A 144,179-nucleotide genomic window follows, 5' to 3' on the forward strand; every position below is an offset into this window, starting at 1 on the left:
CAAAGAAGAAACCATGATATCATTCGACGTGACGGCACTGTTCACTTCGATTGACAAAACCCTAGCTAGAAAAACAATAGCCAACCTACTGGACATACAGAACAGAAAACAGGACTCTGAACCTATCAACAAAGACGGCATACTTAAACTACTGGACTTGTGCCTCACAACACACTTCACATTCAACAACCAGATTTACGAACAAATCAACGGAACACCCATGGGATCACCAATCTCGGGACTCATAGCAGAGGCAGTTATGCAAAGGTTAGAACAAACAGTCCTACCACAAATTCAACCCAAACTCTGGGTCAGCTATGTCTGACACGTTTGTAATCATTAAAAACACGGAAATAGAAAAAACACACCGGATCATCAACGCCACACTTGCAGGAATCCGATTCACGAGGGAAGAAGAAAAGGATAGCCAACTCCCATTCCTAGACGTGATGGTACAGAGAACACCGAACGGAGAATTCACCACAAGGGTATACAGGAAAGCCACACACACAGACCAAGTCCTAAACTATGAAAGTCACCACCCCAACACACACAAACGAAGCTGCATCTGGACACTATTCAAAAGGGCCACACCACACTGCAGTACACCAGGACTGCAAAAAGAAGAAGAGGAACACCTATACAAGGTATTCGCCAAAAACGGATACCCGCGCAACTTCATCAACAGATGCCTAAGAGAAAGACCACGGAACGAGGACATACCACAACCAAAAGGACTACCATACATCAGGAGCATCTCAGAACTGACAGCCAGACTACTGCGACCCCTAGGACTCATAACGGCACACAAACCAACAGCCACGCTCAGACAACAACTCACCAGAACGAAGGACCCGATACCCAACATGAGCAAAACTAATGTAGTGTACAAAATACCATGCAAGGACTGCACAAAACACTATATAGGACAAACAGGAAGACAGCTAACAATCCGCATACATGAACATCAACTAGCCACGAAACGACACGACCAGCTATCCTTAGTAGCCACACACTCAGACAACAAGCAACATGACTGGGACAACACTACTATCATAGGGCAAGCCAGACAGAGAACAGCCAGGGAATTCCTAGAGGCATGGCATTCATCCACAAACTCCATCAACAAACACATTGACCTGGACCCAATATACCAACCGCTACAGCGGACAGCTGAAACTGACAACCGGAAGCGGCAGGGACAGACCGCTATAAACACCGGAGGAAACATCAAAGAAGCGCTTCGCAGGAGGCTCCCAAGCACTGATGATGTCGCCTAGCCAGGGGACGAAACGTTTGCAACAAAAACTTCCAGCTCGGCGAACAGAACCACAACAGCAAGCTATCCTCGATCAGGTCCTGTGTAATGAGACGGGAATAATTAATGACTTCATATTTCGGAATCTTCTTGGAAGGAACAATCACAGTTTGGTTGAATTTAGAATAAAGCTGGAGAGCGTGAAGGTAAAATCCGATACCAGAGCCCTGTGCTTAAACACGGGAGACCTCAATAGGATGTGGGAGGATTTGGCTAAAGTAGACTGGAACCAAAGACCTTATGGTGGCACAGTCGACGAGCAATGGAGGACTTTCAAAGCAATATTTCAATGTGCTCAGCAATAGTATATTCCAGTGAAAAGAAAGGATTGTAAGAAAAGGGGTAATCTGCCAAGGGAGGCTATCAAATCAAATGAGAAGTCATGGGAAAGCACAACATTGGGAAAGTTTTAAAGGTCAACAGAAAGCCACAAATAGAGCTATAAAGAAAAGTAAGATAGTCTATGAGAGGAATAAAAAACTAGCCCAGAATATAAAGACAGATTGCTAAGGTTTCTATAAATGTATGGAATGGAAAAAGAATGGCTAAAGTAAACATTGGTGTCCTAGAGGATGAGAAGGGGCATTTAGTCATGGGATATGATGAAATGGCTGAGGCATTGAACAGGGTTTTGGGTGTCAGCCTTCACAGTGAAGGACATGAATAACATGCCAGTAATTGACAGAGAGACAAAAGTAGGGGAGGACCTGGAAACAATCATGATCAGGGAAGAGGTATCTTCGGGCAAGCTCATGGAGCTAAGACGACAAGTCTCCTGGCCCTGATGGAAGGCATCGCAGGGGGCTAAAGGAGATGGCAGGAGGAAGAGCAAGTGCACTTGTGGGAATGTTCCAAAACTTGCTGTACTCTGGGGCAGTTCCAGCAGATTGGAAAACAGCAAATGTTTCAACAGGGCAGTAGACAAAAGATGGGGAATTGTAGACTGGTTGGCCTAACCTCTGTATTGGGGAAGATGCTTGAGTCTGTTATGAAGGAAGGAATAGTAACGCATCAAGACAGAAATTGTCCCATTGTGCAGATGCAGCGTGAGTTCATGAAGGGCAGGTCACTCCTAACTCATCTTTTGGAATTTTATGAAACCATGATGAGCACGGTGGACCACAGGGAGCCAGTGGATTTCCAAAAGGCCTTCAACAAGGTGCTGCACGAGAGGCTGCTGCCTAAGATAAAGATGCATGGCATTACGGATAAAGTATTAATATGGATACAGGATTGGTTGACTAACAGGAAGAAAAGCGTGGGGATGTGTGCGCTATTTTGGTTAGCATACAATCCCGAGCGCTGTGCCTTAGGGATCGTTGTTGGGGCCACAATTATTCACAATTTACACAGATGATTTTGAATTGGGATCGAGGTGCAGTGTGTCAAAGTTTGCAAATGACACAAAGATGCAAAGTGTGTGGAGGACTGTGAACTTTACAGAGGAACCTAGATACTTTCAGTGAGGGGCAAAGGTCTGGCAAATGGAATATAATGTTAATAAGTGTGAAGTCATCCATTTTGATAGGAGTAACAGTAAAAAGGACGAATACTTGAATGGTAAAAAGTTGCAGCATGCTGCCATGCAGAGGGACCTGGGTGTCCTTGAGCATGAATCCCAAGTTGGTCTGCAGGTACAGCAGGTCATTAAGAAGGCAAATGGAAAATTGTCCTTTTATTGCTAAAGGGATTGTGTTTAAAAGCAGGGAGATTATATTGTGGCAGCACAGGGTGCTGGTGGGGCCATAACTGGAGTACCGCGTGCAGTTTTGGTCTTCCTTGAGAAAGGATGTACCGGCACTAGAGAGGACGCAGAGGCGGTTCACTGGGTGGGTTCCAGCGTTGAGAGAGATGGCTTATGAGGAGAGACGGAGTAGACTGGGATTATATTCATTGGAATTCAGAGGAATGAGGAATGATCTTAGAAAAACATATAAAATGATGACAGGAATAGATATGATAGACATAGAGAGGATGTTTCCACTGGCAGGTGAAACTCGGACAGGTGGGTATAGCTCAATTAGAAGGAACAGATTTCAGACTGAATTGAGAAGGAACATCTTCACACAGAGGGTTGTGAATCTATGGAGTTCCCTGCCCCAATGAAGTTAGTTGATGTTACTTCAGTAAATGTTTCTAAGGCTAAGATATGTTCTCTTTTTGAACAATAAAAGAATTAACGGTTAGAGTGAGAGGGCGGGTAAGTGGAGCTAAGGCCACAAAAAGATCAGCCAGATGGCCTACTACTGCTCCTCGTTCTTATTCTGTCCCTGAGAAATGTGAAGGGATGCACTTTCGAGGGAACAAAGAAGAAAAGGAAGTACTCGATGAATGGCAGGACACGAGGAAGCTCAGGAACAGAGGGATCTTGGGATACTATTCCACAGACCCCTGAAGGTGGCAGGATAGGTTTATAGAGGAGTTAAAATGACCTGTTGATGCTTGCCTGTGTCAGTTCAAGTATAAACTGTAAGAACAGGGAGGTCATGTTGAAGCTGTACAGATCTTTGATTAGAGGACACAGCTGTAGTACTGTGTGCAGTTCTGGTCACCCCACAACAGGAAGGGTGTGGTTATACTGGAGAGGGTACAGAGGAGATTCACCCGAATGTTGTCTGGGATTGAACATTGCAGCTACGAGGAGACCTTGGTTAAGCTCGGAAGGTTGTTCTCTTGGAGCAGAGAGATTGAGAGGAGATTTGGTGGAGGTGTATAAGATTAGGGACCAGGTGAATAGAAAGCAGCTGTTAGAAAATAGACAATAGGTGCAGGAGTAGGCCATTCTGCCCTTCGAGCCTTCACCGCCATTCAATATGATCATGGCTGATCATTCCTAATTAGTATCCTCTTCCTGCCTTATCTCCATAACCCTTGGTTCCTTGAGAGCTCTATCCAACTCTTTCTTAAATGAATCCAGAGAGTGGGCCTCCACTGCCCTCTGGGGCAGAGCATTCCACACAGCCACCACTCTCTGGGTGAAGAAGTTTCTCCTCATCTCTGTCCTAAATGGTCTACCCCGTATTTTTAAGCTGTTTCCTCTGGTTCAGCACTCGCCCATCAACGGAAACATGTTTCCTGCCTCCAGAGTGTCCAATCCTTTCATAATCTTATACGTCTCAATCAGATCCCCTCTCAGTCTTCGAAACTCAAGGGTATACAAGCCCAGTCGCTCCAGTCTTTCAGTGTAAGGTAATCCCGCCATTCCAGGAATTGACCTTGTGAACCTACGCTGCACTCCCTCAATAGCTAGAATGTCTTTCCTCAAATTTGGAGACCAGAACTGCACACAGTACTCCAGGTATGGTCTCACCAGGGCCCTGTACAGCTGCAGAAGAACCTCTTTGCTTCTATACTCAATCCCTCTTGTTATGAAGGCCAGCCTTCTTCACTACCTGCTGTACCTGCATGCTTACCTTCATTGACTGGTGTACAAGAACACCCAGATCTCTCTGTGATGCCCCTTTACCTAAATTGATTCCATTTAGGTAGTAATCTGCCTTCCTGTTGTTGCCAACAAAGTGGATAACCTTACATTTATCCCACATTAAACTGCATCTGCCATGCATCTGACCACTCACCTAACTTGCCCAGGTCACCCTATAATCTCCTAACATCCTCATCACATTTCACCCTGCCACCCAGCTTAGTATCATCAGCAAATTTGCTAATGTTATTGCTAATACCATCTTCTATATCATTAACACATTGTAAAAAGCTGCGGTCCCAGTACTGATCCCTGCTGTACCCCACTGGTCACTGCCTGCCATTCCGAAATGGAGCCGTTTATCACTCCTCTTTGTTTCCTATCAGCCAACCAACTTTCAATCCAAGTTAGTACAATGTAGACAATTCCCTCCTAACTGTAGCACACTGTGTGCTGCCATCTTTGTGTGGGACAGGACACCCCCAGGGATGGTGACTGTGGTCTTTGGGACATTCTGTGTAATGTACAATGCTGTAGTTATGGCAGGGTTACCCTGGGCTTGTATGATAGCACTGGCCCTGAGATGGTGCAAAGGAGAACCTTGCAGGGCTGCCTGCACTGTTTGTTTATGGTTACTGGGGTAAGGCCACGTTTCCCAGCCAGTTTTATTCACAGCTTTTAAGCTGTTGGATACACCTCAGCTGCGTGCTCACTCATTTCAGTGGGTTAAATACAACCCCATTGCTGTAGGCCTGGAGTCACATGTAGGCCAGACTCAGCAAGAATGGCAGATTTCCTGTCCCAAAGTACATTCATGATCCAAATACATTTTAAACTACCAAAACAGATTCCAGGATCCTGTTCCCATTAGACAGATGGCTACTGGAGTTCCCCTTCCACCTTCATTGGTGCTAATACTCATCAGGTTCTCTCCAAGTCTGATAATAAACTCCCTCAAATCAGGTTTCTATCCCTGCCAATGAGCAACACAGCAATGGCCTTCAGTGTGATTGGCCTAACCCAGTGCCCATCCTCTGAAGGCTGTGGACAGTTTCTATGCAGTTGACCACAGCTTGCTCCATCGCCTGGCATGGCCTTGGTGATGGCATTAACCTCATCTGGTTCCCAGGCTTACCAAGCCAGTCATTGGTTGAGAACCCATTGCAGCACCTCTCCTTGTAATTCATTCACATGCCATCACTGGCGAGGCCCGTATTTATTGCCCGTCCCGACTTAGCCAGAGGGTAGTAAAGGTTCTGCTTCATTTCAGTGGGTCTCATGTAGGCCCGACCAGTTCAGGACAGTAGTTACTTTCCCTAAAAAAGGATCATTAGTGAGTCAGATGGGTTTCTCCAACAATGAATGTGTTCATACTCCTCATTAGGCTCATAATTCCCGATTGTTTTAATGGATTCAGATTGCATCATCTGCTGTGTGGCAGGATTCAAACTGCGGTCCACAGAGAGTTACCCAGGGCTGGGGATTCACAGGCCAGCAATAATATCGCTGGGTCCTCACCACACCCATGGTCTGCTCCATTCTCCACTGATTCTACAACCACTTTAACCACAAACCATTCCATCCTAATGCTTCTGACATTCCCTGACCACACCCAGCTCGCTTACCGTCCCTCAGCAATCAGGCTGTGTATCTGACACCCAGCACCAAGGACAAATGAGTGTCTGAAGCCTTCTCCATATTGAGTTCAATCTCTACAGCAATCCATTTTCCCCCAGTGGATGAATACACTCCCTCAATAAACTCCAAGTTGAAATAACCAACCAGAAAACAGCTTGTTTGAGAGGGGTCAGGACAGTCGGAAATTCACTTGGGGAATACAAGACTGGTCCACCCGTCCTGTACGCGAAACGTTTCAGAATTTACTGAGCCACAGCATTGTGGTTTATGGGCATGAAGGGACCATTTGGCCCCTCATACCTGTTTAACTAGCCCCTCAGTTTGAAAAACCCAATATGGATGTCAGAGATCTGAAACTCGCAAAATGCTGGAAAAGCTCAGGTCTGGCAGCAGCTGAGGAGAGAGAAACAGTTCATGCTGCAAATACAATTGGACACTTCTGAAGAGAGTGCCAGAAGACACTTGATACTTTGTCTTTCTCCCCCAGATGCTGTGAGGTTGACTGAGTTTCTCCAGCATGTTCTGTTTGCTTCACTGAGATTGGCTATGGTTCCAATTGACACCATATCCAGAGCCTGGTCAAAGAGCCAGGGATACAGAGTGAACCACCACGCTGATCAAATGCTCTCAGCCTGAAACCAGCAGGCAGCCAACTCCCCACCTGGAGACCTCTCCTGCATCCTTACCTCCACCTCAGGCAGGGGCTCAGTTGCCAGGTTGGTCAGCCCAGTATCCTGAATGATCAGGGGGTCAAGTGAGGCCTCCCCTTCCCACTTGAATCCAGCTTCACTCTCTGCAAGATCAAACATTCCAGTCAGGGAGAGATGGAGATGGAAGGATCCACAACATCAATGTCCTACCAGCTTCAGGACCAAGGTCTCTCCTTCCTCTGGAGGGGAACAGGATCTCCCTTGTGCTCCCACAGTTCCCCACATGGCAACAGGCTCAAATGTCACTGTCAGATTCCTCCAATGGGGTCCAGCTAAACAAGAGAACCAGCCCATCAACCACATGGTGCATCACCTCTCCCAACAACAACATTCCTGAGGGACAGAGAGAGGGAACTTACATATTCTGCAGCTTCTGGAAAGTACAAGCTTTGTTCCTGGAATCTCCCTGATCCACAGCAACAACTTTCAGGTGACAGGTGATGAAAATCTGAGGGACACATTCAGAACAGGTCAGTATTTAGTGACTCCCTCCCACTATGGAGAAGCCAATCAGCAGCTTCCTCTTGCCAAGGAATGCTCATCTCCATAGAAACCGAGGGCAACCAAGTCAAACCTGAGCACAAAGTTGAAAAGGAGTCCTCAGCTTTGCTGTCCAGGAGGCAACTGCAGATGGACATAGGGCCGTGAAGTGAATGGAGGGAAGCCTTTGTGATGGGAGCAGCTGGAGATAGCAGAGAGCTCCTTACAGCATCATTGACTACAATGGGTATCTCTGGGTGGAGACCTTGTCTGGGCTCAGTGTAGCTACACAGCGATCAATGTACACTTTCAGGGGCACGTGATTGGCCATTGAAACAGACGCCTCAATGTGAATGAGGTGTCCCAGGGAGTAGACAGTGGAAGGGCGCTCTGTGAGCCAGTCACCTGAAGTACAGGAGGACAAGGGTTGGAGACAGTGAATGTAACTCGCAGTGAGTGACACCAGGAGACCCCACCCCAGTCACCCATCACGTACCATTCATTAGGCACCGGGAGAATGACAGATGGCCTTCTCCAGACCTGGTGGAGCTGAATGGGATCCAGGTGGGATTGATGGGGTTACTGCTCACATTGCCCTTCCTGGGGAAGAGACAGGGCAGACATTTTAGGCCAGGGTCAGACAACAGCAGCAGCTGGGGATCATATTGACGATCAAGTAAAGATTCTCACCTCAAATAACGACACTCAATGGGAACAACAGCCCCATTGGTTCTCACAATGACAGATCCAGGATAGTTTGGGGTGTGGGTCAGGTGGGTGGTGTAGATCAGGAAATCCCCAGTGATCTGAAAGACACCAGGTTAAGGAATGGGGAACTGATCTGAAATGAGAAGGATCTACACGGGGTTCACAATGACATCATCCCATTGCAACAATTCTTCAGGGAGTGTGATAGGCTCAGAGCCAGGAGACTTCTTCCTCCCAGAGCTGAGGAGTGTAGTATTAGAGGCAATAATCTCAAGGTTAGGGGTTAGTCATTTACCTCAGCATGGCGGTTCAATGCCTCACAGTGTGAGGGTTCTGGGTTCAATTTCACCCTCAGTCAACTGCCTGTGTGGAGCTTGCACATTTTCCATGTGTACGTGTAGGTTCTCTCTGGGTGCTCTGCTTTTCTCCCACAGTCCAAAGATGTGCAAGTCAGGTGAATTGGCCATGCTAAATTTCTATTAATGCTCAGAGATACGGAGGCTAGGTGGGTTAATGATAGGAAATGCTGTGTTACATGGAGAGGGTAGGTGAGCGGGTCACTCTCCCCAGGGTTGGTCTGTACTCAATGAGCCAAAGGGCCTGCTTCCAACTATCGGGATTCTATGGTTCTCAGTCAGTTGTCATTGGAAGACCTGCTGCTCGAGCCTAGGAATGCTCAGTTCATCAAATGGACTGAGTTTTTTTTCTGTAAACTCAACAGAACAGAATAGGGCCCCTAACAGATCAATAAGGCTGTCCATATGTGGACTCACTGGAGGTGAGTCAGATCCGAAAGCAATATTTTGCTTCTGTATTTACTGGGGGAGACACATGGAAGAGAGGCAACTTGGTGGAAAAGAGGGATGCCTCGGAAACGGTCAACATTGCTGCAGGGATGCCAGAAGTCTTAAAATACAAAGCTAGATAAATCCATGTGACCTGATCAGATGAATGTCAGGACATTATGGGAAGCTCGCTAAGACATTGCAGGGCCTGTAGCAGATATTTATATCATCGATAGCCGTGGGTCACGTGCTGCAAAACTGGAGGGTGGCTAATGTTGCAGCATGGAAAAGCCACAACACTACAGCTTGATGTCAGTAATGGGTTTGTTGTTGGAGGAAACTCTGAGGGACAGGATCCAGATGCATTTCCAAAGTCAGGGAGTGATTAGGGATAGTCAGCGTGGTTTTGTGCATGGGAAGCCATGTCTGTCAAAATTGTTTGACTGTCTTTTGGAAGGGGTGACCAAAGAAAGAGGTGAAGGTTCAGTGATGAAAGTTGTTTGCATGGATTTTAGCAAAGCCTTTTGACAAGGTTCCACATGGTAGACTAATTTGTAAAATTACGTCACATGGGTTTCACGGTGAGCTTGCCAATTGAATACAAAATTGGCCTCACAACAGGAGACAGTCATGGTAGAGGGTTGCAATTTGGATTGGAGACCTGTGACCAGCGGTGTTTGGCAGGATTGGTGCTGGGTCCACTGCTGTTTGTCATTCATATAACTGACTTAGCAGCGAATGTAGGAGACATGATTAGTAATGTTGCCGATGAGACCAAATTGGTGGTACAGTGGACAGTGAAAAAAGCTATCGAAGAGAAGCAAGTTGGGCCAAGGAATGGCAGATGGAGTTTAATGTCAAGATTAGAATGGTGCTGGAAAAGCACAGCAGGCCAGGCAGCATCCAAGGAGCAGGAAAATCGATGTTTTGCGCAAAAGTCCTACAACTGCTTTCTGTCTCTACCCTTGTGTTGTCACGATGAAAGATGGCGTTTAATGCAGATTTCCGCCACCTCCAAACAGACCCCACCACCAGGGATATATTTCCCACCCCACCCCTCTCCGCCTTCCGCAAAGACCGTTCCCTCCGTGACTACCTGGTCAGGTCCACGCTCCCCTACGACCCACCCTCCCATCCTGGCACTTTCCCCTGCCACCGCAGGAACTGTAAAACCTGCGTCCACACCTCCTCCCTCACCTCTATCCAAGGCCTCAAAGGAGCATTCCACATCCATCAAAGTTTTACCTGCACATCCACTAATATCATCTATTGTATCCGTTGCTCCCGATGCGGTCTCCTCTACATTGGGGAGACTGGGCGCCTCCTAGCAGAGCACTTTAGGGAACACCTCCGAGACACCCGCACCAATCAACCAAATCGCCCAGTGGCTCAACATTTCAACTCCCCCTCCCACTCTGCCGAGGATATGGAGGTGCTGGGCCTCCTCCACCGCCGCTCCCTCACCACCAGACGCCTGGAGGAAGAACGCCTCATCTTCCGCCTCGGAACACTTCAACCCCAGGGCATCAATGTGGATTTCAACAGTTTCCTCATTTCCCCTTCCCCCACCTCATCCTAGCTTCTAACCTCCAGCAACTCGAACCCCTGACCTGTCCGGACTTGTCCGACCTGCTCAGCTCCTTTTCCACCTATCCACTCCACCGTCTCCTCCCTGACCTATCACCTTCATCTCCTTCCCCACTGACCTATTGTACTCTATGCCACTCTCTCCCCACCCCCACCCTCCTCTAGCTTATCTCTCCATGCTTCAGGCTCTCTGCCTTTATTCCTGATGAAGGCCTTTTGCCCGAAACGTCGATTTTGCCTGTCCTCGGATGCTGCCTGAATTGCTGTGCTCTTCCAGCACCACTGATCCAGAATCCTTTACCTCAAAGCAGCAGAGCAGGTTTAAATCTGTACCAAACCATGTGCTGTCACTCTCTGGGAGTATTTTATGGGGAGACACGATCAAGGGAATCTGTAACCATGGTTACAGTGACATTCCAAGTGTTGAGCTTGGAGGGAAGGTGTGAACTTTCTGGGAGGTGTTGGAGGAGCCTTGGTGAATTGCTGCAGTGTATCTTGTAGACATCACAGGTAATGGAAGTAGGAAACCTCACACTTGGATAAGTATGTGTATGAACACAAAGCTTCAGGACACTGGAAACCCTGGGCCTATAAGTGGGAAAGAGATGAGTGGAGATAGAAGTGTGTTATATGGTGGTAAAGACGCAATGGGCCTCTTTTGTATTCTGACAGGATGACCTATTTGAAGTCTATCCCATTTCACATGATAGAGATCAGTGTGAAGACAGGACTGAGGTGTACAGTTATGATGCTGGACACAGAAACAGTCCCTTTGGTCCAACTCATCATGATGACCAGATATCCTAATCTAGTCCCAGGTGCTAGCACCTGGCCCATATCCCACTGAAACCCTTCCTATTAAAGGCTGTAATTGTACCATCCTCCACTTTCTCCAGCAGCCCATTCCATACATGCATCACCCTCTACCTCAGCATTGTCCCTTGGGTCCCTTTTGATATCTTTCCATGGTGGGCAGCACAGTGATTAGCACTGCTGCCTCGCAGCACCAGCGACCCGGGTTCAATTCCCACCTCAGGCGACTGACTGTGTGGAGTTTGCACGTTCTCCCAGTGTCTGCGTGGGTTTCCTCCGGGTGCTCCGGTTTCCTCCCACAGTCCAAAGATGTGCAGGTCAGGTAAATTGCCCGTAGTGTTAGGTAAGGGGTAAATGTAGGGGTATGGGTGGGTTACGCTTCGGCGGGTCGGTGTGGACTTGTTGGGCCGAAGGGCCTGTTTCCACACTGTAAGTAATCTAATCTAAATCACAACTAGAGGACATAGGTTTAGCATGAGACGGGGTTCTCCCACCGCAGGGAAAGACCTTGTCCATTTGTTATCTAGGCCCCTCATGATTTTATAAACCTTTAATGTCACCCCTCATCCTCCAACACTCCAGGGAAAACTGCCCTAGTCTGTTCAGCCTCTCCCCATAGCTCAACTTCTACAACCCTGGCAACATTCTTGAAAGGGTTCAGAAAAGATTTGCAAGTTTCATAACAGCCTCATGAGGAAGGAGACCAGAATTGCCCATAATATGCCAACATTGGCCTAACCATGTACTGTATAGCTGCTACATGACCTCCCATCTCTACTCCGTAGTAAAAAGGAACGCTTACCAAACAGCTTGTTTACTTTCCTATCTACCTGTGACTCCACTTTCAAGGAACCATGAACCTGCACTGCAAGGTTTTGGTTCAGCAACACTCCCCAGGGCATTACCAGTTCAGTGTCCAAGTGCTGCTCTGATTTGCTTCTCCAAAATACAGCACCTTGCATTTATCTAAATTAAGTGCCCATCTGATCAAGATCCTGTTGTAACCTTCACTGTCCTCTCGACCTTCAAATCTGGAGTCCTCTGCCATTTCACTCTGTTCACATCCAAATCATTTATCTCAATGGCAGACAGTAGTCAACCCAGCATCAATCCATGTGGCACTCCATTGGTCACAGGCCTCCAGTCTGAAAAGCAACCCTCCACCATCATCTTCTGTCCTCTACCTTCAGGGCCAGTTCTGTGTCCAAATGGCTAGTTCTGTATTCCATGAGATATAACTTTGCTAACCAACCAGTCTCCCAGGAGGAACCTTGTCAAATGCCTTCCTGAAATCCATAATTGATCATATCTACCACTCCCTCCAATCCGGTTATTTCTTCAAAAGAATAAATAAAGCAGATGGTGAGGATGGGGTCAAGCAGGTTTTTCCAATCCTATTGAATCCCTCCACCTGTTGAGGTAGCCAGTGTCAAAGCAATGCCCTTTAGGAGCTGGCCAGCTCAGTCAGTAATGAGGCTGCTGGGCCACAGGGCTGACTATTCCCCTCTACACCCAGAATACATTCTGCCCCTTCACCCCCATCTGCTTCCTCTAAATGCTGTTCACACTGGAGGAACCCTGATCCATCAGTTGGCACAGTGTAATACAGTATCCAGCAGTTTGACCTGTCATCATGTGACTCTGGACCCCATGAGATCCATGTTGACAACTCCCTTTTACCACATGGTGCTGCTACCCCTCTTGGTAGGGAGAGAACAAAGTGGTAGCAGTGTATACCATGCTGTGTTTTATAGAACACAAGCAGTCAGGCCCTTCAGCCCTTTCACAGTTCCATTCTCATCCATGTGCCTATCCAATGACCAATTAAATGCCCTTAACATTAATGAGTCTACTACTGTTGGGGCATAGAATGCCCTGCCTTCTACTGAAGAAACTACCTTTCACATCTGTCCTATTATGATCACCTATCAGTTTAAAGCAAATGGCCCCTCATGCTAGCTATCACCATTGGAGGAAAGACTTGCTTCTCTAACCTGGATTGTCAGGTCTCAATTCAATGCCTCTACCCTCTAATGAACAGCCTCAATTCCCTCAGCCTCCTCTCCATTCCAGGCAACATCTTAGTTAATCTCCTCCAGCCTTTCCAAAGCTTCCACATCCTTCCTATAATTCCATGGAGAGAAGTGTTTAATACTCCAAATGCAGCATATTCTACAGCTGTGACATAAGCTCATGGTTCTGAAACTCAATCCTGAGTAAATCCTAACACACCACATGCCTTTTTAAACAAGGCTACCAACCTGGGTGGCAACTCAGGGGTCAATGCACATGGACACCAAGATCATTGCTCATCTGCACTGCCAAGATTCTTCCCATTAATCTAGTACTCTGCATTCCTGTTACTCCTTCCAAAGTGAATCACCTCACCTTTCCATATTGAACTCCATTTGCCATGCCTCAGCTGAGCTCTGCAGCCTATGTCCCTCACTAACCCACAACAATCTTAGTCCATCCAGTTGTTTGGAAGGCTTAAGCTGTTGGATACAACGGAGCTGCTGGCTCACTCATTAGAGGGTAAAGTGAGCTCAGTGCTCGGGTCTAGAGTCACATTCGGCCAGTCAATTTCCTTCCCTTCTCAACGGAAGGAGGAGAGAATTTTACAACCAATCCATTTCCATAACCTTTCTTCCATAAAAAGGAGTTGGAAAGTTCAGTTTCCACTTTAGGGAAATGAAAACCACCCATTTACTATCCCCTGTCTGGTCATAGCCTCAGGCACACAGATACCCCAATGCTGATTGGGCAATGGGTTATGCCATTCCTCAAAACACCCTCCCCACCAGTCATTGCCCTTGGGATAGGACTAACCTCACCTGGATCCAAGGCTTACTGGGGCAGTCACAGCGTGAGAATCCACTACAACTGATTCTCAGCCCATTACAGCACCATTCTCTGGGCTGCTACAGCCTGCACTGACCCTATAGCCACCCACAGCACCACGAAAGCAACCTTCAAAACCCTCGAGTATACCCCACAGCCAGGTCCTCACCCCACTGGATCCCAAATCAGGTTCTATATCTGACACCCTGAGGCCAACTCTAAATGGAGAAAGCTGCAGGCATTTCTCTCAGACCCTGCAGAGTCATTTCCCAATGGATGCCTCACTCTGGCTGACTGAACTATAGAGACAGGAACAGTGGGAATCCACTTGGACACTTCTGAAGAGGATCAGAACAGACTGGAAACACCAGCTGTTTCACCCTCAGATGCTGCCACATCTGAGCAGTTCCTGCAGCATGTTCTGCAAACAGCAATTTCATCAAATTCAGAAACCCCTTTCCAGTGAGGTCTACAGCCCCCTGTACTCACTGGATAAAGCAAACTGCAAACAATATCTTCAATAACCCAATCAATCATCCTGGAAGCTCAATGCATGGAATGGACAGGCCAAGCCCAGAGATTGTACACAGGAATATTTTAACAAGAGGATGCAGAAAAACCAGCTCCAGACAGAAGACACCATGAATCACTGCTTTATTGACTATGTCATCACAGGTTGATGGGTGTTCGCTTGTGTTTCCTGTACAGGACCAAGGCCAGCAATGAAGCAGAGATCAGACAGACCACTGTCACAGTCAGGGTCACCAACACAACCAACTCCACACCTACAGAACAAGGAGAAACCAATGGTTACTGAGAGAAAGAGGGACAGAAAGGGAAACTAGCAGGTAGGCAGCTCCCCACCTGGAGACCTCTCCTGTATCCTTCCTTCAACCTCAGGCAGGGGCTCAGTTGCCAGGTTGGTCAGCCCAGTATCCAGGATGATCAGGGGGCCAAGTGAGGCCTCCCCTTCCCACTTGAATCCAGCTTCACTCTCTGCAAGATCAAACATTTCAGTCAGGGAGAGATGGTGATGGGAGGATCCACAACATCAAAATGGTCAATGTCCTACCAGCTTCAGGACCAAGGTCTCTCCTTCCTCTGGAGGGGAACAGGATCTCCCTTGTGCTCCCACAGTTCCCCACATGGCAACAGGCACAAATGTCACTGTCAGATTCCTCCAATGGGGTCCAGCTAAACAAGAGAACCAGCCCATCAACCACATGGTGCATCACCTCTCCCAACAACAACATCCCTGAGGGACAGAGAGAGGGAACTTACATATTCTGCAGCTTCTGGAAAGTACAAGCTTTGTTCCTGGAATCTCCCTGATCCACTGCAGCAACTTTCAGGTGACAGGTGATGAAAATCTGAGGGACACATTCAGAACAAGTCAGCATTTAGTGACTCCCTCCCACTATGGAGAAGCCAATCAGCAGCTTCCTCTTACCAAGGAATGCTCATCGCCATAGAAACGAAAGGCATCCAGGTCAAACCTGAGCTTGTCTGGCTCCCGCCCGTCTCCCGGCAACACAAAGGATGAAAAGGAGTCCTCAGCTTTGCTGTCCAGGAGGCAACTGCAGATGGACAAAGGGCCGTGAAGTGAAGGAGGGAAGCCATTGAGATAGGAACAGTTGGAGAAAGCAGAGAGCTCCTTACCCATTGTAGTCAATGATCCTGTATCTCAGGGTGGAGTCCTTGTCTGGGCTCAGTGTAGCTACACAGCGATCAATGTACAGCTTCAGGGGCACGTGATGGACCATTGAAACAGACGCCTCAATGTGAATGAGGTCTCCCAGAGAGTAGACAGTGGAAGGGCGCTCTGTAAGCCAGTCACCTGAAGTACAGGAGGACAAGGGTTGGAGACAGTGAGTGTAACTCGCAGTGAGTGACACCAGGAGATCCCTCCCCAGTCACCCATCACGTACCATTCATTAGACGCAGGGAGAATGACAGATGGCCTTCTCCAGACCTGGTGGAGCTGAATGGGATCCAGGTGGGATTGATGGGGTTACTGCTCACATTGCCCTTCCTGGGGAGAGACAGGGCAGACATTTTAGGCCAGGGTCAGACAACAGCAGCAGCTGGGGATCATATTGACAATCGAGTAAAGATTCTCACCTCAAATAACGACACTCAATGGGAACAACAGCCCCATTGGTTCTCACAATGACAGATCCAGGATAGTTTGGGGTGTGGGTCAGGTGGGTGGTGTAGATCAGGAAATCCCCAGTGATCTGAAAGACACCAGGTTAAGGAATGAGAAACTGATCTGAATGGAGAAAGATCGACACAGGGTTCACAACATCACATGGCAACATTTCTTTGCAGAGTGTGACAGACTCTAGATCTGGAGTGACCACAAGTGGAATACAATAGGACATAGGTCAGTGGTTAGTGGTTCGTCTTTTAGGATCAATGCAAGATTGTATTGCATCATTCCAAAAATCAGGAATTATTGGAATTCCATATCCAAAGGCCAGGGAATGCTCAGTTGGTCAACAGGATTGGTTTTACGATCACAGCAGAATTACAGATAGATGGAACAGGAACATGGTGATCTTTATCTACAAGGTAAAACAGGAAGTCTTCAGATTATGGGAAGGGATTACTAACAAGGTTAGTGAAACATCAGCTTTAGTGAGAAGCAAAAACCAAGTTCAAAAGCATGAATTAACCAGAATGGAACCAAAACAGTTTTACCAACAGGTCAGATATAGAGCTCAAGGACTAGACAAGTCAATTTATTCCCAACAGTCCCACAATTGGGATGAAACTAGACTAAGTGAGTCAAATAAACCCACTCGGAGGATAATAGACTGCTCACCACAAAACTAAGCACATCATTCTGCTACAACAAGACAGCTGTTTTCTTCAGATTTCACTATAGAAAAGTGTCATGCTGGAAAGCACTGATAGAAAGAGCAGTGTTTTGTTCACATTCAGGAATAAGTTCAAATCATTCACTCCTCCATATTATAGCTAATTCATTAGCTATAAAACATTAACAGAACCACCTGTATAATCCAAAGCTTCTAAACCAATGAGAACAGCAGCATATGCTTCGAGATAAGACCAGGTAAGGCCCAGTCTAATCCAGTATAGGAAGCTAGCAGGAGACAGACCCTCAATAAGTCAATGTTCCTCAATGTAACCCTAACTGGAATAAGCTACAACCCAAGCTTCCTGCAAGTGTGGAGAACTCCCATTACCTGCAATCTGCTGCCACACTCATGCAGCCCATAGTCAAAGAGGACAGTGTGGTTCTCAGGGTAGACCCTGGTTGGCTGACAACCTACTGTCCCCAGGGTCAGGTCAGCAGCTTGAATCAGGTGCCCAGTTCCAAATAAATCCAGCTGGGCCTTGACCAGCAGGTTGTGCTCTCCACACTGCACCATCACAGTCTGTAGTGGGGACACACTCACAACCTCAGACACTGGGAACCTAGGACCCCCATGAGAAGGGGCTCTCTCTGGAACAGGGCTGGCTCTCACAATTCCTCATGGAAACCTCTGGTTCAAAAACTGCTGCCATGTGTCAGAGCAACAGACAGCTCCAATTAACATTAACACAGGGAACAAACCCCTCATTACAAAATCACCCATGATCCCAAACAACTCAACCATCCCCACATTCCCCAACCAGCTCCTTTTATACACACAACCCACACTCACCTGATACCAATATGACCAGGAGCAGCAGCATTGAACCAATCGACCAGCCCCAATCTCGACAATCTCCACCAATGTCTGAACTCATGGCTTTGTTCTCAGGAGGATCGATTACATTTGGGCCAATAGGAGTGGCTGTGAGTTGCTGTGCTGTCACCTGACTGAATTCAGCTCCACAAGATCTCATCGGGAAATCCCCATGACTACAATCATCAAAGGTAGCTCGTTGAGCCTGGAGAGGGTCTGCTGTATTCTGCCCATCCTAACCTGGGCAGTCTGACAGTGAGAACCATGGAGAGATTGTGTGGGAATGGGAATTCGAAACAGGGTTTGGGCAGACTGAAGGGATTTCTCTTAGACTGTACCTATTGTGGGCAGCACGGTGGCACAGTGGTTAGCACTGCTGCCTCACAGCGCCAGAGACCCAGGTTCATTTCCCGCCTCAGACGACTGACTGTGTGGAGTTTGCACATTCTCCCCGTGTATGCATGGGTTTCCTCCGGGCGCTTCGGTTTCCTCCCACAGTCCAAAGATGTGCAGGTCAGGTGAATTGGCCATGCTAAGTTGTCCGTAGTGTTAGGTATAGGGGTAAATGTGGGGGAATGGGTGGGTTACGCTTTGGCGGGTCAGTGTGGACTTGTTGGGCTGAAGGGCCTGTTTCCACACTGTAAAGTAATCTAATCTAGTCTATCCTTGGTAGTACTTGTTGGAAGAAGCTTTATTCTGTATCTAAACCTGTCCTTGGCTGGGGCACTGTAGGGAGAACCTAACTTTCAGTTCACTTTTAATTCATAGAGTAGAGGCAGTTTTACTCTGTATTTCACGTTGTGCTGTCTCTGTCCTGGGGACAACTTTCCTTCCAGTTTTCAAGAATGGAGGAAGCTTTTGTTTCAGTTGTAAAGAGTAGGATCTTTTACTTTGTTTCTAACTCAGTGATGTTTCTGCTTTGTTAGTGTTTGCTGTAAACAGTGTAGCTTTACATTTAGTTTACAAGTGTAGAAGCAGCTTTACGTTCAGTGTAAATGAGCGGGGGAAGTTGTATTCTGTATCTAATCCCACGCTGACCTTGCTTTTGGGAGAGATTGATTGGTTGGGATCATGTTGAGGGTGAAAGTGAGGACTGAAGATGCTGGAGGTGAGAGTCATACAGTGTGGTAAAGCACAGCAGGTTATGCAAAATCCAAGGAGCAAGTGAGTCGGTGTTTCAGGCATCAGCCTGTCATCAGGAATGTGGGTTGGGAAAGGGGGCTGAGTGATTTAATAGGAGGGTAGGTGTGGGGGTGTGGTGAGTGAAGGTAGGTGGGATGGCAGTAGGTCAATGCAGGTCAGGGGTGTTGAGGGAGCTTTCCATTCATTTTAAAAAGGAAGATTGAGCTTTACTCTCAGTTTCAAAGAGTAGATAGTGTTTTATTTGTAAGAATCTCATTGCATCATGTCCCTGTTCTGGGAGTGTTTGATATGAACAGTGTTGAGGTAGGTTCACTTTCAGCTGAAAAGAGAATAGGGAGCTTAAGACATTATCAATCTGTAGCTGTCCCTGTTTGATGGGGACAGGGTAGGGGGAGTTTTTGCTTCAGTGTAAAAGTGTAGAGGGACCATTCCTTTCAGCATAAAGGAGCCTCAGTCTGTATCTGAGCCTGATCTGTACCTTCCTGTGGGAGTGTTGATGGGGACAGGATTGAGGTCTATGGCCTCCAGCTGTGCTGGGATAAAGCTCAGTGTAAACTCGAGGAAAAGCACCTCTTTCACTGAGTCACTTTGCAGCTTTTCACACAACACTGTGTTCAACAAATCCAGGAACATCTCCTCAGCCCTGTTTTGCTTAATTTCTTCCTGTAAGTTTTGGTTCAAACTCCTTTTCCTCTGGATGTTACTGTGCTCATTGTCCTTCCATTCACATCCCCTTGGGGGCTCCTCTCTTGGTTGGTTACTGCCTGCTTATTTTTATTGGTTACTGGGTGGATGTGGGCAGTGCAGGCCATGCCAACATTTCCTGACCAACCTCCAGCGAGGAGGAGAAAGTGAGGACTGCAGATGCTGGAGATCAGAGCTGAAAATGTGTTGCTGGAAAATCCCCAGCTATCCTTGAGTAAGTGTTAGGGAGAGTGGTACAGGAATGTGTGAACCCAGTTTCAGCGACGTTCCAACTGTGTAACATGGGAGGAAGGTGTGAACTTTCTGAGTGCGAGCGGTCGCAGGTTTGGAAGTTGCTGTTGGAGGAGCCTTGGTAAATTGCTGCAGTGTATGTTGTAGACCACACACAATCCGTCAGTGTCGACCAATGTTGGAGTGAGGGAATGTTGATGGTGGCGAATTAGACAATGTAGTTTCTATAGATTTCAGTAAGGCCTGAGACAAGGTCCCACACGGGAAGCTAATAAAGATAAAATCCCATTGGATCCAGGGTACGTTCGGAAGTTAGATCCAGAACTGTCTTTGAGCAGGAGACAGAGGGTTGTTGTAGAAGTTTATCTGTGTGACTGGAGCAGCGGTGTACCGCTTGGATTGGTGCTGGGTCCCACGCTGTTTGTCATCTCCATAAATGATGTCCGAGAGAGCGGGGGAGGATGATCAGTTAATTTGTGGGTGACACAATGATTGGCCGGGTGGTTGACAATGCAGAGGGATGTGTTAGGTTGTAGGAGAATACAAATGGATTGGTCCAATGGCCGCATTAGTGAGAGGTGCAAATTGGCTTAGGGATGAGGAAACTAGAGAAGGGAAAATGTGGTGAAGAGTGGTGTGGGAAGGGAAGGAGGGGTTCCATTTCATGGGGTAGGGATCTGTATAGCAGGGACGGTCTCCACCTAAACTGATGAAGTTTATCATTCCTGATGAAGAGCTTATGCTCAAAACGTCGTGCCTTCTGCTCCTTGGATGCTGCCTGCTGTGCTTTTCCAGCACCACACTGTTTGACTCTGCTTTCCAGTTTCTGCTGTCTTCTCCTTCTCCCCCCTTAACTACAAAGCAGACCATGAAAGAAGGAAAAAGGAAGGATAACTCGGGAGACGTTATTAGAGATGTTGGAAATCATGAAGGTATGAAAACTAGCATAAGGACACTTTAGCTAAATGTTCGTAGCATCTGTAACAAGGTCGTTCAGTTAATGGCACAAATCATCGCAAATGAATATGATTTAGTAGCAATAATGGAGACATGGTTACAGGATGGTCATAGAACATAGATCAGTACAGCACAGTACAGGCCCTTCAGTCCTCGATGTTGTGCCGACCTGGAAGATCAAACTAACCTACATTCCCTTCATTCCACTATTATCTATGTGCCTATCCAAGAGTCGCTTAGATGTCCCGAATGTATCTGACACTACTACCACTGCTGGCAGTGCATTCTACACACACACCACTCTCTGTGTAAAGAACCTACCTCTGACATCTCCTCTAAACCTTCCTCCAATCACCTTAAAATTATGTCCTTCATGATAGTCATTTCCGCTCTAGAAAAAAGTCTTGTTCTATTCACTCTATCTATACCTCTCATCATCTTGTACACCTCTGTCAAGTCATCTCTCATCCTTCTTTGCTCCAATGAGAAAAACCCTCGCTCCCTCAACCTTTCTTCATAAGACATGCTCTCCAGTCCAGGCAGCATCCTGGTAAATCTTCTCTGCACTCTCTATAAAGCTTCCGATAACGAGGCGACCAGAACTGAACACAATATTCCAAGTGTGGTCTAACCAGGGCTCTACAGAGCTGCAGCACAACTTTCCAGCTCTTAAACTTAATTCCCCTGCTAATGAAAGGCAACATACCGTGTAACTTCTTAACAACCCTATCAATTTGGGTGACAAATTTGAGGGATCTATGGACATGGACCCCCAGATTCCTCTGTTCCTCTACACTACCAAGAATCCTGTCTTTAATCCTGTATTTTGTATTCAAATTCAAACTTCCAAAATGAATCATTTCACAGTTTTTCAGGTTGAACTCCATCTGCCACTTCTCAGCCCAGCTCTGCAACCTGTCGATGTCCCGTTGCAACTACACCAGCCCTCCAAACTATCAACCACTCCACCAACGGTCATGCCATTGTCAAACTTATTAACTCACCCTTCTACTTCCTCACCAAGTCATTTCTAAAAATCACAAAGAGCAGAAGTCCCAGAACAGATCCCTGTGGAACACCACTGGTCACCGAGCTCCAGGCTGAATACTTTCCATCTACTACCACCCTCTGTCCTCTATTGGCCAGCCAATTCTGTGTCCAGACAGGAAATATCCCTGTATCCTATGCCTCCTTACTTTCTGAATGCCCCTACCATGAGGTACCTTATCAAATGCTTTGCTAAAATCCATTTACATCATATCCATTACTCTACCTTCATCAATGTGTTTTGTCATATCCTTCAACAAAGCTTGTGAGGCATGACCCACCACTCACAAAGCCGTGCTATCTCTAATGAAACTATGGTTTTCCAAGTAATCATCAGTCCTGTCTCTCAGAATCTCTCCAATAATTTGCCCACTACAGACATAAGACTGACTGGTCTGTAATTCCCAGAATTATCCCTATTCGCTTTTGTAAACAAGTGAATAACATTTGCCACCCTCCAATCATCTGCTACTACTCCAGTGGACAGTGAGGACATAGATCATCGCCAAAGGCACAGCAATCTCTTCCCTTGCACCCTGTAGTAATCTTAGGTATATCCCATCTGGCCCATCTTTTCAGCACATCCTCTTTCTTAACATCAACCTGTTGAAGCATATCAGCCTGCTTTACGCTGTCCTCACAAAGGTAAAAGTCCCTCTCAGTAGTGATTACTGAAGCAAAGTAATCATGAAGGACCTCCCCTACCTCCTCCGACTCCAGGCACAAGGTCCCTCCACTATCCCTGATCTACTTTGACTCTGGCCATCCTCTTGTTCCTCACATAAGTGTAGAATTCCTTAGGGTTTTCCTTAATCCAACCGCTAAAGCATTTTCATGCCCCCATCTAGCTCTCATAAGTCCATTCTTCAGTTCTTTCCTGGCTATCTCGTAACTCTCTGGAGCCCTGTCTGATCCTTGCCTCCTCAACCTTAAGTAAGCTTCATTATTTCTCTCAATTAGATCTTCCACATTTCTTGTCATCCAAGGTTCCTTCACCCTACCATCCCTTTCTTGCCTCAGTGGGACAAACCTGTCCAGCATTATCAGCAAGTGCTCCCTAAACAACTTCCACATTTCTGTTGTGCATTTTTCTGTTCCCAATTTAGACACAGCAGTTCCAGGGTAATAGTGCTGTAATTCCCCCTCTCCTAGTTAAATACTTTCCCAAACCATCTTCTCCTCTCCCTCTCCATGACGATAGTAAAAGTTTCTCACTATCATCGAAATGCTCTCCCACCAAGTCATGAGTGGGAGTTAAACATCCCGGGGTATCAGGCTATTCGGAAGGACAGACAGACAGACAGGAAGGTAAGGGAGGTGATGCCGCTCCTGATATCCAAGGACGACATCTGGGTGTTGCTGAGAGATGATATTGGTTCCATGGAGAATTCAAGGAAGGAAAAAGTCACTGATAGGTGTAGTCTATAGGCTACCCAAATTGTACATCACATTGTAATGGATTTAGTAAGGGGAGGTTGTGCCTGACAAATCTGTTGGAGTTCTTTGAAGAGGTGACAAGTAGGTTAGACCAGGGAAACCCAGTGGATGTTGTCTACCTAGACTTCCAAAAGGCCTTTGATAAGGTGCCACACCGGAGACTGCTGAGCAAGGTGAGGGCCCATGGTGTTCGAGGTGAGTTACTGGTATGGACTGAGGATTGGCTGTCTGACAGAAGTTGGGATAAAAGGTTCTTTTTTGGAATGGCAGCCGGTGACAAGCGGTGTCCCGCAGAGTTCAGTGTTGGGGCCACAGCTGTTCACATTATATATTAATGATCTGGATGAACGGACTGGGGGCATTCTAGTGAAGTTTGCCGATGATACAAAGTTAGGTGGACAGGCAGGTAGTACTGAGGAAGTGGGGAGGCTGCAGAAGGATCTAGACAGTTTGGAGGAGTGGTTCAGGAAATGGTTGATGGAATTCAATGTGAGCAAATGCGAGGTCTTGCACTTTGGGGAAAAAGAATAGAAGCATGGATTACTTTCTAAACGGTGAGAAAATTCGTAAAGCCAAAGTACAGAGGGATCTGGGAGTGCTAGTCGAGGATTCTCTAAAGGTAAACATGCAGGTTGAGTCCGTGATTAAGAAAGCGAATGCAATGTTGTCAATTATCTCAAGAGGGTTGGAATATAAAAGCACTGTTGTGCTACTGAGACTTTATAAAGCTCTGGTTAGGCCCCATTTGGAGTACTGTGTCCAGTTTTGGTCCCCACACCTCAGGAAGGACATACAGGCACTGGAGCGTGTCCAGCGGAGATTCACACGAATGATCCCTGGAATGGTAGGTCTACCATACGAAGAACGGCTGAGGATCCTGGGATTGTATTCATTGGAGTTTAGAAGATTACGGGGAGATCTAATAGAAACTTACAAGATAATACATGGCTTGGAGAGGGTCGACGCTAGGAAATTGTTTCCGTTAGGCGAGGAGACTAGGACCCGTGGACACAGCCTTAAAATTAGAGGGGGTAAATTCAGAACAGAAATGCGGAGACATTTCTTCAGCCAGAGAGTGGAATTCATTGCCACAGAGTGCAGTGGAGGCTGGGACGCTAAATGTCTTCAAGGCAGAAATTGATAAATTCTTGATGTCACAAGGAATTAAGGGCTACGGGGAGAATGCAGGTAAGTGGAGTTGAAATGCCCATCAGCCATGATTGAATGGCGGAGTGGAGTTGATGGGCCGAATGGCCTTACTTCCGCTCATATGTCTTATGGTCTTATGGTCTAATGGGACTGAGGACGGAGCAAGCTATTCAAAGTTTGTGCGAAGATTTGTAGCTCGGGTGCTCGTTGTTGTGGTTCTGTTCGCCGAGCTGGAAGTTTTTGTTGCAAACGTTTCGTCCCCTGGCTAGGCGACACCATCAGTGCTTGGGAGCCTCCTGCGAAGCGCTTCTTTGATTTTACTCCGGTGTTTATAGTGGCCTGTCCCTGCTGCTTCCGGTTGTCAGTTTCAGCTGTCCGCTGTAGTGGTTGGTATATTGGGTCCAGGTCAATGTGTTTGTTGATGGAGTTTGTGGATCAATGCCATGCCTCTAGGAATTCCCTGGCTGTTCTCTGTCTGGCTTGCCCTATGATAGTGGTGTTGTCCCAGTCGAATTCATGTTGCTTGTTGTCTGCGTGTGTGGCTACTAAGGATAGCTGGTCGTGTCGTTTCGTGGCTAGTTGATGTTCATGTATGCGGATTGTTAGCTGTCTTCCTGTTTGTCCTATATAGTGTTTAGTGCAGTCCTTGCATGGTATTTTGTACACTACATTCGTCTTGCTCATGTTGGGTATCGGGTCCTCGTTCTGGTGAGTTGTTGTCTGAGCGTGGCTGTTGGTTTGTGTGCTGTTATGAGTCCTAAGGGTCGCAGTAGTCTGGCTGTCAGTTCTGAGATGCTCCTGATGTATGGTAATGTGGCTAGTCCTTTTGGTTGTGGTATGTCCTCGTTCCGTGGTCTTTCTCTAAGGCATCTGTTGATGAAATTGCGCGGGTATCCGTTTTTGGCGAATACCTTGTATAGGTGTTCCTCTTCTTTTTGCAGTTCTGGTGTACTGCAGTGTGTTGTGGCCCTTTTGAATAGTGTCCTGATGCACTATAAACACCGGAGGAAACATCAAAGAAGCGCTTCGCAGGAGGCTCCCAGGCACTGATGATGTCGCCTAGCCAGGGGACGAAACGTTTGCAACAAAAACTTCCAGCTCAGCGAACAGAACCACAACAACGAGCACCCGAGCTACAAATCTTCGCACAAACTTTGAACACTTACGGGCGAGAGACGCTGAGACAAGCCAGGAAATGGGAATCCTGCGCTAACCGACTAAGCGCCACATACGAACAACTCCGGTTCCTACACGAATGCCGAAAGAATCGAATCCTTCCACAATGTGTCAGATACAGACCGCCAGTCAACAACCCACAAGCCAGGGAAACAGCCAAGCAGAAAGGATTCAGGATGATCCAGGTAATGATCACAGACGCGCACAACCGACTCCACAAGTACAAACAATAAATTGCGCGCCAAAAGTCGTTAATTTCAAAAACCACTAATCGTGAATGGACCCGGACCATAGAACAGGCTGTCACCATAGGACAGAACAGGACAACACACCGCAAACAAACGGCACTAAAAGAAAAAATGGCCAAACAAAGAGGACACTACAACACACACCTGGGTTAAAAACCTCTCCCACAGACAGCTCACAGACACGGAAAGAACAATACTGGCCAAGGGACTCGACTACAACCACAGGGACGCCAAGAGAGCAGACTTCCTAGCAGTACTAGAATGCACACTCAAGAACAATGGACTGACAGAAGAGACAAAACAAACAGTGAGACAAACTGTCGTACCTATGATAATAAGGAAAAGACAAACACATAACCTCAACACCAAGGAGAGGGAAGCACTGAAATCACTAAGAAACGATAAGAACATAATCATACTCCCAGCAGATAAAGGCAGAATGACGGTCATCCTAGATAAATCTGATTACATCCAAAAAGCACACCAACTACTTACAGATATCAACACCTACCAAATGAAGGAATTTGACCCCACACCACAACTCACCAATAGGATAAATAACACACTAAGGAATCTACAAAAAAACAGACAGATAACCAGAGCTGACCTACAAAGAATGAAACCGGAAAGCAACAACACCCCCAGATTCTATGGATTACCTAAAGTACACAAACCAGACATCCCACTCAGACCCATAGTATCACTACCAGGAACACCATCATACAAACTGGCCAAAGAACTACAACAGAAACTGAAACACCTGGTCAGCGGATCCAAACACTCTATACAATCAACACAGGAATTCTTGGACATCATCAGAAATATACACATAGACAAAGAAGAAACCATGATATCATTCGACGTGACGGCACTGTTCACTTCGATTGACAAAACCCTAGCCAGAGAAACAATAGCCAACCTACTGGACATACAGAACAGAAATCAGGATGCTGAACCTATCAACAAAGACGGCATACTTAAACTACTGGACTTGTGCCTCACAACACACTTCACATTCAACAACCAGATTTACGAACAAATCAACGGAACACCCATGGGATCACCAATCTCGGGACTCATAGCAGAGGCAGTTATGCAAAGGTTAGAACAAACAGTCCTACCACAAATTCAACCCAAACTCTGGGTCAGCTATGTCTGACACGTTTGTAATCATTAAAGACACGGAAATAGAAAAAACACACCGGATCATCAACGCCACACTCGCAGGAATCCGATTCACGAGAGAAGAAGAAAAGGATAGCCAACTCCCATTCCTAGACGTGATGGTACAGAGAACACCGAACGGAGAATTCACCACAAGGGTATACAGGAAAGCCACACACACAGACCAAGTCCTAAACTATGAAAGTAACCACCCCAACACACACAAACGAAGCTGCATCAGGACACTATTCAAAAGGGTCACAACACACTGCAGTACACCAGAACTGCAAAAAGAAGAAGAGGAACACCTATACAAGGTATTCGCCAAAAACGGATACCCGCGCAACTTCATCAACAGATGCCTAAGAGAAAGACCACGGAACGAGGACATACCATAACCAAAAAGACTACCATACATCAGGAGCATCTCAGAACTGACAGCCAGACTACTGCGACCCCTAGGACTCATAACGGCACACAAACCAACAGCCACGCTCAGACAACAACTCACCAGAATGAAGGACCCGATACCCAACATGAGCAAAACTAATGTAGTGTACAAAATACCATGCAAGGACTGCACAAAACACTATATAGGACAAACCGGAAGACAGCTAACAATCCGCATACATGAACATCAACTAGCCACGAAACGACACGACCAGCTATCCTTAGTAGCCACACACGCAGACAACAAGCAACATGACTGGGACAACACTACTATCATAGGGCAAGCCAGACAGAGAACAGCCAGGGAATTCCTAGAGGCATGGCATTCATCCAAAAACTCCATCAACAAACACATCGACCTGGACCCAATATACCAACCGCTACAGCGGACAGCTGAAACTGACAACCGGAAGCGGCAGGGACAGACCGCTATAAACACCGGAGGAAACATCAAAGAAGCGCTTCGCAGGAGGCTCCCAAGCACTGATGATGTCGCCTAGCCAGGGGACGAAACGTTTGCAACAAAAACTTCCAGCTTGGCGAACAGAACCACAACAGCAAGCTATCCTCGATCAGGTCCTGTGTAATGAGACGGGAATAATTAATGACTTCATATTTCGGAATCTTCTTGGAAGGAGCAATCACAGTTTGGTTGAATTTAGAATAAAGCTGGAGAGCGTGAAGGTAAAATCCGATACCAGAGCCCTGTGCTTAAACACGGGAGACCTCAATAGGATGTGGGAGGATTTGGCTAAAGTAGACTGGAACCAAAGACCTTATGGTGGCACAGTCGACGAGCAATGGAGGACTTTCAAAGCAATATTTCAATGTGCTCAGCAATAGTATATTCCAGTGAAAAGAAAGGATTGTAAGAAAAGGGGTAATCTGCCAAGGGAGGCTATCAAATCAAATGAGAAGTCATGGGAAAGCACAACATTGGGAAAGTTTTAAAGGTCAACAGAAAGCCACAAATAGAGCTAGAAAGAAAAGTAAGATAGTCTATGAGAGGAATAAAAAACTAGCCCAGAATATAAAGACAGATTGCTAAGGTTTCTATAAATGTATGGAATGGAAAAAGAATGGCTAAAGTAAACATTGGTGTCCTAGAGGATGAGAAGGGGCATTTAGTCATGGGATATGATGAAATGGCTGAGGCATTGAACAGGGTTTTGGGTGTCAGCCTTCACAGTGAAGGACATGAATAACATGCCAGTAATTGACAGAGAGACAAAAGTAGGGGAGGACCTGGAAACAATCATGATCAGGGAAGAGGTATCTTCGGGCAAGCTCATGGAGCTAAGACGACAAGTCTCCTGGCCCTGATGGAAGGCATCGCAGGGGGCTAAAGGAGATGGCAGGAGGAAGAGCAAGTGCACTTGTGGGAATGTTCCAAAACTTGCTGTACTCTGGGGCAGTTCCAGCAGATTGGAAAACAGCAAATGTTTCAACAGGGCAGTAGACAAAAGATGGGGAATTGTAGACTGGTTGGCCTAACCTCTGTATTGGGGAAGATGCTTGAGTCTGTTATGAAGGAAGGAATAGTAAGGCATCAAGACAGAAATTGTTCCATTGTGCAGATGCAGCGTGAGTTCATGAAGGGCAGGTCACTCCTAACTCATCTTTTGGAATTTTATGAAACCATGATGAGCACGGTGGACCACAGGGAGCCAGTGGATTTCCAAAAGGTCTTCAACAAGGTGCTGCACGAGAGGCTGCTGCATAAGATAAAGATGCATGACATTACGGATAAAGTATTAATATGGATACAGGATTGGTTGACTAACAGGAAGCAAAACGTGGGGATGTGTGCGCTATTTTGGTTAGCAAACAATCCCTCGCGCTGTGCCTTAGGGATCGTTGTTGGTGCCACAATTATTCACAATTTACACAGATGATTCGGAATTGGGATCGAGGTGCAGTGTGTCAAAGTTTGCAAATGACACAAAATGCAAAGTGTGTGGAGGACTGTGAACGTTACAGAGGAACCTAGATACTTTCAGTGAGGGGCAAAGGTCTGGCAAATGGAATATAATGTTAAGAAGTGTGAAGTCATCCATTTTGATAGGAGTAACAGTAAAAAGGACGAATACTTGAATGGTAAAAAGTTGCAGCATGCTGACATGCAGAGGGACCTGGGTGTCCTTGAGCATGAATCCCAAGTTGGTCTGCAGGTACAGCAGGTCATTAAGAAGGCAAATGGAAAATTGTCCTTTTATTGCTAAAGGGATTGTGTTTAAAAGCAGGGAGATTATATTGTGGCAGCACAGGGTGCTGGTGGGGCCATAGCTGGAGTACCGCCTGCAGTTTTGGTCTTCCTTGAGAAAGGATGTACCGGCACTAGAGAGGACGCAGAGGCGGTTCACTGGGTGGGTTCCAGCGTTGAGAGAGATGGCTTATGAAGAGAGACTGAGTAGACTGGGATTCTCTTCATTGGAATTCAGAGGAACGAGGGATGATCTAAGAGAAACATATAAAATGATGACAGGAATAGATGTGATAGACATAGAGAGGATGTTTCCACTGGCAGGTGAAACTCGAACAGGTGGGTATAGCTCAATCAGAAGGAACAGATTTCAGACTGAATTGAGAAGGAACATCTTCACACAGAGGGTTGTGAATCTATGGAGTTCCCTGCCCCAATGAAGTTAGTTGATGTTACTTCAGTAAATGTTTCTAAGGCTAAGATATGTTCTCTTTTTGAACAATAAAAGAATTAACGGTTAGAGTGAGAGGGCGGGTAAGTGGAGCTAAGGCCACAAAAAGATCAGCCAGATGGCCTACTACTGCTCCTCGTTCTTATTCTGTCCCTGAGAAATGTGAAGGGATGCACTTTCGAGGGAACAAAGAAGAAAAGGAAGTACTCAATGAATGGCAGGACACTAGGAAGCTCAGGAACAGAGGGATCTTGGGATACTATTCCACAGACCCCTGAAGGTGGCTGGATGGGTTTACGGAGGAGTTAAAATGACCTGTTGATGCTTGCCTGTGTCAGTTCAAGTATAAACTATAAGAAGAGGGAGGTCATGTTGAAGCTGTACAGATCTTTGATTAGAGGACACAGCTGTAGTACTGTGTGCAGTTCTGGTCACCCCACAACAAGAAGGGTGTGGTTATACTGGAGAGGGTACAGAGGAGATTCACCCGAATGTTGTCTGGGATTGAACATTGCAGCTACGAGGAGACCTTGGATAAGCTCGGAAGGTTGTTCTCTTGGAGCAGAGAGATTGAGAGGAGATTTGGTGGAGGTGTATAAGATTAGGGACCAGGTGAATAGAAAGCAGCTGTTAGACAACAGACAATAGGTGCAGGAGTAGGCCATTCTGCCCTTCGAGCCTGCACCGCCATTCAATATAATCATGGCTGATCATTCCTAATCAGTATCCTCTTCCTGCCTTATCTCCATAACCCTTGGTTCCTTGAGAGCTCTATCCAACTCTTTCTTAAATGAATCCAGAGAGTGGGCCTCCACTGCCCTCTGGGGCAGAGCATTCCACACAGCCACCACTCTCTGGGTGAACAAGTTTCTCCTCAACTCTGTCCTAAATGGTCTACCCCGTATTTTTAAGCTGTTTCCTCTGGTTCGGCACTCACCCATCAACGGAAACATGTTTCCTGCTGCCAGAGTGTCCAATCCTTTCATAATCTTATACGTCTCAATCAGATCCCCTCTCAGTCTTCGAAACTCAAGGGTATACAAGCCCAGTTGCTCCAGTCTTTCAGTGTAAGGTAATCCCGCCATTCCAGGAATTGACCTCGTGAACCTACGCTGCACTCCCTCAATAGCTAGAATGTCTTTCCTCAAATTTGGAGACCAGAACTGCACACAGTACTCCAGGTATGGTCTCACCAGGGCCCTGTACAGCTGCAGAAGAACCTCTTTGATTCTATACTAAATCCCTCTTGTTATGAAGGCCAGCCTTCTTCACTACCTGCTGTACCTGCATGCTTACCTTCATTGACTGGTGTACAAAAACACCCAGATCTCTCTGTGATGCCCCTTTACCTAAATTGATTCCATTTAGGTAGTAATCTGCCTTCCTGTTGTTGCCAACAAAGTGGATAACCTTACATTTATCTCACATTAAACTGCATCTGCCATGCATCTGACCACTCACCTAACTTGCCCAGGTCACCCTATAATCTCCTAACATCCTCATCACATTTCACCCTGCCACCCAGCTTAGTATCATCAGCAAATTTGCTAATGTTATTGCTAATACCATCTTCTAGATCATTAACAGATTGTTAAAAAGCTGCGGTCCCAGTACTGATCCCTGCAGTACCCCACTGGTCACTGCCTGCCATTCCGAAATGGAGCCGTTTATCACTCCTCTTTGTTTCCTATCAGCCAACCAACTTTCAATCCAAGTTAGTACAATGTAGACAACTCCTTCCTAACTGTAGCACACTGTGTGCTGCTATCTTTGTGTGTCCTGTCTGTGGAACAGGACACACCCAGGGATGGTGACTGTGGTCTTTGGGACATTCTGTGTAATGTACAATGCTGTAGTTATGGCAGGGTTAGCCTGGGCTTGTATGGTAGCACTGGCCCTGAGATGGTGCAAAGGAGAACCTTGCAGGGCTGCCTGCACTGTTTGTTTATGGTTACTGGGGTAAGGCCACGTTTCCCAGCCAGTTTTATTCACAGCTTTTAAGCTGTTGGATACACCTCAGCTGCGTGCTCACTCATTTCAGTGGGTTAAATACAACCCCATTGCTGTAGGCCTGGAGTCACATGTAGGCCAGACTCAGCAAGAATGGCAGATTTCCTGTCCCAAAATACATTCATGATCCAAATATATTTTAAACTACCAAAACAGATTCCAGGATCCTGTTCCTATTAGACAGATGGCTACTGGAGTTCCCCTACAACCTTCATTGGTGCTAATACACATCAGGTTCTCTCCAAGTCTGATAACAAACTCCCTCAAATCAGGTTTCTATCCCTGCCAATGAGCAACACAGCAATGGCCTTCAGTGTGATTGGCCTAACCCAGTGCCCATCCTCTGAAGGCTGTGGACAGTTTCTATGCAGTTGACCACAGCTTGCTCCATTGCCTGGCATGGCCTTGGTGATGGCACTAACCTCATCTGGTTCCCAGGCTTACCAAGCCAGTCATTGGTTGAGAACCCATTGCAGCACCTCTCCTTGTAATTCATTCACATGCCATCACTGGCGAGGCCAGTATTTATTGCCCGTCCCGACTTATCCAGAGGGTCGTCAAGGTTCTGCTTCATTTCAGTGGGTCTCATATAGGCCTGACCAGTTCAGGACAGTAGTTACTTTCCCTAAAAAAGGATCATTAGTGAGTCAGATGGGTTTCTCCAACAATCAATGTGTTCATACTCATCATTAGGCTCATCATTCCCGATTGTTTTAATGGATTCAGATTGCATCATCTGCTGTGTGGCAGGATTCAAACTGCGGTCCACAGAGAGTTACCCAGGGCTGGGGATTCACAGGCCAGCAATAATATCGCTGGGTCCTCACCACACCCATGGTCTGCTCCATTCTCCACTGATTCTACAACCACTTTAACCACAAACCATTCCATCCTAATGCTTCTGACATTCCCTGACCACACCCAGCTCGCTTACCGTCCCTCAGCAATCAGGCTGTGTATCTGACACCCAGCACCAAGGCACGGGTTAAAATTGCTTGATTGTACCCCACTGATGATGACTGCAGTGAATGAGGGTCACTATAGAGAACCTTCACCCATCTTATAAAGGCTTCGCCCAAACCAAATAGCTCCAGAATATAAAAAAGGTACAGCCACTCAACTTGGTCAAATGCCTTCTCTGCATCTAGAGAAATCCCCAATCCCTGTATTGACTGTTGTTGACATGCTTGAATTATATTATGCAGCCTCCTAACACTATTGGAAAATCTATGGCCCTTTATGAAGCCCATCTGGTCCTCTTTAACAATAGAAGGTAACACTCTCCAGCCTTAACGCAATGGTCTTAGAGAGGATTTTGAAGTCTACATTTAAGACTGAAATGGGCTTCTACTAAGGTCCAGGACCTTCCCTTTTTTAAGAATAAGCAAAATATTGGCCCTTCTCAGACATGGCAAGAGACGATCATAACTGTATGAGTCATTGAACATGTTGAGCATCCGGCCTGACAATGTTTATAAATTCCTTATAGAATTCGCTGGGAAGTCCATCATGACCGGGCGCCTTTCCATCCTGAAGCTGCTTCGCAGCCTCCTGCACCTCTTGCTCTGATAAGGGGGCTTTGAGAAAAGACTCTTGTTCGGGTGTCGCTCCAGATCCTTGAAGAAGGACTCCATCTTGACATACCCATCCTCACAACCCTCAGATTGGTATAACTTGGAGTAAAATATCTGAAATGCCACATTCATCTTTTTGGAATCGCATGTTAAGTTCCCAGACCCTTCCCTAATCAATGTAATGGCTTGAGGGGCACTCCTTTTCCTGGGGAGACTTGCCTGGCTTGTCACCACGCTCCTATAACCTTTACTTTGCGAAAGTAAGCTCCTTCTTTGCTGTCTGTGTGAGCACGGAATTCAATGCAGACCTCAGCGTCGTAATCCTCTGTAGCTTGAAAAATGAGGACCTGTCAAAGTAAGCCTTCTCGACTGCCTTCAACTGTGCTTCGAGGAGACTTTGCTGTTCACCCTTCTACTACTTCCTACTAACAGAGTAGGAAATACCTAAGTCGCTGGTATAGGCTTTGTCAGTTTCCCAAAGGAAACCAAGCCTGAGTTAATGCCTAGGAATGCCCGAAATTCCCTAGAGAGGTACTCCACAAACTTATTGTCCTTGCGGATAAAGGGATCCATTCGTAAGTGCCTTGAACCCACTGTAACGTCCTTAATCTTAACCAACAGGTACACTGGAGCATGATCAGGGATAATAATATTACCAATCGTACAAAATGCCATCAAGTCCAGGGTTGCCACGAGGGTCAGAAAAGAATCAATCCTGGTGTGACATCTGTGTGGATTGGAAAAAAATGTGAAATCCCTGCCTGTAGGGTGGAGACGCCTCCAGACATCCATCAACTCTAACTCAACACACGGATCCACTAATTATTTAGTTTGTACAGAGGGTATCGGGGGGCCTTTGGGCAACCTGTCTACTGTGGGATCCATGAGACAGTCAAAATCTCCCCCTATAATGACATGCCGGGACTTGAGACTGATCAATTTAGAGAATGCATCTACCAGAAATTTGAGATGATGAGCCAGAGGGCAATAAACGTTTAAAACACCATATTCTTCCTCATTTATCAGGGCTTTGAGAATTACAAACCTCCCGTGGGTGTCTTTAACTTACTAACTTAAATGGGAGATTCCTCCTAATCAATATAGCCACTCCCCTGCTTCTGGTATTAAAAGATGAAAAATAAACCCATTCAAAGCCATTCTGCTGTAGTTTCAAATGCTCCCTATCATCCCAGTGTGTCTCCTGTAACAAAGCAATATCTACCTTCTCCTTTCTAAGACTTGAAGGTATCTTCTTCCTCTTAAAAGGTGAGTGACTCCCGTTGATGTTCCAGGTTCACCATTTAATTAAGTCATTAGCCATAACGTTCTGCAGTAACATTTAGATTCCAGAGAGGAGGAATTCAAATCACAAATCGCCGAGCCTTAGTGTGGCAAGATCCATCAAACATAAAAACTACATAAATTAAAACCAGAGCTGAAAATGTGTTGCTGGAAAAGCACAGCAGGTCAGGCAGCATCCAAGGAACAGGAGAATCGACGTTTCGGGCATAAGCCCTTCTTCAGGAGGGCTTATGCCCGAAACGTCGATTCTCCTGTTCCTTGGATGCTGCCTGACCTGCTGCGCTTTTCCAGCAACACATTTTCAGCTCTGATCTCCAGCATCTGCAGTCCTCACTTTCTCCTCATAAATTAAAACCACTACAATTATCAAATCTACAAAACTATCAAAGATTATATACAACAAAAACCAAAAAACAGGCCAACATATAAAGCGCCAATGGTGCTGAATAGGGGAATTAACACCCCTGCTCAAAGGGGGAAACTACACATCCCAAAACCCAACTTGCCATCCCGCTGCCAGTACTGCAGTCCGGGTATTTAAATACCTGAACCGGGCATAAACTGCCGGGTGTCTGAAGCCTTCTCCATATTGAGTTCAATCCCTACAGCAATCCATTTTCCCCCAGTGGATGAATACACTCCCTCAATAAACTCCAAGTTGAAATAACCCACCAGAAAACAGCTTGTTTGAGAGGGGTCAGGACAGTCGGAAATTCACTTGGGGAATACAAGACTGGTCCACCCGTCCTGCAGGATTTAACACATTTGATCTTTGGACTGTACGCGAAACGTTTCAGAATTTACTGAGCCACAGCATTGTGGTTTATGGGCATGAAGGGACCATTTGGCCCCTCATACCTGTTTAACTAGCCCCTCAGTTTGAAAAACCCAATATGGATGTCAGAGATCTGAAACTCGCAAAATGCTGGAAAAGCTCAGGTCTGGCAGCAGCTGAGGAGAGAGAAACAGTTCATGCTGCAAATACAATTGGACACTTCTGAAGAGAGTGCCAGAAGACACTTGATACTTTGTCTTTCTCCCCCAGATGCTGTGAGGTTGACTGAGTTTCTCCAGCATGTTCTGTTTGCTTCACTGAGATTGATGGCTATGATTCCAATTGACACCATATCCAGAGCCTGATCAAAGAGCCAGGGATACAGAGTGAACCAACACGCTGATCAAATGCTCTCAGCCTGAAACCAGCAGGCAGCCAACACCCCACCTGGAGACCTCTCCTGCATCCTTACCTCCACCTCAGGCAGGGGCTCAGTTGCCAGGTTGGTCATCCCAGTATCCAGGATGATCAGGGGGTCAAGTGAGGCCTCCCCTTCCCACTTGAATCCAGCTTCACTCTCTGCAAGATCAAACATCCCAGTCAGGGAGAGATGGAGATGGAGATGGGAGGATCCCCAACATCAAGATGGTCAATGTCCTACCAGCTTCAGGACCAAGGTCTCTCCTTCCTCTGGAGGGGAACAGGATCTCCCTTGTGCTCCCACAGTTCCCGACATGGCAACAGGCACAAATGTCACTGTCAGATTCCTCCAATGGGGTCCAGCTAAAAAAGAGAACCAGCCCATCAACCACATGGTGCATCACCTCTCCCAACAACAACATCCCTGAGGGACAGAGAGAGGGAACTTACATATTTTGCAGCTTCCGGAAAGTACAAGCTTTGTTCCTGGAATCTCCCTGATCCACTGCAGCAACTTTCAGGTGACAGGTGATGAAAATCTGAGGGACACATTCAGAACAAGGCAGTATTTAGTGACTCCCTCCCACCATGGAGAAGCCAATCAGCAGCATCCTCTTGCCAAGGAATGCTCATCTCCATAGAAACCGAGGGCATCCAGGTCAAACCTGAGCTTGTCTGGCTCCCGGTAACACAAAGGTGGAAAAGGAGTCCCCAGCTTTGCTGTCCAGGAGGCAACTGCAGATGGACATAGGGCCGTGAAGTGAAGGAGGGAAGCCATTGAGATGGTAGCAGCTGGAGATAGCAGAGAGCTCCTTACAGCATCATTGACTACAATGGGTATCTCGGGGTGGAGTCCTTGTCTGGGCTCAGTGTAGCTACACAGCGATCAATGTACAGCTTCAGGGGCACGTGATTGACCATTGAAACAGACGCCTCAATGTGAATGAGGTCTCCCAGGGAGTAGACAGTGGAAGGGCGCTGTGTAAGCCAGTCACCTGAAGGACAGGAGGACAAGGGTTGGAGACAGTGAGTGTAACTCGCAGTGAGTGACACCAGGAGACCACTCCCCAGTCACCCATCACGTACCATTCATTCGACGCAGGGAGAATGACAGATGGCCTTCTCCAGACCTGGTGGAGCTGAATGGGATCCAGGTGGGATTGATGGGGTTACCGCTCACATTGCCCTTCCTGGGGAGAGACAGGGCAGACATTTTAGGCCAGGGTCAGACAACAGCAGCAGCTGGGGATCATATTGACAATCGAGTAAAGATTCTCACCTCAAATAACGACACTCAATGGGAACAACAGCCCCATTGGTTCTCACAATGACAGATCCAGGATAGTTTGGGGTGTGGGTCAGGTGGGTGGTGTAGATCAGGAAATCCCCAGTGATCTGAAAGACACCAGGTTAAGGAATGGGGAACTGATCTGAAATGAGAAGGATCTACACAGGGTTCACAATGACATCATCCCATTGCAACAATTCTTCAGGGAATGTGACTGGCTCAGAGCCAGGAGACTTCTTCCTCCCAGAGCTGAGGAGTGTAGTATTAGAGGCAATAATCTCAAGGTTAGGGGTTAGTCATTTACCTCAGCATAGCGGTTCAATGCCTCACAGTGTGAGGGTTCTGGGATCAATTTCACCCTCAGTCAACTGCCTGTGTGGAGCTTGCACATTTTCCCTGTGTATGTGTAGGTCCTCTCTGGGTGCTCTGCTTTTCTCCCACAGTCCAAAGATGTGCAAGTCAGGTGAATTGGCTCTGCTAAATTTCTATTAATGCTCAGAGATACGGAGGCTAGGTGGGTTAATGATAGGAAATGCTGTGTTACATGGAGAGGGTAGGTGAGCGGGTCACTCTCCCCAGGGTTGGTCTGTACTCAATGAGCCAAAGGGCCTGCTTCCAACTATCGGGATTCTATGGTTCTCAGTCAGTTGTCAATGGGATACCTGCTGCTCGAGCCTGGGAATGCTCAGTTCATCAAATGGACTGAGTTTTTTTTCTGTAAACTCAACAGAACAGAATAGGGCCCCTAACAGATCAATAAGGCTGTCCATATGTGGACTCACTGGAGGTGAGTCAGATCCGAAAACAATATTTTGCTTCTGTATTTCCTGGGGAGAGACACATGGAAGAGAGGCAACTTGGTGGTAAATAGGGATGCCTCGGAAACGGTCAACATTGCTGCAGGGATGCCAGAAGTCTTAAAATACAAAGCTAGATAAATCCATGCGACCTGATCAGATGAATGTCAGGACATTATGGGAAGCTCGCTAAGACATTGCAGGGCCTGTAGCAGATATTTGTATCATTGATAGCCGTGGGTCACGTGCTGCAAAACTGGAGGGTGGCTAATGTTGAGGCATGGAAAAGCCACAACTTGATGTCAGTAATGGGTTTGTTGTTGGAGGAAACTCTGAGGGACAGGATCCAGATGCATTTCCAAAGTCAGGGAGTGATTAGGGATAGTCAGCGTGGTTTTGTGCATGGGAAGCCATGTCTGTCAAAATTGTTTGACTGTCTTTTGGAAGGGGTGACCAAAGAAAGAGGTGAAGGCTCAGTGATGAAAGTTGTTTGCATGGATTTTAGCAAAGCCTTTTGACAAGGTTCCACATGGTAGACTAATTTGTAAAATTAGGTCACATGGGTTTCATGGTGAGCTTGCCAACTGAATACAAAATTGGCCTCACAACAGGAGACGGTCATGGTAGAGGGTTGCAATTTGGATTGGAGGCCTGTGACCAGCGGTGTTTGGCAGGATTGGTGCTGGGTCCACTGCTGTTTGTCATTCATATAACTGACTTAGCAGAGAATGTAGGAGACATGATTAGTAATGTTGCGGATGAGACCAAATTGGTGGTACAGTGGACAGTGAAGAAAGCTATCGAAGAGAAGCAAGTTGGGCCAAGGAATGGCAGATGGAGTTTAATGTCAAGATTAGAATGGTGCTGAAACTTTATTGCTGGAACAGCACAGCAGGTCAGGCAGCATCTAGGGAACAGAAGATTCGACGTTTCGGGCACATGCCCTTCTTCAGGAATGATTCCTGAAGAAGGGCATGCGCCCGAAACGTCGAATCTTCTGTTCCCTAGATGCTGCCTGACCTGCTGTGCTGTTCCAGCAATAAAGTTTCAGCTTGGATCTCCAGCGTCTGCAGACCTCACTTTCTCCTAGAATGGTGCTGGAAAAGCACAGCAGGCCAGGCAGCATCCAAGGAGCAGAAAAATCGATGTTTCGCGCAAAAGTCCCACAACTGCTGTCTGTCTCTAACCCTTGTGTTGTCACGATGAAAGATGGTTTAATGCAGATAAATGTATGGTGTTGCATTTTGGGAAGATAAAGCAGGGCAGGTCTTACACAGTTAATGGTAGGGCCCTGAGAAGTGTAGGTGAACACAGGGAGACCAAAGGGTTCAGGTATACTGTTCATTGACAGTGGGATCACAGGCAGACAGGGTGGTGAAGGTGGCATTTGACACATTTGCCTTCATTGATCATAACATTCAGTACAGGGGCTTGGGTGTCATGTTGCAACAGGACAGAACATTGATGAGGCCACCTTTGGAATCCTCTGTACCGTTCTGGTTACCCAATGGGAAGGATGTTGTTAAGTTGGAAAGGATGTAAAAACGATGTATAAGGATGAGACTAGGACTGGAGGATTTGAGGCAGAGGGAGAGGCTGGGACTTTCTTGATCCTGCAGCATAGGAGGTTGAGTGTTGACCTTATCGAGATCCTTTTCCCCAAGATGGATCAGGGGAGTCGTAAGCTAGAGGGCTGAGGAGGGGGGTGTAGGTTTCAAGAGGCAGTTGTGGGGTAGCTGTTTCTGACAGACTGTGGTGCAAATATGGAATGAACTGCCAGCAGAAGTGGTAGTGACAGGTGTGACTGTATGACTTGGACTAAGATGCTAATCAGGAAACATTCAGGGCAGAGGAACATTGATGCACATGGTGATGATTTTCATTAACAGGAGAAATGAGGCTGCAAGTATATTTTGGCCTCATCATATTAGGACATGCACCCTCCACATTTTAGGAGGAGAGGTTGTTCACACAAGACCTGGGTTGATTAATCGGAACGTGACTCAAGAAAAGGAGAGCGTCAGGGACCAGGGAGAGGAAGCAGTAGTAAGAGAAAATATTGAAACAGAACAGCTTTCATCCAGGAGCCTGGTTATTTCACTGAGAGTAAGTTGGACATCTTCCAGCTCAAGGCACTTCAACTTGCACCTCCTGCTTATTTGAAAAAGAACAACCCGTCAGAATTAAGGTGGACGGAGTGACCCCTCCATTCAAATGGATCTGTCCACGGGCAGTGGAGCTGAAGCACTGAAGAACTATACAAGAGGTTCAGAGGGATCCGAATGTTCCAGACCAATGGGGATGACAACACAAGGGTAGAGACAGAAAGCAGTTGAAGCAAGGTCCAAAAGACAATGTAAAGGTAATGTGGAGTTTGAGAAAGCTGGGGTCAGACCCTCCCCCACACAATATTCATGCCCATCCCAGCCAGGGTCACAGTGAGGAACAATCGCCAACCCAAGCTGACAGCAAGTGACGAGGACTCCCGTTACCTGCAATCTTCTGCCACATTGAAATGTGACTCATTGATCGAGGAGGGTGACTGGTGGGTCTGAACCTAAGAGTGTGACAGTGAGAAATACTGAGATTGTCGTAGGATGCAGTTTGGAGACCGGGTTTGGGCAGAACAAAGTGCGTGGTCCTCATATTGACATCATACTTCACCTCCTCTTGGGAATGTTTGGTTGGGACAGTCTAGTGAGACATTTGCCAGGTATTTTTTTTAGAAAGATTAGATTCCCCTACAGTGTGGAAGCAGGCCCTTCGACCCATCAAACCTGATCTCCCAAAGAGTAATCCACTCTGACCCATTTCCCTCTGACTAATGCGCCTAACACTACAGGCAAGCGGCACAGTGGTTAGCACTGCTGCCTCACAGCGCCAGAGACCCGGGTTCAATTCCTGACTGTGTGGAGTTTGCACATTCTCCCCATGTCTGTGTGGGTTTCCTCCGGTTTCCTCCCACAGTCCAAAGATGTGCAGGGTCAGGTGAATTGGCTATGCTAAATTGCCCGTAGTGTTAGGTAGGGGATAAATGTAGGGGTAGGGGTGAGTTGCGCTTCGGCGGGTCGGTGTGGACTTGTTGGGCCGAAGGGCCTGTTTCCACACTGTAATGTAATCTAATCTAATGGCCAAGTCCCTGACCTGCACATCTTTGGACTATGGGAAGAAACTGGAGCATCTGGAGGAAATCACCACAGACAGAGTGAGAACGTGCAAACTCCACACAGCCAGTTGCCAGAGGCTGGGAACTAGCCTGGGTCCGTGGTGCTGCAAGGCAGCAGTGCTAACCATTACCCATACTGTATCTGTCCTGGGAGAGTGTGACAGACAGATTTGGAAGGATGTTGACATTCAATTTAAGGGTAGTGGAAACTTTACTGTCCACTCCAGTGTGGAGAGGACTTCACTGTGTATCTAACTCCATGCTGTCCTCCTTCTGGGAGTGTTTGATGGGGAGACTGTGAAGGTAACTTTACTCTGTATCTAATCTTATTCTCTCCCTGTTTGGGAATGTTTTATAGTGACAATGTGGAGAGGCACTTCGCTTTCAGTTGACCTTCAGCTCAAAGCAACAGAGCAGGTTTAAATCTGTACCAAACCATGTGCTATCACTATCTGGGAGTTTATGGCGAGACACTACCAAGGGAATCTGGAACCATGGTTACAGTGACATTCCGTGTTGAGCTTGGAGGGAAGGTGTGAACTTTCTGGGTGCTGTTGGAGGAGCCTTGGTGAATTGCTGCAGTGTATCTTGTAGACAGCAGAGGTACTGGAAGTAGGAAACCTCACACTTGGATAAGTATGTGTATGAACACAAAGCTTCAGAACACTGGAAACCCTGGGCCTACAAGTGGGAAAGAGAGATGAGTGGAGATAGAAGTGTGTTATATGGTGATAAAGACTCAATGGGCCTCTTTTGTATTCTGACAGGATGACCTATTTGAAGTCTATCCCATTTCACATGATAGAGATCAGTGTGAAGACAGGACTGAGGTGTACAGTCCTGATGCTGTACACAGAATCAGTCACTTTAGTCCAACTCATACATGACCAGATATCCTAATTAGTCCCATGTGCTAGCACCTGGCCCATATCCCACTGAAACCCTTCCTATTAAAGGCTGTAATTGTACCATCCTCCACTTTCTCCAGCAGCCCATTCCATACATGCATCACCCTCTCCATCAGAGCATTGCCCCTTGGGTCCCCTATTGATATCTTTCCACAACTAGAGGGCATAGGTTTAGCATGAGAGGGGGTTCTCCCACCCCAGGGAAAGACCTTGTCCATTTGTTATCTAGGCCCCTCATGATTTTATAAACCTTTCATGTCACCCCTCATCCTCCAACACTCCAGGGAAAACAGCCCTAGTCTATTCCACCTCTCCCATAGCTCAAATTCTCCAACCCTGGCAACATTCTTGAAAGGGTTCAGAAAAGATTTACAAGTTTCACAACAGCCTCCTGAGAGGTAGGAGACCACAATTGCCCATAATATGCCAACATTGGCCTAACCATGTACTGTATAGCTGCTACATGACCTCCCAACTCACTGTAGTAAAAAAGAACGCTTACCAAACAGCTTGTTCACTTTCCTATCTACCTGTGACTCTACTTTCAAGGAACCATGAACCTGCACTGCAAGGTTTTGGTTCAGCAACACTCCCCAGGGCATTACCAGTTCAGTGTCCAAGTGCTGCTCTGATTTGCTTCTCCAAAATACAGCACCTTGCAGTTATCAAAATTAAATGCCCATCCGATCAAGATCCTGTTGTAACCTTCACTGTCCTCTCGACCTTCAAATCTGGAGTCCTCTGCCATTTCATTCTGTTCACATCCAAATCATTTACCTCAATGGCAGACAGTAGTCAACCCAGCATCAATCCATGTGGCACTCCATTGGTCACAGGCCTCCAGTCTGAAAAGCAACCCTCCACCATCATCTTCTGTCCTCTACCTTCAGGGTCAGTTCTGTGTCCAAATGGCTAGTTCTGTATTCCATGAGATATAACTTTGCTAACCAACCAGTCTCCCAGGAGGAACCTTGTCAAATGCCTTCCTGAAATCCATAATTGATCATATCTACCACTCCCTCCAATCCGGTTATTTCTTCAAAAGAATAAATAAAGCAGATGGTGAGGATGGGGTCAAGCAGGTTTTTCAATCCTATTGAATCCCTCCACCTGTTGAGGTAGCCAGTGTCAAAGCAATGCCCTTTTAGGAGCTGGCCAGCTCAGTCAGTAATGAGGCTGCTGGGCCACAGGGCTGGCCATTCCCCTCTACACCCAGAATACATTCTGCCCCTTCACCCCCAACTGCTTCGTCTAAATGCTGTTCACACTGGAGGAACATGATCCATCAGCTGGCACAGTGTAATACAGTATCCAGCAGTTTGACCTGTCGTCATGTGACTCTGGACCCCATGAGATCCATGTTGACAACTCCCTTTTACCACATGGTGCTGCTACCCCTCTTGATAGGGAGAGAACAAAGTGGTAGCAGTGTATACCATGCTGTGTTTTATGGAACACAAGCAGTCAGGCCCTTCAGCCCTTTCACAGTTCCATTCTCATCCATGTGCCTATCCAATGACCAATTAAATGCCCTTAACATTAATGAGTCTACTACTGTTGGGGCATAGAATGCCCTGCCTTCTACTGAAGAAACTACCTTTCACATCTGTCCTATTATGATCACCTATCAGTTTAAAGCAAATGGCCCCTCATGCTAGCTATCACAATTGGAGGAAAGACTTGCTTGTCCAGTATCTAACCTGGATTGTCAGGTCTCAATTCAATGCCTCTACCCTCTAATGAACACAGCCTCAATTCCCTCAACCTCCTTTCCATTCCAGGCAACATCTTAGTTAAGCTCCTCCAGCCTTTCCAAAGCTTCCACATCCTTCCTATAATTCCATGAAGAGAAGTGTTTAATACTCCAAATGCAGCATATTCTACAGCTGTGACATAAGCTCATGGTTCTGAAACTCAATCCTGAGTAAATCCTAACACCACATGCCTTTTTAAACAAGGCTACCAACCTGGGTGGCAACTCTCGGGTCAATGCACATGGACACCAAGATCATTGCTCATCTGCACTGCCAAGATTCTTCCCATTAATCTAGTACTCTGCATTCCTGTTACTCCTTCCAAAGTGAATCACCTCACCTTTCCATATTGAACTCCATTTGTCATGCCTCAGCCTAGCTCTGCAGCTCATGTCCCTCACTAACCCACAACAATCTTAGTCCATCCAATTTTTTGGATACAATGGAGCTGCTGGCTCACTCATTAGAGGATAAAGTGAGCTCAGTGCTCAGCGTCTAGAGTCACATTCGGCCAGTCAGTCAATTTCCTTCCCTTCTCAAGGGAGGGAGAGAGAATTTTACAACCAATCCATTTCCATGACCTTTCTCCCATAAAAAGGAGTTGAAAGTCCTGTTTCCACTTTAGGGAAGTGAAAACCACCCATTTTCTATGCCCCTGTCTGGTCATAGCCTCAGGCACACAGATAATCCATTGCCCAATCAGCATTGGGGTAGGCCATTCCCCGAAACACCCTCCCCACCACCAGTCATTGCCCTTTGGATAGGACTAACCTCACCTGGATCCAAGGCTTACTGGGGCAGTCACAGCCTGAGAATCCACTACAACTGATTCTCAGCCCATTACAACACCATTCTCTGGGCTGCTTCAGCCTGCACTGACCCTACAGCCACCCTCAGCACCACAAAAGCAACCTTCAAAACCCTGGAATATACCCTACAGCCAGGTCCTCGCCTCACTGGCTCCCAAATCAGGTTCTATATCTGACACCCTGAGGCCAACTCTAAATGGAGAAAGCTGCAGGCATTTCTCTCAGACCCTGCAGCAAGTCATTTCCCAATGGATGCCTCACTCTGGCTGACTGAACTATAGAGACAGGAACAGTGGGAATCCACTTGGACACTTCTGAAGAGGATCAGAACAGACTGGAAACAGTTCCTGCAGCATGTTCTGCAATCAAATTCAGAAACCCCTTTCCAGTGAGGTCTACAGCCCCCTGTACTCACTGGATAAAGCAAACTGCAAACAATATCTTCAATAACCCAATCAATCATCCTGGAAGCTCAATGCATGGATTGGACAGGCCAAGCCCAGAGATTGTACACAGGAATATTTTAACAAGAGGATGCAGAAAAACCAGCTCCAGACAGAAGACACCATGAATCACTGCTTTATTGACTATGTCATCACAGGTTGATGGGTGTTCGCTTGTGTTTCCTGTACAGGACCGAGGCCAGCAATGAAGCAGAGATCAGACAGACCACTGTCACAGTCAGGGTCACCAACACAACCAACTCCACACCTACAGAACAAGGAGAAACCAATGGTTACTGAGAGAAACAGGGACAGAAAGGGAAAATAGCAGGTAGGCAGCTCCCCACCTGGAGACCTCGCCTGTATCCTTCCTTCAACCTCAGTTGCCAGGTTGGTCAGCCCAGTATCCAGGATGATCAAGGGACCAAGTGAGACCTCCCCTTCCCACTTCAATCCAGCTTCACTCTCTGCAAGATCAAACATCCAGTCAGGGAGAGATGGAGAGGGGAGGATCCCCAACATCAAGATGGTCAATGTCCTACCAGCTTCAGGACCAAGGTCTCTCCTTCCTCTGGAGGGGAACAGGATCTCCCTTGTGCTCCCACAGTTCCCCACATGGCAACAGGCACAAATGTCACTGTCAGATTCCTCCAATGGGGTCCAGCTAAACGAGAGAAACAGCCCATCAACCACATGGTGCATCACCTCTCCCAACAACAACATCCCTGAGGGACAGAGAGAGGGAACTTACATATTCTGCAGCTTCTGGAAAGTACAAGCTTTGTTCCTGGAATCTCCCTGATCCACGGCAGCAACTTTCAGGTGACAGGTGATGAAAATCTGAGGGACACATTCAGAACAAGGCAGTATTTAGTGACTCCCTCCCACTATGGAGAAGCCAATCAGCAGCTTCCTCTTACCAAAGAATGCTCTTCTCCATAGAAACGAAAGGCATCCAGGTCAAACCTGAGCTTGTCTGGCTCCCGCCCGTCTCCCAGCAACACAAAGGTTGAAAAGGAGTCCTCAGCTTTGCTGTCCAGGAGGCAACTGCAGATGGACAAAGGGCCGTGAAGTGAATGGAGGAAAGCCATTGAGATGGGAACAGTTGGAGATAGTAGAGAGCTCCTTACCCATTGTAGTCAATGATCCTGTATCTCAGGGTGGAGTCCTTGTCTGGGCTCAGTGTAGCTACACAGCGATCAATGTACAGCTTCAGGGGCACGTGATGGACCATTGAAACAGATGCCTCAATGTGAATGAGATCTCCCAGAGAGTAGACAGTGGAAGGGCGCTCTGTAAGCCAGTCACCTGAAGTACAGGAGGACAAGGGTTGGAGACAGTGAATGTAACTCGCAGTGAGTGACACCAGGAGATCCCTCCCCAGTCACCCATCACGTACCATTCATTAGGCGCAGGGAGAATGACAGATGGCCTTCTCCAGACCTGGTGGAGCTGAATGGGATCCAGGTGGGATTGATGGGGTTACTGCTCACATTGCCCTTCCTGGGAAGAGACAGGGCAGACATTTTAGGCCAGGGTCAGACAACAGCAGCAGCTGGGGATCATATTGACAATCGAGTAAAGATTCTCACCTCAAATAACGACACTCAATGGGAACAACAGCCCCATTGGTTCTCACAATGACAGATCCAGGATAGTTTGGGGTGTGGGTCAGGTGGGTGGTGTAGATCAGGAAATCCCCAGTGATCTGAAAAACACCAGTTTAAGGAATGGGGAACTGATTCTTAGTGAGAAGGATCTACATGGGGTTCACAACAGCAGCATCCCATTAAATGAATTCTTTACAGAACGTGACAGGCTCAGGGCCTGGAGGCTGTCTCTCGACCCCAGAGCTGGAGGGACTATTACTGGAATGCAATAGGTCACAGGTCAGGGGTGATGTTTTTAGGATCAATTTAAGATGGTATTGCATCATTCCAAAAGTCAGGAATTATTAGAATTCCCTATCCAAAGGACAGAGAATGCTCAGTTGGTGAACAGGATTGTTTTTAAAATCACAGCAGAATTACAGATAGATGGAACAGGAACATGGCGATCTTTATCTACAAGGTAAAACAGGAAGTCTTCAGATTATGGGAAGGGATTACTAACAAGGTTAGTGAAAGTTTCAGAGAGAAGCTGAAACAAGTTCAAAAACAATTAACCAGAATGGAACCAAAACAGTTTTACCAACAGGTCAGATATAGAGCTCAAGGACTAGACAAGTCAATTTATTCCCAACAGTCCCACAATTGGGATGAAACTAGACTAAGTGAGTCAAAAACCCAATCTGATTGAGAATAGGCTGCTCACCACAAAACTAAGCACATCATTCTGCTACAACATGACAGTTGTGTTCTTGTTATTTCACTATAGAGAAGTGTCATGCTGGAAGGCACCGATAGAAAGTCTAGTGTTCTATTCACATTCAGGTGAAAGATCAAACCACTCACAATTCACATTATAGCTAATGCACAGACAAAAACATCGTAACAGAACCACCTGTATAATCGAGCTTCCAAACCAATGAGAACAGCAGCACACATTTTGAGATAGAGACCAGTTAACATCTAGTCTAATCCAGCATAGGAAACTAGCAGGAGACAGACCCTCAGTAAGTCAATGTTCCTCAATGTAACCCTAACTGGAATAAGCTACAACCCAAGCTTCCTGCAAGTGTGGAGAACTCCCATTACCTGCAATCTGCTGCCACACTCATGCAGCCCATAGTCAAAGAGGACAGTGTGGTTCTCAGGGTAGACCCTGGTTGGCTGACAACCTACAGTCCCCAGGGTAAGGTCAGCAGCTTTAATCAAGTGCCCAGTTCCAAATAAATCCAGCTGGGCCTTGACCAGCAGGTTGTGCTCTCCACACTGCACCATCACAGTCTGTAGTGGGGACAAACTCACACCCTCAGACACTGGGAACCTAGGACCCCCATGAGAAGGGACTCTCTCAGGAACAGGGCTGGCTCTCACAATTCCCCATGGAAACCTCTGGTTCAAAAACTGCTGCCATGTGTCAGAGCAACAGACAGCTCCAACTAACATTAACACAAGGAACAAACCCCTCATTACAAAATCACCCATGATCCCAAACAACTCAACCATCCCCACATTCCCCAACCAGCTCCTTTTATACACACAACCTGCTTATTTTTATTGGTTACTGGGTGGATGTGGGCAGCGCTGGCCATGCCAACATTTCCTGACCAACCCCCAGCGAGGAGGAGAAAGTGAGGACTGCAGATGCTGGAGATCAGAGCTGAAAATGTGTTGCTGGAAAATCCCCAGCTATCCTGGAGAAGGTGTTAGGGAGAGTGGTACAGGAATGTGTGAACCCAGTTTCAGCGACGTTCCAACTGTGTAACATGGGAGGAAGGTGTGAACTTTCTGGGTGCGAGCGGTCGCAGGTTTGGAAGTTGCTGTTGGAGGAGCCTTGGTAAATTGCTGCAGTGTATGTTGTAGACCACACACAATCCGTCAGTGTCGACCAATGTTGGAGTGAGGGAATGTTGATGGTGGCGAATTAGACAATGTAGTTTCTATCGATTTCAGTAAGGCCTGAGACAAGGTCCCACACGGGAAGCTAATAAAGATAAAATCCCATTGGATCCAGGGTACGTTCGGAAGTTAGATCCAGAACTGTCTTTGAGCAGGAGACAGAGGGTTGTTGTTGAAGTTTATCTGTGTGACTGGAGCAGCGGTGTACCGCTTGGATTGGTGCTGGGTCCCACGCTGTTTGTCATCTCCATAAATGATGTCCGAGAGAGCGGGGGAGGATGATCAGTTAATTTGTGGGTGACACAATGATTGGCCGGGTGGTTGACAATGCAGAGGGATGTGTTAGGTTGTAGGAGGATACAAATGGATTGGTCCAATGGCCGCATTAGTGAGAGGTGCAAATTGGCTTAGGGATGAGGAAATTAGAGAAGGGAAAATGTGGTGAAGAGTGGTGTGGGAAGGGAAGGAGGGGTTCCATTTCATGGGGTAGGGATCTGTATAGCAGGGACGGTCTCCACCTAAACTGATGAAGTTTATCATTCCTGATGAAGAGCTTATGCTCAAAACGTCGTGCCTTCTGCTCCTTGGATGCTGCCTGCTGTGCTTTTCCAGCACCACACTGTTTGACTCTGCTTTCCAGCATCTGCTGTCTTCTCCTTCTCCCCCTTAACTACAAGGCAGACCATGAAAGAAGGAAAAAGGAAGGATAACTCGGGAGACGTTATTAGAGATGTTGGAAATCATGAAGGTACGAAAACTAGCACAGGGCCACTTTAGCTAAATGTTCGTAGCATTTGTAACAAGGTCGATCAGTTCATGGCACAAATCATCGCAAATGAATATGATTTAGTTGCCATTATGGAGATACGGTTACAGGATGGTCATGAGTGGGAGTTAAACATCCCGGGGTATCAGGCTATTCGGAAGGACAGACAGACAGACAGACAGGAAGGTAAGGGAGGTGATGCCGCTCCTGATATCCAAGGACGACATCTGGGTGTTGCTGAGAGATGATATTGGTTCCATGGAGAATTCAAGGAAGGAACAAGTCACTGATAGGTGTAGTCTATAGGCTACCCAAATTGTACATCACATTGTAATGGGACTGAGGAGGGAGCAAGCTATCCTTGATCAGGTCCTGTGTAATGAGACAGGAATAATTAATGACTTCATATTTCGGAATCTTCTTGGAAGGAGCAATCACAGTTTGGTTGAATTTAGAATAAAGCTGGAGAGCGTGAAGGTAAAATCCGATACCAGAGCCCTGTGCTTAAACACGGGAGACCTCAATAGGATGTGGGAGGATTTGGCTAAAGTAGACTGGAACCAAAGACCTTATGGTGGGACTTTCAAAGCAATATTTCAATGTGCTCAGCAAAAGTATATTCCAGTGAAAAGAAAGAATTGTAAGAAAAGGGGTAATCTGCCAAAGGAGGCTATCGAATCAAATGAGAAGTCATGGGAAAGCACAACATTGGGAAAGTTTTAAAGGTCAACAGAAAGCCACAAATAGAGCTATAAAGAAAAGTAAGATAGTTCTTTTTCCTCTCATAGACTAGCCCAGAATATAAAGACAGATTGCAAAGCTTTCTACAAATGTATGGAATGAAAAAGAATGGCTAAAGTAAACATTGGTGTCCCAGCGGACGAGAAGGGGCATTTAGTCATGGGATATGATCAAATGGCTGAGGCATTGTACAGGGTTTTGGGTGTCAGCCTTCACAGTGAAGGACATGAATAACATGCCAGTAATTGACAGAGACACAAAAGTAGGGGAGGACCTGGAAACAATCATGATCAGGGAAGAGGTATCTTCGGGCAAGCTCATGGAACTAAGACGACAAGTCTCCTGGCCCTCATGGAAGGCATCGCAGGGGGCTAAAGGAGATGGCAGGAGGAAGAGCAAGTGCACTTGTGGGAATGTTCCAAAACTTGCTGTACTCTGGGGCAGTTCCAGCAGATTGGAAAACAGCAAATGTTTCAACAGGGCAGTAGACAAGATGGGGAATTGTAGACTGGTTGGCCTAACCTCTGTAGTGGGGAAGATGCTTGAGTCTGTTATGAAGGAAGGAATAGTAAGGCATCAAGATAGAAATTGTCCCATTGTGCAGATGCAGCGTGAGTTCATGAAGGGCAGGTCACTCCAAACTAATCTTTTGGAATTTTATGAAACCATGAGAGTTATAAGGTAGCCAGGAAGGACCTGAAGAGAGAGCTAAGAGCAGCAAGGAGGGGACATGAAAGGTCCTTAGTTGGTAGGATTAGGGAAAACCCTAAGGCTTTCTATAGGTATGTCAGAAATAAAAGAATGACTAGGGTAGGAATAGGTTCAGTCAAGGATAGTAGTGGGAAGTTGCGTGTGGAGGCTGAAGAGATTGGAGACACTGAATGAATACCTTTCGTCAGTGTTCAATCAGGAACAGGACATTGTTGTCAATGTGAGTACTGAGTCACAATTAAGTAGAATGGATGGCTTTGAGGTATGTAGGGAAGAGGTGTTGGAAATCCTGGAAAAGGGTGAAAATAGATAAGTCCCCTGGGCCTGATGGTATTTATCCTAGGATTCTCTGGGAAGCAAGGGAGGAGATTGCAGAGCCATTGGCCTTGATTTTTATGTCCTCGTTGTCTACAGGAGTAGTGCCAGAAGACTGGAGGATAGCAAATGTGATTCCCTTGTTCAAAAAGGGGAGTAGGGATAACCCTAGTAACTATAGGCCGGTGAGTCTCACTTCTGTTGTGGGCAAAACCTTAGAGAGAATTGTAAGGGATAGGATTTATGAACATCTGGATAGGAATAATGTGATCAAGGATAGTCAGCATGGTTTTGTGAAGGGCAGGTCGTGCCTCACAAACCTTATTGAATTCTTTGAAAAGGTGACGAAGGAGGTGGACGAGGGGAAAGCAGTAGATGTGGTGTATATGGATTTTAGTAAGGCGTTTGATAAGGTTCCCCATGGTAGACTACTGCAAAAAATACGGAGGTATGGCATTAAGGGTGAGTTGGAGGTTTGGATTAGGAGTTGGCTGGCTGGAAGAAGACAGAGGGTAGTAGTTGATGGCAAAGGTTCATCTTGGAGTGCTGTCACTAGCGGTGTTCCGCAAGGATCTGTTTTGGGACCATTGCTGTTTGTCATTTTTATAAATGACCTGGAAGAGGGGTTAGAAGGTTGGGTGAGCAAGTTTGCGGATGATACGAAAGTCGGAGGAGTTGTAGACAGTGAGGAAGGATGTGGCAGGTTACAGCGGGATATAGATAAGCTGCAGAACTGGGCAGAAAGGTGGCAAATGGAGTTCAATGTAGCTAAGTGTGAGGTGATTCACTTTGGTAAGAGTCATAAAAAGATGGGGTACTGGGCTAACGGTCGGATACTTGGTAGTGTGGATGAGCAGAGGGATCTTGGTGTCCATGTACACAAATCTTTGAAAGTTGCCACCCAGGTAAATAGTGCGGTGAAGAAGGCATATGGCGTACTGGCTTTTATTGGTAGAGGAATTGAGTTCCAGAGTACTGAAGTCATGTTGCAGTTGTATAAGACTCTGGTGCGGCCACATCTGGAGTATTGTGTGCAGTTTTGGTCGCCATACTATAGGAAGGATGTGGAGGCACTGGAACGGGTGCAGAGGAGGTTTACCAGGATGTTGCCTGTTATGGTAGAAAGATCGTATGAGGAAAGGCTGAGGCACTTGGGGTTGTTTTCATTGGAGAAAAGAAGGTTTAGGGGTGACTTGATAGAGGTGTATACGATGATTAGGGGGTTAGATAGGGTCGACAGTGAGAATCTTTTTCCACGTATGGAGTCAGCTATTACAAGGGGGCATAGCTTTAAATTAAGGGGGGGTAGGTATAGGACAGATGTTAGGGGTAGGTTCTTTACTCAGCGAGTCGTGAGTTCATGGAATGCCCTGCCAGTAGCAGTGGTGGACTCTCCCTCATTATGGGCATTTAAGCGGGCATTGGATAGGCATATGGAGGATAGTGGGCTAGTGTAGGTTAGGTGGGCTTGGATCGGCGCAACATCGAGGGCCGAAGGGCCTGTACTGCGCTGTATTCTTCTATGTTCTATGTTCTATGTTCTATGATGAGCACGGTGGACCACAGGGAGCCAGTGGATTTCCAAAAGGCCTTCAACAAGGTGCCGCACGAGAGGCTGCTGCATAAGATAAAGATGCATGGCATTACGGATAAAGTATTAATATGGATACAGGATTGGTTGACTAACAGGAAGAAAAGCGTGGGGATGTGTATGCTATTTTGGTTAGCATACAATCCCTCGTGCTGTGCCTTAGGGATCGTTGTTGGGGCCATAATTATTCACAATTTACACAGATGATTCGGAATTGGGATCGAGGTGCAGTGTGTCAAAGTTTGCAAATGACACAAAGATGCAAAGTGTGTGGAGGACTGTGAACGTTACAGAGGAACCTAGATACTTACAGTGAGGGGCAAAGGTCTGGCAAATGGAATATAATGTTAATAAGTGTGAAGTCATCCATTTTGATAGGAGTAACAGTAAAAAGGACGAATACTTGAATGGTAAAAAGTTGCAGCATGCTGCCATGCAGAGGGACCTGGGTGTCCTTGAGCATGAATCCCAAGTTGGTCTGCAGGTACAGCAGGTCATTAAGAAGGCAAATGGAAAATTGTCCTTTTATTGCTGAAGGGATTGTGTTTAAAAGCAGGGACATTATATTGTGGCAGCACAGGGTGCTGGTGGGGCCATAACTGGAGTACCGCGTGCAGTTTTGGTCTTCCTTGAGAAAGGATGTACCGGCACTAGAGAGGACGCAGAGGCGGTTCACTGGGTGGGTGCCAGCGTTGAGAGAGATGGCTTATGAGGAGAGACGGAGTAGACTGGGATTCTCTTCATTGGAATTCAGAGGAATGAGGAATGATCTTAGAAAAACATATCTATTCCTGTCATCATTTTATATGATAGACATAGAGAGGATGTTTCCACTGGCAGGTGAAACTCGGACAGGTGGGTATAGCTCAATTAGAAGGAACAGATTTCAGACTGAATTGAGAAGGAACATCTTCACACAGAGGGTTGTGAATCTATGGAGTTCCCTGCCCCAATGAAGTTAGTTGATGTTACTTCAGTAAGTGTTTCTAAGGCGAAGATATGTTCTCTTTTTGAACAATAAAAGAATTAACGGTTAGAGTGAGAGGGCGGGTAAGTGGAGCTAAGGCCACAAAAAGATCAGCCAGATGGCCTACTACTGCTCCTCGTTCTTATTCTGTCCCTGAGAAATGTGAAGGGATGCACTTTCGAGGGAACAAAGAAGAAAAGGAAGTACTCAATGAATGGCAGGACACTAGGAAGCTCAGGAACAGAGGGATCTTGGAATACTATTCCACAGACCCCTGAAGGTGGCTGGATAGGTTTATAGAGGAGTTAAAATGACCTGTTGATGCTTGCCTGTGTCAGTTCAAGTATAAACTGTAAGAACAGGGAGATCATGTTGAAGCTGTACAGATCTTTGATTAGAGGACACAGCTGTAGTACTGTGTGCAGTTCTGGTCACCCCACAACAGGAAGGGTGTGGTTATACTGGAGAGGGTACAGAGGAGATTCACCCGAATGTTGTCTGGGATTGAACATTGCAGCTACGAGGAGACCTTGGATAAGCTCGGAAGGTTGTTCTCTTGGAGCAGAGAGATTGAGAGGAGATTTGGTGGAGGTGTATAAGATTAGGGACCAGGTGAATAGAAAGCAGCTGTTAGAAAATAGACAATAGGTGCAGGAGTAGGCCATTCTGCCCTTCGAGCCTGCACCGCCATTCAATATGATCATGGCTGATCATTCCTAATCAGTATCCTGTTCCTGCCTTATCTCCATATCCCTTGATTCCACTATCCTTGAGAGCTCTATCCAACTCTTTCTTAAATGAATGCAGAGAGTGGGCCTCCACTGCCCTCTGGGGCAGAGCATTCCACACAGCCACCACTCTCTGGGTGAACAAGTTTCTCCTTGTCTTTGTCCTAAATCGTCTACCCCGTATGTTTAAGCTGTTTCCTCTGGTTCAGCACTCGCCCATCAACGGAAACATGTTTCCTGCCTCCAGAGTGTCCAATCCTTTCATAATCTTATACGTCTCAATCAGATTCCCTCTCAGTCTTCTAAACTCAAGGGTATACAAGCCCAGTCGCTCCATTCTTTCAGTGTAAGGTAGTCCCGCCATTCCAGGAATTGACCTCGTGAATCTATGCTGCACTCCCTCAATCGCTAGAATGTCTTTCCTCAAATTTGGAGACCAGGACTGCACACAGTACTCCAGGAGTGGTATCACCAGGGCCCTGTACAGCTGCAGAAGAACCTCTTTGCTTCTATACTCAATTCCTCTTGTTATGAAGGGCAGCATGCTATTAGCCTTCTTCACTACCTGCTGTACCTGCATGCTTACCTTCATTGACTGGTGTACAAGAACACCCAGATCTCTGTACTGCCCCTTTAACTAAATTGATTCCATTGAGGTAGTAATCTGCCGTCCTGTTCTTGCCACCAAAGTGGATAACCTTACATTTATCCCACATTAAACTGCATCTGCCATGCATCTGACCACTCACCTAACTTGCCCAGGTCACCCTATAATCTCCTAACATCCTCATCACATTTCACCCTGCCACCCAGCTTAGTATCATCAGCAAATTTGCTAATGTTATTGCTAATACCATCTTCTATATCATTAACAGATTGTAAAAAGCTGCGGTCCCAGGACTGATCCCTGCGGTACCCCACTGGTCACTGCCTGCCATTCCGAAATGGAGCCGTTTATCACTCCTCTTTGTTTCCTATCAGCCAACCAACTTTCAATCCAAGTTAGTACAATGTAGACAACTCCTTCCTAACTGTAGCACACTGTGTGCTGCCATCTTTGTGTGGGACAGGACACCCCCAGGGATGGTGACTGTGGTCTTTGGGACATTCTGTGTAATGTACAATGCTGTAGTTATGGCAGGGTTAGCCTGGGCTTGTATGGTAGCACTGGCCCTGAGATGGTGCAAAGGAGAACCTTGCAGGGCTGCCTGCACTGTTTGTTTATGGTTACTGGGGTAAGGCCACGTTTCCCAGCCAGTTTTATTCACAGCTTTTAAGCTGTTGGATACACCTCAGCTGCATGCTCACTCATTTCAGTGGGTTAAATACAACCCCATTGCTGTAGGCCTGGAGTCACATGTAGGCCAGACTCAGCAAGAATGGCAGATTTCCTGTCCCAAAGTACATTCATGATCCAAATACATTTTAAACTACCAAAACAGATTCCAGGATCCTGTTCCCATTAGACAGATGGCTACTGGAGTTCCCCTACAACCTTCATTGGTGCTAATGCACATCAGGTTCTCTCCAAGTCTGATAACAAACTCCCTCAAATCAGGTTTCTATCCCTGCCAATGAGCAACACAGCAATGGCCTTCAGTGTGATTGGCCTAACCCAGTGCCCATCCTCTGAAGGCTGTGGACAGTTTCTATGCAGTTGACCACAGCTTGCTCCATCGCCTGGCATGGCCTTGGTGATGGCACTAACCTCATCTGGTTCCCAGGCTTACCAAGCCAGTCATTGGTTGAGAACCCATTGCAGCACCTCTCCTTGTAATTCATTCACATGCCATCACTGGCGAGGCCAGTATTTATTGCCCGTCCCGACTTATCCAGAGAGTAGTAAAGGTTCTGCTTCATTTCAGTGGGTCTCATGTAGGCCCGACCAGTTCAGGACAGTAGTTACTTTCCCTAAAAAAGGATCATTAATGAGTCAGATGGGTTTCTCCAACAATCAATGTGTTCATACTCATCATTAGGCTCATAATTCCTGATTTGTTTTAATGGATTCAGATTGCATATTCTGCTGTGTGGCAGGATTCAAACTGCGGTCCACAGAGAGTTACCCAGGGCTCGGGATTCACAGGCCAGCAATAATATCGCTGGGTCCTCACCTCACCCATGGTCTGCTCCATTCTCCACTGATTCTACAACCACTTTAACCACAAACCATTCCATCCTAATGCTTCTGACATTCCCTGACCACACCCAGCTCGCTTACCGTCCCTCAGCAATCAGGCTGTGTATCTGACACCCAGCACCAAGGACAAATGAGTGTCTGAAGCCTTCTCCATATTGAGTTCAATCCCTACAGCAATCCATTTTCCCCCAGTGGATGAATACACTCCCTCAATAAACTCCAAGTTGAAATAACCCACCAGAAAACAGCTTGTTTGAGAGGGGTCAGGACAGTCAGAAATTCACTTGGGGAATACAAGACTGGTCCACCCGTCCTGCAGGATTTAACACATTTGATCTTTGGACTGTACGCGAAACGTTTCAGAATTTACTGAGCCACAGCATTGTGGTTTATGGGCATGAAGGGACCATTTGGCCCCTCATACCTGTTTAACTAGCCCCTCAGTTTGAAAAACCCAATATGGATGTCAGAGATCTGAAACTCGCAAAATGCTGGAAAAGCTCAGGTCTGGCAGCAGCTGAGGAGAGAGAAACAGTTCATGCTGCAAATACAATTGGACACTTCTGAAGAGAGTGCCAGAAGACACTTGATACTTTGTCTTTCTCCCCCAGATGCTGTGAGGTTGACTGAGTTTCTCCAGCATGTTCTGTTTGCTTCACTGAGATTGATGGCTATGATTCCAATTGACACCATATCCAGAGCCTGGTCAAAGAGCCAGGGATACAGAGTGAACCACCACGCTGATCAAATGCTCTCAGCCTGAAACCAGCAGGCAGCCAACTCCCCACCTGGAGACCTCTCCTGCATCCTTACCTCCACCTCAGGCAGGGGCTCAGTTGCCAGGTTGGTCATCCCAGTATCCAGGATGATCAGGGGGTCAAGTGAGGCCTCCCCTTCCCACTTGAATCCAGCTTCACTCTCTGCAAGATCAAACATCCCAGTCAGGGAGAGATGGAGATGGAGATGGGAGGATCCCCAACATCAAGATGGTCAATGTCCTACCAGCTTCAGGACCAAGGTCTCTCCTTCCTCTGGAGGGGAACAGGATCTCCCTTGTGCTCCCACAGTTCCCCACATGGCAACAGGCACAAATGTCACTGTCAGATTCCTCCAATGGCGTCCAGCTCAACAAGAGAACGAGCCCATCAACCACATGGTGCATCACCTCTCCCAACAACAACATCCCTGAGGGACAGAGAGAGGGAACTTACATATTCTGCAGCTTCTGGAAAGTACAAGCTTTGTTCCTGGAATCTCCCTGATCCACTGCAGCAACTTTCAGGTGACAGGTGATGAAAATCTGAGGGACACATTCAGAACAAGTCAGTATTTAGTGACTCCCTCCCACTGTGGAGAAGCCAATCAGCAGCATCCTCGTGCCAAGGAATGCTCATCTCCATAGAAACCGAGGGCATCCAGGTCAAACCTGAGCTTGTCTGGCTCCCGGCAACACAAAGGTGGAAAAGGAATCCCCAGCTTTGCTGTCCAGGAGGCAACTGCAGATGGACATTAGGGCCATGAAGTGAAGGAGGGAAGCCATTGAGATGGGAGCAGCTGGAGATAGCAGAGAGCTCCTTACAGCATCATTGACTACAATGGGTATCTCGGGGTAGAGTCCTTGTCTGGGCTCAGTGTAGCTACACAGCGATCAATGTACAGCTTCAGGGGCACGTGATTGACCATTGAAACAGACGCCTCAATGTGAATGAGGTGTCCCAGGGAGTAGACAGTGGAAGGGCCCTGTGTAAGCCAGTCACCTGAAGTACAGGAGGACAAGGGCTGGAGACAGTGAGTGTAACTCGCAGTGAGTGACACCAGGAGACCCCTCCCCAGTCACCCATCACGTACCATTCATTAGGCACAGGGAGCATGACAGATGGCCTTCTCCAGACCTGGTGGAGCTGAATGGGATCCAGGTGGGATTGATGGGGTTACTGCTCACATTGCCCTTCCTGGGGAGAGACAGGGCAGATATTTTAGGCCAGGGTCAGACAACAGCAGCAGCTGGGGATCATATTGACAATCGAGTAAAGATTCTCACCTCAAATAACGACACTCAATGGGAACAACAGCCCCATTGGTTCTCACAATGACAGATCCAGGATAGTTTGGGGTGTGGGTCAGGTGGGTGGTGTAGATCAGGAAATCCCCAGTGATCTAAAAGATACCAGGTTAAGGAATGGGGAACTGATCTGAAATGAGAAGGAACTACACGGGGTTCACAATGACATCATCCCATTGCAACAATTCTTCAGGGAGTGTGACCGGCTCAGAGCCAGGAGACTTCTTCCTCCCAGAGCTGAGGAGTGTAGTATTAGAGGCAATAATCTCAAGGTTAGGGGTTAGTCATTTACCTCAGCATGGCGGTTCAATGCCTCACAGTGTGAGGGTTCTGGTTCAATTTCACCCTCAGTCAACTACCTGTGTGGAGCTTGCACATTTTCCCTGTGTATGTGTAGGTCCTCTCTGGGTGCTCTGCTTTTCTCCCACAGTCCAAAGATGTGCAAGTCAGGTGAATTGGCTCTGCTAAATTTCTATTAATGCTCAGAAATACAGAGGCTAGGTGGGTTAATGATAGGAAATGCTGTGTTACATGGAGAGGGTAGGTGAGCGGGTCACTCTCCCCAGGGTTGGTCTGTACTCAATGAGCCAAAGGGCCTGCTTCCAACTATCGGGATTCTATGGTTCTCAGTCAGTTGTCATTGGGATACCTGCTGCTCGAGTCTGGGAATGCTCAGTTCATCAAATGGACTGAGTTTTTTTCTGTAAACTCAACAGAACAGAATAGGGCCCCTAACAGATCAATAAGGCTGTCCATATGTGGACTCACTGGAGGTGAGTCAGATCCGAAAGCAATATTTTGCTTCTGTATTTCCTGGGGGGAGACACATGGAAGAGAGGCAACTTGGTGGAAAAGAGGGATGCCTCGGAAACGGTCAACATTGCTGCAGGGATGCCAGAAGTCTTAAAATACAAAGCTAGATAAATCCATGTGACCTGATCAGATGAATGTCAGGACATTATGGGAAGCTCGCTAAGACATTGCAGGGCCTGTAGCAGATATTTGTATCATTGATAGCCGTGGTCACATGCTGCAAAACTGGAGGGTGGCTAATGTTGCAGCATGGAAAAGCCACAACACTACAGCTTGATGTCAGTAATGGGTTTGTTGTTGGAGGAAACTCTGAGGGACAGGATCCAGATGCATTTCCAAAGTCAGGGAGTGATTAGGGATAGTCAGCGTGGTTTTGTGCATGGGAAGCCATGTCTGTCAAAATTGTTTGACTGTCTTTTGGAAGGGGTGACCAAAGAAAGAGGTGAAGGCTCAGTGATGAAAGTTGTTTGCATGGATTTTAGCAAAGCCTTTTGACAAGGTTCCACATGGTAGACTAATTTGTAAAATTAGGTCACATGGGTTTCACGGTGAGCTTGCCAATTGAATACAAAATTGGCCTCACGACAGGAGACAGTCATGGTAGAGGGTTGCAATTTGGATTGGAGACCTGTGACCAGTGGTGTTTGGCAGGATTGGTGCTGGGTCCACTGCTGTTTGTCATTCATATAACTGACTTAGCAGCGAATGTAAGAGACATGATTAGTAATGTTGCTGATGAGACCAAATTGGTGGTACAGTGGACAGTGAAGAAAGCTATCGAAGAGAAGCAAGTTGGGCCAAGGAATGGCAGATTAGAATGGTGCTGGAAAAGCACAGCAGGCCAGGCAGCATCCAAGGAGCATAAAAATCAATGTTCCGCACAAAAGTCCTACAACTGCTTTCTGTCTCTACCCTTGTGTTGTCACGATGAAAGATGGCGTTTAGTGCAGATAAATGTATGGTGTTGCATTTTGGGAAGATAAAGCAGGGCAGGTCTTACACAGTTAATGGTCGGGCCCTGAGAAGTGTAGGTGAACACAGGGAGACCAAAGGGTTCAGGTATACTGTTCATTGACAGTGGGATCACAGGCAGACAGGGTGGTGAAGGTGGCATTTGACACATTTGCCTTCATTGATCATAACATTCAGTACAGGGGCTTGGGTGTCACGTTGCAACAGGACAGAACATTGATGAGGCCACCTTTGGAATCCTCTGTACCGTTCTGGTTACCCAATGGGAAGGATGTTGTTAAATTGGAAAAGATGTAAAAACGATGTATAAGGATGAGACGAGGACCGGAGGATTTGAGGCAGAGGGAGAGGCTGGGACTTGCTTGATCCTGCAGCATAGGAGGTTGAGTGTTGACCTTATCGAGATCCTTTTCCCCAAGATGGGTCAGGGGAGACGTAAGCGAGAGGGCTGATCTGGGGGTGAGGGTTTCAAGAGGCAGTTGTGGGGTAGCTGTTTCTGACAGACTGTGGTGCAAATATGGAATGAACTGCCAGCAGAAGTGGTAGTGACAGGTGTGACTGTATGACTTGGACTAAGATGCTAATCAGGAAACATTCAGGGCAGAGGAACATTGATGCACATGGTGATGATTTTCATTAACAGGAGAAATGAGGCTGCAAGTATATTTTGGCCTCTTCATATTAGGACATGCAACCTCCACATTTTAGGAGGAGAGGTTGTTCACACAAGACCTGGGTTGATTAATCGGAACGTGACTCAAGAAAAGGAGAGCGTCAGGGACCAGGGAGAGGAAGCAGTAGTAAGCGAAAATATTGAAACAGAACAGCTTTCATCCAGGAGCCTGGTTATTTCACTGAGAGTAAGTTGGACATCTTCCAGCTCAAGGCACTTCAACTCGCACCTCGTGCTTATTTGAAAAAGAACAACCCGTCAGAATTAAGGTGGACGGAGTGACCCCTCCATTCAAATGGATCTGTCCACGGGCAGTGGAGCTGAAGCACTGAAGAACTATACAAGAGGTTCAGAGGAATCCGAATGTTCCAGACCAATGGGGATGACAACACAAGGGTAGAGACAGAAAGCAGTTGAAGCAAGGTCCAAAAGACAATGTAAAGGTAATGTGGAGTTTGAGAAAGCTGGGGTCAGACCCTCCCCCACACAATATTCATGCCCATCCCAGCCAGGGTCACAGTGAGGAACAATCGCCAACCCAAGCTGACAGCAAGTGACGAGGACTCCCGTTACCTGCAATCTTCTGCCACATTGAAATGTGACTCATTGATCGAGGAGGGTGACTGGTGGGTCTGAACCCAGGAGTGTGACAGTGAGAAATACTGACAGATTGTCATAGGATGCAGTTTGGAGACGGGTTTGGGCAGAACAAAGTGCGTGGTCCTCATATTGACATCATACTTCACCTCCTCTTGGGAATGTTTGGTTGGGACAGTCTAGTGAGACATTTGCCGTGTATTTTTTTTAGAAAGATTAGATTCCCTACAGTGTGGAAGCAGGCCCTTCGACCCATCAAACCTGATCTTCCAAAGAGTAATCCACCAAGACTCATTTCCCTCTGACTAATGCGCCAAACACTACAGGCAACTTAGCATAGCCAAGTCACCTGACCTGCACATCTTTGGACTGTGGGTGGAAACTGGAGCATCCAGAGGAAATCACCACAGACCGAGCGAGAACCTGCAAACTCCACACAGCCAGTTGCCAGCAGCTGGGAACTAGCCTGGGTCCGTGGTGCTGCAAGGCAGCAGTGCTAACCATTACCCCATACTGTATCTGTCCTGGGAGAGTGTGACAGAAACAGATTTGAAGGATGTTGATATTCAATTTAAGGGTAGTAGCAACTTTACTGTCCACTTAGGTCTGGAGAGGACTTCACTGTGTATCTAACTCCATGCTGTCCTCCTTCTGGGAGGGTTTGATGGGGAGGGTGAAGGTAACTTTACTCTGTATCTAATCTTATTCTCTCCGTGTTTGGGAATGTTTTATAGTGACAATGTGTAGAGGGCACTTTGCTTTCAGTTGACCTGAGGAGCAGTTCCACCATAGAACACACCAGATGGCCTCCTTCTTTAGAGACCGCAATTTCCCTTCCCACGTGGTTAAAGATGCCCTCCAACGCATCTCGCCAAATCCCGCACCTCCGCCCTCAGACCCAACCCCTCCAACCGCAACAAGGAGAGAACGCCCCTAGTGCTCACCTTGCACCCTACCAACCTTCGCATAAACCAAATCATCCGCCAACATTTCCGCCACCTCCAAAAAGACCCCACCACCAGGGATATATTTCCCTCCCCACCCCTTTCCGCCTTCCGCAAAGACCGTTCCCTCCGTGACTACCTGGTCAGGTCCACGCCCCCCTACGACCCACCCTCCCATCCTGGCACTTTCCCCTGCCACCGCAGGAACTGTAAAACCTGCGTCCACGCCTCCTCCCTCACCTCTATCCAAGGCCCCAAAGGAGCATTCCACATCCATCAAAGTTTTACCTGCACATCCACTAATATCATCTATTGTATCCGTTGCTCCCGATGCGGTCTCCTCTATATTGGGGAGACTGGGCGCCTCCTAGCAGAGCGCTTTAGGGAACATCTCCGAGACACCCGCACCAATCAACCAAATCGCCCAGTGGCTCAACATTTCAACTCCCCCTCCCACTCTGCCGAGGATATGGAGGTGCTGGGCCTCCTCCACCGCCGCTCCCTCACCACCAGACGCCTGGAGGAAGAACGCCTCATCTTCCGCCTCGGAACACTTCAACCCCAGGGCATCAATGTGGATTTCAACAGTTTCCTCATTTCCCCTTCCACCACCTCATCCTAGCTTCTAACCTCCAGCAACTCGATCCCCTGACCTGTCCGGACTTGTCCGACCTGCCCAGCTCCTTTTCCACCTATCCACTCCACCCTCTCCTCCCTGACCTATCACCTTCATCTCCTTCCCCACTGACCTATTGTACTCTATGCCACTCTCTCCCCACCCCCACCCTCCTCTAGCTTCTCTCTCCACACTTCAGGCTCTCTGCCTTTATTCCTGATGAAGGGCTTTTGCCCGAAACGTCGATTTTGCCTGTCCTCGGATGCTGCCTGAATTGCTGTGCTCTTCCAGCACCACTGATCCAGAATCCTTTACCACAAAGCAGCAGAGCAGGTTTAAATCTGTACTAAACCATGTGCTGTCACTCTCTGGGAGTATTTTATGGGGAGACACGATCAAGGGAATCTGTAACCATGGTTACAGTGACATTCCAAGTGTTGAGCTTGGAGGGAAGGTGTGAACTTTCTGGGAGGTGTTGGAGGAGCCTTGGTGAATTGCTGCAGTGTATCTTGTAGACATCACAGGTAATGGAAGTAAGAAACCTCACACTTGGAGAAGTATGTGTATGAACACAAAGCTTCAGAACACTGGAAACCCTGGGCCTATAAGTGGGAAAAGAGAGGTGAGTGGAGATAGAAGTGTGTTATATGGTGGTAAAGACTCAATGGGCCTCTGTTGTATTCTGACAGGATGACCTATTTGAAGTCTATCCCATTTTGCATGATAGAGATCAGTGTGAAGACAGGACTGAGGTGTACAGTTATGATGCTGGACACAGAAACAGTCCCTTTGGTCCAACTCATGATGACCAGATATCCTAATCTAGTCCCAGATGCTAGCACCTGGCCCATATCCCACTGAAACCCTTCCTATTAAAGGCTGTAATTGTACCATCCTCCACTTTCTCCAGCAGCCCATTCCATACATGCATCACCCTCTACCTCAGCATTGTCCCTTGGGTCCCATTTGATATCTTTCCATGGTGGGCAGCACAGTGGCACAGTAGTTAGCACTGCTGCCTCGCAGCGCCAGCGACCCAGGTTCAATTCCCACCTCAGGCGACTGAATGTGTGGAGTTTGCACGTTCTCCCCGTGTCTGCGTGGGTTTCCTCCAGGTGCTCCGGTTTCCTCCCACAGTCCAAAGATGTGCAGGTCAGGTTAATTGGCTATGCTAAATTGCCCGTAGTGTTAGGTAAGGGGTAAATGTAGGGGTATGGGTGGGTTACGCTTCGGTGGGTCGGTGTGGACTTGTTGGGCCGAAGGGCCTGTTTCCACACTGTAAAGTAATCTAATCTAAATCACAACTAGAGGGCATAGGTTTAGCATGAGAGGGGGTTCTCCCACCCCAGGGAAAGACCTTGTCCATTTGTTATCTAGGCCCCTCATGATTTTATAAACCTTTAATGTCACCCCTCATCCTCCAACACGCCAGGGAAAACTGCCCTAGTCTGTTCAGCCTCTCCCCATAGCTCAACTTCTACAACCCTGGCAACATCCTTGAAAGGGTTCAGAAAAGATTTGCAAGTTTCATAACAGCCTCATGAGGAAGGAGACCAGAATTGCCCATAATATACCAACATTGGCCTAACCATGTACTGTATAGCTGCTACATGACCTCCCAACTCTACTCTGTAGAAAAAAGGAACGCTTACCAAACAGCTTGTTCACTTTCCTATCTACCTGTGACTCCACTTTCAAGGAACCATGAACCTGCACTGCAAGGTTTTGGTTCAGCAACACTCCCCAGGGCATTACCAGTTCAGTGTCCAAGTACTGCTCTGATTTGCTTTTCCAAAATACAGCACCTTGCATTTATCTAAATTAAATGCCCATCTGATCAAGATCCTGTTGTAACCTTCACTGTCCTCTCGACCTTCAAATCTGGAGTCCTCTGCCATTTCACTCTGTTCACATCCAAATCATTTATCTCAATGGCAGACAGTAGTCAACCCAGCATCAATCCATGTGGCACTCCATTGGTCACAGGCCTCCAGTCTGAAAAGCAACCCTCCACCATCATCTTCTGTCCTCTACCTTCAGGTAGAGTTCTGTGTCCAAATGGCTAGTTCTGTATTCCATGAGATATAACTTTGCTAACCAGTCTCCCAGGAGGAACCTTGTCAAATGCCTTCCTGAAATCCATAATTGATCACATCTACCACTCCCTCCAATCCGGTTATTTCTTCAAAAGAAGAAATAAAGCAGATGGTGAGGATGGGGTCAAGCAGGTTTTTCAATCCTATTGAATCCCTCCACCTGTTGAGGTAGCCAGTGTCAAAGCAATGCCCTTTAGGAGCTGGCCAGCTCAGTCAGTAATGAGGCTGCTGGGCCACAGGGCTGACTATTCCCCTCTACACCCAGAATACATTCTGCCCCTTCACCCCCATCTGCTTCCTCTAAATGCTGTTCACACTGGAGGAACCCTGATCCATCAGCTGGCACAGTGTAATACAGTATCCAGCAGTTTGACCTGTCATGTGACTCTGGACCCCATGAGATCCATGTTGACAACTCCCTTTTACCACATGGTGCTGCTACCCCTCTTGGTAGGGAGAGAACAAAGTGGTAGCAGTGTATACCATGCTGTGTTTTATGGAACACAAGCAGTCAGGCCCTTCAGCCCTTTCACAGTTCCATTCTCATCCATGTGCCTATCCAATGACCAATTAAATGCCCCTAACATTAATGAGTCTACTACTGTTGGGGCATAGAATGCCCTGCCTTCTACTGAAGAAACTACCTTTCACATCTGTCCTATTATGATCACCTATCAGTTTAAAGCAAATGGCCCCTCATGCCAGCTATCACCATTGGAGGAAAGACTTGCTTGTCTAACCTGGATTATCAGGTCTCAATTCAATGCATCTTCCCTCTAATGAACACAGCCTCAAGTCCCTCCGCCTCCTCTCCATTCCAGGCAACATCTTAGTTAATCTCCTCCAGCCTTTCCAAAGCTTCCACATCCTTCCTATAATTCTATGGAGAGAAGTGTTTAATACTCCAAATGCAGCATATTCTACAGCTGTGACATAAACTCATGGTTCTGAAACTCAATCCCTCGAGTAAATCCTAACACCACATGCCTTTTTAAACAAGGCTACCAACCTGGGTGGAAACTCAGGGGTCAATGCACATGGACACCAAGATCATTGCTCATCTGCACTGTCAAGATTCTTCCCATTAATCTAGTACTCTGCATTCCTGTTACTCCTTCCAAAGTGAATCACCTCACCTTTCCATATTGAACTCCATTTGCCATGCCTCAGCTGAGCTCTGCAGCCTATGTCCCTCACTAACCCACAACAATCTTAGTCCATCCAGTTGTTTGGAAGGCTTAAGCTGTTGTATACAACGGAGCTGCTGGCTCACTCATTAGAGGGTAAAGTGAGCTCAGTGCTCGGGTCTATTGTCACATTAGGCCAGTCAATTTCCTTCCCTTCTCAACGGAAGGAGGAGAATTTTACAACCAATCCATTTCCATAACCTTTCTTCCATAAAAAGGAGTTGGAAAGTCCAGTTTCCACTTTAGGGAAATGAAAACCACCCATTTACTATCCCCTGTCTGGTCATAGCCTCAGGCACACAGATACCCCAATGCTGATTGGGCAATGGGTTAGGCCATTCCTCAAAACACCCTTCCCACAAGTCATTGCCCTTTGGATAGGACTAACCTCACCTGGATCCAAGGCTGACTGGGGCAGTCACATCATGAGAATCCACTACAACTGATTCTCAGCCCATTACAGCACCATTCTCTGGGCTGCTACAGCCTGCCCTGACCCTATAGCCACCCACAGCACCACAAAAGCAACCTTCAAAACCCTCGAGTATACCCCACAGCCAGGTCCTCACCCCACTGGATCCCAAATCAGGTTCTATATCTGACACCCTGAGGCCAACTCTCAATGGAGAAAGCTGCAGGCATTTCTCTCAGACCCTGCAGAGTCATTTCCCAATGGATGCCTCACTCTGGCAGGGGGCTGTAGACCTCACTGGATAAAGCAAACTGTAAACAATATCTTCAATAACCCAATCAATCATCCTGGAAGCTCAATGCATGGATTGGACAGGCCAAGCCCAGAGATTGTACCCAGGAATATTTCAACAAGAGGATGCAGAAAAACCAGCTCCAGACAGAAGACACCATGAATCACTGCTTTATTGACTATGTCATCACAGGTTGATGGGTGTTCGCTTGTGTTTCCTGTACAGGGCCGAGGCCAGCAATGAAGCAGAGATCAGACAGACCACCGTCACAGTCAGGGTCACCAACACAACCAACTCCACACCTACAGAACAAGGAGAAACCAATGGTTACTGAGAGAAACAGGGACAGAAAGGGAAACTAGCAGGCAGGCAGCTCCCCACCTGGAGACCTCTCCTGTATCCTTCCTTCAACCTCAGGCAGGGGCTCAGTTGCCAGGTTGGTCAGCCCAGTATCCAGGATGATCAGGGGGCCAAGTGAGGCCTCCCCTTCCCACTTCAATCCAGCTTCACTCTCTGCAAGATCAAACATTTCAGTCAGGGAGATGGAGATGGGAGGATCCACAACATCAAGATGGTCAATGTCCTACCAGCTTCAGGACCAAGGTCTCTCCTTCCTCTGGAGGGGAACAGGATCTCCCTTGTGCTCCCACAGTTCCCCACATGGCAACAGGCACAAATGTCACTGTCAGATTCCTCCAATGGGGTCCAGCTAAACAAGAGAACCAGCCCATCAACCACATGGTGCATCACCTCTCCCAACAACAACATCCCTGAGGGACAGAGAGAGGGAACTTACATATTCTGCAGCTTCTGTAAAGTACAAGCTTTGTTCCTGGAATCTCCCTGATCCACTGCAGCAAATTTCAGGTGACAGGTGATGAAAATCTGAGGGACACATTCAGAACAAGTCAGCATTTAGTGACTCCCTCCCACTATGGAGAAGCCAATCAGCAGCTTCCTCTTACCAAGGAATGCTCATCGCCATAGAAACGAAAGGCATCCAGGTCAAACCTGAGCTTGTCTGGCTCCCGCCCGTCTCCCAGCAACACAAAGGATGAAAAGGAGTCCTCAGCTATGCTGTCCAGGAGGCAACTGCAGATGGACAAAGGGCCGTGAAGTGAAGGAGGGAAGCCATTGAGATGGGAACAGTTGGAGATAGCAGAGAGCTCCTTACCCATTGTAGTCAATGATCCTGTATCTCAGGGTGGAGTCCTTGTCTGGGCTCAGTGTAGCTACACAGCGATCAATGTACAGCTTCAGGGGCACGTGATGGACCATTGAAACAGACGCCTCAATGTGAATGAGGTCTCCCAGAGAGTAGACAGTGGAAGGGCGCTCTGTAAGCCAGTCACCTGAAGTACAGGAGGACAAGGGTTGGAGACAGTGAATGTAACTCGCAGTGAGTGACACCAGGAGATCCCTCCCCAGTCACCCATCACATACCATTCATTAGACGCAGGGAGAATGATAGATGGCCTTCTCCAGACCTGGTGGAGCTGAATGGGATCCAGGTGGGATTGATGGGGTTACTGCTCACATTGCCCTTCCTGGGGAGAGACAGCGCAGACATTTTAGGCCAGGGTCAGACAACAGCAGCAGCTGGGGATCATATTGACCATCGAGTAAAGATTCTCACCTCAAATAACGACACTCAATGGGAACAACAGCCCCATTGGTTCTCACAATGACAGAACCAGGATAGTTTGGGGTGTGGGTCAGGTGGGTGGTGTAGATCAGGAAATCCCCAGTGATCTGAAAGACACCAGGTTAAGGAATGAGAAACTGATCTGAATGAAGAAAGATCTACACAGGGTTCACAACATCACATGGCAACAATTCTTTGCAGAGTGTGACAGACTCTAGATCTGGAGTGACCACAACTGGAATACAATAGGTCATAGGTCAGTGGTTAGTGGTTAGTCTTTTAGGATCAATGCAAGATGGTATTGCATCATTCCAAAAATCAGGAATTATTGGAATTCCATATCCAAAGGCCAGGGAATGCTCAGTTGGTCAACAGGATTGGTTTTACGATCACAGCAGAATTACAGATAGATGGAACAGGAACATGGTGATCTTTATCTACAAGGTAAAACAGGAAGTCTTCAGATTATGGGAAGGGATTCCTAACAAAGTTAGTGAAACATCAGCTTTAGTGAGAAGCAAAAACCAAGTTCAAAAGCATGAATTAACCAGAATGGAACCAAAACAGTTTTACCAACAGGTCAGATATAGAGCTCAAGGACTAGACAAGTCAATTTATTCCCAACAGTCCCACAATTGGGATGAAACTAGACTAAGTGAGTCAAATAAACCCACTCGGAGGATAATAGACTGCTCACCACAAAACTAAGCACATCATTCTGCTACAACAAGACAGCAGTTTTTTTTCAGATTTCACTATCGAAAAGTGTCATGCTGGAAAGCACTGATAGAAAGAGCAGTGTTTTGTTCACATTCAGGAATAAGTTCAAATCATTCACTCCTCCATATTATAGCTAATTCATTAGCTATAAAACATTAACAGAACCACCCATATAATCCAAAGCTTCTAAACCAATGAGAACAGCAGCATATGCTTAGAGATAAGACCAGGTAAGGCCCAGTCTAATCCAGTATAGGAAGCTAGCAGGAGACAGACCCTCAATAAGTCAATGTTCCTCAATGTAACCCTAACTAGAATAAGCTACAACCCAAGCTTCCTGCAAGTGTGGAGAACTCCCATTACCTGCAATCTGCTGCCACACTCATGCAGCCCATAGTCAAAGAGGACAGTGTGGTTCTCAGGGTAGACCCTGGTTGGCTGACAACCTACAGTCCCCAGGGTAAGGTCAGCAGCTTTAATCAGGTGCCCAGTTCCAAATAAATCCAGCTGGGCCTTGACCAGCAGGTTGTGCTCTCCACACTGCACCATCACAGTCTGTAGAGGGGACACACTCACAACCTCAGACACTGGGAACCTAGAACCCCCATGAGAAGGGACTCTCTCAGGAACAGGGCTGGCTCTCACAATTCCCCATGGAAACCTCTGGTTCAAAAACTGCTGCCATGTGTCAGAGCAACAGACAGCTCCAACTAACATTAACACAGGGAACAAACCCCTCATTACAAAATCACCCATGATCCCAAACAACTCAACCATCCCCACATTCCCCAACCAGCTCCTTTTATACACACAACCCACACTCACCTGATACCAATATGACCAGGAGCAGCAGCATTGAACCAATCGACCAGCCCCAATCTCGACAATCTCCACCAATGACTGAACTCATGGCTTTGTTCTCAGGAGGATCGATTACATTTGGGCCAATAGGAGTGGCTGTGAGTTGCTGTGCTGTCACCTGACTGAATTCAGCTCCACAAGATCTCATCAGGAAATCCCCATGACTACAATCATCAAAGGTAGCTCGTTGAGCCTGGAGAGGGTCTGCTGTATTCTGCCCATCCTAACCTGGGCAGTCTGACAGTGAGAACCATGGAGAGATTGTGTGGGAATTAGAAACAAGGTTTGAGCAGAATGAAGGGATTTGTCTTGTACTGTACCTATCCTTGGGAGTATATGTTGGAAGAAGCTTTATTCTGTATCTAAACCTGTCCTTGGCTGGGGCACTGGAGGGAGAACCTAACTTTCAGTTCACTTTTAATTCATAGAGTAGAGGCAGTTTTACTCTGTATTTCACGTTGTGCTGTCTCTGTCCTGGGGACAACTTTCCTTCCAGTTTTCAAGAGTGGAGGAAGCTTTTGTTTCAGTTGTAAAGAGTAGGATCTTTTACTTTGTTTCTAACTCTGTGATGTTTCTGCTTTGTTAGTGTTTGCTGTAAACAGTGTAGCTTTACATTTAGTTTACAAGTGTAGAAGCAGCTTTACGTTCAGTGTAAATGAGCGGGGGAAGTTGTATTCTGTATCTAATCCCACGCTGACCTTGCTTTTGGGAGAGGACTGAAGATGCTGGAGGTGAGAGTCGTAAAGTGTGGTAAAGCACAGCAGGTTATGCAAAATCCAAGGAGCAAGTGAGTCGGTGTTTCAGGCATCAGCCTGTCATCAGGAATGTGGGTTGGGAAAGGGGGGCTGAGTGATTAATAGGAGGGTAGGTGTGGGGGTGTGGTGAGCGAAGGTAGGTGGGATGGCAGTAGGTCAATGCAGGTCAGGGGTGTTGAGGGAGCTTTCCATTCATTTTAAAAAGGAAGATTGAGCTTTACTTTCAGTTTCAAAGAGTAGATAGTGTCTTATTTGTAAGAATCTCATTGCATCATGTCCCTGTTCTGGGAGTGTTTGATATGTACAGTGTTGAGGTAGGTTCACTTTCAGCTTAAAAGAGAACAGGGAGCTTTATACATTATCAATCTGTAGCTGTCCCTGTTTGATGGGGACAGGGTAGGGGGAGTTTTTGCTTCAGTGTAAAAGTGTAGAGGGACCATTCCTTTCAGTATAAAGGAGCCTCAGTCTGTATCTGAGCCTGATCTGTACCTTCCTGTGGGAGTGTTGATCGGGACAGGATTGAGGTCTATGGCCTCCAGCTGTGCTGGGATAAAGCTCAGTGTAAACTCGAGGAAAAGCACCTCTTTCACTGAGTCACTTTGCAGCTTTTCACACAACACGGTGTTCAACAAATCCAGGAACATCTCCTCAGCCCCATTTTGCTTAATTTCTTCCTGTAAGTTTTGGTTCAAACTCCTTTTCCTCTGGATGTTATTGTGCTCATTGTCCTTCCATTCACATCCCCTTGGGGGCTCCTCTCTTGGTTGGTTACTGCCTGCTTATTTTTTTGGTTTCTGGGTGGATGTGGGCAGTGCTGGCCATGCCAACATTTCCTGACCAACCCCCAGCGAGGAGGAGAAAGTGAGGACTGCAGATGCTGGAGATCAGAGCTGAAAATGTGTTGCTGGAAAATCCCCAGCTATCCTGGAGAAGGTGTTAGGGAGAGTGGTACAGGAATGTGTGAACCCAGTTTCAGCGACGTTCCAACTGTGTAACATGGGAGGAAGGTGTGAACTTTCTGGGTGCGAGCGGTCGCAGGTTTGGAAGTTGCTGTTGGAGGAGCCTTGGTAAATTGCTGCAGTGTATGTTATAGACCACACACAATCCGTCAGTGTCGACCAATGTTGGAGTGAGGGAATGTTGATGGTGGCGAATTAGACAATGTAGTTTCTATCGATTTCAGTAAGGCCTGAGACAAGGTCCCACACGGGAAGCTAATAAAGATAAAATCCCATTGGATCCAGGGTACATTCGGAAGTTAGATCCAGAACTGTCTTTGAGCAGGAGACAGAGGGTTGTTGTAGAGGTTTATCTGTGTGACTGGAGCAGCGGTGTACCGCTTGGATTGGTGCTGGGTCCCACGCTGTTTGTCATCTCCATAAATGATGTCCGAGAGAGCGGGGGAGGATGATCAGTTAATTTGTGGGTGACACAATGATTGGCCGGGTGGTTGACAATGCAGAGGGATGTGTTATGTTGTAGGAGAATACAAATGGATTGGTCCAATGGCCGCATCAGTGAGAGGTGCAAATTGGCTTAGGGATGAGGAAACTAGAGAAGGGAATATGTGGTGAAGAGTGGTGTGGGAAGGGAAGGAGGGGTTCCATTTCATGGGGTAGGGATCTGTATAGCAGGGACGGTCTCCACCTAAACTGATGAAGTTTATCATTCCTGATGAAGAGCTTATGCTCAATACATCGACTCTTCTGCTCCTTGGATGCTGCCTGCTGTGCTTTTCCAGCACCACACTGTTTGTCTCTGCTTTCCAGTTTCTGCTGTCTTCTCCTTCTCCCCCTTAACTACAAGGCAGACCATGAAAGAAGGAAAAAGGAAGGATAACTCTGGAGACGTTATTAAAGATGTTGGAAATCATGAAGGTATGAAAACTAGCATAAGGACACTTTAGCTAAATGTTCGTAGCATCTGTAACAAGGTCGTTCAGTTAATGGCACAAATCATCGCAAATGAATATGATTTAGTAGCAATAATGGAGACATGGTTACAGGATGGTCATAGAACATAGATCAGTACAGCACAGTACAGGCCCTTCAGTCCTCGATGTTGTGCCGACCTGGAAGATCAAACTAACCTACATTCCCTTCATTCCACTATTATCTATGTGCCTATCCAAGAGTCGCTTAGATGTCCCGAATGTATCTGACACGACTACCACTGCTGGCAGTGCATTCTACACACACACCACTCTCTGTGTAAAGAACCTACCTCTGACATCTCCTCTAAACCTTCCTCCAATCACCTTAAAATTATGTCCTTCATGATAGTCATTTCCGCTCTAGAAAAAAGTCTTGTTCTATTCACTCTATCTATACCTCTCATCATCTTGTACACCTCTGTCAAGTCATCTCTCATCCTTCTTTGCTCCAATGAGGAAAAACCCTCGCTCCCTCAACCTTTCTTCATAAGACATGCTCTCCAGTCCAGGCAGCATCCTGGTAAATCTTCTCTGCACTCTCTATAAAGCTTCCGATAACGAGGCGACCAGAACTGAACACAATATTCCAAGTGTGGTCTAACCAGGGCTCTACAGAGCTGCAGCACAACTTTACAGCTCTTAAACTTAATTCCCCTGCTAATGAAAGGCAACATACCGTGTAACTTCTTAACAACCCTATCAATTTGGGTGACAAATTTGAGGGATCTATGGACATGGACCCCCAGATTCCTCTGTTCCTCTATACTACCAAGAATCCTGTCTTTAATCCTGTATTTTGTATTCAAATTCAAACTTCCAAAATGAATCATTTCACAGTTTTTCAGGTTGAACTCCATCTGCCACTTCTCAGCCCAGCTCTGCATCCTGTCAATGTCCCGTTGCAACTACACCAGCCCTCCAAACTATCAACCACTCCACCAACGGTCATGCCATTGTCAAACTTATTAACGCACCCTTCTACTTCCTCACCAAGTCATTTCTAAAAATCACAAAGAGCAGAAGTCCCAGAACAGATCCCTGTGGAACACCACTGGTCACCGAGCTCCAGGCTGAATACTTTCCATCTACTACCACCCTCTGTCCTCTATTGGCCAGCCAATTCTGTGTCCAGACAGGAGATATCCCTGTATCCTATGCCTCCTTACTTTCTGAATGCCCCTACCATGAGGTACCTTATCAAATGCTTTGCTAAAATCCATTTACATCATATCCATTACTCTACCTTCATCAATGTGTTTTGTCATATCCTTCAACAAAGCTTGTGAGGCATGACCCACCACTCACAAAGCCGTGCTATCTCTAATGAAACTATGGTTTTCCAAGTCATCATCTGTCCTGTCTCTCAGAATCTCTCCAATAATTTGCCCACTACAGACATAAGACTGACTGGTCTGTAATTCCCAGAATTATCCCTATTCGCTTTTGTAAACAAGGGAATAACATTTGCCACCCTCCAATCATCTGCTACTACACCAGTGGACAGTGAGGACATAGATCATCGCCAAAGGCACAGCAATCTCTTCCCTTGCACCCTGTAGTAATCTTAGGTATATCCCATCTGGCCCATCTTTTCAGCACATCCTCTTTCTTACCATCAACCTGTTGAAGCATATCAGCCTGCTTTACGCTGTCCTCACAAAGGTAAAAGTCCCTCTCAGTAGTGATTACTGAAGCAAAGTAATCATGAAGGACCTCCCCTACCTCCTCCGACTCCAGGCACAAGGTCCCTCCACTATCCCTGATCTACTTTGACTCTGGCCATCCTCTTGTTCCTCACATAAGTGTAGAATTCCTTAGAGTTTTCCTTAATCCAACCGCTAAAGCATTTTCATGCCCCCATCTAGCTCTCATAAGTCCATTCTTCAGTTCTTTCCTGGCTATCTCGTAACTCTCTGGAGCCCTGTCTGATCCTTGCCTCCTCAACCTTAAGTAAGCTTCATTATTTCTCTCAATTAGATCTTCCACATTTCTTGTCATCCAAGGTTCCTTCACCCTACCATCCCTTTCTTGCCTCAGTGGGACAAACCTGTCCAGCATTATCAGCAAGTGCTCCCTAAACAACTTCCACATTTCTGTTGCGCATTTTTCTGTTCCCAATTTAGACACAGCAGTTCCAGGGTAATAGTGCTGTAATTCCCCCTCTCCTAGTTAAATACTTTCCCAAACCATCTACTCCTATCCCTCTCCATGACGATAGTAAAAGTTTCTCACTATCATCGAAATGCTCTCCCACCAAGTCATGAGTGGGAGTTAAACATCCCGGGGTATCAGGCTATTCGGAAGGACTGACAGACAGACAGGAAGGTAAGGGAGGTGATGCCGCTCCTGATATCCAAGGACGACATCTGGGTGTTGCTGAGAGATGATATTGGTTCCATGGAGAATTCAAGGAAGGAAAAAGTCACTGATAGGTGTAGTCTATAGGCTACCCAAATTGTACATCACATTGTAATGGATTTAGTAAGGGGAGGTTGTGCCTGACAAACCTGTTGGAGTTCTTTGAAGAGGTGACAAGTAGGTTAGACCAGGGAAACCCAGTGGATGTGGTCTACCTAGACTTCCAAAAGGCCTTTGATAAGGTGCCACACCGGAGACTGCTGAGCAAGGTGAGGGCCCATGGTGTTCGAGGTGAGTTACTGGTATGGATTGAGGATTGGCTGTCTGACAGAAGTTGGGATAAAAGGTTCTTTTTTGGAATGGCAGCCGGTGACAAGCGGTGTCCCGCAGAGTACAGTGTTGGGGCCGCAGCTGTTCACATTATATATTAATGATCTGGATGAACAGACTGGGGGCATTCTAGTGAAGTTTGCCGATGATACAAAGTTAGGTGGACAGGCAGGTAGTACTGAGGAAGTGGGGAGGCTGCAGAAGGATCTAGACAGTTTGGAGGAGTGGTTCAGGAAATGGTTGATGGAATTCAATGTGAGCAAATGCGAGGTCTTGCACTTTGGGGAAAAAGAATAGAAGCATGGATTACTTTCTAAACGGTGAGAAAATTCGTAAAGCCAAAGTACAGAGGGATCTGGGAGTGCTAGTCGAGGATTCTCTAAAGGTAAACATGCAGGTTGAGTCCGTGATTAAGAAAGCGAATGCAATGTTGTCAATTATCTCAAGAGGGTTGGAATATAAAAGCACTGTTGTGCTACTGAGACTTTATAAAGCTCTGGTTAGGCCCCATTTGGAGTACTGTGTCCAGTTTTGGTCCCCACACCTCAGGAAGGACATACAGGCACTGGAGCATGTCCAGCGGAGATTCACACGGATGATCCCTGGAATGGTAGGTCTAACATACGAAGAACGGCTGAGGATCCTGGGATTGTATTCATTGGAGTTTAGAAGATTACGGGGAGATCTAATAGAAACTTACAAGATAATACATGGCTTGGAGAGGGTCGACGCTAGGAAATTGTTTCCGTTAGGTGAGGAGACTAGGACCCGTGGACACAGCCTTAGAATTAGAGGGGGTAAATTCAGAACAGAAATGTGGAGACATTTCTTCAGCCAGAGTGTGGAATTCATTGCCACAGAGTGCAGTGGAGGCTGGGACGCTAAATGTCTTCAAGGCAGAAATTGATAAATTCTTGATGTCACAAGGAATTAAGGGCTACGGGGAGAATGCGGGTAAGTGGAGTTGAAATGCCCATCAGCCATGATTGAATGGCGGAGTGGAGTTGATGGGCCGAATGGCCTTACTTCCGCTCATATGTCTTATGGTCTTATGGTCTAATGGGACTGAGGACGGAGCAAGCTATTCAAAGTTTGTGCGAAGATTTGTAGCTCGGGTGCTCGTTGTTGTGGTTCAGTTCGCCGAGCTGGAAGTTTTTGTTGCAAACGTTTCGTCCCCTGGCTAGGCGACATCATCAGTGCTTTTATGAGTCCTAAGGGTCGCAGTAGTCTGGCTGTCAGTTCTGAGATGCTCCTGATGTATGGTAGTGTGGCTAGTCCTTTTAGTTGTGGTATGTCCTCGTTCCGTGGTCTTTCTCTTAGGCATCTGTTGATGAAGTTGCGCGGGTATCCGTTTTTGGCGAATACCTTGTATAGGTGTTCCTCTTCTTTTTGCAGTTCTGGTGTACTGCAGTGTGTTGTGGCCCTTTTGAATAGTGTCCTGATGCACTATAAACACCGGAGGAAACATCAAAGAAGCGCTTCGCAGGAGGCTCCCAGGCACTGATGATGTGCCTAGCCAGGGGACGAAACGTTTGCAACAAAAACTTCCAGCTCAGTGAACAGAACCACAACAACGAGCACCCGAGCTACAAATCTTCGCACAAACTTTGAACACTTACGGGCGAGAGACGCTGAGACAAGCCAGGAAATGGGAATCCTGCGCTCACCGACTAAGCGCCATATACGAACAACTCCGGTTCCTACACGAATGCCGAAAGAATCGAATCCTTCCACAATGTGTCAGATACAGACCGCCAGTCAACAACCCACAAGCCAGGGAAACAGCCAAGCAGAACGGATTCAGGATGATCCAGGTAATGATCACAGACGCGCACAACCGACTCCACAAGTACAAACAATAAATTGCGCGCCAAAAGTCGTTAATTTCAAAAACCACGAATCGTGAATGGACCCGGACCATAGAACAGGCTGTCACCATAGGACAGAACAGGACAGCACACCACAAAAAACGGCACTAAAAGAAAAAATGGCCAAACTAACACACAACAAAGAGGACACTACAACACACACCTGGGTTAAAAACTTCTCCCACAGACACGGAAAGAACAATACTGGCCAAGGGACTCGACTACAACCACAGGGACACCAAGACAGCAGACTTCCTAGCAGCACTAGGATGCACACTCAAGAGCAATGGACTGACAGAAGAGACACAACAAACAGTGAGACAAACTGTCGTACCAATGATAATAAGGAAAAAACAAACACATAACCTCAACACCAAGGAGAGGGAAGCACTGAAATCACTAAGAAACGATAAGAACATAATCATACTACCAGCAGATAAAGGCAGAATGACGGTCATCCTAGATAAATCTGATTACATCCAAAAAGCACAACTACTTGCAGATATCAACACCTACCAAATGAAGGAATTTGACCCCACACCACAACTCACCAATAGGATAAATAACACACTAAGGAATCTACAAAAAAACGGACAGATAACCAGAGCTGACCTACAAAGAATGAAACCGGAAAGCAACAACACCCCCAGATTCTATGGATTACCTAAAGTACACAAACCAGACATCCCACTCAGACCCATAGCATCACTACCAGGGACACCATCATACAAACTGGCCAAAGAACTACAACAGAAACTGAAACACCTGGTCAGCGGATTCAAACACTCTATACAATCAACACAGGAATTCTTGGACATCATCAGAAATATACACATTGACAAAGAAGAAACCATGATATAATTCGACGTGACGGCACTGCTCACTTCGATTGACAAAACCCTAGCTAGAGAAACAATAGCCAACCTACTGGACATACAGAACAGAAATCAGGATGCTGAACCTATCAACAAAGACGGCATACTTAAACTACTGGACTTGTGCCTCACAACACACTTCACATTCAACAACCAGATTTACGAACAAATCAACGGAACACCCATGGGATCACCAATCTCTGGACTCATGGCAGAGGCAGTTATGCAAAGGTTAGAACAAACAGTCCTACCACAAATTTAACCCAAACTCTGGGTCAGCTATGTCTGACACGTTTGTAATCATTAAAAACACGGAAATAGAAAAAACACACCGGATCATCAACGCCACACTCACAGGAATCCGATTCACGAGAGAAGAAGAAAAGGATAGCCAACTCCCATTCCTAGACGTGATGGTACAGAGAACACCGAACGGAGAATTCACCACAAGGGTATACAGGAAAGCCACACACACAGACCAAGTCCTGAACTATGAAAGTCACCACCCCAACACACACAAACGAAGCTGCATCAGGACACTATTCAAAAGGGCCACAACACACTGCAGTACACCAGAACTGCAAAAAGAAGAAGAGGAACACCTATACAAGGTATTCGCCAAAAACGGATACCCGCGCAACTTCATCAACAGATGCCTAAGAGAAAGACCACGGAACGAGGACATACCACAACCAAAAGGACTACCATACATCAGGAGCATCTCAGAACTGACAGCCAGACTACTGCGACCCCTAGGACTCATAACGGCACACAAACCAACAGCCACGCTCAGACAACAACTCACCAGGATGAAGGACCCGATACCCAACATGAGCAAAACTAATGTAGTGTACAAAATACCATGCAAGGACTGCACAAAACACTATATAGGACAAACCGGAAGACAGCTAACAATCCGCATACATGAACATCAAGTAGCCACGAAACGACACGACCCGCTATCCTTAGTAGCCACACACGCAGACAACAAGCAACATGACTGGGACAACACTACTATCATAGGGCAAGCCAGACAGAGAACAGCCAGGGAATTCCTAGAGGCATGGCATTCATCCAAAAACTCCATCAACAAACACATCGACCTGGACCCAATATACCAACCGCTACAGCGGACAGCTGAAACTGACAACCGGAAGCGGCAGGGACAGACCGCTATAAACACCGGAGGAAACATCAAAGAAGTGCTTCGCAGGAGGCTCCCAAGCACTGATGATGTCGCCTAGCCAGGGGACGAAACGTTTGCAACAAAAACTTCCAGCTTGGCGAACAGAACCACAACAGCAAGCTATCCTCAATCAGGTCCTGTGTAATGAGACGGGAATAATTAATGACTTCATATTTTGGAATCTTCTTGGAAGGAACAATCACAGTTTGGTTGAATTTAGAATAAAGCTGGAGAGCGTGAAGGTAAAATCCGATACCAGAGCCCTGTGCTTAAACACAGGAGACCTCAATAGGATGTGGGAGGATTTGGCTAAAGTAGACTGGAACCAAAGACCTTATGGTGGCACAGTCAACGAGCAATGGAGGACTTTCAAAGCAATATTTCAATGTGCTCAGCAATAGTATATTCCAGTGAAAAGAAAGGATTGTAAGAAAAGGGGTAATGTGCCAAGGGAGGCTATCAAATCAAATGAGAAGTCATGGGAAAGCACAACATTGGGAAAGTTTTAAAGGTCAACAGAAAGCCACAAATAGAGCTATAAAGAAAAGTAAGATAGTCTATGAGAGGAATAAAAAACTAGCCCAGAATATAAAGACAGATTGCTAAGGTTTCTATAAATGTATGGAATGGAAAAAGAATGGCTAAAGTAAACATTGGTGTCCTAGAGGATGAGAAGGGGAATTTAGTCATGGGATATGATGAAATGGCTGAGGCATTGAACAAGGTTTTGGGTGTCAGCCTTCACAGTGAAGGACATGAATAACATGCCAGTAATTGACAGAGAGACAAAAGTAGGGTAGGACCTGGAAACAATCATGATCAGGGAAGAGGTATCTTCGGGCAAGCTCATTGAGCTAAGACGACAAGTCTCCTGGCCCTGATGGAAGGCATCGCAGGGGGCTAAAGGAGATGGCAGGAGGAAGAGCAAGTGCACTTGTGGGAATGTTCCAAAACTTGCTGTACTCTGGGGCAGTTCCAGCAGATTGGAAAACAGTAAATGTTTCAACAGGGCAGTAGACAAGATGGGGAATTGTAGACTGGTTGGCCTAACCTCTGTAGTGGGGAAGATGCTTGAGTCTGTTATGAAGGAAGGAATAGTAAGGCATCAAGATAGAAATTGTCCCATTGTGCAGATGCAGCGTGAGTTCATGAAGGGCAGGTCACTCCTAACTCATCTTTTGGAATTTTATGAAACCATGATGAGCACGGTGGACCACAGGGAGCCAGTGGGTTTCCAAAAGGTCTTCATCAAGGTGCTGCACGAGAGGCTGCTGCCTAAGATAAAGATGCATGGCATTACGGATAAAGTATTAATATGGATACAGGATTGGTTGACTAACAGGAAGCAAAACGTGGGGATGTGTGCGCTATTTTGGTTAGCAAACAATCCCTCGCGCTGTGCCTTAGGGATCGTTGTTGGTGCCACAATTATTCACAATTTACACAGATGATTTTGAATTGGGATCGAGGTGCATTGTGTCAAAGTTTGCAAATGACACAAAGATGCAAAGTGTGTGGAGGACTGTGAATTTTAGAGGAACCTAGATACTTACAGTGAGGGGCAAAGGTCTGGCAAATGGAATATAATGTTAATAAGTGTGAAGTCATCCATTTTGATAGGAGTAACAGTAAAAAGGACGAATACTTGAATGGTAAAAAGTTGCAGCATGCTGCCATGCAGAGGGACCTGGGTGTCCTTGAGCATGAATCCCAAGTTGGTCTGCAGGTACAGCAGGTCATTAAGAAGGCAAATGGAAAATTGTCCTTTTATTGCTAAAGGGATTGTGTTTAAAAGCAGGGAGATTATATTGTGGCAGCACAGGGTGCTGGTGGGGCCATAGCTGGAGTACCGCGTGCAGTTTTGGTCTTCCTTGAGAAAGGATGTACTGGCACTAGAGAGGACGCAGAGGCGGTTCACTGGGTGGGTTCCAGCATTGAGAGAGATGGCTTATGAGGAGAGACGGAGTAGACTGGGATTATATTCATTGGAATTCAGAGGAACGAGGGATGATCTTAGAGAAACATATAAAATGATGACAGGAATAGATGTGATAGACATAGACATAGAGAGGATGTTTCCACTGGCAGGTGAAACTCGGACAGGTGGGTATAGCTCAATTAGAAGGAACAGATTTCAGACGGAATTGAGAAGGAACATCTTCACACAGAGGGTTGTGAATCTATGGAGTTCCCTGCCCCAATGAAGTTCGTTGATGTTACTTCAGTAAGTGTTTCTAAGGCTAAGATATGTTCTCTTTTTGAACAATAAAAGAATTAACGGTTAGAGTGAGAGGACGGGTAAGTGGAGCTAAGGCCACAAAAAGATCAGCCAGATGGCCTACTACTGCTCCTCGTTCTTATTCTGTCCCTGAGAAATGTGAAGGGATGCACTTTCGAGGGAACAAAGAAGAAAAGGAAGTACTCAATGAATGGCAGGACACTAGGAAGCTCAGGAACCGAGGGATCTTGGGATACTATTCCACAGACCCCTGAAGGTGCCTGGATGGGTTTACAGAGGAGTTAAAATGACCTGTTGATGCTTGCCTGTGTCAGTTCAAGTATAAACTGTAAGAACAGGGAGGTCATGTTGAAGCTGTACAGATCTTTGATTAGAGGACACAGCTGTAGTACTGTGTGCAGTTCTGGTCACCCCACAACAGGAAGGGTGTGGTTATACTGGAGAGGGTACAGAGGAGATTCACCCGAATGTTGTCTGGGATTGAACATTGCAGCTACGAGGAGACCTTGGATAAGCTCGGAAGGTTGTTCTCTTGGAGCAGAGAGATTGAGAGGAGATTTGGTGGAGGTGTATAAGATTAGGGACCAGGTGAATAGAAAGCAGCTGTTAGAAAATAGACAATAGGTGCAGGAGTAGGCCATTCTGCCCTTCGAGCCTGCACCGCCATTCAATATAATCATGGCTGATCATTCCTAATCAGTATCCTGTTCCTGCCTTATCTCCATATCCCTTGATTCCACTATCCTTGAGAGCTCTATCCAACTCTTTCTTAAATGAATGCAGAGAGTGGGCCTCCACTGCCCTCTGGGGCAGAGCATTCCACACAGCCACCACTCTCTGGGTGAAGAAGTTTCTCCTTGTCTTTGTCCTAAATCGTCTACCCCGTATGTTTAAGCTGTTTCCTCTGGTTCGGCACTCACCCATCAGCAGAAACACGTTTCCTGCCTCCAGAGTGTCCAATTCTTTGATAATCTAAAACGTCTCAATCAGATCCCCACTCAGTCTTCTAAACTCAAAGGTATACAAGCCCAGTCGCTCCATTCTTTCAGTGTAAGGTAGTCCCGCCATTCCAGGAATTGACCTCGTGAATCTATGCTGCACTCCCTCAATCGCTAGAATGTCTTTCCTCAAATTTGGAGACCAGGACTGCACACAGTACTCCAGGAGTGGTCTCACCAGGGCCCTGTACAGCTGCAGAAGAACCTCTTTGCTTCTATACTCAATCCCTCTTGTTATGAAGGGCAGCATGCTATTAGCCTTCTTCACTACCTGCTGTACCTGCATGCTTGCCTTCATTGACTGGTGTACAAGAACACCCAGATCTCTGTACTGCCCCTTTAACTAAATTGATTCCATTGAGGTAGTAATCTGCCGTCCTGTTCTTGCCACCAAAGTGGATAACCTTACATTTATCCCACATTAAACTGCATCTGCCATGCATCTGACCACTCGCCTAACTTGCCCAGGTCACCCTGTAATCTCCTAACATCCTCATCACATTTCACCCTGCCACCCAGCTTAGTATCATCAGCAAATTTGCTAATGTTATTGCTAATACCATCTTCTATATCATTAACAGATTGTAAAAAGCTGCGGTCCCAGGACTGATCCCTGCGGTACCCCACTGGTCACTGCCTGCCATTCCGAAATGGAGCCGTTTATCACTCCTCTTTGTTTCCTATCAGCCAACCAACTTTCAATCCAAGTTAGTACAATGTAGACAACTCCCTCCTAACTGTAGCACACTGTGTGCTGCCATCTTTGTGTGGGACAGGACACCCCCAGGGATGGTGACTGTGGTCTTTGGGACATTCTGTGTAATGTACAATGCTGTAATTATGGCAGGGTTACCCTGGGCTTGTATGATAGCACTGGCCCTGAGATGGTGCAAAGGAGAACCTTGCAGGGCTGCCTGCACTGTTTGTTTATGGTTACTGGGGTAAGGCCACGTTTCCCAGCCAGTTTTATTCACAGCTTTTAAGCTGTTGGATACACCTCAGCTGCGTGCTCACTCATTTCAGTGGGTTAAATACAACCCCATTGCTGTAGGCCTGGAGTCACATGTAGGCCAGACTCAGCAAGAATGGCAGATTTCCTGTCCCAAAGTACATTCATGATCCAAATACATTTTAAACTACCAAAACAGATTCCAGGATCCTGTTCCCATTAGACAGATGGCTACTGGAGTTCCCCTTCCACCTTCATTGGTGCTAATACTCATCAGGTTCTCTCCAAGTCTGACAACAAACTCCCTCAAATCAGGTTTCTATCCCTGCCAATGAGCAACACAGCAATGGCCTTCAGTGTGATTGGCCTAACCCAGTGCCCATCCTCTGAAGGCTGTGGACAGTTTCTATGCAGTTGACCACAGCTTGCTCCATCGCCTGGCATGGCCTTGGTGATGGCACTAACCTCATCTGGTTCCCAGGCTTACCAAGCCAGTCATTGGTTGAGAACCCATTGCAGCACCTCTCCTTGTAATTCATTCACATGCCATCACTGGCGAGGCCAGTATTTATTGCCCATCCCGACTTATCCAGAGGGTAGTAAAGGTTCTGCTTCATTTCAGTGGGTCTCATGTAGGCCCGACCAGTTCAGGACAGTAGTTACTTTCCCTAAAAAAGGATCATTAGTGAGTCAGATGGGTTTCTTCAACAATCAATGGGCTCATACTCATCATTAGGCTCATAATTCCCGATTTGTTTTAATGGATTCAGATTGCATCATCTGCTGTGTGGCAGGATTCAAACTGCGGTCCACAGAGAGTTACCCAGGGCTCTGGATTCACAGGCCAGCAATAATATCGCTGGGTCCTCACCACACCCATGGTCTGCTCCATTCTCCACTGATTCTACAACCACTTTAACCACAAACCATTCCATCCTAATGCTTCTGACATTCCCTGCCCACACCCAGCTCGCTTACCGTCCCTCAGCAATCAGGCTGTGTATCTGACACCCAGCACCAAGGACAAATGAGTGTCTGAAGCCTTCTCCATATTGAGTTCAATCTCTACAGCAATCCATTTTCCCCCAGTGGATGAATACACTCCCTCAATAAACTCCAAGTTGAAATAACCCACCAGAAAACAGCTTGTTTGAGAGGGGTCAGGACAGTCGGAAATTCACTTGGGGAATACAAGACTGGTCCACCCGTCCTGCAGGATTTAACACATTTGATCTTTGGACTGTACGTTTCAGAATTTACTGAGCCACAGCATTGTGGTTTATGGGCATGAAGGGACCATTTGGCCCCTCATACCTGTTTAACTAGCCCCTCAGTTTGAGAAACCCAATATGGATGTCAGAGATCTGAAACTCGCAAAATGCTGGAAAAGCTCAGGTCTGGCAGCAGCTGAGGAGAGAGAAACAGTTCATGCTGCAAATACAATTGGACACTTCTGAAGAGAGTGCCAGAAGACACTTGATACTTTGTCTTTCTCCCCCAGATGCTGTGAGGTTGACTGAGTTTCTCCAGCATGTTCTGTTTGCTTCACTGAGATTGATGGCTATGATTCCAATTGACACCATGTCCAGAGCCTGTTCAAAGAGCCAGGGATACAGAGTGAACCACCACGCTGATCAAATGCTCTCAGCCTGAAACCAGCAGGCAGCCAACTCCCCACCTGGAGACCTCTCCTGCATCCTTACCTCCACCTCAGGCAGGGGCTCAGTTGCCAGGTTGGTCAGCCCAGTATCCTGAATGATCAGGGGGCCAAGTGAGGCCTCCCCTTCCCACTTCAATCCAGCTTCACTCTCTGCAAGATCAAATATCCCAGTCGGGGAGAGATGGAGATGGAAGGATCCACAACATCAAGATGGTGAATGTCCTACCAGCTTCAGGACCAAGGTCTCTCCTTCCTCTGGAGGGGAACAGGATCTCCCTTGTGCTCCCACAGTTCCCCACATGGCAACAGGCACAAATGTCACTCTCAGATTCCTCCAATGGCGTCCAGCTCAACAAGAGAACCAGCCCATCAACCACATGGTGCATCATCTCTCCCAAAAACAACATCCCTGAGGGACAGAGAGGGAACTTACATATTCAGCAGCTTCCGGAAAGTACAAGCTTTGTTCCTGGAATCTCCCTGATCCAATGCAGCAACTTTCAGGTGACAGGTGATGAAAATCTGAGGGACACATTCAGAACAAGGCAGTATTTAGTGACTCCCTCCCACCATGGAGAAGCCAATCAGTAGCATCCTCTTGCCAAGGAATGCTCATCTCCATAGAAACCGAGGGCATCCAGGTCAAACCTGAGCTTGTCTGGCTCCCGGTAACACAAAGGTGGAAAAGGAGTCCCCAGCTTTGCTGTCCAGTAGGCAACTGCAGATGGACATAGGGCCGTGAAGTGAAGGAGGGAAGCCATTGAGATGGGAGCAGCTGGAGATAGCAGAGAGCTCCTTACCCATTGTAGTCAATGATCCTGTATCTCTGGGTGGAGTCCTTGTCTGGGCTCAGTGTAGCTACACAGCGATCAATGTACAGCTTCAGGGGCACGTGATTGACCATTGAAACAGACGCCTCAATGTGAATGAGGTCTCCCATGGAGTAGACAGTGGAAGGGCGCTGTGTAAGCCAGTCACCTGAAGTACAGGAGGACAAGGGTTGGAGACAGTGAGTGTAACTCGCAGTGAGTGACACCAGGAGACCACTCCCCAGTCACCCATCACGTACCATTCATTAGGCGCAGGGAGAATGACAGATGGCCTTCTCCAGACCTGGTGGAGCTGAATGGGATCCAGGTGGGATTGATGGGGTTACTGCTCACATTGCCCTTCCTGGGGAGAGACAGGGCAGACATTTTCGGCCAGGGTCAGACAACAGCAGCAGCTGGGGATCATATTGACAATCGAGTAAAGATTCTCACCTCAAATAACGACACTCAATGGGAACAACAGCCCCATTGGTTCTCACAATGACAGATCCAGGATAGTTTGGGGTGTGGGTCAGGTGGGTGGTGTAGATCAGGAAATCCCCAGTGATCTGAAAGATACCAGGTTAAGGAATGGGGAACTGATCTGAAATGAGAAGGATCTACACGGGGTTCACAATGACATCATCCCATTGCAACAATTCTTCAGGGAGTGTGACTGGCTCAGAGCCAGGAGACTTCTTCCTCCCAGAGCTGAGGAGTGTAGTATTAGAGGCAATAATCTCAAGGTTAGGGGTTAGTCATTTACCTCAGCATGGCGGTACAATGTCTCAGTGTGAGGGTTCTGGGTTCAATTTCACCCTCAGTCAACTGCCTGTGTGGAGCTTGCACATTTTCCCTGTGTATGTGTAGGTCCTCTCTGGGTGTTCTGCTTTTCTGGGAGCATCAGGGACTAGGGAGAGGAAGCAGTAGTAAGCGAAACTATTGAAACAGAACAGCTTTCATCCAGGAGCCTGGTTATTTCACTGAGAGTAAGTTGGACATCTTCCAGCTCAAGGCACTTCAACTCGCACCTCGTGCTTATTTGAGAAAGAACAACCCGTCAGAATTAAGGTGGACGGAGTGACCCCTCCATTCAAATGGATCTGTCCACGGGCAGTGGAGCTGAAGCACTGAAGAACTATACAAGAGGTTCAGAGGAATCCGAATGTTCCAGACCAATGGGGATGACAACACAAGGGTAGAGACAGAAAGCAGTTGAAGCAAGGTCCAAAAGACAATGTAAAGGTCATGTGGAGTTTGAGAAAGCTGGGGTCAGACCCTCCCCCACACAATATTCATGCCCATCCCAGCCAGGGTCACAGTGAGGAACAATCGCCAACCCAAGCTGACAGCAAGTGACGAGGACTCCCGTTACCTGCAATCTTCTGCCACATTGAAATGTGACTCATTGATCGAGGAGGGTGACTGGTGGGTCTGAACCCAGGAGTGTGACAGTGAGAAATACTGACAGATTGTCATAGGATGCAGTTTGGAGACCGGGTTTGGGCAGAACAAAGTGCGTGGTCCTCATATTTACATCATACTTCACCTCCTCTTGGGAATGTTTGGTTGGGACAGTCTAGTGAGACATTTGCCAGGTATTTTTTTAGAAAGATTAGATTCCCCTATAGTGTGGAAGCAGGCCCTTCGACACATCAAACCTGATTTTCCAAAGAGTAATCCACCCAGACTCATTTCCCTCTGACTAATGCGCCAAACACTACAGGCAACTTAGCATGGCCAAGTCACCTGACCTGCACATCTTTGGACTGTGGGTGGAAACTGGAGCATCCAGAGGAAATCACCACAGACAGAGCGAGAACCTGCAAACTCCACACAGCCAGTTGCCAGCAGCTGGGAACTAGCCTGGGTCCGTGGTGCTGCAAGGCAGCAGTGCTAACCATTACCCCATACTGTATCTGTCCTGGGAGAGTGTGACAGAAACAGATTTGAAGGATGTTGATATTCAATTTAAGGGTAGTAGCAACTTTACTGTCCACTTAGGTCTGGAGAGGACTTCACTGTATCTAACTCCATGCTGTCCTCCTTCTGGGAGGGTTTGATGGGGAGACTGTGAAGGTAACTTTACTCTGTATCTAATCTTATTCTCTCCGTGTTTGGGAATGTTTTATAGTGACAATGTGTAGAGGGCACTTTGCTTTCAGTTGACCTTTACCTCAAAGCAGCAGAGCAGGTTTAAATCTGTACTAAACCATGTGCTGTCACTCGCTGGGAGTATTTTATGGGGAGACACGATCAAGGGAATCTGTAACCATGGTTACAGTGACATTCCAAGTGTTGAGCTTGGAGGGAAGGTGTGAACTTTCTGGGAGGTGTTGGAGGAGCCTTGGTGAATTGCTGCAGTGTATCTTGTAGAAATCACAGGTAATGGAAGTAGGAAACCTCACTTGGATAAGTATGTGTATGAACACAAAGCTTCAGAACACTGGAAACCCTGGGCCTATAAGTGGGAAAGAGAGGTGAGTGGAGATAGAAGTGTGTTATATGGTGGTAAAGACTCAATGGGCCTCTTTTGTATTCTGACAGGATGACCTATTTGAAGTCTATCCCATTTCACATGATAGAGATCAGTGTGAAGACAGGACTGAGGTGTACAGTTATGATGCTGGACACAAACAGTCCCTTTGGTCCAACTCATCATGATGACCAGATATCCAATCTAGTCCCAGGTGCTAGCACCTGGCCCATATCCCACTGAAACCCTTCCTATTAAAGGCTGTAATTGTACCATCTTCCACTTTCTCCAGCAGCCCATTCCATACATGCATCACCCTCTCCATCAGAGCATTGTCCCTTGAGTCCCTTTTGATATCTTTCCAGAACTAGAGGGCATCGGTTTAGGGAGAGAGGGGGTTCTCCCACCCCAGGGAAAGACCTTGTCCATTTGTTATCTAGGCCCCTCTGATTTTATAAACCTTTAATGTCACCCCTCATCCTCCAACACTCCAGGGAAAACTGCCCTAGTCTGTTCAGCCTCTCCCCATAACTCAACTTCTACAACCCTCGCAACATCCTTGAAAGGGTTCAGAAAACATTTGCAAGTTTCATAACAGCCTCATGAGGAAGGAGACCAGAATTGCCCATAATATACCAACATTGGCCTAACCATGTACTGTATAGCTGCTACATGACCTCCCAACTCTACTCTGTAGTAAAAGGAACACTTACCAAACAGCTTGTTCACTTTCCTATCTACCCGTGACTCTACTTTCAAGGAAACATGAACCTGCACTGCAAGGTTTTGGTTCAGCAACACTCCCCAGGGCATTACCAGTTCAGTGTCCAAGTGCTGCTCTGATTTGCTTTTCCAAAAAGTACCTTGCATTTATCCAAATTAAATGCCCATCTGATCAAGATCCTGTTGTAACCTTCACTGTCCTCTTGACCTTTAAATCTGGAGTCCTCTGCCATTTCACTCTGTTCACATCCAAATCATTTATCTCAATGGCAGACAGTAGTCAACCCAGCATCAATCCATGTGGCACTCCATTGGTCACAGGCCTCCAGTCTGAAAAGCAACCCTCCACCATCTTCTGTCCTCTACCTTCAGGGACAGAGGTGTCCAAATGGCTAGTTCTGTATTCCATGAGATATAACTTTCTAACCAACCAGTCTCTGAGGAGGAAACTTGTCAAATGCCTTCCTGAAATCCATAATTGATCATATCTACCACTCCCTCCAATCCGGTTATTTCTTCAAAAGAAGAAATAAAGCAGATGGTGAGGATGGGGTCAAGCAGGTTTTCCAATCCTATTGAATCCCTCCACCTGTTGAGGTAGCCAGTGTCAAAGCAATGCCCTTTAGGAGCTGGCCAGCTAGTCAGTAATGAGGCTGCTGGGCCACAGGGCTGGCCATTCCCCTCTACACCCAGAATACATTCTGCCCCTTCACCCCCAACTGCTTCCTCTAAATGCTGTTCACACTGGAGGAACCCTGATCCATCAGTTGGCACAGTGTAATACAGTATCCAGCAGTTTGACCTGTCATGTGACTCTGGACCCCATGAGATCCATGTTGACAACTCCCTTTTACCACATGGTGCTGCTACCCCTCTTGGTAGGGAGAGAACAAAGTGGTAGCAGTGTATACCATGCTGTGTTTTATGGAACACAAGCAGTCAGGCCCTTCAGCCCTTTCACAGTTCCATTCTCATCCATGTGCCTATCCAATGACCAATTAAATGCCCTTAACATTAATGAGTCTACTACTGTTGGGGCATAGAATGCCCTGCCTTCTACTGAAGAAACTACCTTTCACATCTGTCCTATTATGATCACCTATCAGATTAAAGCAAGTGGCCCCTCATGCTAGCTATCACCATTGGAGGAAAGACTTGCTTGTCTAACCTGGATTCTCAGGTCTCAATTCAATGCCTCTACCCTCTAATGAACACAGCCTCAAGTCCCTCTGCCTCCTCTCCATTCCAGGCAACATCTTAGTTAATCTCCTCCAGCCTTTCCAAAGCTTCCACATCCTTCCTATAATTCCATGGAGAGAAGTGTTTAATATTCCATATGCAGCATATTCTACAGCTGTGACATAAGCTCATGGTTCTGAAACTCAATCCCTCGAGTAAATCCTAACACCACATGCCTTTTTAAACAAGGCTACCAACCTGGGTGGAAACTCAGGGGTCAATGCACATGGACACCAAGATCATTGCTCATCTGCACTGCCAAGATTCTTCCCATTAATCTAGTACTCTGCATCCATGTTACTCCTTCCAAAGTGAATCACCTCACCTTTCCATATTGAACTCCATTTGCCATGCCTCAGCTGAGCTCTGCAGCCTATGTCCCTCACTAACCCACAACAATCTTAGTCCATCCAGTTGTTTGAAAGGCTTAAGCTGTTGGATACAACGGAGCTGCTGGCTCACTCATTAGAGGGTAAAGTGAGCTCAGTGCTCAGGTCTAGAGTCACATTAGGCCAGTCAATTTCCTTCCCTTCTCAACGGATGGAGAGAATTTTACAACCAATCCATTTCCATAACCTTTCTCCCATAAAAAGGAGTTGGAAAGTCCAGTTTCCACTTTAGGGAAATGTAAACCACCCATTTACTATCCCCTGTCTGGTCATAGCCTCAGGCACACAGATATCCCAATGCTGATTGGGCAAGGGGTTATGCCATTCCTCAAAACACCCTTCCCACCAGTCATTGCCCTTTGGATAGGACTAACCTCACCTGGATCCAAGGCTTACTGGGGCAGTCACATCATGAGAATCCACTACAACTGATTCTCAGCCCATTACAGCACCATTCTCTGGGCTGCTACAGCCTGCACTGACCCTATAGCCACCCACAGCACCACAAAAGCAACCTTCAAAACCCTGGAGTATACCCCACAGCCAGGTCCTCACCCCACTGGATCCCAAATCAGGTTCTATATCTGACACCCTGAGGCCAACTCTAAATGGAGAAAGCTGCAGGCATTTCTCCAGACCCTGCAGAGTCATTTCCCAATGGATGCCTCACTCTGGCTGACTGAACTATAGAGACAGGAACAGTGGGAATCCACTTGGACACTTCTGAAGAGGATCAGAACAGACTGGAAACACCAGCTGTTTCACCCTCAGATGCTGCCACATCTGAGCAGTTCCTGCCATGTTCTGCAAACAGCAATTTAATCAAATTCAGAAACCCCTTTCCAGTGAGGTCGACAGCCCCCTGTACTCACTGGATAAAGCAAACTGCAAACAATATCTTCAATAACCCAATCAATCATCCTGGAAGCTCAATGCATGGATTGGACAGGCCAAGCCCAGAGATTGTACCCAGGAATATTTTAACAAGAGGATGCAGAAAAACCAGCTCCAGACAGAAGACACCATGAATCACTGCTTTATTGACTATGTCATCACAGGTTGATGGGTGTTCGCTTGTGTTTCCTGTACAGGGCCGAGGCCAGCAATGAAGCAGAGATCAGACAGACCACCGTCACAGTCAGGGTCACCAACACAACCAACTCCACACCTACAGAACAAGGAGATACCAATGGTTACGGAGAGAAACAGGGACAGAAAGGGAAACTAGCAGGCAGGCAGCTCCCCACCTGGAGACCTCTCCTGTATCCTTCCTTCAACCTCAGGCAGGGGCTCAGTTGCCAGGTTGGTCAGCCCAGTATCCAGGATGATCAGGGGGCCAAGTGAGGCCTCCCCTTCCCACTTCAATCCAGCTTCACTCTCTGCAAGATCAAACATTTCAGTCAGGGAGAGATGGAGATGGGAGGATCCACAACATCAAGATGGTCAATGTCCTACCAGCTTCAGGACCAAGGTCTCCTTCCTCTGGAGGGGAACAGGATCTCCCTTGTGCTCCCACAGTTCCCCACATGGCAACAGGCACAAATGTCACTGTCAGATTCCTCCAATGGGGTCCAGCTAAACGAGAGAACCAGCCCATCAACCACATGGTGCATCACCTCTCCCAACAACAACATCCCTGAGGGACAGAGAGGGAACTTACATATTCTGCAGCTTCTGGAAAGTACAAGCTTTGTTCCTGGAATCTCCCTGATCCACGGCAGCAACTTTCAGGTGACAGGTGATGAAAATCTGAGGGACACATTCAGAACAACTCAGCATTTAGTGACTCCCTCCCACTATGGAGAAGCCAATCAGCAGCTTCCTCTTACCAAGGAATGCTCATCGCCATAGAAACGAAACGCATCCAGGTCAAACCTGAGCTTGTCTGGCTCCCGCCCGTCTCCCGGCAACACAAAGGATGAAAAGGAGTCCTCAGCTATGCTGTCCAGGAGGCAACTGCAGATGGACAAAGGGCCGTGAAGTGAATGGAGGGAAGCCATTGAGATGGGAACAGTTGGAGATAGCAGAGAGCTCCTTACCCATTGTAGTCAATGATCCTGTATCTCAGGGTGGAGTCCTTGTCTGGGCTCAGTGTAGCTACACAGCGATCAATGTACAGCTTCAGGGGCACGTGATGGACCATTGAAACAGACGCCTCAATGTGAATGAGGTCTCCCAGAGAGTAGACAGTGGAAGAGCGCTCTGTGAGCCAGTCACCTGAAGTATAGGAGGACAAGGGTTGGAGACAGTGAATGTAACTCGCAGTGAGTGACACCAGGAGATCCCTCCCCAGTCACCCATCACGTACCATTCATTAGACGCAGGGAGAATGACAGATGGCCTTCTCCAGACCTGGTGGAGCTGAATGGGATCCAGGTGGGATTGATGGGGTTACTGCTCACATTGCCCTTCCTGGGGAGAGACAGGGCAGACATTTTAGGCCAGGGTCAGACAACAGCAGCAGCTGGGGATCATATTGACGATCAAGTAAAGATTCTCACCTCAAATAACGACACTCAATGGGAACAAAAGCCCCATTGGTTCTCACAATGACAGATCCAGGATAGTTTGGGGTGTGGGTCAGGTGGGTGGTGTAGATCAGGAAATCCCCAGTGATCTGAAAGACACCAGGTTAAGGAATGAGAAACTGATCTGAATGGAGAAAGATCTACACAGGGTTCACAACATCCCATGGCAACAATTCTTTGCCGAGTGTGACAGACTAGAGATCTGGAGTGACCACAACTGGAATACAATAGGTCAGTGGTTGGTGGTTAGTCTTTTAGGATCAATGCAAGATGGTATTGCATCATTCCAAAAATCAGGAATTATTGGAATTCCATATCCAAAGGCCAGGGAATGCTCAGTTGGTCAACAGGATTGGTTTTAAGATCACAGCAGAATTACAGATAGATGGAACAGGAACATGGTGATCTTTATCTACAAGGTAAAACAGGAAGTCTTCAGATTATGGGAAGGGATGACTAACAAGGTTAGTGAAACATCAGGCTTTAGTGAGAAGCAAAAACCAAGTTCAAAAGCATGAATTAACCAGAATGGAACCAAAACAGTTTTACCAACAGGTCAGATATAGAGCTCAAGGACTAGACAAGTCAATTTATTCCCAACAGTCCCACAATAGGGATGAAACTAGACTAAGTGAGTCAAATAAATCCACTCGGAGGATAATAGACTGCTCACCACAAAACTAAGCACATCATTCTGCTACAACAAGACAGCTGTTTTCTTCAGATTTCACTATAGAAAAGTGTCATGCTGGAAAGCACTGATAGAAGGAGCAGTGTTTTGTTCACATTCAGGAATAAGTTCAAATCATTCACTCCTCCACATTATAGCTAATTCAGTAGCTATAAAACATTAACAGAACCACCCATATAATCCAAAGCTTCTAAACCAATGAGAACAGCAGCATATGCTTAGAGATAAGACCAGGTAAGGCCCAGTCTAATCCAGTATAGGAAGCTAGCAGGAGACAGACCCTCAATAAGTCAATGTTCCTCAATGTAACCCTAACTGGAATAAGCTACAACCCAAGCTTCCTGCAAGTGTGGAGAACTCCCATTACCTGCAATCTGCTGCCACACTCATGCAGCCCATAGTCAAAGAGGACAGTGTGGTTCTCAGGGTAGACCCTGGTTGGCTGACAACCTACTGTCCCCAGGGTCAGGTCAGCAGCTTTAATCAGGTGCCCAGTTCCAAATAAATCCAGCTGGGCCTTGACCAGCAGGTTGTGCTCTCCACACTGCACCATCACAGTCTGTAGTGGGGACACACTCACAACCTCAGACACTGGGAACCTAGAACCCCCATGAGAAGGGACTCTCTCAGGAACAGGGCTGGCTCTCACAAATCCCCATGGAAACCTCTGGTTCAAAAACTGCTGCCATGTGTCAGAGCAACAGACAGCTCCAACTAACATTAACACAGGAAACAAACCCCTCATTACAAAATCACCCATGATCCCAAACAACTCAACCATCCCCACATTCCCCAACCAGCTCCTTTTATACACACAACCCACACTCACCTGATACCAATATGACCAGGAGCAGCAGCATTGAACCAATCGACCAGCCCCAATCTCGACAATCTCCACCAATGACTGAACTCATGGCTTTGTTCTCAGGAGGATCGATTACATTTGGGCCAATAGGAGTGGCTGTGAGTTGCTGTGCTGTCACCTGACTGAATTCAGCTCCACAAGATCTCATCAGGAAATCCCCATGACTACAATCATCAAAGGTAGCTCGTTGAGCCTGGAGAGGGTCTGCTGTATTCTGCCCATCCTAACCTGGGCAGTCTGACAGTGAGAACCATGGAGAGATTGTGTGGGAATTAGAAACAGGGTTTGAGCAGAATGAAGGGATTTGTCTTGTACTGTACCTATCCTTGGGAGTATATGTTGGAAGAAGCTTTATTCTGTATCTAAACCTGTCCTTGGCTGGGGCACTGTAGGGAGAACCTAACTTTAAGTTCACTTTTAATTCATAGAGTAGAGGCAGTTTTACTCTGTATTTCACGTTGTGCTGTCTCTGTCCTGGGGACAACTTTCCTTCCAGTTTTCAAGAGTGGAGGAAGCTTTTGTTTCAGTTGTAAAGAGTAGGATCTTTTACTTTGTTTCTAACTCAGTGATGTTTCTGCTTTGTTAGTGTTTGCTGTAAACAGTGTAGCTTTACATTTAGTTTACAAGTGTAGAAGCAGCTTTACGTTCAGTGTAAATGAGCGAGGGGAGTTGTATTCTGTATCTAATCCCACGCTGACCTTGCTTGTGGGAGAGATTGATTGGTTGGGATCATGTTGAGGGTGAAAGTGAGGACTGAAGATGCTGGAGGTGAGAGTCGTAAAGTGTGGTAAAGCACAGCAGGTTATGCAAAATCCAAGGAGCAAGTGAATCGGTGTTTCAGGCATCAGCCTGTCACCAGGAATGTGGGTTGGGAAAGGGGGGCTGAGTGATTAATAGGAGGGTGGGTGTGGTGAGCGAAAGTAGGTGGGATGGCAGTAGGTCAATGCAGGTCAGGGGTGTTGAGGGAGCTTTCCATTCATTTTAAAAAGGAAGATTGAGCTTTACTCTCAGTTTCAAAGAGTCGATAGTGTTTTATTTGTAAGAATCTCATTGCATCATGTCCCTGTTCTGGGAGTGTTTGATATGAACAGTGTTGAGATAGGTTCACTTTCAGCTTAAAAGAGAACAGCGAGCTTTATACATTATCAATCTGTAGCTGTCCCTGTTTGATGGGGACAGGGTAGGGGGAGTTTTTGCTTCAGTGTAAAAGTGTAGAGGGACTATTCCTTTCAGTATAAAGGAGCCTCAGTCTGTAACTGAGCCTGATCTGTACCTTCCTGTGGGAGTGTTGATGGGGACAGGATTGAGGTCTATGGCCTCCAGCTGTGCTGGGATAAAGCTCAGTGTAAACTTGAGGAAAAGCACCTCTTTCACTGAGTCACTTTGCAGCTTTTCACACAACACGGTGTTCAACAAATCCAGGAACATCTCCTCAGCCCCGTTTTGCTTAATTTCTTCCTGTAAGTTTTGGTTCAAACTCCTTTTCCTCTGGATGTTACTGTGCTCATTGTCCTTCCATTCACATCCCCTTGGGGGCTCCTCTCTTGGTTGGTTACTGCCTGCTTATTTTTATTGGTTACTGGGTGGATGTGGGCAACATGCCAACATTTCCTGACCAACCCCCAGCGAGGAGGAGAAAGTGAGGACTGCAGATGCTGGAGATCAGAGCTGAAAATGTGTTGCTGGAAAATCCCCAGCTATCCTGGAGAAGGTGTTAGGGAGAGTGGTACAGGAATGTGTGAACCCAGTTTCAGCGACGTTCCAACTGTGTAACATGGGAGGAAGGTGTGAACTTTCTGGGTGCGAGCGGTCGCAGGTTTGGAAGTTGCTGTTGGAGGAGCCTTGGTAAATTGCTGCAGTGTATGTTGTAGACCGCACACAATCCGTCAGTGTCGACCAATGTTGGAGTGAGGGAATGTTGATGGTGGCGAATTAGACAATGTAGTTTCTATAGATTTCAGTAAGGCCTGAGACAAGGTCCCACACGGGAAACTAATAAAGATAAAATCCCATTGGATCCAGGGTACGTTCGGAAGTTAGATCCAGAACTGTCTTTGAGCAGGAGACAGAGGGTTGTTGTTGAAGTTTATCTGTGTGACTGGAGCAGCGGTGTACCGCTTGGATTGGTGCTGGGTCCCACGCTGTTTGTCATCTCCATAAATGATGTCCGAGAGAGCGGGGGAGGATGATCAGTTAATTTGTGAGTGACACAATGATTGGCCGGGTGGTTGACAAAGCAGAGGGATGTGTTATGTTGTAGGAGGATACAAATGGATTGGTCCAATGGCAGCATTAGTGAGAGGTGCAAATTGGCTTAGGGATGAGGAAACTAGAGAAGGGAACATGTGGTGAAGAGTGGTGTGGGAAGGGAAGGAGGGGTTCCATTTCATGGGGTAGGGATCTGTATAGCAGGGACGGTCTCCACCTAAACTGATGAAGTTTATCATTCCTGATGAAGAGCTTATGCTCAAAACGTCGTGCCTTCTGCTCCTTGGATGCTGCCTGCTGTGCTTTTCCAGCACCACACTGTTTGACTCTGCTTTCCAGTTTCTGCTGTCTTCTCCTTCTCCCCCTTAACTACAAGGCAGACCATGAAAGAAGGAAAAAGGAAGGATAACTCGGGAGACGTTATTAGAGATGTTGGAAATCATGAAGGTATGAAAACTAGCATAAGGACACTTTAGCTAAATATTCGTAGCATCTGTAACAAGGTCGTTCAGTTAATGGCACAAATCATCGCAAATGAATATGATTTAGTAGCAATAATGGAGACATGGTTACAGGATGGTCATAGAACATAGATCAGTACAGTACAGTACAGGCCCTTCAGCCCTCTATGTTGTGCCGACCTGGAAGATCAAACTAACCTACATTCCCTTCATTCCACTATTATCTATGTGCCTATCCAAGAGTCGCTTAGATGTCCCGAATGTATCTGACACTACTACCACTGCTGGCAGTGCATTCTACACACACACCACTCTCTGTGTAAAGAACCTACCTCTGACATCTCCTTTAAACCTTCCTCCAATCACCTTAAAATTATGTCCTTCATGATAGTCATTTCCGCTCTAGAAAAAAGTCTTGTTCTATTCACTCTATCGACACCTCTCATCATCTTGTACACCTCTGTCAAGTCATCTCTCATCCTTCTTTGCTCCAATGAGAAAAACCCTCGCTCCCTCAACCTTTCTTCATAAGACATGCTCTCCAGTCCAGGCAGCATCCTGGTAAATCTTCTCTGCACTCTCTATAAAGCTTCCGATAACGAGGCGACCAGAACTGAACACAATATTCCAAGTGTGGTCTAACCAGGGCTCTACAGAGCTGCAGCACAACTTTACAGCTCTTAAACTTAATTCCCCTGCTAATGAAAGGCAACATACCATGTAACTTCTTCACAACCCTATCAATTTGGGTGACAAATTTGAGGGATCTATGGACATGGACCCCCAGATTCCTCTGTTCCTCTACACTACCAAGAATCCTGTCTTTAATCCTGTATTTTGTATTCAAATTCAAACTTCCAAAATGAATCATTTCACAGTTTTTCAGGTTGAACTCCATCTGCCACTTCTCAGCCCAGCTCTGCATCCTGTCAATGTCCCGTTGCAACTACACCAGCCCTCCAACTATCAACCACTCCACCAACGGTCATGCCATTGTCAAACTTATTAACGCACCCTTCTACTTCCTCACCAAGTCATTTCTAAAAATCACAAAGAGCAGAAGTCCCAGAACAGATCCCTGTGGAACACCACTGGTCACCGAGCTCCAGGCTGAATACTTTCCATCTACTACCACCCTCTGTCCTCTATTGGCCAGCCAATTCTGTGTCCAGACAGGAAATATCCCTGTATCCTATGCCTCCTTACTTTCTGAATGCCCCTACCATGAGGTACCTTATCAAATGCTTTGCTAAAATCCATTTACATCATATCCATTACTCTACCTTCATCAATGTGTTTTGTCATATCCTTCAACAAAGCTTGTGAGGCATGACCCACCACTCACAAAGCCGTGCTATCTCTAATGAAACTATGGTTTTCCAAGTAATCATCAGTCCTGTCTCTCAGAATCTCTCCAATAATTTGCCCACTACAGACATAAGACTGACTGGTCTGTAATTCCCAGAATTATCCCTATTCGCTTTTGTAAACAAGGGAATAACATTTGCCACCCTCCAATCATCTGCTACTACACCAGTGGACAGTGAGGACATAGATCATCGCCAAAGGCACAGCAATCTCTTCCCTTGCACCCTGTAGTAATCTTAGGTATATCCCATCTGGCCCATCTTTTCAGCACATCCTCTTTCTTAACATCAACCTGTTGAAGCATATTAGCCTGCTTTACGCTGTCCTCACAAAGGTAAAAGTCCCTCTCAGTAGTGATTACTGAAGCAAAGTAATCATGAAGGACCTCCCCTACCTCCTCCGACTCCAGGCACAAGGTCCCTCCACTATCCCTGATCTACTTTGACTCTGGCCATCCTCTTGTTCCTCACATAAGTGTAGAATTCCTTAGAGTTTTCCTTAATCCAACCGCTAAAGCATTTTCATGCCCCCATCTAGCTCTCATAAGTCCATTCTTCAGTTCTTTCCTGGCTATCTCGTAACTCTCTGGAGCCCTGTCTGATCCTTGCCTCCTCAACCTTAAGTAAGCTTCATTATTTCTCTCAATTAGATCTTCCACATTTCTTGTCATCCAAGGTTCCTTCACCCTACCATCCCTTTCTTGCCTCAGTGGGACAAACCTGTCCAGCATTATCAGCAAGTGCTCCCGAAACAACCTCCACATTTCTGTTGTGCATTTTTCTGTTCCCAATTTAGACACAGCAGTTCCAGGGTAATAGTGCTGTAATTCCCCCTCTCCTAGTTAAATACTTTCCCAAACCATCTACTCCTATCCCTCTCCATGACGATAGTAAAAGTTTCTCACTATCATCGAAATGCTCTCCCACCAAGTCATGAGTGGGAGTTAAACATCCCGGGGTATCAGGCTATTCGGAAGGACAGACAGACAGACAGACAGACAGGAAGGTAAGGGAGGTGATGCCGCTCCTGATATCCAAGGACGACATCTGGGTGTTGCTGAGAGATGATATTGGTTCCATGGAGAATTCAAGGAAGGAAAAAGTCACTGATAGGTGTAGTCTATAGGCTACCCAAATTGTACATCACATTGTAAAGGATTTAGTAAGGGGAGGTTGTGCCTGACAAACCTGTTGGAGTTCTTTGAAGAGGTGACAAGTAGGTTAGACCAGGGAAACCCAGTGGATGTGGTCTACCTAGACTTCCAAAAGGCCTTTGATAAGGTGCCACACCGGAGACTGCTGAGCAAGGTGAGGGCCCATGGTGTTCGAGGTGAGTTACTGGTATGGATTGAGGATTGGCTGTCTGACAGAAGTTGGGATAAAAGGTTCTTTTTTGGAATGGCAGCCGGTGACAAGCGGTGTCCTGCAGAGTTCAGTGTTGGGGCCACAGCTGTTCACATTATATATTAATGATCTGGATGAACGGACTGGGGGCATTCTAGTGAAGTTTGCCGATGATACAAAGTTAGGTGGACAGGCAGGTAGTACTGAGGAAGTGGGGAGGCTGCAGAAGGATCTAGACAGTTTGGAGGAGTGGTTCAGGAAATGGTTGATGGAATTCAATGTGAGCAAATGCGAGGTCTTGCACTTTGGGGAAAAAGAATAGAAGCATGGATTACTTTCTAAACGGTGAGAAAATTCGTAAAGCCAAAGTACAGAGGGATCTGGGAGTGCTAGTCGAGGATTCTCTAAAGGTAAACATGCAGGTTGAGTCCGTGATTAAGAAAGCGAATGCAATGTTGTCAATTATCTCAAGAGGGTTGGAATATAAAAGCACTGTTGTGCTACTGAGACTTTATAAAGCTCTGGTTAGGCCCCATTTGGAGTACTGTGTCCAGTTTTGGTCCCCACACCTCAGGAAGGACATACAGGCACTGGAGCATGTCCAGCGGAGATTCACACGAATGATCCCTGGAATGGTAGGTCTAACATACGAAGAACAGCTGAGGATCCTGGGATTGTATTCATTGGAGTTTAGAAGATTACGGGGAGATCTAATAGAAACTTACAAGATAATACATGGCTTGGAGAGGGTCGACGCTAGGAAATTGTTTCCGTTAGGTGAGGAGACTAGGACCCGTGGACACAGCCTTAGAATTAGAGGGGGTAAATTCAGAACAGAAATGTGGAGACATTTCTTCAGCCAGAGAGTGGAATTCATTGCCACAGAGTGCAGTGGAGGCTGGGACGCTAAATGTCTTCAAGGCAGAAATTGATAAATTCTTGATGTCACAAGGAATTAAGGGCTACGGGGAGAATGCGGGTAAGTGGAGTTGAAATGCCCATCAGCCATGATTGAATGGCGGAGTGGAGTTGATGGGCCGAATGGCCTTACTTCCGCTCATATGTTTTATGGTCTTATGGTCTAATGGGACTGAGGACGGAGCAAGCTATTCAAAGTTTGTGCGAAGATTTGTAGCTCGGGTGCTCGTTGTTGTGGTTCTGTTCGCTGAGCTGGTAATTTTTGTTGCAAACGTTTCGTCCCCTGGCTAGGCGACATCATCAGTGCTTGGGAGCCTCCTGCGAAGCGCTTCTTTGATTTTCCTCCGGTGTTTATAGTGGCCTGTCCCTGCTGCTTCCGGTTGTCAGTTTCAGCTGTCCGCTGTAGTGGTTGGTATATTGGGTCCAGGTCAATGTGTTTGTTGATGGAGTTTGTGGATGAATGCCATGCCTCTAGGAATTCCCTGGCTGTTCTCTGTCTGGCTTGCCCTATGATAGTAGTGTTGTCCCAGTCGAATTCATGTTGATTGTTGTCTGTGTGTGTGGCTACTAAGGATAGCTGGTCGTGTCGTTTCGTGGCTAGTTGATGTTCATGTATGCGGATTGTTAGCTGTCTTCCTGTTTGTCCTATATAGTGTTTAGTGCAGTCCTTGCATGGTATTTTGCACACTACATTCGTCTTGCTCATGTTGGGTATCGGGTTCTCGTTCTGGTGAGTTGTCTGAGCGTGGCTGTTGGTTTGTGTGCTGTTATGAGTCCTAAGGGTCGCAGTAGTCTGGCTGTCAGTTCTGAGATGCTCCTGATGTATGGTAGTGTGGCTAGTCCTTTTGGTTGTGGTATGTCCTCGTTCCGTGGTCTTTGTCTTAGGCATCTGTTGATGAAATTGCGCGGGTATCCGTTTTTGGCGAATACCTTGTATAGGTGTTCCTCTTCTTCTTTTTGCAGTTCTGGTGTACTGCAGTGTGTTGTGGCCCTTTTGAATAGTGTCCTGATGCACTATAAACACCGGAGGAAACATCAAAGAAGCGCTACGCAGGAGGCTCCCAGGCACTGATGATGTCGACTAGCCAGGGGACGAAACGTTTGCAACAAAAACTTCCAGCTCAGCGAACAGAACCACAACAACGAGCACCCGAGCTACAAATCTTCGCACAAACTTTGAACACTTACGGGCGAGAGACGCTGTGACAAGCCAGGAAATGGGAATCCTGCGCTAACCGACTAAGCGCCATATACGAACAACTCTGGTTCCGACACGAATGCCGAAACAATCGAATCCTTCCACAATGTGTCAGATACAGACCGCCAGTCAACAACCCACAAGCCAGGGAAACAGCCAAGCAGAACGGATTCAGGATGATCCAGGTAATGATCACAGACGCGCAGAACCGACTCCACAAGTACAAACAATAAATTGCGCGCCAAAAGTCGTTAATTTCAAAAACCACGAATCGTGAATGGACCCGGACCATAGAACAGGCTGTCACCATAGGACAGAACAGGACAGCACACCACAAAAAACGGCACTAAAAGAAAAAATGGCCAAACTAACACACAACAAAGAGGACACTACAACACACACCTGGGTTAAAAACCTCTCCCACAGACAGCTCACAGACACGGAAAGAACAATACTGGCCAAGGGACTCGACTACAACCACAGGGACGCCAAGACAGCAGACTTCCTAGCAGCACTAGGATGCACACTCAAGAACAATGGACTGACAGAAGAGATACAAACAGTGAGACAAACTGTCGTACCTATGATAATAAGGAAAAAAACAAACACATAACCTCAACACCAAGGAGAGGGAAGCACTGAAATCACTAAGAAACGATAAGAACATAATCATACTACCAGCAGATAAAGGCAGAATGACGGTCATCCTAGATAAATCTGATTACATCCAAAAAGCACAACTACTTACAGATATCAACACCTACCAAATGAAGGAATTTGACCCCACACCACAACTCACCAATAGGATAAATAACACACTAAGGAATCTACAAAAAAACGGACAGATAACCAGAGCTGACCTACAAAGAATGAAACCGGAAAGCAACAACACCCCCAGATTCTATGGATTACCTAAAGTGCACAAACCAGACATCCCACTCAGACCCATAGTATCACTACCAGGGACACCATCATACAAACTGGCCAAAGAACTACAACAGAAACTGAAACACCTGGTCAGCGGATCCGAACACTCTATACAATCAACACAGGAGTTCTTGGACATCGGAAATATACACATTGACAAAGAAGAAACCATGATATCATTCGACGTGACGGCACTGTTCACTTCGATTGACAAAACCCTAGCCAGAGAAACAATAGCCAACCTACTGGACATACAGAACAGAAAACAGGACGCTGAACCTATCAACAAAGACGGCATACTTAAACTACTGGACTTGTGCCTCACAACACACTTCACATTCAACAACCAGATTTACGAACAAATCAACGGAACACCCATGGGATCACCAATCTCGGGACTCATAGCAGAGGCAGTTATGCAAAGGTTAGAACAAACAGTCCTACCACAAATTCAACCCAAACTCTGGGTCAGCTATGTCTGACACGTTTGTAATCATTAAAAACACGGAAATAGAAAAAACACACCGGATCATCAACGCCACACTTGCAGGAATCCGATTCACGAGGGAAGAAGAAAAGGATAGCCAACTCCCATTCCTAGACGTGATGGTACAGAGAACACCGAACGGAGAATTCACCACAAGGGTATACAGGAAAGCCACACACACAGACCAAGTCCTAAACTATGAAAGTCACCACCCCAACACACACAAACGAAGCTGCATCAGGACACTATTCAAAAGGGCCACACCACACTGCAGTACACCAGAACTGCAAAAAGAAGAAGAGGAACACCTATACAAGGTATTCGCCAAAAACGGATACCCGCGCAACTTCATCAACAGATGCCTAAGAGAAAGACCACGGAACGAGGACATACCACAACCAAAAGGACTACCATACATCAGGAGCATCTCAGAACTGACAGCCAGACTACTGCGACCCCTAGGACTCATAACGGCACACAAACCAACAGCCACGCTCAGACAACAACTCACCAGGATGAAGGACCCGATACCCAACATGAGCAAAACTAATGTAGTGTACAAAATACCATGCAAGGACTGCACAAAACAGTATATAGGACAAACCGGAAGACAGCTAACAATCCGCATACATGAACATCAACTAGCCACGAAACCAGCTATCCTTAGTAGCCATACACGCAGATAACCAGCAACATGACTGGGACAACACTACTATCATAGGGCAAGCCAGACAGAGAACAGCCAGGGAATTCCTAGAGGCATGGCATTCATCCAAAAACTCCATCAACAAACACATCGACCTGGACCCAATATACCAACCGCTACAGCGGACAGCTGAAACTGACAACCGGAAGCGGCAGGGACAGACCGCTATAAACACCGGAGGAAACATCAAAGAAGCGCTTCGCAGGAGGCTCCCAAGCACTGATGATGTCGCCTAGCCAGGGGACGAAACGTTTGCAACAAAAACTTCCAGCTTGGCGAACAGAACCACAACAGCAAGCTATCCTCGATCAGGTCCTGTGTAATGAGACGGGAATAATTAATGACTTCATATTTCGGAATCTTCTTGGAAGGAGCAATCACAGTTTGGTTGAATTTAGAATAAAGCTGGAGAGCGTGAAGGTAAAATCCGATACCAGAGCCCTGTGCTTAAACACGGGAGACCTCAATAGGATGTGGGAGGATTTGGCTAAAGTAGACTGGAACCAAAGACCTTATGGTGGCACAGTCGACGAGCAATGGAGGACTTTCAAAGCAATATTTCAATGTGCTCAGCAATAGTATATTCCAGTGAAAAGAAAGGATTGTAAGAAAAGGGGTAATGTGCCAAGGGAGGCTATCAAATCAAATGAGAAGTCATGGGAAAGCACAACATTGGGAAAGTTTTAAAGGTCAACAGAAAGCCACAAATAGAGCTATAAAGAAAAGTAAGATAGTCTATGAGAGGAATAAAAAACTAGCCCAGAATATAAAGACAGATTGCTAAGGTTTCTATAAATGTATGGAATGGAAAAAGAATGGCTAAAGTAAACATTGGTGTCCTAGAGGATGAGAAGGGGCATTTAGTCATGGGATATGATGAAATGGCTGAGGCATTGTACAGGGTTTTGGGTGTCAGCCTTCACAGTGAAGGACATGAATAACATGCCAGTAATTGACAGAGAGACAAAAGTAGGGGAGGACCTGGAAACAATCATGATCAGGGAAGAGGTATCTTCGGGCAAGCTCATGGAGCTAAGACGACAAGTCTCCTGGCCCTGATGGAAGGCATCGCAGGGGGCTAAAGGAGATGGCAGGAGGAAGAGCAAGTGCACTTGTGGGAATGTTCCAAAACTTGCTGTACTCTGGGGCAGTTCCAGCAGATTGGAAAACAGCAAATGTTTCAACAGGGCAGTAGACAAAAGATGGGGAATTGTAGACTGGTTGGCCTAACCTCTGTAGTGGGGAAGATGCTTGAGTCTGTTATGAAGGAAGGAATAGTAAGGCATCAAGATAGAAATTGTCCCATTGTGCAGATGCAGCGTGAGTTCATGAAGGGCAGGTCACTCCTAACTCATCTTTTGGAATTTTATGAAACCATGATGAGCACGGTGGACCACAGGGAGCCAGTGGGTTTCCAAAAGGTCTTCATCAAGGTGCTGCACGAGAGGCTGCTGCCTAAGATAAAGATGCATGGCATTACGGATAAAGTATTAATATGGATACAGGATTGGTTGACTAACAGGAAGCAAAACGTGGGGATGTGTGCGCTATTTTGGTTAGCAAACAATCCCTCGCGCTGTGCCTTAGGGATCGTTGTTGGGGCCACAATTATTCACAATTTACACAGATGATTCGGAATTGGGATCGAGGTGCATTGTGTCAAAGTTTGCAAATGACACAAAGATGCAAAGTGTGTGGAGGACTGTGAACTTTACAGAGGAACCTAGATACTTTCAGTGAGGGGCAAAGGTCTGGCAAATGGAATATAATGTTAATAAGTGTGAAGTCATCAATTTTGATAGGAGTAACAGTAAAAAGGACGAATACTTGAATGGTAAAAAGTTGCAGCATGCTGCCATGCAGAGGGACCTGGGTGTCCTTGAGCATGAATCCCAAGTTGGTCTGCAGGTACAGCAGGTCATTAAGAAGGCAAATGGAAAATTGTCCTTTTATTGCTAAAGGGATTGTGTTTAAAAGCAGGGACATTATATTGTGGCAGCACAGGGTGCTGGTGGGGCCATAGCTGGAGTACCGCGTGCAGTTTTGGTCTTCCTTGAGAAAGGATGTACCGGCACTAGAGAGGACGCAGAGGCGGTTCACTGGGTGGGTTCCAGCGTTGAGAGAGATGGCTTATGAGGAGAGACTGAGTAGACTGGGATTCTCTTCATTGGAATTCAGAGGAACGAGGGATGATCTTAGAGAAACATAAAATGATGACAGGAATAGATGTGATAGACATAGACATAGAGAGGATGTTTCCACTGGCAGGTGAAACTCGGACAGGTGGGTTTAGCTCAATTAGAAGGAACAGATTTCAGACTGAATTGAGAAGGAACATCTTCACACAGAGGGTTGTGAATCTATGGAGTTCCCTGCCCCAATGAAGTTAGTTGATGTTACTTCAGTAAATGTTTCTAAGGCTAAGATATGTTTTTTTTGAACAATAAAAGAATTAACGGTTAGAGTGAGAGGGCGGGTAAGTGGAACTAAGGCCACAAAAAGATCAGCCAGATGGCCTACTACTGCTCCTCGTTCTTATTCTGTCCCTGAGAAATGTGAAGGGATGCACTTTCGAGGGAACAAAGAAGAAAAGGAAGTACTCAATGAATGGCAGGACACTAGGAAGCTCAGGAACAGAGGGATCTTGGGATACTATTCCACAGACCCCTGAAGGTGGCTGGATGGGTTTATAGAGGAGTTAAAATGACCTGTTGATGCTTGCCTGTGTCAGTTCAAGTATAAAATGTAAGAATAGGGAGGTCATGTTGAAGCTGTACAGATCTTTGATTAGAGGACACAGCTGTAGTACTGTGTGCAGTTCTGGTCACCCCACAACAGGAAGGGTGTGGTTATACTGGAGAGGGTACAGAGGAGATTCACCCGAATGTTGTCTGGGATTGAACATTGCAGCTACGAGGAGACCTTGGATAAGCTCGGAAGGTTGTTCTCTTGGAGCAGAGAGATTGAGAGGAGATTTGGTGGAGGTGTATAAGATTAGGGACCAGGTGAATGGAAAGCAGCTGTTAGACAACAGACAATAGGTGCAGGAGTAGGCCATTCTGCCCTTTGAGCCTGCACCGCCATTCAATATAATCATGGCTGATCATTCCTAATCAGTATCCTGTTCCTGCCTTATCTCCACAACCCTTGGTTCCTTGAGAGCTCTATCCAACTCTTTCTTAAATGAATCCAGAGAGTGGGCCTCCACTGCCCTCTGGGGCAGAGCATTCCACACAGCCACCACTCTCTGGGTGAAGAAGTTTCTCCTCATCTCTGTCCTAAATGGTCTACCCCGTATTTTTAAGCTGTTTCCTCTGGTTCAGCACTCACCCATCAACGGAAACATGTTTCCTGCTGCCAGAGTGTCCAATCCTTTCATAATCTTATACGTCTCAATCAGATCCCCTCTCAGTCTTCTAAACTCAAGGGTATACAAGCCCAGTTGCTCCAGTCTTTCAGTGTAAGGTAATCCCGCCATTCCAGGAATTGACCTCGTGAACCTACGCTGCACTCCCTCAATAGCTAGAATGTCTTTCCTCAAATTTGGAGACCAGGACTGCACACAGTACTCCAGGAGTGGTCTCACCAGGGCCCTGTACAGCTGCAGAAGAACCTCTTTGCTTCTATACTCAATCCCTCTTGTTATGAAGGCCAGCCTTCTTCACTACCTGCATGCTTACCTTCATTGACTGGTGTACAAGAACACCCAGATCTCTCTGTGATGCCCCTTTACCTAAATTGATTCCATTTAGGTAGTAATCTGCCTTCCTGTTGTTGCCAACAAAGTGGATAACCTTACATTTATCCCACATTAAACTGCATCTGCCATGCATCTGACCACTCGCCTAACTTGCCCAGGTCACCCTATAATCTCCTAACATCCTCATCACATTTCACCCTGCCACCCAGCTTAGTATCATCAGCAAATTTGCTAATGTTATTGCTAATACCATCTTCTATATCATTAACAGATTGTAAAAAGCTGCGGTCCCAGGACTGATCCCTGCGGTACCCCACTGGTCACTGCCTGCCATTCTGAAATGGAGCCGTTTATCACTCCTCTTTGTTTCCTATCAGCCAACCAACTTTCAATCCAAGTTAGTACAATGTAGACAATTCCCTCCTAACTGTAGCACACTGTGTGCTGCCATCTTTGTGTGGGACAGGACACCCCCAGGGATGGTGACTGTGGTCTTTGGGACATTCTGTGTAATGTACAATGCTGTAGTTATGGCAGGGTTAGCCTGGGCTTGTATGGTAGCACTGGCCCTGAGATGGTGCAAAGGAGAACCTTGCAGGGCTGCCTGCACTGTTTGTTTATGGTTACTGGGGTAAGGCCACGTTTCCCAGCCAGTTTTATTCACAGCTTTTAAGCTGTTGGATACACCTCAGCTGCGTGCTCACTCATTTCAGTGGGTTAAATACAACCCCATTGCTGTAGGCCTGGAGTCACATGTAGGCCAGACTCAGCAAGAATGGCAGATTTCCTGTCCCAAAGTACATTCATGATCCAAATACATTTTAAACTACCAAAACAGATTCCAGGATCCTGTTCCCATTAGACAGATGGCTACTGGAGTTCCCCTTCCACCTTCATTGGTGCTAATACTCATCAGGTTCTCTCCAAGTCTGATAACAAACTCCCTCAAATCAGGTTTCTATCCCTGCCAATGAGCAACACAGCAATGGCCTTCAGTGTGATTGGCCTAACCCAGTGCCCATCCTCTGAAGGCTGTGGACAGTTTCTATGCAGTTGACCACAGCTTGCTCCATCGCCTGGCATGGCCTTGGTGATGGCACTAACCTCATCTGGTTCCCAGGCTTACCAAGCCAGTCATTGGTTGAGAACCCATTGCAGCACCTCTCCTTGTAATTCATTCACATGCCATCACTGGCGAGGCCCGTATTTATTGCCCGTCCCGACTTATCCAGAGGGTCGTCAAGGTTCTGCTTCATTTCAGTGGGTCTCATGTAGGCCCGACCAGTTCAGGACAGTAGTTACTTTCCCTAAAAAAGGATCATTAGTGAGTCAGATGGGTTTCTCCAACAATGAATGTGTTCATACTCCTCATTAGGCTCATAATTCCCGATTGTTTTAATGGATTCAGATTGCATCATCTGCTGTGTGGCAGGATTCAAACTGCGGTCCACAGAAAGTTACCCAGGGCTCGGGATTCACAGGCCAGCAATAATATCGCTGGGTCCTCACCACACCCATGGTCTGCTCCATTCTCCACTGATTCTACAACCACTTTAACCACAAACCATTCCATCCTAATGCTTCTGACATTCCCTGACCACACCCAGCTCGCTTACCGTCCCTCAGCAATCAGGCTGTGTATCTGACACCCAGCACCAAGGACAAATGAGTGTCTGAAGCCTTCTCCATATTGAGTTCAATCCCTACAGCAATCCATTTTCCCCCAGTGGATGAATACACTCCCTCAATAAACTCCAAGTTGAAATAACCAACCAGAAAACAGCTTGTTTGAGAGGGGTCAGGACAGTCGGAAATTCACTTGGGGAATACAAGACTGGTCCACCCGTCCTGCAGGATTTAACACATTTGATCTTTGGACTGTACGCGAAACGTTTCAGAATTTACTGAGCCACAGCATTGTGGTTTATGGGCATGAAGGGACCATTTGGCCCCTCATACCTGTTTAACTAGCCCCTCAGTTTGAAAAACCCAATATGGATGTCAGAGATCTGAAACTCGCAAAATGCTGGAAAAGCTCAGGTCTGGCAGCAGCTGAGGAGAGAGAAACAGTTCATGCTGCAAATACAATTGGACACTTCTGAAGAGAGTGCCAGAAGACACTTGATACTTTGTCTTTCTCCCCCAGATGCTGTGAGGTTGACTGAGTTTCTCCAGCATGTTCTGTTTGCTTCACTGAGATTGGCTATGGTTCCAATTGACACCATATCCAGAGCCTGTTCAAAGAGCCAGGGATACAGAGTGAACCACCACGCTGATCAAATGCTCTCAGCCTGAAACCAGCAGGCAGCCAACTCCCCACCTGGAGACCTCTCCTGCATCCTTACCTCCACCTCAGGCAGGGGCTCAGTTGCCAGGTTGGTCAGCCCAGTATCCTGAATGATCAGGGGGTCAAGTGAGGCCTCCCCTTCCCACTTGAATCCAGCTTCACTCTCTGCAAGATCAAACATCCCAGTCAGGGAGAGATGGAGATGGATGGATCCACAACATCAAGATGGTCAATGTCCTGCCAGCTTCAGGACCAAGGTCTCTCCTTCCTCTGGAGGGGAACAGGATCTCCCTTGTGCTCCCACAGTTCCCCACATGGCAACAGGCACAAATGTCACTGTCAGATTCCTCCAATGGGGTCCAGCTAAACAAGAGAACCAGCCCATCAACCACATGGTGCATCACCTCTCCCAACAACAACATCCCTGAGGGACAGAGAGAGGGAACTTACATATTCTGCAGCTTCTGGAAAGTACAAGCTTTGTTCCTGGAATCTCCCTGATCCACAGCAACAACTTTCAGGTGACAGGTGATGAAAATCTGAGGGACACATTCAGAACAAGTCAGTATTTAGTGACTCCCTCCCACTATGGAGAAGCCAATCAGCAGCTTCCTCTTGCCAAGGAATGCTCATCTCCATAGAAACCGAGGGCAACCAAGTCAAACCTGAGCTTGTCTTGCTCCCGGCAACACAAAGTTGAAAAGGAGTCCTCAGCTTTGCTGTCCAGGAGGCAACTGCAGATGGACATCGGGCCGTGAAGTGAATGGAGGGAAGTCTTTGTGATGGGAGCAGCTGGAGATAGCAGAGAGCTCCTTACAGCATCATTGACTACAATGGGTATCTCTGGGTGGAGACCTTGTCTGGGCTCAGTGTAGCTACACAGCGATCAATGTACAGCTTCAGGGGCACGTAATTGGCCATTGAAACAGACGCCTCAATGTGAATGAGGTCTCCCAGGGAGTAGACAGTGGAAGGGCGCTGTGTAAGCCAGTCACCTGAAGTACAGGAGGACAAGGGTTGGAGACAGTGAGTGGAACTCGCAGTGAGTGACACCAGGAGACCCCAGCCCAGTCACCCATCACGTACCATTCATTAGGCACGGGGAGAATGACAGATGGCCTTCTCCAGACCTGGTGGAGCTGAATGGGATCCAGGTGGGATTGATGGGGTTACTGCTCACATTGCCCTTCCTGGGGAAGAGACAGGGCAGACATTTTAGGCCAGGGTCAGACAACAGCAGCAGCTGGGGATCATATTGACGATCAAGTAAAGATTCTCACCTCAAATAACGACACTCAATGGGAACAACAGCCCCATTGGTTCTCACAATGACAGATCCAGGATAGTTTGGGGTGTGGGTCAGGTGGGTGGTGTAGATCAGGAAATCCCCAGTGATCTGAACGACACCAGGTTAAGGAATGGGGAACTGATCTGAAATGAGAAGGATCTACATGGGGTTCACAATGACATCATCCCATTGCAACAATTCTTCAGGGAGTGTGACTGGCTCAGAGCCAGGAGACTTCTTCCTCCCAGAGCTGAGGAGTGTAGTATTAGAGGCAATAATCTCAAGGTTAGGGGTTAGTCATTTACCTCAGCATGGCGGTTCAATGCCTCACAGTGTGAGGGTTCTGGGTTCAATTTCACCCTCAGTCAACTGCCTGTGTGGAGCTTGCACATTTTCCCTGTGTATGTGTAGGTCCTCTCTGGGTGCTCTGCTTTTCTCCCACAGTCCAAAGATGTGCAAATCAGGTGAATTGGCTCTGCTAAATTTCTATTAATGCTCAGAGATACGGAGGCTAGGTGGGTTAATGATAGGAAATGCTGTGTTACATGGAGAGGGTAGGTGAGCGGGTCACTCTCCCCAGGGTTGGTCTGTACTCAATGAGCCAAAGGGCCTGCTTCCAACTATCGGGATTCTATGGTTCTCAGTCAGTTGTCAATGGGATACCTGCTGCTAGAGCCTGGGAATGCTCAGTTCATCAAATGGACTGAGTTTTTTTTCTGTAAACTCAACAGAACAGAATAGGGCCCCTAACAGATCAATAAGGCTGTCCATATGTGGACTCACTGGAGGTGAGTCAGATCCGAAAACAATATTTTGCTTCTGTATTTCCTGGGGAGAGACACATGGAAGAGAGGCAACTTGGTGGAAAAGAGGGATGCCTCGGAAACGGTCAACATTGTTGCAGGGATGCCAGAAGTCTTAAAATACAAAGCTAGATAAATCCATGTGACCTGATCAGATGAATGTCAGGACATTATGGGAAGCTCGCTAAGACATTGCAGGGCCTGTAGCAGATATTTGTATCATTGATAGCCGTGGGTCACGTGCTGCAAAACTGGAGGGTGGCTAATGTTGCAGCATGGAAAAGCCACAACACTACAGCTTGATGTCAGTAATGGGTTTGTTGTTGGAGGAAACTCTGAGGGACAGGATCCAGATGCATTTCCAAAGTCAGGGAGTGATTAGGGATAGTCAGCGTGGTTTTGTGCATGGGAAGCCATGTCTGTCAAAATTGTTTGACTGTTTTTTGGAAGGGGTGACCAAAGAAAGAGGTGAAGGCTCAGTGATGAAAGTTGTTTGCATGGATTTTAGCAAAGCCTTTTGACAAGGTTCCACATGGTAGACTAATTTGTAAAATTAGGTCACATGGGTTTCACGGTGAGCTTGCCAATTGAATACAAAATTGGCCTCACAACAGGAGACAGTCATGGTAGAGGGTTGCAATTTGGATTGGAGGCCTGTGACCAGCGGTGTTTGGCAGGATTGGTGCTGGGTCCACTGCTGTTTGTCATTCTTATAACTGACTTAGCAGCGAATGTAGGAGGCATGATTAGTAATGTTGCTGATGAGACCAAATTGGTGGTACAGTGGACAGTGAAGAAAGCTATCGAAGAGAAGCAAGTTGGGCCAAGGAATGGCAGATGGAGTTTAATGTCAAGATTAGAATGGTGCTGAAACTTTATTGCTGGAACAGCACAGCAGGTCAGGCAGCATCTAGGGAACAGAAGATTCGACGTTTCGGGCACATGCCCTTCTTCAGGAATGATTCCTGAAGAAGGGCATGTGCCCGAAACGTCGAATCTTCTGTTCCCTAGATGCTGCCTGACCTGCTGTGCTGTTCCAGCAATAAAGTTTCAGCTTTGATCTCCAGCGTCTGCAGACCTCACTTTCTCCTAGAATGGTGCTGGAAAAGCACAGCAGGCCAGGCAGCATCCAAGGAGCAGGAAAATCGATGTTTCGCACAAAAGTCCTACAACTGCTTTCTGTCTCTAACCCTTGTGTTGTCACGATGAAAGATGGCGTTTAATGCAGATAAATGTATGGTGTTGCATTTTGGGAAGATAAAGCAGGGCAGGTCTCACACAGATAATGGTAGGGCCCTGAGAAGTGTAGGTGAACACAGGGAGACCAAAGGGTTCAGGTATACTGTTCATTGACAGTGGGATCACAGGCAGACAGGGTGGTGAAGGTGGCATTTGACACATTTGCCTTCATTGATCATAACATTCAGTACAGGGGCTTGGGTGTCACGTTGCAACAGGACAGAACATTGATGAGGCCACCTTTGGAATCCTCTGTACCGTTCTGGTTACCCAATGGGAAGGATGTTGTTAAATTGGAAAAGATGTAAAAACGATGTATAAGGATGAGACTAGGACTGGAGGATTTGAGGCAGAGGGAGAGGCTGGGACTTGCTTGATCCTGCAGCATAGGAGGTTGAGTGTTGACCTTATCGAGATCCTTTTCCCCAAGATGGGTCAGGGGAGACGTAAGCGAGAGGGCTGATCTGGGGGTGAGGGTTTCAAGAGGCAGTTGTGGGGTAGCTGTTTCTGACAGACTGTGGTGCAAATATGGAATGAACTGCCAGCAGAAGTGGTAGTGACAGGTGTGACTGTATGACTTGGACTAAGATGCTAATCAGGAAACATTCAGGGCAGAGGAACATTGAGGCACATGGTGATGATTTTCATTAACAGGAGAAATGAGGCTGCAAGTATATTTTGGCCTCATCATATTAGGACATGCAACCTCCACATTTTAGGAGGAGAGGTTGTTCACACAAGACCTGGGTTGATTAATCGGAACGTGACTCAAGAAAAGGAGAGCGTCAGGGACCAGGGAGAGGAAACAGTAGTAAGCGAAAATATTGAAACAGAACAGCTTTCATCCAGGAGCCTGGTTATTTCACTGAGAGTAAGTTGGACATCTTCCAGCTCAAGGCACTTCAACTCGCACCTCGTGCTTATTTGAAAAAGAACAACCCGTCAGAATTAAGGTGGACGGAGTGACCCCTCCATTCAAATGGATCTGTCCACGGGCAGTGGAGCTGAAGCACTGAAGAACTATACAAGAGGTTCAGAGGAATCCGAATGTTCCAGACCAATGGGGATGACAACACAAGGGTAGAGACAGAAAGCAGTTGAAGCAAGGTCCAAAAGACAATGTAAAGGTAATGTGGAGTTTGAGAAAGCTGGGGTCAGACCCTCCCCCACACAATATTCATGCCCATCCCAGCCAGGGTCACAGTGAGGAACAATCGCCAACCCAAGCTGACAGCAAGTGACGAGGACTCCCGTTACCTGCAATCTTCTGCCACATTGAAATGTGACTCATTGATCGAGGAGGGTGACTGGTGGGTCTGAACCCAGGAGTGTGACAGTGAGAAATACTGACAGATTGTCATAGGATGCAGTTTGGAGACGGGTTTAGGCAGAACAAAGGGCGTGGTCCTCATATTGACATCATACTTCACCTCCTCTTGGGAATGTTTGGTTGGGACAGTCTAGTGAGACATTTGCCAGGTATTTTTTTTAGAAAGATTAGATTCCCCTACAGTGTGGAAGCAGGCCCTTCGACCCATCAAACCTGATCTCCCAAAGAGTAATCCACTCTGACCCATTTCCCTCTGACTAATGCGCCTAACACTACAGGCAACTTAGTGGCGCCTAACACTACAGGCAAGCGGCACAGTGGTTAGCACTGCTGCCTCACAGCGCCAGAGACCCGGGTTCAATTCCTGACTGTGTGGAGTTTGCACATTCTCCCCATGTCTGTGTGGGTTTCCTCCGGGTGCTCCGGTTTCCTCCTACAGTCCAAAGATGTGCAGGGTCAGGTGAATTGGCTATGCTAAATTGCCCGTAGTGTTAGGTAGGGGATAAATGTAGGGGTAGGGGTGAGTTGCGCTTCGGCGGGTCGGTGTGGACTTGTTGGGCCGAAGGGCCTGTTTCCACACTGTAATGTAATCTAATCTAATGGCCAAGTCCCTGACCTGCACATCTTTGGACTGTGGGAAGAAACTGGAGCATCTGGAGGAAATCACTACAGACAGAGTGAGAACGTGCAAACTCCACACAGCCAGTTGCCAGCGGCTGGGAACTAGCCTGGGTCCGTGGTGCTGCAAGGCAGCAGTGCTAACCATTACCCATACTGTATCTGTCCTGGGAGAGTGTGACAGACAGATTTGGAAGGATGTTGACATTCAATTTAAGGGTAGTGGAAACTTTACTGTCCACTCCAGTGTGGAGAGGACTTCACTGTGTATCTAACTCCATGCTGTCCTCCTTCTGGGAGTGTTTGATGGGGAGACTGTGAAGGTAACTTTACTCTGTATCTAATCTTATTCTCTCCCTGTTTGGGAATGTTTTATAGTGACAATGTGTAGAGGCACTTCGCTTTCAGTTGACCTTCAGCTCAAAGCGACAGAGCAGGTTTAAATCTGTACCAAACCATGTGCTATCACTATCTGGGAGTTTTTTATGGCGAGACACTACCAAGGGAATCTGGAACCATGGTTACAGTGATATTCCGTGTTGAGCTTGGAGGGAAGGTGTGAACTTTCTGGGTGCTGTTGGAGGAGCCTTGGTGAATTGCTGCAGTGTATCTTGTAGACAGCAGTGTATCGTGTAGACAGCAGAGGTACTGGAAGTAGGAAACCTCACACTTGGATAAGTATGTGTATGAACACAAAGCTTCAGAACACTGGAAACCCTGGGCCTACAAGTGGGAAAGAGAGATGAGTGGAGATAGAAGTGTGTTATATGGTGATAAAGACTCAATGGGCCTCTTTTGTATTCTGACAGGATGACCTATTTGAAGTCTATCCCATTTCACATGATAGAGATCAGTGTGAAGACAGGACTGAGGTGTACAGTCCTGATGCTGTACACAGAAACAGTCACTTTAGTCCAACTCATACATGACCAGATATCCTAATTAGTCCCATGTGCTAGCACCTGGCCCATATCCCACTGAAACCCTTCCTATTAAAGGCTGTAATTGTACCATCCTCCACTTTCTCCAGCAGCCCATTCCATACATGCATCACCCTCTCCATCAGAGCATTGCCCCTTGGGTCCCCCATTGATATCTTTCCACAACTAGAGGGCATAGGTTTAGCATGAGAGGGGGTTCTCCCACCCCAGGGAAAGACCTTGTCCATTTGTTATCTCGGCCCCTCATGATTTTATAAACCTTTCATGTCACCCCTCATCCTCCAACACTCCAGGGAAAACAGCCCTAGTCTATTCCACCTCTCCCATAGCTCAAATTCTCCAACCCTGGCAACATTCTTGAAAGGGTTCAGAAAAGATTTACAAGTTTCATAACAGCCTCATGAGGAAGGAGACCATAATTGCCCATAATATACCAACATTGGCCTAACCATGTACTGTATAGCTGCTACATGACCTCCCAACTCTACTCTGTAGAAAAAAGGAACGCTTACCAAACAGCTTGTTCACTTTCCTATCTACCTGTGACTCTACTTTCAAGGAACCATGAACCTGCACTGCAAGGTTTTGGTTCAGCAACACTCCCCAGGGCATTACCAGTTCAGTGTCCAAGTGCTGCTCTGATTTGCTTCTCCAAAATACAGCACCTTGCAGTTATCTAAATTAAATGCCCATCCGATCAAGATCCTGTTGTAACCTTCACTGTCCTCTCGACCTTCAAATCTGGAGTCCTCTGCCATTTCATTCTGTTCACATCCAAATCATTTACCTCAATGGCAGACAGTAGTCAACCCAGCATCAATCCATGTGGCACTCCATTGGTCACAGGCCTCCAGTCTGAAAAGCAACCCTCCACCATCATCTTCTGTCCTCTACCTTCAGGGTCAGTTCTGTGTCCAAATGGCTAGTTCTGTATTCCATGAGATATAACTTTGCTAACCAACCAGTCTCCCAGGAGGAACGTTGTCAAATGCCTTCCTGAAATCCATAATTGATCATATCTACCACTCCCTCCAATCCGGTTATTTCTTCAAAAGAATAAATAAAGCAGATGGTGAGGATGGGGTCAAGCAGGTTTTTCAATCCTATTGAATCCCTCCACCTGTTGAGGTAGCCAGTGTCAAAGCAATGCCCTTTAGGAGCTGGCCAGCTCAGTCAGTAATGAGGCTGCTGGGCCACAGGGCTGGCCATTCCCCTCTACCCCCAGAATACATTCTGCCCCTTCACCCCCAACTGCTTCGTCTAAATGCTGTTCACACTGGAGGAACCCTGATCCATCAGCTGGCACAGTGTAATACAGTATCCAGCAGTTTGACCTGTCATCATGTGACTCTGGACCCCATGAGATCCATGTTGACAACTCCCTTTTACCACATGGTGCTGCTACCCCTCTTGGTAGGGAGAGAACAAAGTGGTAGCAGTGTATACCATGCTGTGTTTTATGGAACACAAGCAGTCAGGCCCTTCAGCCCTTTCACAGTTCCATTCTCATCCATGTGCCTATCCAATGACCAATTAAATGCCCTTAACATTAATGAGTCTACTACCTTTGGGGCATAGAATGCCCTGCCTTCTACTGAAGAAACTACCTTTCACATCTGTCCTATTATGATCACCTATCAGTTTAAAGCAAATGGCCCCTCATGCCAGCTATCACCATTGGAGGAAAGACTTGCTTCTCTAACCTGGATTATCAGGTCTCAATTCAATGCCTCTACCCTCTAATGAACACAGCCTCAATTCCCTCAGCCTCCTTTCCATTCCAGGCAACATCTTAGTTAATCTCCTCCAGCCTTTCCAAAGCTTCCACATCCTTCCTATAATTCCATGAAGAGAAGTGTTTAATACTCCAAATGCAGCATATTCTACAGCTGTGACATAAGCTCATGGTTCTGAAACTCAATCCTGAGTAAATCCTAACACACCACATGCCTTTTTAAACAAGGCTACCAACCTGGGTGGCAACTCTCGGGTCAATGCACATGGACACCAAGATCATTGCTCATCTGCACTGCCAAGATTCTTCCCATTAATCTAGTACTCTGCATCCATGTTACTCCTTCCAAAGTGAATCACCTCACCTTTCCATATTGAACTCCATTTGTCATGCCTCAGCCTAGCTCTGCAGCTCATGTCCCTCACTAACCCACAACAATCTTAGTCCATCCAATTTTTTGGATACAATGGAGCTGCTGGCTGACTCATTAGAGGGTAAAGTGAGCTCAGTGCTCAGGGTCTAGAGTCACATTCGGCCAGTCAATTTCCTTCCCTTCTCAAGGGAGGGAGAGAGAATTTTACAACCAATCCATTTCCATGACCTTTCTCCCATAAAAAGGAGTTGAAAGTCCTGTTTCCACTTTAGGGAATTGAAAACCACCCATTTTCTATGCCCCTGTCTGGTCATAGCCTCAGGCACACAGATAATCCATTGCCCAATCAGCATTGGGGTAGGCCATTCCCCGAAACACCCTCCCCACCACCAGTCATTGCCCTTTGGATAGGACTAACCTCACCTGGTTCCAAGGCTTACTGGGGCAGTCACATCCTGAGAATCCACTACAACTAATTCTCAGCCCATTACAACACCATTCTCTGGGCTGCTTCAGCCTGCACTGACCCTACAGCCACCCTCAGCACCACAAAAGCAACCTTCAAAACCCTGGAATATACCCTACAGCCAGGTCCTCGCCCCACTGGCTCCCAAATCAGGTTCTATATCTGACACCCTGAGGCCAACTCTCAATGGAGAAAGCTGCAGGCATTTCTCTCAGATCCTGCAGCAAGTCATTTCCCAATGGATGCCTCACTCTGGCTGACTGAACTATAGAGACAGGAACAGTGGGAATCCACTTGGACACTTCTGAAGAGGATCAGAACAGACTGGAAACAGTTCCTGCAGCATGTTCTGCAATCAAATTCAGAAACCCCTTTCCAGTGAGGTCTACAGCCCCCTGTACTCACTGGATAAAGCAAACTGCAAACAATATCTTCAATAACCCAATCAATCAATCAATCATCCTGGAAGCTCAATGCATGGATTGGACAGGCCAAGCCCAGAGATTGTACCCAGGAATATTTCAACAAGAGGATGCAGAAAAACCAGCTCCAGACAGAAGACACCATGAATCACTGCTTTATTGACTATGTCATCACAGGTTGATGGGTGTTCGCTTGTGTTTCCTGTACAGGACCGAGGCCAGCAATGAAGCAGAGATCAGACAGACCACTGTCACAGTCAGGGTCACCAACACAACCAACTCCACACCTACAGAACAAGGAGAAACCAATGGTTACTGAGAGAAACAGGGACAGAAAGGGAAACTAGCAGGTAGGCAGCTCCCCACCTGGAGACCTCGCCTGTATCCTTCCTTCAACCTCAGTTGCCAGGTTGGTCAGCCCAGTATCCAGGATGATCAAGGGACCAAGTGAGACCTCCCCTTCCCACTTCAATCCAGCTTCACTCTCTGCAAGATCAAACATCCAGTCAGGGAGAGATGGAGAGGGGAGGATCCCCAACATCAAGATGGTCAATGTCCTACCAGCTTCAGGACCAAGGTCTCTCCTTCCTCTGGAGGGGAACAGGATCTCCCTTGTGCTCCCACAGTTCCCCACATGGCAACAGGCACAAATGTCACTGTCAGATTCCTCCAATGGGGTCCAGCTAAACGAGAGAAACAGCCCATCAACCACATGGTGCATCACCTCTCCCAACAACAACATCCCTGAGGGACAGAGAGGGAACTTACATATTCTGCAGCTTCTGGAAAGTACAAGCTTTGTTCCTGGAATCTCCCTGATCCACGGCAGCAACTTTCAGGTGACAGGTGATGAAAATCTGAGGGACACATTCAGAACAAGTCAGCATTTAGTGACTCCCTCCCACTATGGAGAAGCCAATCAGCAGCTTCCTCTTACCAAGGAATGCTCATCGCCATAGAAACGAAAGGCATCCAGGTCAAACCTGAGCTTGTCTGGCTCCCGCCCGTCTCCCAGCAACACAAAGGTTGAAAAGGAATCCTCAGCTTTGCTGTCCAGGAGACAACTGCAGATGGACAAAGGGCCGTGAAGTGAATGGAGGGAAGCCATTGAGATGGGAACAGTTGGAGATAGCAGAGAGCTCCTTACCCATTGTAGTCAATGATCCTGTATCTCAGGGTGGAGTCCTTGTCTGGGCTCAGTGTAGCTACACAGCGATCAATGTACAGCTTCAGGGGCACGTGATGGACCATTGAAACAGACGCCTCAATGTGAATGAGGTCTCCCAGAGAGTAGACAGTGGAAGGGCGCTCTGTAAGCCAGTCACCTGAAGTACAGGAGGACAAGGGTTGGAGACAGTGAATGTAACTCGCAGTGAGTGACACCAGGAGATCCCTCCCCAGTCACCCATCACGTACCATTCATTAGGCGCAGGGAGAATGACAGATGGCCTTCTCCAGACCTGGTGGAGCTGAATGGGATCCAGGTGGGATTGATGGGGTTACTGCTCACATTGCCCTTCCTGGGAAGAGACAGGGCAGACATTTTAGGCCAGGGTCAGACAACAGCAGCAGCTGGGGATCATATTGACAATCGAGTAAAGATTCTCACCTCAAATAACGACACTCAATGGGAACAACAGCCCCATTGGTTCTCACAATGACAGATCCAGGATAGTTTGGGGTGTGGGTCAGGTGGGTGGTGTAGATCAGGAAATCCCCAGTGATCTGAAAAACACCAGTTTAAGGAATGGGGAACTGATTCTTAGTGAGAAGGATCTACATGGGGTTCACAACAGCAGCATCCCATTAAATGAATTCTTTACAGAACGTGACAGCCTCCAGGCCCTGAGCCTGTCTCTCGACCCCAGAGCTGGAGGGACTATTACTGGAATGCAATAGGTCACAGGTCAGGGGTGATGTTTTTAGGATCAATTTAAGATGGTATTGCATCATTCCAAAAATCAGGAATTATTAGAATTCCCTATCCAAAGGACAGAGAATGCTCAGTTGGTGAACAGGATTGTTTTTAAAATCACAGCAGAATTACAGATAGATGGAACAGGAACATGGCGATCTTTATCTACAAGGTAAAACAGGAAGTCTTCAGATTATGGGAAGGGATTACTAACAAGGTTAGTGAAAGTTTCAGTGAGAAGCTGAAACAAGTTCAAAAACAATTAACCAGAATGGAACCAAAACAGTTTTACCAACAGGTCAGATATAGAGCTCAAGGACTAGACAAGTCAATTTATTCCCAACAGTCCCACAATTGGGATGAAACTAGACTAAGTGAGTCAAAAAACCCAATCTGATTGAGAATAGGCTGCTCACCACAAAACTAAGCACATCATTCTGCTACAACATGACAGTTGTGTTCTTGTTATTTCACTATAGAGAAGTGTCATGCTGGAAGGCACCGATAGAAAGTCTAGTGTTCTATTCACATTCAGGTGAAAGATCAAACCACTCACACTTCACCACATTATAGCTAATGCACAGACAAAAACATCGTAACAGAACCACCTGTATAATAAAGCTTCCAAACCAATGAGAACAGCAGCACACATTTTGAGATAGAGACCAGTTAATGTCTAGTCTCATCCAGCATAGGAAACTAGCAGGAGACAGACCCTCAGTAAGTCAATGTTCCTCAATGTAACCCTAACTGGAATAAGCTACAACCCAAGCTTCCTGCAAGTGTGGAGAACTCCCATTACCTGCAATCTGCTGCCACACTCATGCAGCCCATAGTCAAAGAGGACAGTGTGGTTCTCAGGGTAGACCCTGGTTAGCTGACAACCTACAGTCCCCAGGGTAAGGTCAGCAGCTTTAATCAGGTGCCCAGTTCCAAATAAATCCAGCTGGGCCTTGACCAGCAGGTTGTGCTCTCCACACTGCACCATCACAGTCTGTAGTGGGGACACACTCACAACCTCAGACACTGGGAACCTGGAACCCCCATGAGAAGGGGCTCTCTCAGGAACAGGGCTGGCTCTCACAATTCCCCATGGAAACCTCTGGTTCAAAAACTGCTGCCATGTGTCAGAGCAACAGACAGCTCCAACTAACATTAACACAGGGAACAAACCCCTCATTACAAAATCACCCATGATCCCAAACAACTCAACCATCCCCACATTCCCCAACCAGCTCCTTTTATACACACAACCCACACTCACCTGATACCAATATGACCAGGAGCAGCAGCATTGAACCAATCGACCAGCCCCAATCTCGACAATCTCCACCAATGACTGAACTCATGGCTTTGTTCTCAGGAGGATCGATTACATTTGGGCCAATAGGAGTGGCTGTGAGTTGCTGTGCTGTCACCTGACTGAATTCAGCTCCACAAGATCTCATCAGGAAATCCCCATGACTACAATCATCAAAGGTAGCTCGTTGAGCCTGGAGAGGGTCTGCTGTATTCTGCCCATCCTAACCTGGGCAGTCTGACAGTGAGAACCATGGAGAGATTGTGTGGGAATTAGAAACAGGGTTTGAGCAGAATGAAGGGATTTATCTTGTACTGTACCTATCCTTGGGAGTATATGTTGGAAGAAGCTTTATTCTGTATCTAAACCTGTCCTTGGCTGGGGCACTGTAGGGAGAACCTAACTTTAAGTTCACTTTTAATTCATAGAGTAGAGGCAGTTTTACTCTGTATTTCACGTTGTGCTGTCTATGTCCTGGGGACAACTTTCCTTCCAGTTTTCAAGAATGGAGGAAGCTTTTGTTTCAGTTGTAAAGAGTAGGATCTTTTACTTTGTTTCTAACTCAGTGATGTTTCTGCTTTGTTAGTGTTTGCTGTAAACAGTGTAGCTTTACATTTAGTTTACAAGTGTAGAAGCAGCTTTACGTTCAGTGTAAATGAGCGGGGGAAGTTGTATTCTGTATCTAATCCCACGCTGACCTTGCTTGTGGGAGAGATTGATTGGTTGGGATCATGTTGAGGGTGAAAGTGAGGTCTGAAGATGCTGGAGGTGAGAGTCATAAAGTGTGGTAAAGCACAGCAGGTTATGCAAAATCCAAGGAGCAAGTGAGTCGGTGTTTCAGGCATCAGCCTGTCATCAGGAATGTGGGTTGGGAAAGGGGGCTGAGTGATTAATAGGAGGGTGGGTGTGGTGAGCGAAGGTAGGTGGGATGGCAGTAGGTCAATGCAGGTCAGGGGTGTTGAGGGAGCTTTCCATTCATTTTAAAAAGGAAGATTGAGCTTTACTTTCAGTTTCAAAGATTAGATAGTGTTTTATTTGTAAGAATCTCATTGCATCATGTCCCTGTTCTGGGAGTGTTTGATATGAACAGTGTTGAGGTAGGTTCACTTTCAGCTTAAAAGAGAACAGGGAGCTTTATACATTATCAATCTGTAGCTGTCCCTGTTGGATGGGGATAGGGTAAGGGGAGTTTTTGCTTCAGTGGAAAAGTGCAGAGGGACCATTCCTTTTAGTATAAAGGAGCCTCAGTCTGTATCTGAGCCTGATCTGTACCTTCCTGTGGGAGTGTTGATGGGGACAGGATTGAGGTCTATGGCCTCCAGCTGTGCTGGGATAAAGCTCAGTGTAAACTCGAGGAAAAGGACCTCCTCTTTCACTGAGTCACTTTGCAGCTTTTCACACAACACGGTGTTCAACAAATCCAGGAACATCTCCTCAGCCCTGTTTTGCTTAATTTCTTCCTGTAAGTTTTGGTTCAAACTCCTTTTCCTCTGGATGTTACTGTGCTCATTGTCCTTCCATTTACATCCCCTTGGGGGCTCCTCTCTTGGTTGGTTACTGCCTGCTTATTTTTATTGGTTACTGGGTGGATGTGGGCAGTGCAGGCCATGCCAACATTTCCTGACCAACCCCCAGCGAGGAGGAGAAAGTGAGGACTGCAGATGCTGGAGATCAGAGCTGAAAATGTGTTGCTGGAAAATCCCCAGCTATCCTTGAGAAGGTGTTCGGGAGAGTGGTACAGGAATGTGTGAACCCAGTTTCAGCGACGTTCCAACTGTGTAACATGGGAGGAAGGTGTGAACTTTCTGGGTGCGAGCGGTCGCAGGTTTGGAAGTTGCTGTTGGAGGAGCCTTGGTAAATTGCTGCAGTGTATGTTGTAGGCCACACACAATCCGTCAGTGTCGACCAATGTTGGAGTGAGGGAATGTTGATGGTGGCGAATTAGACAATGTAGTTTCTATCGATTTCAGTAAGGCCTGAGACAAGGTCCCACACGGGAAGCTAATAAAGATAAAATCCCATTGGATCCAGGGTACGTTCGGAAGTTAGATCCAGAACTGTCTTTGAGCAGGAGACAGAGGGTTGTTGTTGAAGTTTATCTGTGTGACTGGAGCAGCGGTGTACCACTTGGATTGGTGCTGGGTCCCACGCTGTTTGTCATCTCCATAAATGATGTTCGAGAGAGCGGGGGAGGATGATCAGTTAATTTGTGGGTGACACAATGATTGGTCGGGTGGTTGACAATGCAGAGGAATGTGTTAGGTTGTAGGAGAATACAAATGGATTGGTCCAATGGCAGCATTAGTGAGAGGTGCAAATTGGCTTAGGGATGAGGAAATTAGAGAAGGGAAAATGTGGTGAAGAGTGGTGTGGGAAGGGAAGGAGGGGTTCCATTTCATGGGGTAGGGATCTGTATAGCAGGGACGGTCTCCACCTAAACTGATGAAGTTTATCATTCCTGATGAAGAGCTTATGCTCAAAACGTCGTGCCTTCTGCTCCTTGGATGCTGCCTGCTGTGCTTTTCCAGCACCACACTGTTTGACTCTGCTTTCCAGTTTCTGCTGTCTTCTCCTTCTCCCCCTTAACTACAAGGCAGACCATGAAAGAAGGAAAAAGGAAGGATAACTCGGGAGACGTTATTAGAGATGTTGGAAATCATGAAGGTATGAAAACTAGCATAAGGACACTTTAGCTAAATATTCGTAGCATCTGTAACAAGGTCGTTCAGTTAATGGCACAAATCATCGCAAATGAATATGATTTAGTAGCAATAATGGAGACATGGTTACAGGATGGTCATAGAACATAGATCAGAACAGTACAGGCCCTTCAGTCCTCGATGTTGTGCTGACCTGGAAGATCAAACTAACCTACATTCCCTTCATTCCACTATTATCTATGTGCCTATCCAAGAGTCGCTTAGATGTCCCGAATGTATCTGACACTACTACCACTGCTGGCAGTGCATTCTACACACACACCACTCTGTGTAAAGAACCTACCTCTGACATCTCCTCTAAACCTTCCTCCAATCACCTTAAAATTATGTCCTTCATGATAGTCATTTCCGCTCTCGAAAAAAGTCTTGTTCTATTCACTCTATCTATACCTCTCATCATCTTGTACATCTCTGTCAAGTCATCTCTCATCCTTCTTTGCTCCAATGAGAAAAACCCTCGCTCCCTCAACCTTTCTTCATAAGACATGCTCTCCAGTCCAGGCAGCATCCTGGTAAATCTTCTCTGCACTCTCTATAAAGCTTCTGATAACGAGGCGACCAGAACTGAACACAATATTCCAAGTGTGGTCTAACCAGGGCTCTACAGAGCTGCAGCACAACTTTACAGCTCTTAAACTTAATTCCCCTGCTAATGAAAGGCAACATACCATGTAACTTCTTAACAACCCTATCAATTTGGGTGACAAATTTGAGGGATCTATGGACATGGACCCCCAGATTCAAACTTCCAAAATGAATCATTTCACAGTTTTTCAGGTTGAACTCCATCTGCCACTTCTCAGCCCAGCTCTGCATCCTGTCAATGTCCCGTTGCAACTACACCAGCCCTCCAAACTATCAACCACTCCACCAACGGTCATGCCATTGTCAAACTTATTAACTCACCCTTCTACTTCCTCACCAAGTCATTTCTAAAAATCACAAAGAGCAGAAGTCCCAGAACAGATCCCTGTGGAACACCACTGGTCACCGAGCTCCAGGCTGAATACTTTCCATCTACTACCACCCTCTGTCCTCTATTGGCCAGCCAATTCTGTGTCCAGACAGGAGATATCCCTGTATCCTATGCCTCCTTACTTTCTGAATGCCCCTACCATGAGGTACCTTATCAAATGCTTTGCTAAAATCCATTTACATCATATCCATTACTCTACCTTCATCAATGTGTTTTGTCATATCCTTCAACAAAGCTTGTGAGGCATGACCCGCCACTCACAAAGCCGTGCTATCTCTAATGAAACTATGGTTTTCCAAGTAATCATCTGTCCTGTCTCTCAGTCTCTCCAATAATTTGCCCACTACAGACATAAGACTGACTGGTCTGTAATTCCCAGAATTATCCCTATTCGCTTTTGTAAACAAGGGAATAACATTTGCCACCCTCCAATCATCTGCTACTACTCCAGTGGACAGTGAGGACATAGATCATCGCCAAAGGCACAGCAATCTCTTCCCTTGCACCCTGTAGTAATCTTAGGTATATCCCATCTGGCCCATCTTTTCAGCACATCCTCTTTCTTACCATCAACCTGTTGAAGCATATCAGCCTGCTTTACGCTGTCCTCACAAAGGTAAAAGTCCCTCTCAGTAGTGATTACTGAAGCAAAGTAATCATGAAGGACCTCCCCTACCTCCTCCGACTCCAGGCACAAGGTCCCTCCACTATCCCTGATCTACTTTGACTCTGGCCATCCTCTTGTTCCTCACATAAGTGTAGAATTCCTTAGGGTTTTCCTTAATCCAACCGCTAAAGCATTTTCATGCCCCCATCTAGCTCTCATAAGTCCATTCTTCAGTTCTTTCCTGGCTATCTCGTAACTCTCTGGAGCCCTGTCTGATCCTTGCCTCCTCAACCTTAAGTAAGCTTCATTATTTCTCTCAATTAGATCTTCCACATTTCTTGTCATCCAAGGTTCCTTCACCCTACCATCCCTTTCTTGCCTCAGTGGGACAAACCTGTCCAGCATTATCAGCAAGTGCTCCCTAAACAACCTCCACATTTCTGTTGCGCATTTTTCTGTTCCCAATTTAGACACAGCAGTTCCAGGGTAATAGTGCTGTAATTCCCCCTCTCCTAGTTAAATACTTTCCCAAACCATCTGCTCCTATCCCTCTCCATGACGATAGTAAAAGTTTCTCACTATCATCGAAATGCTCTCCCACCAAGTCATGAGTGGGAGTTAAACATCCCGGGGTATCAGGCTATTTGGAAGGACAGACAGACAGACAGGAAGGTAAGGGAGGTGATGCCGCTCCTGATATCCAAGGACGACATCTGGGTGTTGCTGAGAGATGATATTGGTTCCATGGAGAATTCAAGGAAGGAAAAAGTCACTGATAGGTGTAGTCTATAGGCTACCCAAATTGTACATCACATTGTAATGGATTTAGTAAGGGGAGGTTGTGCCTGACAAACCTGTTGGAGTTCTTTGAAGAGGTGACAAGTAGGTTAGACCAGGGAAACCCAGTGGATGTGGTCTACCTAGACTTCCAAAAGGCCTTTGATAAGGTGCCACACCGGAGACTGCTGAGCAAGGTGAGGGCCCATGGTGTTCGAGGTGAGTTACTGGTATGGATTGAGGATTGGCTGTCTGACAGAAGTTGGGATAAAAGGTTCTTTTTTGGAATGGCAGCCGGTGACAAGCGGTGTCCCGCAGAGTTCAGTGTTGGGGCCACAGCTGTTCACATTATATATTAATGATCTGGATGAATGGACTGGGGGCATTCTAGTGAAGTTTGCCGATGATACAAAGTTAGGTGGACAGGCAGGTAGTACTGAGGAAGTGGGGAGGCTGCAGAAGGATCTAGACAGTTTGGAGGAGTGGTTCAGGAAATGGTTGATGGAATTCAATGTGAGCAAATGCGAGGTCTTGCACTTTGGGGAAAAAGAATAGAAGCATGGATTACTTTCTAAACGGTGAGAAAATTCGTAAAGCCAAAGTACAGAGGGATCTGGGAGTGCTAGTCGAGGATTCTCTAAAGGTAAACATGCAGGTTGAGTCCGTGATTAAGAAAGCGAATGCAATGTTGTCAATTATCTCAAGAGGGTTGGAATATAAAAGCACTGTTGTGCTACTGAGACTTTATAAAGCTCTGGTTAGGCCCCATTTGGAGTACTGTGTCCAGTTTTGGTCCCCACACCTCAGGAAGGACATACAGGCACTGGAGCATGTCCAGCGGAGATTCACACGGATGATCCCTGGAATGGTAGGTCTAACATACGAAGAACGGCTGAGGATCCTGGGATTGTATTCATTGGAGTTTAGAAGATTACGGGGAGATCTAATAGAAACTTACAAGATAATACATGGCTTGGAGAGGGTCGACGCTAGGAAATTGTTTCCGTTAGGTGAGGAGACTAGGACCCGTGGACACAGCCTTAGAATTAGAGGGGGTAAATTCAGAACAGAAATGTGGAGACATTTCTTCAGCCAGAGAGAGGAATTCATTGCCACAGAGTGCAGTGGAGGCTGGGACGCTAAATGTCTTCAAGGCAGAAATTGATAAATTCTTGATGTCACAAGGAATTAAGGGCTACGGGGAGAATGCGGGAAAGTGGAGTTGAAATGCCCATCAGCCATGATTGAATGGCGGAGTGGAGTTGATGGGCCGAATGGCCTTACTTCCGCTCATATGTCTTATGGTCTTATGGTCTAATGGGACTGAGGACGGAGCAAGCTATTCAAAGTTTGTGCGAAGATTTGTAGCTCGGGTGCTCGTTGTTGTGGTTCTGTTGGCCGAGCTGGAAGTTTTTGTTGCAAACGTTTCGTCCCCTGGCTAGGCGACATCATCAGTGCTTTTATGAGTCCTAAGGGTCGCAGTAGTCTGGCTGTCAGTTCTGAGATGCTCCTGATGTATGGTAGTGTGGCTAGTCCTTTTGGTTGTGGTATGTCCTCGTTCCGTGGTCTTTCTCTTAGGCATCTGTTGATGAAATTGCGCGGGTATCCGTTTTTGGCGAATACCTTGTATAGGTGTTCTTCTTCTTTTTGCAGTTCTGGTGTACTGCAGTGTGTTGTGGCCCTTTTGAATAGTGTCCTGATGCACTATAAACACCGGAGGAAACATCAAAGAAGCGCTACGCAGGAGGCTCCCAGGCACTGATGATGTCGCCTAGCCAGGGGACGAAACGTTTGCAACAAAAACTTCCAGCTCAGCGAACAGAACCACAACAACGAGCACCCGAGCTACAAATCTTCGCACAAACTTTGAACACTTACGGGCGAGAGACGCTGTGACAAGCCAGGAAATGGGAATCCTGCGCTAACCGACTAAGCGCCATATACGAACAACTCCGGTTCCTACACGAATGCCGAAACAATCGAATCCTTCCACAATGTGTCAGATACAGACCGCCAGTCAACAACCCACAAGCCAGGGAAACAGCCAAGCAGAACGGATTCAGGATGATCCAGGTAATGATCACAGACGCGCACAACCGACTCCACAAGTACAAACAATAAATTGCGCGCCAAAAGTCGTTAATTTCAAAAACCACGAATCGTGAATGGACCCGGACCATAGAACAGGCTGTCACCATAGGGCAGAACAGGACAGCACACCACAAAAAACGGCACTAAAAGAAAAAATGGCCAAACTAACACACAACAAAGAGGACACTACAACACACACCTGGGTTAAAAACCTCTCCCACAGACAGCTCACAGACACGGAAAGAACAATACTGGCCAAGGGACTCGACTACAACCACAGGGACGCCAAGACAGCAGACTTCCTAGCAGCACTAGGATGCACACTCAAGAACAATGGACTGACAGAAGAGATACAAACAGTGAGACAAACTGTCGTACCTATGATAATAAGGAAAAAAACAAACACATAACCTCAACACCAAGGAGAGGGAAGCACTGAAATCACTAAGAAACGATAAGAACATAATCATACTACCAGCAGATAAAGGCAGAATGACGGTCATCCTAGATAAATCTGATTACATCCAAAAAGCACAACTACTTACAGATATCAACACCTACCAAATGAAGGAATTTGACCCCACACCACAACTCACCAATAGGATAAATAACACACTAAGGAATCTACAAAAAAACGGACAGATAACCAGAGCTGACCTACAAAGAATGAAACCGGAAAGCAACAACACCCCCAGATTCTATGGATTACCTAAAGTGCACAAACCAGACATCCCACTCAGACCCATAGCATCACTACCAGGGACACCATCATACAAACTGGCCAAAGAACTACAACAGAAACTGAAACACCTGGTCAGCGGATCCAAACACTCTATACAATCAACACAGGAGTTCTTGGACATCGGAAATATACACATTGACAAAGAAGAAACCATGATATCATTCGACGTGACGGCACTGTTCACTTCGATTGACAAAACCCTAGCCAGAGAAACAATACCAACCTACTGGACATACAGAACAGAAAACAGGACGCTGAACCTATCAACAAAGACGGCATACTTAAACTACTGGACTTGTGCCTCACAACACACTTCACATTCAACAACCAGATTTACGAACAAATCAACGGAACACCCATGGGATCACCAATCTCGGGACTCATAGCAGAGGCAGTTATGCAAAGGTTAGAACAAACAGTCCTACCACAAATTCAACCCAAACTCTGGGTCAGCTATGTCTGACACGTTTGTAATCATTTAAAAACACGGAAATAGAAAAAACACACCGGATCATCAACGCCACACTTGCAGGAATCCGATTCACGAGGGAAGAAGAAAAGGATAGCCAACTCCCATTCCTAGACGTGATGGTACAGAGAACACCGAACGGAGAATTCACCACAAGGGTATACAGGAAAGCCACACACACAGACCAAGTCCTAAACTATGAAAGTCACCACCCCAACACACACAAACGAAGCTGGATTAGGACACTATTCAAAAGGGCCACAACACACTGCAGTACACCAGAACTGCAAAAAGAAGAAGAGGAACACCTATACAAGGTATTCGCCAAAAACGGATACCCGCGCAACTTCATCAACAGATGCCTAAGAGAAAGACCACGGAACGAGGACATACCACAACCAAAAGGACTACCATACATCAGGAGCATCTCAGAACTGACAGCCAGACTACTGCGACCCCTAGGACTCATAACAGCACACAAACCAACAGCCACGCTCAGACAACAACTCACCAGAATGAAGGACCCGATACCCAACATGAGCAAAACTAATGTAGTGTACAAAATACCATGCAAGGACTGCACAAAACAGTATATAGGACAAACAGGAAGACAGCTAACAATCCGCATACATGAACATCAACTAGCCACGAAACCAGCTATCCTTAGTAGCCATACACGCAGATAACAAGCAACATGACTGGGACAACACTACTATCATAGGGCAAGCCAGACAGAGAACAGCCAGGGAATTCCTAGAGGCATAGCATTCATCCAAAAACTCCATCAACAAACACATCGACATGGACCCAATATACCAACCGCTACAGCGGACAGCTGAAACTGACAACCGGAAGCGGCAGGGACAGACCGCTATAAACACCGGAGGAAACATCAAAGAAGTGCTTCGCAGGAGGCTCCCAAGCACTGATGATGTCGCCTAGCCAGGGGACGAAACGTTTGCAACAAAAACTTCCAGCTTGGCGAACAGAACCACAACAGCAAGCTATCCTCGATCAGGTCCTGTGTAATGAGACGGGAATAATTAATGACTTCATATTTCGGAATCTTCTTGGAAGGAGCAATCACAGTTTGGTTGAATTTAGAATAAAGCTGGAGAGCGTGAAGGTAAAATCCGATACCAGAGCCCTGTGCTTAAACACGGGGGACCTCAATAGGATGTGGGAGGATTTGGCTAAAGTAGACTGGAACCAAAGACCTTATGGTGGCACAGTCGACGAGCAATGGAGGACTTTCAAAGCAATATTTCAATGTGCTCAGCAATAGTATATTCCAGTGAAAAGAAAGGATTGTAAGAAAAGGGGTAATGTGCCAAGGGAGGCTATCAAATCAAATGAGAAGTCATGGGAAAGCACAACATTGGGAAAGTTTTAAAGGTCAACAGAAAGCCACAAATAGAGCTATAAAGAAAAGTAAGATAGTCTATGAGAGGAATAAAAAACTAGCCCAGAATATAAAGACAGATTGCTAAGGTTTCTATAAATGTATGGAATGGAAAAAGAATGGCTAAAGTAAACATTGGTGTCCTAGAGGATGAGAAGGGGAATTTAGTCATGGGATATGATGAAATGGCTGAGGCATTGAACAGGGTTTTGGGTGTCAGCCTTCACAGTGAAGGACATGAATAACATGCCAGTAATTGACAGAGAGACAAAAGTAGGGGAGGACCTGGAAACAATCATGATCAGGGAAGAGGTATCTTCGGGCAAGCTCATGGAGCTAAGACGACAAGTCTCCTGGCCCTGATGGAAGGCATCGCAGGGGGCTAAAGGAGATGGCAGGAGGAAGAGCAAGTGCACTTGTGGGAATGTTCCAAAACTTGCTGTACTCTGGGGCAGTTCCAGCAGATTGGAAAACAGCAAATGTTTCAACAGGGCAGTAGACAAGATGGGGAATTGTAGACTGGTTGGCCTAACCTCTGTAGTGGGGAAGATGCTTGAGTCTGTTATGAAGGAAGGAATAGTAAGGCATCAAGATAGAAATTGTCCCATTGTGCAGATGCAGCGTGAGTTCATGAAGGGCAGGTCACTCCTAACTCATCTTTTGGAATTTTATGAAACCATGATGAGCACGGTGGACCACAGGGAGCCAGTGGGTTTCCAAAAGGTCTTCATCAAGGTGCTGCACGAGAGGCTGCTGCCTAAGATAAAGATGCATGGCATTACGGATAAAGTATTAATATGGATACAGGATTGGTTGACTAACAGGAAGAAAAGCGTGGGGATGTGTATGCTATTTTGGTTAGCAAACAATCCCTCGCGCTGTGCCTTAGGGATCGTTGTTGGGGCCACAATTATTCACAATTTACACAGATGATTCGGAATTGGGATCGAGGTGCATTGTGTCAAAGTTTGCAAATGACACAAAGATGCAAAGTGTGTGGAGGACTGTGAATTTTAGAGGAACCTAGATACTTACAGTGAGGGGCAAAGGTCTGGCAAATGGAATATAATGTTAATAAGTGTGAAGTCATCCATTTTGATAGGAGTAACAGTAAAAAGGACGAATACTTGAATGGTAAAAAGTTGCAGCATGCTGCCATGCAGAGGGACCTGGGTGTCCTTGAGCATGAATCCCAAGTTGGTCTGCAGGTACAGCAGGTCATTAAGAAGGCAAATGGAAAATTGTCCTTTTATTGCTAAAGGGATTGTTTAAAAGCAGGGAGATTATATTGTGGCAGCACAGGGTGTTGGTGGGGCCATAACTGGAGTACCGCGTGCAGTTTTGGTCTTCCTTGAGAAAGGATGTACCGGCACTAGAGAGGACGCAGAGGCGGTTCACTGGGTGGGTTCCAGCGTTGAGAGAGATGGCTTATGAGGAGAGACTGAGTAGACTGGGATTCTCTTCATTGGAATTCAGAGGAACGAGGGATGATCTTAGAGAAACATAAAATGATGACAGGAATAGATGTGATAGACATAGACATAGAGAGGATGCTTCCACTGGCAGGTGAAACTCGGACAGGTGGGTATAGCTCAATTAGAAGGAACAGATTTCAGACTGAATTGAGAAGGAACATCTTCACACAGAGGGTTGTGAATCTATGGAGTTCCCTGCCCCAATGAAGTTAGTTGATGTTACTTCAGTAAATGTTTCTAAGGCTAAGATATGTTTTTTTTTGAACAATAAAAGAATTAACGGTTAGAGTGAGAGGGCGGGTAAGTGGAACTAAGGCCACAAAAAGATCAGCCAGATGGCCTACTACTGCTCCTCGTTCTTATTCTGTCCCTGAGAAATGTGAAGGGATGCACTTTCGAGGGAACAAAGAAGAAAAGGATGTTCTCGATGAATGGCAGGACACTAGGAAGCTCAGGAACAGAGGGATCTTGGGATACTATTCCACAGACCCCTGAAGGTGGCTGGATGGGTTTACAGAGGAGTTAAAATGACCTGTTGATGCTTGCCTGTGTCAGTTCAAGTATAAACTGTAAGAATAGGGAGGTCATGTTGAAGCTGTACAGATCTTTGATTAGAGGACACAGCTGTAGTACTGTGTGCAGTTCTGGTCACCCCACAACAGGAAGGGTGTGGTTATACTAGAGAATGTACAGAGGAGATTCACCCGAATGTTGTCTGGGATTGAACATTGCAGCTACGAGGAGACCTTGGATAAGCTCGGAAGGTTGTTCTCTTGGAGCAGAGAGATTGAGAGGAGATTTGGTGGAGGTGTATAAGATTAGGGACCAGGTGAATAGAAAGCAGCTGTTAGACAACAGACAATAGGTGCAGGAGTAGGCCATTCTGCCCTTCGAGCCTGCACCGCCATTCAATATAATCATGGCTGATCATTCCTAATCAGTATCCTCTTCCTGCCTTATCTCCACAACCCTTGGTTCCTTGAGAGCTCTATCCAACTCTTTCTTAAATGAATCCAGAGAGTGGGCCTCCACTGCCCTCTGGGGCAGAGCATTCCACACAGCCACCACTCTCTGGGTGAAGAAGTTTCTCCTCATCTCTGTCCTAAATGGTCTACCCCGTATTTTTAAGCTGTTTCCTCTGGTTCAGCACTCGCCCATCAACGGAAACATGTTTCCTGCCTCCAGAGTGTCCAATCCTTTCATAATCTTATACGTCTCAATCAGATCCCCTCTCAGTCTTCGAAACTCAAGGGTATACAAGCCCAGTCGCTCCAGTCTTTCAGTGTAAGGTAATCCCGCCATTCCAGGAATTGACCTCGTGAACCTACGCTGCACTCCCTCAATAGCCAGAATGTCTTTCCTCAAATTTGGAGACCAGGACTGCACACAGTACTCCAGGTATGGTCTCACCAGGGCCCTGTACAGCTGCAGAAGAACCTCTTTGCTTCTACACTCAATCCCTCTTGTTATGAAGGCCAGCCTTCTTCACTACCTGCTGTACCTGCATGCTTACCTTCATTGACTGGTGTACAAGAACACCCAGATCTCTCTGTGATGCCCCTTGACCTAAATTGATTCCATTTAGGTAGTAATCTGCCTTCCTGTTGTTGCCAACAAAGTGGATAACCTTACATTTATCCCACATTAAACTGCATCTGCCATGCATCTGACCACTCACCTAACTTGCCCAGGTCACCCTGTAATCTCCTAACATCCTCCTCACATTTCACCCTGCCACCCAGCTTAGTATCATCAGCAAATTTGCGAATGTTATTGCATATACCATCTTCTATATCATTAACAGATTGTAAAAAGCTGCGGTCCCAGTACTGATCCCTGCCGTACCCCACTGGTCACTGCCTGCCATTCCGAAATGGAGCCGTTTATCATTACTCTTTGTTTCCTATCAGCCAACCAACTTTCAATCCAAGTTAGTACAATGTAGACAATTCCCTCCTAACTGTAGCACACTGTGTGCTGCTATCTTTGTGTGTCCTGTCTGTGGGACAGGACACACCCAGGGATGGTGACTGTGGTCTTTGGGACATTCTGTGTAATGTACAATGCTGTAATTATGGCAGGGTTACCCTGGGCTTGTATGATAGCACTGGCCCTGAGATGGTGCAAAGGAGAACCTTGCAGGGCTGCCTGCACTGTTTGTTTATGGTTACTGGGGTAAGGCCACGTTTCCCAGCCAGTTTTATTCACAGCTTTTAAGCTGTTGGATACACCTCAGCTGCGTGCTCACTCATTTCAGTGGGTTAAATACAACCCCATTGCTGTAGGCCTGGAGTCACATGTAGGCCAGACTCAGCAAGAATGGCAGATTTCCTGTCCCAAAGTACATTCATGATCCAAATACATTTTAAACTATCAAAACAGATTCCAGGATCCTGTTCCCATTAGACAGATGGCTACTGGAGTTCCCCTTCCACCTTCATTGGTGCTAATACTCATCAGGTTCTCTCCAAGTCTGATAACAAACTCCCTCAAATCAGGTTTCTATCCCTGCCAATGAGCAACACAGCAATGGCCTTCAGTGTGATTGGCCTAACCCAGTGCCCATCCTCTGAAGGCTGTGGACAGTTTCTATGCAGTTGACCACAGCTTGCTCCATCGCCTGGCATGGCCTTGGTGATGGCACTAACCTCATCTGGTTCCCAGGCTTACCAAGCCAGTCATTGGTTGAGAACCCATTGCAGCACCTCTCCTTGTAATTCATTCACATGCCATCACTGGCGAGGCCCGTATTTATTGCCCGTCCCGACTTATCCAGAGGGTCGTCAAGGTTCTGCTTCATTTCAGTGGGTCTCATGTAGGCCCGACCAGTTCAGGACAGTAGTTACTTTCCCTAAAAAAGGATCATTAGTGAGTCAGATGGGTTTCTCCAACCATCAATGTGTTCATACTCATCATTAGGCTCATAATTCCCGATTGTTTTAATGGATTCAGATTGCATCATCTGCTGTGTGGCAGGATTCAAACTGCAGTCCACAGAAAGTTACCCAGGGCTCGGGATTCACAGGCCAGCAATAATATCGCTGGGTCCTCACCACACCCATGGTCTGCTCCATTCTCCACTGATTCTACAACCACTTTAACCACAAACCATTCCATCCTAATGCTTCTGACATTCCCTGACCACACCCAGCTCGCTTACCGTCCCTCAGCAATCAGGCTGTGTATCTGACACCCAGCACCAAGGACAAATGAGTGTCTGAAGCCTTCTACATATTGAGTTCAATCCCTACAGCAATCCATTTTCCCCCAGTGGATGAATACACTCCCTCAATAAACTCCAAGTTGAAATAACCAACCAGAAAACAGCTTGTTTGAGAGGGGTCAGGACAGTCGGAAATTCACTTGGGGAATACAAGACTGGTCCACCCGTCCTGCAGGATTTAACACATTTGATCTTTGGACTGTACGCGAAACGTTTCAGAATTTACTGAGCCACAGCATTGTGGTTTATGGGCATGAAGGGACCATTTGGCCCCTCATACCTGTTTAACTAGCCCCTCAGTTTGAAAAAGCCAATATGGATGTCAGAGATCTGAAACTCGCAAAATGCTGGAAAAGCTCAGGTCTGGCAGCAGCTGAGGAGAGAGAAACAGTTCATGCTGCAAATACAATTGGACACTTCTGAAGAGAGTGTCAAAAGACACTTGATACTTTGTCTTTCTCCCCAGATGCTGTGAGGTTGACTGAGTTTCTCCAGCATGTTCTGTTTGCTTCACTGAGATTGGCTATGGTTCCAATTGACACCATATCCAGAACCTGGTCAAAGACCCAGGGATACAGAGTGAATACAGGGATACAGGGATTCAGGCTCTCAGCCTGAAACCAGCAGGCAGCCAACTCCCCACCTGGAGACCTCTCCTGCATCCTTACCTCCACCTCAGGCAGGGGCTCAGTTGCCAGGTTGGTCAGCCCAGTATCCTGAATGATCAGGGGGTCAAGTGAGGCCTCCCCTTCCCACTTGAATCCAGCTTCACTCTCTGCAAGATCAAACATTCCAGTCAGGGAGAGATGGAGAAGGTAGGATCCCCAACATCAAAATGGTCAATGTCCTACCAGCTTCAGGACCAAGGTCTCTCCTTCCTCTGGAGGGGAACAGGATCTCCCTTGTGCTCCCACAGTTTCCCACATGGCAACAGGCACAAATGTCACTGTCAGATTCCTCCAATGGGGTCCAGCTAAACAAGAGAACCAGCCCATCAACCACATGGTGCATCACCTCTCCCAACAACAACATCCCTGAGGGACAGAGAGAGGGAACTTACATATTCTGCAGCTTCTGGAAAGTACAAGCTTTGTTCCTGGAATCTCCCTGATCCACAGCAACAACTTTCAGGTGACAGGTGATGAAAATCTGAGGGACACATTCAGAACAAGTCAGCATTTAGTGACTCCCTCCCACTATGGAGAAGCCAATCAGCAGCTTCCTCTTACCAAGGAATGCTCATCTCCATAGAAACAGAAGGCATCCAGGTCAAACCTGAGCTTGTCTTGCTCCCGGCAACACAAAGTTGAAAAGGAGTCCCCAGCTTTGCTGTCCAGGAGGCAACTGCAGATGGACATCGGGCCGTGAAGTGAAGGAGGGAAGCCATTGAGATGGGAGCAGCTGGAGATAGCAGAGAGCTCCTTACAGCATCATTGACTACAATGGGTATCTCTGGGTAGAGACCTTGTCTGGGCTCAGTGTAGCTACACAGCGATCAATGTACAGCTTCAGGGGCTTGTGATTGGCCATTGAAACAGACGCCTCAATGTGAATGAGGTCTCCCAGGGAGTAGATAGTGGAAGGGCGCTCTGTAAGCCAGTCACCTGAAGTACAGGAGGACAAGGGTTGGAGACAGTGAGTGTAACTCGCAGTGAGTGACACCAGGAGACCCCTCCCCAGTCACCCATCACGTACCATTCATTAGACGCAGGGAGAATGACAGATGGCCTTCTCCAGACCTGGTGGAGCTGAATGGGATCCAGGTGGGATTGATGGGGTTACTGCTCACATTGCCCATCCTGGGAAGAGACAGGGCAGACATTTTAGGCCAGGGTCAGACAACAGCAGCAGCTGGGGATCATATTGACAATCGAGTAAAGATTCTCACCTCAAATAACGACACTCAATGGGAACAACAGCCCCATTGGTTCTCACAATGACAGATCCAGGATAGTTTGGGGTGTGGGTCAGGTGAGTGGTGTAGATCAGGAAATCCCCAGTGATCTGAAAGACACCAGGTTAAGGAATGGGGAACTGATCTGAAATGAGAAGGATCTACACGGGGTTCACAATGACATCATCCCATTGCAACAATTCTTCAGGGAGTGTGACCGGCTCAGAGCCAGGAGACTTCTTCCTCCCAGAGCTGAGGAGTGTAGTATTAGAGGCAATAATCTCAAGGTTAGGGGTTAGTCATTTACCTCAGCATGGCGGTACAATGTCTCAGTGTGAGGGTTCTGGGTTCAATTTCACCCTCAGTCAACTGCTGTGTGGAGCTTGCACATTTTCCCTGTGTATGTGTAGGTCCTCTCTGGGTGCTCTGCTTTTCTCCCACAGTCCAAAGATGTGCAAGTCAGGTGAATTGGCCATGCTAAATTTCTATTAATGCTCAGAAATATGGAGGCTAGGTGGGTTAATGATAGGAAATGCTGTGTTACATGGAGAGGGTAGGTGAGCGGGTCACTCTCCCCAGGGTTGGTCTGTACTCAATGAGCCAAAGGGCCTGCTTCCAACTATCGGGATTCTATGTTTCTCAGTCAGTTGTCAATGGGATACCTGCTGCTCGAGCCTGGGAATGCTCAGTTCATCAAATGGACTGAGTTTTTTTTCTGTAAACTCAACAGAACAGAATAGGGCCCCTAACAGATCAATAAGGCTGTCCATATGTGGACTCACTGGAGGTGAGTCAGATCCGAAAACAATATTTTGCTTCTGTATTTCCTGGGGGGAGACTCATGGAAGAGAGGCAACTTGGTGGAAAAGAGGGATGCCTCGGAAACGGTCAACATTGCTGCAGGGATGCCAGAAGTCTTAAAATACAAAGCTAGATAAATCCATGTGACCTGATCAGATGAATGTCAGGACATTATGGGAAGCTCGCTAAGACATTGCAGGGCCTGTAGCAGATATTTATATCATCGATAGCCGTGGGTCACGTGCTGCAAAACTGGAGGGTGGCTAATGTTGCAGCATGGAAAAGCCACAACTTGATGTCAGTAATGGGTTTGTTGTTGGAGGAAACTCTGAGGGACAGGATCCAGATGCATTTCCAAAGTCAGGGAGTGATTAGGGATAGTCAGCGTGGTTTTGTGCATGGGAAGCCATGTCTGTCAAAATTGTTTGACTGTCTTTTGGAAGGGGTGACCAAAGAAAGAGGTGAAGGCTCAGTGATGAAAGTTGTTTGCATGGATTTTAGCAAAGCCTTTTGACAAGGTTCCACATGGTAGACTAATTTGTAAAATTAGGTCACATGGGTTTCACGGTGAGCTTGCCAATTGAATACAAAATTGGCCTCACAACAGGAGACAGTCATGGTAGAGGGTTGCAATTTGGATTGGAGACCTGTGACCAGCGGTGTTTGGCAGGATTGGTGCTGGGTCCACTGCTGTTTGTCATTCATATAACTGACTTAGCAGCGAATGTAGGAGACATGATTAGTAATGTTGCCGATGAGACCAAATTGGTGGTACAGTGGACAGTGAAGAAAGCTATAGAAGAGAAGCAAGTTGGGCCAAGGAATGGCAGATGGAGTTTAATGTCAAGATTAGAATGGTGCTGGAAAAGCACAGCAGGCCAGGCAGCATCCAAGGAGCAGGAAAATCGATGTTTCGCACAAAAGTCCTACAACTGCTTTCTGTCTCTACCCTTGTGTTGTCACGATGAAAGATGGCGTTTAATGCAGATAAATGTGTGGTGTTGCATTTTGGGAAGATAAAGCAGGGCAGGTCTTACACAGTTAATGGTAGGGCCCTGAGAAGTGTAGGTGAACACAGGGAGACCAAAGGGTTCAGGTATACTGTTCATTGACAGTGGGATCACAGGCAGACAGGGTGGTGAAGGTGGCATTTGACACATTTGCCTTCATTGATCATAACATTCAGTACAGGGGCTTGGGTGTCATGTTGCAACAGGACAGAACATTGATGAGGCCACCTTTGGAATACTCTGTACCGTTCTGGTTACCCAATGGGAAGGATGTTGTTAAATTGGAAAGGATGTAAAAACGAGTTATAAGGATGAGACTAGGACTGGAGGATTTGAGGCAGAGGGAGAGGCTGGGACTTGCTTGATCCTGCAGCATAGGAGGTTGAGTGTTGACCTTATCGAGATCCTTTTCCCCAGGATGGGTCAGGGGAGTCGTAAGCGAGAGGGCTGATCTGGGGGTGAGGGTTTCAAGAGGCAGTTGTGGGGTAGCTGTTTCTGACAGTCTATGGTGCAAATATGGAATGAACTGCCAGCAGAAGTGGTAGTGACAGGTGTGACTGTATGACTTGGACTAAGATGCTAATCAGGAAACATTCAGGGCAGAGGAACATTGAGGCACATGGTGATGATTTTCATTAACAGGAGAAATGAGGCTGCAAGTATATTTTGGCCTCATCATATTAGGACATGCAACCTCCACATTTTAGGAGGAGAAGTTGTTCACACAAGACCTGGGTTGATTAATCGGAACGTGACTCAAGAAAAGGAGAGCGTCAGGGACCAGGGAGAGGAAGCAGTAGTAAGAGAAAATATTGAAACAGAACAGCTTTCATCCAGGAGCCTGGTTATTTCACTGAGAGTAAGTTGGACATCTTCCAGCTCAAGGCACTTCAACTTGCACCTCCTGCTTATTTGAAAAAGAACAACCCGTCAGAATTAAGGTGGACGGAGTGACCCCTCCATTCAAATGGATCTGTCCACGGGCAGTGGAGCTGAAGCACTGAAGAACTATACAAGAGGTTCAGAGGGATCCGAATGTTCCAGACCAATCGGGATGACAACACAAGGGTAGAGACAGAAAGCAGTTGAAGCAAGGTCCAAAAGACAATGTAAAGGTAATGTGGAGTTTGAGAAAGCTGGGGTCAGACCCTCCCCCACACAATATTCATGCCCATCCCAGCCAGGGTCACAGTGAGGAACAATCGCCAACCCAAGCTGACAGCAAGTGACGAGGACTCCCGTTACCTGCAATCTTCTGCCACATTGAAATGTGACTCATTGATCGAGGAGGGTGACTGGTGGGTCTGAACCCAGGAGTGTGACAGTGAGAAATACTGACAGATTGTCATAGGATGCAGTTTGGAGACGGGTTTGGGCAGAACAAAGTGCGTGGTCCTCATATTGACATCATACTTCACCTCCTCTTGGGAATGTTTGGTTGGGACAGTCTAGTGAGACATTTGCCGGGTATTTTTTTTAGAAAGATTAGATTCCCCTACAGCGTGGAAGCAGGCCCTTCGATACATCAAACCCGATCTTCCAAAGAGTGATCCACCAAGACTCATTTCCCTCTGACTAATACGCCAAACACTACAGGCAACTTAGCATGGCCAAGTCACCTGACCTGCACATCTTTGGACTGTGGGTGGAAACTGGAGCATCCAGAGGAAATCACCACAGACAGAGCGATAACCTGCAAACTCCACACAGCCAGTTGCCAGCAGCTGGGAACTAGCCTGGGTCCGTGGTGCTGCAAGGCAGCAGTGCTAACCATTACCCCATACTGTATCTGTCCTGGGACAGTGTGACAGAAACAGATTTGAAGGATTTTGATATTCAATTTAAGGGTAGTAGCAACTTTACTGTCCACTTAAGTCTGGAGAGGACTTCACTGTATCTAACTCCATGCTGTCCTCCTTCTGGGAGGGTTTGATGGGGAGGGTGAAGGTAACTTTACTCTGTATCTAATCTTATTCTCTCAGTGTTTGGGAATGTTTTATAGTGACAATGTGTAGAGGGCACTTTGCTTTCAGTTGACCTGAGGAGCAGTTCCACCATAGAACACACCAGATGGCCTCCTTCTTTAGAGACCGCAATTTCCCTTCCCACGTGGTAAAAGATGCCCTC

At 46.7% G+C, this 144,179-nt stretch overlaps 5 protein-coding genes across 5 annotated transcripts; all 5 read right to left on the reverse strand.

Moving 5' to 3' along the window:
• Positions 1–14,973: 14,973 nt before the first annotated feature.
• Positions 14,974–37,193, reverse strand: LOC148136473 (zona pellucida sperm-binding protein 3-like). Its single transcript, XM_087983339.1, has 12 exons — positions 37,110–37,193; positions 36,895–36,983; positions 36,686–36,807; positions 36,497–36,603; positions 17,517–17,708; positions 16,426–16,541; positions 16,233–16,336; positions 15,964–16,141; positions 15,755–15,881; positions 15,586–15,674; positions 15,377–15,498; positions 14,974–15,089 (listed from the first exon to the last, which is right to left on the reverse strand). Exons 1-12 carry the CDS (start codon positions 37,191–37,193, stop codon positions 14,974–14,976), a joined length of 1,446 nt encoding a protein of 481 aa, XP_087839465.1.
• An 8,568-nt stretch (positions 37,194–45,761) lies between these two features.
• LOC148136474 (zona pellucida sperm-binding protein 3-like) lies at positions 45,762–58,007 on the reverse strand. The gene is made up of 9 exons (XM_087983340.1): positions 57,885–58,007; positions 48,306–48,497; positions 47,202–47,317; positions 47,009–47,112; positions 46,740–46,917; positions 46,530–46,656; positions 46,361–46,449; positions 46,152–46,273; positions 45,762–45,877 (listed from the first exon to the last, which is right to left on the reverse strand). The coding sequence occupies exons 1-9, from the start codon at positions 58,005–58,007 to the stop codon at positions 45,762–45,764; spliced, it is 1,167 nt and encodes a 388-aa protein (XP_087839466.1).
• Positions 58,008–67,921: 9,914 nt separating this feature from the next.
• Positions 67,922–87,308, reverse strand: LOC122547830 (zona pellucida sperm-binding protein 3-like). Its single transcript, XM_087983341.1, has 11 exons — positions 87,182–87,308; positions 86,913–87,090; positions 86,761–86,830; positions 70,464–70,655; positions 69,372–69,487; positions 69,179–69,282; positions 68,910–69,087; positions 68,701–68,827; positions 68,532–68,620; positions 68,323–68,444; positions 67,922–68,037 (listed from the first exon to the last, which is right to left on the reverse strand). The coding sequence occupies exons 1-11, from the start codon at positions 87,306–87,308 to the stop codon at positions 67,922–67,924; spliced, it is 1,419 nt and encodes a 472-aa protein (XP_087839467.1).
• Positions 87,309–92,792: 5,484 nt separating this feature from the next.
• LOC122540853 (zona pellucida sperm-binding protein 3-like) lies at positions 92,793–111,616 on the reverse strand. Its single transcript, XM_087983342.1, has 8 exons — positions 111,494–111,616; positions 95,335–95,526; positions 94,250–94,365; positions 94,057–94,160; positions 93,788–93,965; positions 93,578–93,704; positions 93,409–93,497; positions 92,793–92,916 (listed from the first exon to the last, which is right to left on the reverse strand). Exons 1-8 carry the CDS (start codon positions 111,614–111,616, stop codon positions 92,793–92,795), a joined length of 1,053 nt encoding a protein of 350 aa, XP_087839468.1.
• Positions 111,617–120,821: 9,205 nt separating this feature from the next.
• Positions 120,822–139,705, reverse strand: LOC148136475 (zona pellucida sperm-binding protein 3-like). The gene is made up of 12 exons (XM_087983343.1): positions 139,577–139,705; positions 139,408–139,496; positions 139,199–139,320; positions 139,016–139,122; positions 123,368–123,559; positions 122,260–122,375; positions 122,067–122,170; positions 121,798–121,975; positions 121,588–121,714; positions 121,419–121,507; positions 121,212–121,333; positions 120,822–120,937 (listed from the first exon to the last, which is right to left on the reverse strand). The coding sequence occupies exons 1-12, from the start codon at positions 139,703–139,705 to the stop codon at positions 120,822–120,824; spliced, it is 1,491 nt and encodes a 496-aa protein (XP_087839469.1).
• Positions 139,706–144,179: the final 4,474 nt, after the last annotated feature.

The sequence above is a fragment of the Chiloscyllium plagiosum genome, unplaced genomic scaffold, assembly GCF_037043375.1.
Source record: "Chiloscyllium plagiosum isolate Xiang-an unplaced genomic scaffold, Cpla_swu_hap1 HiC_scaffold_45, whole genome shotgun sequence".
Taxonomy (NCBI): Eukaryota; Metazoa; Chordata; class Chondrichthyes; order Orectolobiformes; family Hemiscylliidae; genus Chiloscyllium; species Chiloscyllium plagiosum.

Excerpts from the sequence above, each read along its gene's own strand:
- LOC148136473 (XM_087983339.1), bottom strand. The coding sequence starts at position 37,193 with ATGTCCATCTGCAGTTGCCTCCTGGACAGCAAAGCTGGGGACTCCTTT. Across the intron at positions 15,882-15,963 it reads AGGATCATTGACTACAATGG|TTGCCTCCTGGACAGCAAAG; the intron begins GTAAGGAGCTCT and ends GTCCATCTGCAG. Across the intron at positions 15,499-15,585 it reads TTCCAGAAGCTGCAGAATAT|CTGGACCCCATTGGAGGAAT; the intron begins GTAAGTTCCCTC and ends TCTCTTGTTTAG.
- LOC148136474 (XM_087983340.1), bottom strand. The coding sequence starts at position 58,007 with ATGTTTGATCTTGCAGAGAGTGAAGCTGGATTCAAGTGGGAAGGGGAG. Across the intron at positions 46,657-46,739 it reads AGGATCATTGACTACAATGG|TTGCCTCCTGGACAGCAAAG; the intron begins GTAAGGAGCTCT and ends GTCCATCTGCAG. Across the intron at positions 46,450-46,529 it reads ATGGAGAAGAGCATTCTTTG|ATTTTCATCACCTGTCACCT; the intron begins GTAAGAGGAAGC and ends TGTGTCCCTCAG.
- LOC122547830 (XM_087983341.1), bottom strand. The coding sequence starts at position 87,308 with ATGTCTGCCCTGTCTCTCCCCAGGAAGGGCAATGTGAGCAGTAACCCC. Across the intron at positions 69,488-70,463 it reads AGTGTGGCAGCAGATTGCAG|ATCACTGGGGATTTCCTGAT; the intron begins GTAATGGGAGTT and ends GGTGTCTTTCAG. Across the intron at positions 68,038-68,322 it reads AGACCTTGGTCCTGAAGCTG|GTGTGGAGTTGGTTGTGTTG; the intron begins GTAGGACATTGA and ends CTTGTTCTGTAG.
- LOC122540853 (XM_087983342.1), bottom strand. The coding sequence starts at position 111,616 with ATGTTTGATCTTGCAGAGAGTGAAGCTGGATTCAAGTGGGAAGGGGAG. Across the intron at positions 93,705-93,787 it reads AGGATCATTGACTACAATGG|TTGCCTCCTGGACAGCATAG; the intron begins GTAAGGAGCTCT and ends GTCCATCTGCAG. Across the intron at positions 92,917-93,408 it reads TTCCAGAAGCTGCAGAATAT|GTGTGGAGTTGGTTGTGTTG; the intron begins GTAAGTTCCCTC and ends CTTGTTCTGTAG.
- LOC148136475 (XM_087983343.1), bottom strand. The coding sequence starts at position 139,705 with ATGTCCATCTGCAGTTGCCTCCTGGACAGCAAAGCTGGGGACTCCTTT. Across the intron at positions 139,123-139,198 it reads AGACCTTGGTCCTGAAGCTG|AGAGTGAAGCTGGATTCAAG; the intron begins GTAGGACATTGA and ends TTGATCTTGCAG. Across the intron at positions 121,715-121,797 it reads AGGATCATTGACTACAATGG|TTGTCTCCTGGACAGCAAAG; the intron begins GTAAGGAGCTCT and ends GTCCATCTGCAG.